Below are 112,149 nucleotides of genomic sequence, written 5' to 3'. Positions count from 1 at the left end.
ATTCTCCTGCCTCAGCCTCCCGCTCCTAGAATATTGTTAACATCTTCTTAATTAGTTTGTCTGACATCAGATTCAACTCCTTCTACTGAGTTATCTGTAAGGAAAATAAATTTATCTTTCTTTTTCTGTTTTTGCTTCTTTTTTTTTTTGGAGATGGCATCTTGCTACATTGTCATGGGTGGTCTCAAATTCATGGCCTCAAGTTAGCCTCACGCCCCAGCCTCCCAAGTAGCTGGGAATATGCGAGTGCCCCAGTGGGCCAGCTCCAGATTTATCTTTCTAAAATATCAAGTTAGTCACATCACTCTTGTACTTGTATAACTCGATGATTCTCCATTCCTTTAAAATAAAATCTAAATGGTTAGGATGGGCTGGGCATGGTGACGCATGCCTGTACTCCCAGCACTTTGAGAGGCCAAGGCAGTTGGACCACTTGAGGTCAGGAGTTTGAGACCATCCTGGCCAACATGGTGAAACCCCGTTTCTATAAAAAAATACAAAAATTAGCCAGGCGTGGTGGTGCACACCTGTAATCCCAGCTACTCAGGAGGCCAAGGCATGAGAATCACTGGAACCCTAGAGTGAGTCGAGACTGCATTCCAGCCTGGGCTACAGAACAAGACTCCACCTAAAAAAAAAAAAAAAAAAAAAGTTGGGCATGGTGGTGTGTGCCTGCAGTTCCAACTACTCCAGAGGGTGGGGGTGGCGGGGGGGGTGGTCGCTTGATCTCAGGAGTTTGAGGGTGCAGTGAGCCCTGATCACATCACTGCACGCCAGCCTAGGCAACAGAATGAGACCTCCATCTCTTACAAATAAAACAAAACAACACAATTCAATAATTACCAGTTTTGCTAGAAAGGCTTCTTGTGTCCTCAGACAGACTTGAGTGCTTTCCCCCTTTCTTTTTCTTTTGTTTTTATTTATTTATTTATTTGAGACAAAGTCTCACTCTGTCGTCCAGGCTGGAGTACAATGGCATGATCTCGGCTCACTGCAACCTCCGCCTTCTAGGTTTAAGCGATTCTCCGGCCTCAGTTTTCCTAGTAGCTGGGATTACAGGTTCCCCCCACAACCACGCCCGGCTAATTTTTGTATTTTTAGTAAAAACGGGGTTTCACCATGTTGGCCAGGCTGGTCTTGAACTCCTGACCTCATGATCTGCCCACTTAACCTCCCAAAGTGCTGGGATTACAGGTGTGAGCCACCATGCCTGGCCTTGTTCTTTATTTTATGTATTTATTCAGAGCCTATCACATGCCTGGCACTCAGTGAGCACAGCAGAGCTGTTGGTTCCTTACCCATATTCCCTCAGCCCTCTCATCAGATCTTCTGCAGAAAATTCTTGTGCATAGCAATGGCTTTCTGGGTCTTTCTGCTTGAGGGATGCCTCAGGAACAACCTTCTACCAATGAAAAACAAGTTGGTGGACAGATATCCCAGGACAATTCTGAAGTGTGTTCTACACAGCCATTCAGAGGGTCTCTGTGAGGTTGAGTTCCACTTGCTCATAGAGGTAACTCACTAATTCAGTATATTGTGTTGGCCTTTCTCCCTTTCCTGTTTGACTTTTTCTGTCCTTTACTGTGCTATCTAGGACCACCTCTCAAAGAAGTGACTTGATCCAATTCATTTTCTCAGGAACTGGGGCAATCCCAAGCCCAGACAACTAGACTCTGGGGATAAAATTGTTACCGGTGGAGGGTGCCCAGGTTCTTGGCATCTTGAACAAAGAATTGGACAACACTCACAAGAAAAGTAAGGAAAGAATGAAGCAACAAAAGCAGAGATTTATTGAAAATGAAAGTATGCTCCACAGGGTAGGAGCGGGCCAGAGCATAGGGGCTCAAGAGCCCTATTACAGAATTTTTTTGGTTTAAATACCCTCTAGAGGTTTCCACTGGTTACTTGGTGTACGCCCTATGTAAACGAAGAGGACGATGTAAAATTACAAAGTCATTTACTTGGTGTATGCCCTATGTAAGTGGAGGGGATGTTACCTGTCATAGCTGAAGTGTTTCCATTTGAATTACTTTCTAGGAAGCCCTTAGGTTCCCTGCCTCCAGGGCCTATTCTCCTGCCTCAAAATGGTGAGCATTCATACTTTACCATATTGCATGGAAATATCAATAGTAATGTAAGCTGCATAAGGACAGAGATATTTGTGTTTTATTCATTGATGTGTTGCCAACATCTAGAACAGTGTTTGAAATATAGTGTTGAATGAATAGTAGCAATAGCTAATATTTATTGAGGGCTTACGATGTGTTTGATGTCATTTTTCAGAGATAATTTAATCCTCAAAAACCTTATGAAAATAGATATTAGTATTATTAGTGGTAATTATTCCCCTTTGGATATAGGAAAATTAAGGTTAAACCATAGGTCTAAATCACCCAGCTTGTAAGTGATCGCTGGAGCTCAGAAATTAATACCCCAAAATATAGGGCTTTGACTTGCTGAATTGAAGAAGCCTCAAGATCTCTCTGACCTCCCACCTCCACCGTCTCTCCCAAAGCACAGGATGAAGTTGAAGTTCCTTTATCTGCCTAAGATCCAGACCTACCAAGAGCAATTGTTTTTAATTCTCCTCCTTTTAAGACCAAAAATGTAACCACAGCTGAATAGACCCTTTCACGAAGCAACGTTTCTGCCTCTCTCATTCAAATTCCAAAGAGAATGATTTACAAGTTAATCTCTGTTCCCATTCGCTGATCTATTCATTTTTCCTCTTCTCCCCTCCAAAAATCTATTTTTCCACCATAATCTGTTTTGCTAAGATGATATATAACTTTCTGAACCCTACTGGGAGAGTAGGTAATCACTGTGTGATTACACGTTAATAAAATGTGTATGCTTTTTCTCCAATTAATTCGTCTTTTGTGAATTGATATTTCAGGGAACCTTAGGAGAGCAAAGAAGTATTTCCCTTGGCTCCTAGAGTAACATTTAAAAATAATCTCTAGGCCGGGTGCGGTGGCTCAAGCCTGCAGTCCCAGCACTTTGGGAGGCCGACACGGGTGGATCACGAGGTAAGGAGATCGAGACCATCCTGGCTAACACAGTGAAACCCCGTCTCTACTAAAAAATACAAAAAACTAGCCGGGCGAGGTGGCGGGCGCCTGTAGTCCCAGCTACTCAGGGAGGCTGAGGCAGGAGAATGGTGTAAACCCAGGAGGCGGAGCTTGCAGTGAGCTGAGATCTCGCCACTGCACTCCATCTCAAAAAATAAAATAAAATAAAATAAAATAAAATAACAAAAATAATAAAATAAAAATAATCTCTAAATATTTTCATAATTAAGCGGGGTGCAGTGGCTCACGCCTGTAATCCCAACACTTTGGGAGGTCAAGGTGGGTGGATCACCTGAGGTCAGGAATTCGAGACCAGCCTGACAAATATGGTGAAACCCCATCTCTACCAAAAATACAAAAATTAGGCCTGGCTCGGTGACTTACGCCTGTAATCCCTGCACTTTGGAATGCGGAGGCAGGTGGATCATTTGAGGTCAGGAATTCGAGACCAGTCTGGCCAACATGGTGCAACCCCATCTCTAAAACAGATATAAAAAATTAGCCAGGCATGATGGCAGGAGCCTGTAATCCCAGCTACTTGGGAGGCTGAGACAGGAGAATTGCTTAAACCCAGGAGGTGGAGGTTGCAGTGAGCCGAGATCACGCCACTGCACTCCAGACAGGGCGACAGAGCAAGGCTTTGTCTCAAATATAAGTAAATAAATAAAATAAAAATACAAAAATTGGCCAGGTGTGGTGGCAGGTGCCTGTATTCCCTGCTACTTGGGAGGCTGAGACAGGAGAATTGCTTGAACCTGGGAAGCAGAGGTTGCAGTAAGCCGAGATCACGCCACTGCACTTCAGCCTGGGTAACACAGGGAGACTCAATCTCAAAAAAAATTTTTTTTTTAAATTATTATATCTCTATTTATCTACCTATATCTTATAATTTCCCTGGCACATAGTAATTACTCAATACATGCTAACTATCATCTTCTGCTCTTAACAGAAGCCCAAACTTAGAAGTCTCTCCTAAGTGGGATCCCCTTTCCTTACCCAGCTTTGAGGAGCTAGGCTTGGACAGAATAAACTCAGTATTCAGTTTCAGCCCCTTCATCCAGCTGGAGCAGGAAGAAAGCTGTACTTCCTCTGGCAGTTAACTTTGCACAGAGGAAAGACACGCCCAAACACATCTGATCTCCAGGCATGCCTACAAATCCCAAGGCAGCTTCTAGAAGGAATTCTGCTATTGATTGTGGTTGGGAAGATGGGAGTGAAGAATGTGAATGACACAGTCCTGTCCATCCCCATTACCAGATGTACAAATCGGAGCAAAGTTTTGAGCAAGACATCATCATTATATCGTTATGTTTGGGGGAAGAGAATAAGAGATTGTTAAACTGCTTTCTAGTGTTTCAAGGTGAAGAGACCAAGGGTGGGAGTTCCACATCTCCCTGAGAGCCTGCCTCTATCATATACTGTTATTCTAGGAATGATTTGTAAACTCTGTTGCTCATGGAGAATAGTGGGCCATCCCAGGTAAGAATGTTGATTTCTTTCCTTCTAGTTTTCTTTTTGTAACAGCTTGGGAGCTTTTTTCTTTTCTTTTTATCTGAGAGGGCAGGGTTGTAAAATAAGTGCTGCTGCCTTTTCAAACCCTGTTAAGATGTTACAGGTTAATTGAAGGGGTGGCCTGCCCCTCCACACCTGTTTCTCGTTAGGTGGAACGAGAGACTTGAGAAAAGAAATGAGACACAGAGACAAAGTATAGGGAAAGAAAAAGTGGGCCCAGGGGACCGGCGCTCAGCATACAGAGGACCCACGCCGGCACTGGTCTCTGAGTTCCCTCAGTATTTATTGATCATTATCTTTACCATCTTAGAAAAAGGGAAGTGGCAGGATCATAGGATCATCATAGGGAGGTCAGCAGTAAGATATATGAATAAAGATCTCTGTGACATGAATAAGTTTAAGGAAAAGTGCTGTGCCTTGATATGCATATGCAAACATCTCCATAAACCTTTTTAGTGCATAAAGAGCAGCATTGCCGCTAGCATGTCCCACCTTCAGCCCTAAGGCGGTTTTCTCCTTTCTCAGTAAACAGGACATACAATCAGGTTTTACACTGAGATGTTCCATTGCCCAGGGACGGGCAGGAGACAGATGCTTTTCTCTATCTCAACTGCCAAGTGGCCTTCTTTCCTCTTATACTAGTCTTTCTGAGCACAGACCCTTCACGGGTGTCAGACTGGGGGACGATCAGGTCTTTCCCTTCCCATGAGGCCATATTTCAGACTATCACATGGGGAGAAACCTTGGACAATACCTAGCTTTCCTAGGCAGAGGTCCCTGCGACCTTTGGCAGTGTATGTGTCCCTGGGTACTTGAGATGAAAAGAATGGTGATGACTTTTCAAAAGTATACTGCCTTCAGGCACTTGTTTAACAAAGCACACCCTGCACAGCCCAAAATCCTTTAAACCTTGAGTCACCACAGCACATGTGTCTTGCAAGGACAAGGTTGGGGGTAGGGTCACAGATGAACAGCATCTCAAATACAGAATAAAATGGAGTCTCTTGTGTCTACTTCTTTCTATATAGACACAATAGCAGTCTGATCTTTCTTTTCCCCACATTAATAACCACGTGGGCTGGTAAAATTAGGGCTAAGATGATTATTTCACTTGTAAGAATGTATTAGGTCGGCCGGGCACAGTGGCTCATGCCTGTAATCCCAGCACTTTGGGAGGCCAAGGCAGGTGGATCATGAGGTCAGGAATTCAAGACCAACCTGGCCAAGATGGTGAAACCCCGTCTCTACTACAAAATACAAAACTTAGCTGGGTGCGGTGGCAGGCACCTGTAATCCCAGTTACTCGGGAGGCTGAGGCAGGAGAATTGCTTGAACCCAGGAGGTGGAGTTTGCAGTGAGCCGAGATCACGCCACTGCACTCTAGCCTGGGCGACACAGCAAGACTCTGCCTCAAAAAAAAAAAAAAAAAAAAAAGAATGTATTAGGTCACAAATAATACCATGTTAGTCCCTTATACACCATGTATTCTTCTTTCAACACAATCTTTTGGCTTTTTGAGTATTTATTGAGTGCCTACAGAGAAAGGAACAGCACATGCTGGGACAGATATCTTACTACTCCTTCGCATTATTTTCCATTATTTTCTTTTCTGAATCTCTGCACGTATAAGCCATTAGCCTTTCTGTTGTCTTTCCAGAGAAGTTTCGCAGAAGGCAAAGAGAAACATAACTCTATCCACTCATTCATGCAGCAGTCTATCTTTTAACAGTGTTTGCTTAATATTCTCCATGTGCTGCATTTTCACTAAGCTGTGTGGAAACCATGGTAAAAAAGATAAAGCCGAGGCCGGGCGCGGTGGCTCATGCCTGTAATCCCAGCACTTTGGGAGGCCGAGGCGGGGGGATCACAAGGTCAGGAGATCGAGACCACGGTGAAACCCCGTCTCTACTAAAAATACAAAAAATTAGCCGGGCGTGGTAGCAGGTGCCTGTAGTCCCAGCTACTTGGGAGGCTGAGGCAGGAGAGGGGCAGGAACCCGGGAGGCAGAGCTTGCAGTGAGCCGAGATCACGCCACTGCATTCCAGCCAGGGGGACAGAGCGAGACTCCGTCTGAAAAAAAAAAAAGATAAAGCCACTATGTTAAAGGAGCATACAGTCTTCATCAAATGCAACAGAAATAAACATGAAATTATGATACATGACAATGATGGAGAGATGTGGTAGCTGGAACAATGGGGGTTTGAATTTAGAGGTGAGGTCAGTGTCGTGCCTGTGAACTGTTGTTTGGGTGATATTCTTAATCATAGCGTTACAAAAATCTGGTGAGTCATATTAAGTTTTTTTTTTTTTTTTTTTTGAGACGGAGTCTCGCTCTGTTGCCCAGGCTGGAGTGCAGTGGCTCCGTCTCGGCTCACTGCAAGCTCCACCTCCGGGGTTCACGCCATTCTCCTGCCTCAGCCTTCCTGAGTAGCTGGGACTACAGGCGCTCGCCATCACGCCCGACTAATTTTTTTTTTTGTATTTTTAGTAGAGACAGGGTTTCACCTGTGTTAGCCAGGATGGTCTCGATCTCCTGACCTCGTGATCCGCCCACCTCGGCCTCCCAAAGTGCTGGGATTACAAGCATGAGCCACCGCGCCCAGCCCATATTAAATTTCAAAGATATGGCCGGGCGCGGTGGCTCAAGCCTGTAATCCCAGCACTTTGGGAGGCCGAGACGGGCGGATCACAAGGTCAGGAGATCGAGACCATCCTGGCTAACACAGTGAAACCCCGTCTCTACCAAAAAATACAAAACACTAGCCGGGCGAGGTGGCTGGCGCCTGTAGTCCCAGCTACTCAGGGAGGCTGAGGCAGGAGAATGGCGTGAACCCAGGAGGCGGAGTTTGCAGTGAGCTGAGATCCGGCCACTGCACTCCAGCCTGGGCAAGAGAGCCAGACTCCGCCTAAAAAAAAAAAAAAAAGTTTCGAAGATATACTTTGAAGTATATTAGATTATGTGCAATGTATTACCAGTAGTGGAGGAGATAATTTGATGTGGTACTATAAATGATTCAAAGTGGTACGTGGTCTGAGGCCCAGCATGGTGGCTCATACCTCTAATCCCAGCACTTTGGGAGTCCGAGGCTGGTGGAGTAGCTTGCAGTTAGGAGTTCCAGGCCAGCCTGGGCAACATGGCAAGACCCCCGTCTCTCCAAAAAATACAAAAAAAAAAAAAAAAAAAAAAAAATTCCTCGGTGTGGTGGTGCATGCCTGTAGTCCCAGGTACTCGGGAGGCTGAGGTGGGAGGACTGCTTGCGCCTGGGGGGCAGACACTGCAGTGAGCCAAAATCAACCCACTGCACTCCAGCCTGAGTGACAGAGCAAGACTGTATAAAAAAAAAAATTAAACTGAATATTAGAAAGTACTCCCTGTCTTATTTTGAGCCATGTGATTTCAGTTAAGCAGAGAGTCTCATTTAGATGCTGTATGTCTTAAACAGCTTTTAACACTTGGTAAACAAACTCTCCAACCTTCATCCCACCCTGCTTGACTCTGTTATTTTTTTTTGTTTTTTGTTTTTGTTGTTTTTTTTAAGACAAAGATTAAGCTCAGAAAATCAACAGGTGGTAGATTCCAGCTGGTATTTGGTATCTTATTTGGTTTTTCTTGTATTTATTTCAGTGTATCCTTTTACCTATGGTTAGTAAGTTATTATTATATACAATTTCTTTTTCAAATAAATTTATTTACTTATTTATATATTTATTTATTTATTTATTTTTGAGACAGAGTCTCACTTTGTTCCAGGCTAGAGTGCAGTGGTGAGATCTTGGCTCACTGCAAACTCCATCTCTTGGGTTCAAGGGATTCTCTTGCCTCAGCCTCCTGAGTAGCTGGGATTACAGGCATGCACCACCACACCCAGCTAATTTTTGTATTTTTAGGAGAGACGGGGTTTCACTATGCTGGCCAGGCTGGTTTTAAACTCCGGACGTCCGTCCACCTTGGCCTCTCAAAGTGCCGGGGTCAGCCACTGCACTCAGCCTCAAATCAATTATTTAAACATACTGAGTCAATAAAAAAAACAAAAAACAAAAAACAGAAAAAAAACATGATAAGCAAATAACAGCCAAGGTGGTACAAGGTTATGGCAAAACTGTAAAAATAGGTGGAAATGACTGAAGTTTAGAAGAACAAGAGCACTGTGCTCAGAATGAGGAAATCTGATTTGAGGCCCGGCTGCCTCACTAGCTAGCTCTGTTACCTTAGGCAGATTGCCTAAGCTCTCAAATCCTTCATTTTCTCATCTGTAAAAACAGGAATAAGAATCTCTGTGCCACCTCTTTGCAGCTTGTAAGAATCTGATGAAGGAATATTTAAAAGTGTCATCAAATGTAAACTTTGTACTATCGTCCCAGGCAGGCAATGCTGCATGATGTTGAATGTGCTCTGAGGGATAGAGACTTGCCAACATGAATGGATTATTACAAAGTGTATATGTTTGAGTATAGAAACCTCAGACTTTAAAGTGTGAGAGGGGAGACAAAAACATAAATAGTTGTGTAATAATTCAAAGACTGTGGTAAGTATTACAAATGGGTTAAAAACCCTAGACAAAGGAAATACGAAGAAGTTAATTACCTGAGTGTATGTATATGATAAGAATGGCTATCACTTACTATCTTTCAAGCACCAGGGAACTGACTAGGTGCTTTGTTGCATTATCTCGTTCATTTCTCACAATTCAGTAACTGGGTTTAGAAAGGCTAAATAATTGACCCATGATTAATACTGGTGGTGATGACATTTACGACTGAATACTTAATGTATGCCCAGCCCTGTGCTGAGTCCTTTATATACATGATCTCATTTAAGTTTCATCACAAGACTTTGAGGTATTATTTTCCTTTTACAGATAAACTAAGGCTCATAGAGATCATGAAATTTGCAGCTAGTGAATGGTGCTGTTGCAATTTGATCTCAGGTGTGTTGGACTCCAAAGTCTGTTTCTTCATCTTCTGCTTCACTTCCAAGTCAGCAGCAGCTGAGCTGAGGGACCTTGAGATGACCTTGCACTGGGATGGTCCGTTGAGGGCTCTTTTGTGAAATGCAAGGTTCCAATCTTGACTTGGTTTCTTTAATGTGTGTCACAACTCTTTGTTTCATAATTTATATTCCTAAAAGCATAAAGTCCTAGAATCATGTGAGTGGCTAGCACTGTTCCATGACACTATAAGGTGATGTTGGTAAAGACATTTCAAAAGTAGACAAAAGATCTAGGTGGTAGGGTAAGGTAGGGCTATAGTATATATAGCTAGTCTGTGTGCGCTAAGTCATATTTCCTGTGGAAAGTTACATTCAATTATTGATAGATAGGAAGGGATCTTCAGGATGTACTAAATCCAACCTCCTCATTTTACAAAGTAAAGAGGTTAAGGGTCAAAGGTCATACATTGGCAGAGGAATCAGGACACCACACATCTTGTGTCTCAATGCTTTGTTCACTATGGCAGTGGTTTTCAAGGTGTGGTCTCCAGATCAGGAACCTCAGCATCACCTGGGAACTTGATGGAAATGCCCACCTTCAGTCCACTGAATCAGATTCTGTGTCAGGCCTCTAGCCCAAGCTAAGCCATCATATCCCCTGTGACCTGCACGTATACACCCAGATGGCCTGAAGCAACTGAAGATCCACAAAAGAAGTGAAAATAGCCTTAACTGATGACATTCCACCATTGTGATTTGTTTCTGCCTCACCCTAACTAATCAATGTACTTTGTAATTCTCCCCACCCTTGAGAATGTACTTTGTGAGATCCACCCCCTGCCCGCAAAACATTGCTCCTAACTCCACCGCGTATCCCAAAACCTGTAAGAACTAATGATAATCCACCGTCCTTTGCTGACTCTCTTTTCAGACTCAGCCTGCCTGCACCCAGGTGAAATAGCCTTGTTGCTCACACAAAGCCCGTTTGGTGGTCTCTTCACACGGACGCGCGTGGCACTGTGCAGGTGGAGCTCAGCAACATGTTTCAACATGCTTTCCAGGTGATTCTGATGCATGCTCACTTCTGAGAGCCACTCCAAAGAAGTATCTGCTACATATTATACATCATATGCCCCTACCCCCAAACCCCCAAGTTCTTCTCCCACTTTGTTCCCAGATGAAAGTTTGAAAGGGCTCAGTATCAGGTCTACAGCATACTGAGATTTATTTATTGATCATTTATATGGGACAGACTCTCGCCCTGTCACCCAAGCTGGAGTGCAGTGGCGCGATCTCAGCTCACTGCAACCTCCACCTCCCAGGTTCAAGCGATTCTCTTGCCTCACTCAGCCTCCGGAGTAGCTGGGATTACAGGCATGCACCACCACACCTGGCTAATCATTGTGTTTTTAGTATATATGGGGTTTCACCATGTTAGGCTGGTCTCATACTCCTGGCCTCAAGTGATTGTCTGCCTCGGCCTCCCAAAGTGCTGGGATTACAGGTGTGAGCCACCGCGCCCCGGCCACACTGAAACATTTTAGCGGGAGATCAGTCTACGGAACAAACGCTGGTCTGGGGTTGGTGGCCTGGGTGTGCTATCTGGCCAATTTTGTGCGTGGAGTAAGCAGTGGGGAGAGGCGCTGGGTGTCAGGAAACTATGCCAGGCCCTGCCCTCCACCAACCCCAAAGAGCAGTCAGAAACTGAGAGGTGGTTCTTCACCACACCATCCTACTACTTGTGTCCCTCACCTTCTCTGAGCCCTGGGTATTGGCGCTGGGCACTCTGCAATGGATTTCCTGAAAGGCAGGTGGCCTGTGGAAGGAAGGCAGAGGAGGGGGCCTGCAGAAGGCAAAGGTGTACGGAAGGTATCTCTGCGCCCCTGCTGAAGATTTTTCACTTTATCCTGAAGGGAAGACAGTATCTGAGGCCGGGAAATAATAAAAATTGATTTTCACTTGAGCAACATTCCTGGCAACTGCACGGAAAATGGAATGGCACAGAAACTGGAGTCTTATGGGCAGTTATCCCACTAGTTGGGGTGGGAAATTAAAGGTTTGTGTAAGGTGGGCACAGATCTAACAGAATGGGAATTGGGATATGCAGGGGAAGGTGGGTGGGGGAAGACAGACTCCATTTGGACTTGGTGAGTTATAGGTGCAGCACCAACATAATGCGCATGGAAGTCCTGGAATCATTTACCAAGAAGGTCCTGAGCACAGGTGAGTGACATCCCCTTCTTCCCTGTTCCCCAAGGCGCCTAGACTTTGGAGTCGGTCAGTCTTGGGTTCCAGCCTCCCGCTAGGACGCAATTTCTTGACCGCAGGATTCCTGTTGTTCACGGCTAGATCCCAAGCGCCTAGAATAGTTTCTGGCACACAGTAGGCACTCAACAAACATTTGCGGAATGAATCAATGAATGGATGGTCACATTCCATTCCTCGGCTGTAAACACAATGAAATCACCTAGCCGCAAACTTGGCGCACAGTAGGCGCTCATCAAGTTGTATTTTTCCCTTCCCTTGCAGTAGACCGCGGTACCCAGGCGACCGCGAAAGAAGAAAAGGGGTTTCTCTACCGCGCGTGGTCTGCACTTCGCTTCGCCCCCGCAGTCCTCGCTGGGTCGCGGGGAGCACGTGGGCCAGGCAGGCTGGGTGGGAGTGGAGGGGAGGGGAGGGGAGGGGGCGGTGGCTAGCGGCTCGCGCGGAGCCGGTCTCCCGGGCTTACGTAAGGCGCGAGTCCCGCGCGGCCGGCCCGGGCTCCGCGACTGGGCGGGCGGAGACGGCGCCGCCCTGCAGGAACCGGGCTGGAAGCCTCTCGGAGTGCTGCCTCCAGCCAAGGTGTGTGTTTATTTGATTGCTTTTGGTGGCAAGGCGCGGGGCTCGGGCTCGTCGCGCGCCCCACGGCCGGGGAGCGCATCCGCCAACCCCGGGCGGAGGTGGGCCCCTCCGAGCGCGCGCGGGCGGTGGGCAGCGGCGGCAGCTGAGACGCCGGGGGATGTGACAGCCGCCGAGGAGGGGGCGAGACGCCGACCACACGTTTCCCACGTGCGAGGACCCGGCAGGGGCTCAGCTCCTAGGCCGCTCGGTGCGTGGGGCGGCGGGGGCTGGCTTTGAGTCACCCCCTTGTGCCAGCTTCCCTGGCTTGGCGGAGACTGGCTGGGGGATGCCCGGCCGCCCGGCCCCCTTCTCGGACGCGGCGTGGGGAGCGAGCTGCAGGAAAGGATGAAAGTGGGACTGGTGGCGCCGACCTCTGACCCCTGGAGGCCGAGTCGGCAGGGCGGGGCACGGCGCGCTCCAGCAGCTCTGCGTGGGGGCGAGGAGGTGGAGGAGGGCGAGGAGGTGGAGGAGGGCGAGGAGGTGGAGGAGGGCGGGGAGGTGTAGCGTGGCGCTCACTCCGCCTGCGAGTTGGTCCCGGCGCTGGGCTGAGGGGAGGGGTTGTCTTAAAAAGTCTCTCCTTCCCCCTGTAGGGGCGGTCGGCGAGTCCCAGTGCGAGCTGAGGGTGCCAGAGGTAGGGGGCCGAGAAACAAAGTTCCCGGGGCTCCCTCCGGGGCCGCGGTCGGGGCTGCGCGTTTGGCCGCCCCCCTCCTCGCGAAGGCAATGGCTTCCAAACTCCTGCGCGCGGTCATCCTCGGGCCGCCCGGCTCGGGCAAGGGCACCGTGTGCCAGAGGATCGCCCAGAACTTTGGCCTCCAGCATCTCTCCAGCGGCCACTTCTTGCGGGAGAACATCAAGGCCAACACCGGTGAGGGGCTGCGGGGACGAGGGCTGGGGGCGAGCCTCGTTGGGCTGGGGTGAGGCCCTGGAGGGACTGGGGCTCCCGGATCGCGGCGCCCTTCCCCCGCCCGCGTGTGGTCGTGCAGGCTCGTACGTGCCGGGGCGCATGCAGCTGGCGGCCGCGCGGCTTAACCGCGCCCGGGAGGAGGCCGAGGCTCCAGGGGCGGCCGGTGGGAGGTGCCCGCGGCTCTTGTCTCCACCGCTCCTCCTGCTGCGAGGAAAAGCCCGAACCACCCGGGCGAGGGAACGAAAACTAGGCAGGGAAAACCGGAGCTTCCCTCTCACGCTGCCCTCCTTAAGGCAGAGCCGCCCCCCTACCCCTTAGCCCTGGCCCCCTCCCGCGAGTCCCTAGAGAGCCGCGCGCCCCCTCCCGCGGCAGCCCAGAGGCGGAGCACCGCCCACCTGTGGCAGTCGGGCGGGGCTGCGCGCCGGGGAACCTGTGGCGCCGGCGGGCTAGCAACCTTGTGCCTCTGCAGCCCCTCCGCGCAGCCTCGGGGCTCGGGGCAGAGCCCTGGGTGGCTTTGAAAGGCCTGTCTGTTCGCTGTCGCCTTCTAAGGTAAACTCTTCCCAGCAACTCTCCCTCCTCCCGAAGCCTCCGGGCCTGGCCGTCAGGAGACTCGGAGGAGACTCGTTCTGATAAATTACATTTTGAATGCAGCTTTCCTGGAAATGGCTTCTTGAGCTGCCTCCCTTGGCTTGAGATGCCTCCTTTGGCCGGCGTGGTGAACTTGGGGATATAGATCGCCTGATTTCTTAGTCTGACGGTGTTGAGTGCGTCCCTTTCCCCCTCTCCTCCCACTCCACGTTCACACCAGTTCCAAAAGAATTGGCGTTAAAGGGCGAGAGGTAGCGGTTGTGCTGCTGCGAGGCTCTTAACCCTTTTGGGATGGAGATACTGGTAATTAGCAACTCCTTTATGAAAAGTTGTTCTTCCCAGCAGGGGTCCTTTACTGTCGCTGCAGTTCTCAAGGGTGTCCAGGGTGGTTATTGCCCATCATGGACTAATTATCCGGGGATCTACATTTCAGAAGCACAGAGTGGTTTGAAAAGGAAGGTGGAGGACAGTACCGGAAAACAAAATGAAAGCTTAAAAGCAAGGAATTAAGTGTCTGCAGAGTTTTATTCCCGACCTCTTAAGCAGGTTGAAAACGCGGACTTTTACAGGAAAACTCTTCCCCCACCCCCATGTCTCAAAAGGAAGAATTATGTGTACCAGATTGCACTTGAGTTTTCTTTTGTGGGTATTGTTACCTCAAGTGCGTCTATTTTGATTTTGATACATTCAAATGCATTTTATTCTTGGAACGCTGCATTTGGAACGCGGTTGAGGGGAGAGCGGCCTGAGAGGGAAGGCTGGCTCTCATCCTGAGGGTTTTGTGTTTAGGTTGGGCTTCTTCGTGATAGCATGGAGTCAGTGAAGGAAGACAGCGAGGAGAGATGAGCCCATTCCATAATTCTCTGCATCTGAGTAGGTGACTTGTTTCCTTCTATGAGCCCATTCTATAGTTCTCTGTACCTTACTTGGTGACTTGTTTCCTTCTGGAATGAAGGGCTTCACACTGTCCATCCTGGGACTGGACTCAAAGCGCTTTCCATTTTTAAAGAGTGTGATGGGAAGTGGCTTATTTCTGCACTTTCTTAGGGGCTTTGAAAATTTTCCATTTGCTCTTTTCCCTTGTTCTCTCTCTCTCTCTCTCTCTTCAACTTTCCTCTGTTCTAAATTTTAGTTTCCATTCTCTTTCAAATGCCTTCATTTCCTCCCCAGTGTTCGTCCCTGGAGTGAGAAGTGACTATGAAATGTTTAGATTTTCTTTTTTCTGTTGGGAATCAAGCAGTTTTTTGCATGAGCCAATTAAGAAAAAAACTTTATCAAAGAAAGAAGAAAAATAAAGGACAGCAATTTGTTTTGAAAGTGGCTTGTTTCTAGTGGACTTTCGGGTTATCGGATTATTTTTCTCTCTCAGAAGGCCTGAGAATCTTATAGGCTTACTGCCTGGTAAATAAAACATTCCATTCCACGGTATTTTTCTGTCTGTTACCTGCTGTTTGCTTTTAGCTAATTTCCTGGTGGGAAGCACAACCACCTTTCTGTATGTACCCTTTATAATGGAAGGTTTGAAGGAGACGATGAAGCACAACAAAAACCCAGGAAATAAAACCGTGTAGGAATTTGAATTGGAAAGTAGCTCCAGCCATCTGCTCCAGCCTGGATTTGGGCACACTCTTGTCTATATGGCTTTCCTCCTCCTGCAGCCTGGTAAAAAGCTGCTCTTTCAGGAAAGGGCCATTCTGATGTCATTGCTTCTTGGAAGACTTCCCTCACCTCCTCTGGCAGAATTCATCTCTTTCCTCTGCACATTTTTTTTTTTTTTTTTTTTTTTGAAACGAATCTTGTTCTCTCACCCAGGCCGGAGTGCAGTGGAGTGCAGTGGCGCTATCTCGGCTCACTGCAACCTCCGTCTCCCGGGTTGAAGTGATTCTTTTGCTTCAGCCTCCCAAGTAGCTGGGTTACAGGCGTCTGCCGCCACGCCCAGCTAATTTTTGTATTTTTCATAGAGATAGGGTTTCACCATCTCTACCAAGGTTTGAGGCCAGGCTGGTCGCAAACTCGGGACCTTAGATGATCCACCCGTCTTGGCCTCCCAAAGTGCTGGGATTACAGATGTGAGCCACCGCACCTGGCCTTCTCTGCACATATCTTATTGATTCTAATGTTGTAGTCACATATCATGCAGTGTAAAAATGCCTGTCTCTCACCCAGTAAGATACCTGCTGAGTGACTCTTGCGTGTCAGTGTTCTGGGTGCTGGGGACAATAGCATTGTTTAAGATAATTTTGTGCCTCTTTTATTTTATTATTATTATTTATAGATATGGGGTTTTGCTTTGGTGCCCTGGCTGGTCTCAAACTCTTGGCTCAGTCTCCCAAAATGTTGGGATTACAGGTATGAGCCACTGCACCTGGCCCATTCTTGGGCCTTTTGTTCTTTCTGTCTCTACCATTGCACACTTCCCACTCTGAAACTTGGAGGACGGGGATCAGGCAAAGTACCTAATGCATAAAAGGAGCTTACCAAGTTTGTGTTAAAGGCCTGAGTCACAAATTCTAGACAGTACATCTTAATCCAGAAGTCAAGCAACCTATAGCATGGAGTCCATTTTGTTTAATTAGCTCTGATTTATGGTAAAAGTTTGTACTTAATATGGATCTGAGATTAGCTTCATGATAGCTGTCACCCATTGGCCCTTCCTGCACTGCCTAAAGTGGTATAGGCTGAGGCTTATCTGATACCTCATTTGAAGAGTCACCCCCATATCTTTGGCTCAGATTTTCTTTAGCACACTGCAAGAGTAAATAGAAGGGAAAGTTCTCTTAGATTGTCAGGAGTTGGGTCTTACACTCTGTCATAAGGAATGTTAGCTTTTCTCTGTGTATGGGTATGCACATGTATGTATGAGTACACACACACACACACGGGCTGGCACTTTATTGAGTGAGTCCCATTATAAATTCTGATCAAATTCTGATATTTAATGATAGATTCTTTTATTGGGTCATATCTAAAGGATATGCAAATCTTGTTTTAAAGGTTGGAGAAATAGTGATATTTTTTTAAACCACGTTATACTGGATCTACTATCTCAAGTGCAGGAAAACTGGCACATCTCCATTTGGAAGCATCTTGGACTTCATTGAGATAAAAGATGTTAAGAAACAAACCTGTTTCTGCATGTGCGCTCTCTCTCTCTCTCTCTCTCTCTCTCTCTCTCTCTCTCTCTATATATATATATATATATATATATTTTTTTTTTTTTTTTTTTTGAGACGGAGTCTCGCTCTGTCACCCAGGCTGGAGTGCAGTGGCACAATCTCGGCTCACTGCAACCTCCGCCTCCCAGGTTCAAGCAATTCTTCTGCCTCAGTCTCTCGAGTAGCTGGAACTACAGGCACGCACCACCATGCATGGCTATTTTTGTATTTTTAGTGGAGATGGGGTTTCACCATATTGGCCAGGCTGGGCTTGAACTCCTGACCTCGTGATCTGCCTGCGCCAGCCTCCCAAAGTTCTGGGATTACAGGCGTGAGCCACCGCATCCGCCCTCTGCTCTCAATATAAACTGCAGCTCTTGCTGGAGTTTTGCTGATGGGACTAGCATTTCAAGTTAGTCTATGGGCTGAGAGCCTCTTTTTGAAAAAGATGCCCTAGTTCAGAGGGCTCAGGGTTTTTTTGGTGCTCATTAAGTATAAATGTGTGTCTTATGTAAGAGGGAAAACTTCTGAGAACTGGAAGATAGAAACATTAGAGAGACTTGAGAGCCAGAGTCTAACAATGTATCTAAAACAGGTTTCAATAGTTATCCTTTTTATAGATCATACAGAGTCTTGGCTTATTACAGGGTTTCTAGAGTATATTCTATTCCATTTCCCCCCATAGCTTGGTGAGACTCAGGAAGTAGCACAGGTCAAGCAAGGATCTGAGTGGTTTTGAGACCTCTCCAGTCCAAAGGTCCACTCATATACACTTATTATTGCTTTTTTAGTTTCTTTGAGGATTTTCACACGTATTTGAAGAACACTATTTGTGACTTGAGTAAGGCATTCTGTGACAGTAAGTCTGCCTTAGCCACATGCACATGTGAATCTTTGCACATCCTTCCAGTGGGATTTTTTTTTCTTTTGTTAGGAGGCATAGTTTCACTCTGTGACCTAGGCTAGAGTGCAGTGGCATGAACATGGCTCACTGCGGCCTTGACTTCCCTTGCTCAAGCGATTGTCTTACCTCAGCCCCTTAAGTACCTGGGGCTACAGGCATGCGCCACCATGCCCAGATAATTTTGTATTTTTCTGTAGAGATAGAGTTTCTACTTGTTGCCCAGGCTGGTCTTGAACCCCTTAGTTCAGGCAGTCTCCCTGCCTCGGCTTCCCAAAATGCTGAGATTCCAGGTTGTAAGCCGCCATGCTTGGCCAGGATCATTTGTTAGAAGTAGTTTTCTTCTGATCAAAGTCATGCCTTGTACAAAATTTAGAAAATGTAAAACGGTAGAAGAAATGGAAGCAGCAAGTAAAAATTACCCTTAATTCCTTAAGGGTAATTGAAGCTAATAAATTAAAGGCACCTATCTTAGGTTGTGTGTTTAGGGAAGGCCTCTCCAGGAGGTGAGTGTCCTTATTCATACTATAGAGAATGAGCTTGTGATGATTAGGAACAGAGTGTTTCAGGAAGAAGGAACAGCAAGTGCAAAGGCCCTAAGGTGGGAATTAGCATAGCGTGTTTGAGGAACGGAAAGAAGTGGCAGTATGTTTGGAGTGTGGCAGGCAGAAGGGATGTGGAAGTAGGTCAGCTCAGGTCAGAGAGACGAGCAGGTGCCAGATCAGGTAGAGCCTGGAGGATCCTGGTAAAGATTGGATTTTATTCCAAGGGCACTGGAAAGACGAGGAAGGGTTTTACATAGGACAATGACATGAAAAGATTTACTTTCTAACAGTTGATCTTTTGCCTGCTGTGTGGAGAGGTGAGGAAAAGGGAGACCAGTATGGATGAGGAGAGTGGCCTGTGTTTGGAACTTGGTGGCAAAGGAGGAGAGAAATAAAGGGGTTTGAGATATGTATGAAGGCAGAGCTGACTGGAATAATGAATTGGTTGTGAGAGGTGATGGAGAGAAAGAAGTCTACAGCGAATCCTAGGATTTTGCCCTGAGCGCTTGCCTGGGTGAATGTGGTATAGGGTTGAATGAACTAGAATGTGGCTAACCAATCTTTTTGGAACAGCACATGCGTGGGCTAGCGCCTTCCCATTACCTCATTGCACTCCTGAGAGCAAGATGGGTCACCAGCAGCTGTACTGGAGCCACCCCTGAAAATTCAGCCAGGGTTCTCACTCTTGTCACGTCTGTTCAAACCGGCACGGTCTGATCCAGAAATATGGCCTCAATACTTGCTGCCAGTGTTTCTGTCAGTACGCGAAGGATATCAGCTTTATTAAGTTGGACTAAATAGTCTTCCTTCAAAGGATTATCCAAGGCATCTACCCAATAAAAAACCATGATAGTTCTTTGTACATAAACATTTAAACAAATAATGCTCTTACAAATGTCATTGTGTACAAATCACTGGACAAATACACTTTCTTTGGGATAGGTTTCTGGGAATAAAACTACTGGCCAAAATAGAACTTAAATCATAGTGATAATTTTTTTTTTTTTTAAAAAAAAAAAAGACGTAGTCTTGCTCTTGTTGCCCAGGCTGGAGTGCAATGGCGCGATTTTTGGCTCACTACAACCTCTGCCTCTCGGGTTCAAGCAATTCTCCTGACTCAGCCTCCCAAATAGCTGGGATTACAGGCGCCCACCACCATGCCTGGCTAATTTTTGTATTTTTAGTAGAGACGGGGTTTCACCATGTTGGCCAGGCTGGTCTCAACTCCTGACCTAGGTGATCCGCCTGCCTTGGCCTCCCGCAGTGCTAGGATTACAGGCGTGAGCCACCACACCTGGCCGACATAGGGAGAGTTTTAAACGTAGCTTACAAATATTCACTCAAGTTCTTGGTAGTTTATAGGTGCTACTTTATTTGTGTACTTTTTGGCTTAGTAAGTGTTTCAGTTAGGCCAGGAGTTCGAGACCAGCCTGGCCAACATGGCGAAACTCTGTCTCTACTAAAATACAAAAATTAGCTGGGCTTGGTGGCGCGCGCCTATAGTCCCAGCTACTTGGGAGGTTGAGGCAGGAGAATCGCTTGTATCCAGGAGCAGAGGTTGCAGTGAGCTGAGATTGCACCACTGTACTCCAGCCTAGGCAGCAGAGCAAGCTCTGTCTCAAAAAGTAGATAAAAAAAATAAAATGAAAAATATTTTATTTAGGTATAGATATACTTCATACATGTATAAACTGATTTTCTGATTATAGAAATAGTATGTATAAGTTAGCAAAAGTTTAGAAAGATGAAAACAATCACTTGTAATTTACCAACTGGTAGGAAAAGTTATTGCTAATACTTTTTTTTTTTTTTTTTTAGATGGAGTCTCGCTCTGTTGCCCAGGCTAGAGTACAGTGGCATGATCTTGGCTCTTGGCTCAGTGCAACCTCCACCTCCTGGGTTCAAGTGATTCTCTTGCCTCAGCCTCCCAAGTAGCTGGGATTACGGGCATGTGCCACCACGCCTGGCTTAATTTTTTGTATTTTTGGTAGAGACAGAGTTTCACCATATTGGCCAGGCTGGTCTCAAACTCTTGACCTCAAGTCATCTGCCCACCTTGGCTTCCCAAAGTGCTGGCATTACAGGCGGTTGAGCCACCATCCATGGTGCTAATACTTTTATATACAGTATATCCTTCTAGACTTTTTCAGGAATACACACATACACATACATTTTGAGTTACATTATTATTGCATTGTATTATAGTATTACTGTTTTGAAAATTGCTTGCTTTAACAATGTATCATCTAATATTTTCCAATTCTGTTAAATACTGTTTTTTAATGTGAATTAGATACTCATATACAAGTCCAATATTCATATATAATTTGTTATTCCATTTTTAATTTTGAAAATGTAATACAGGTACATGCAGATGGTAAAATTTTCAAATAGTATGCTAGGAATAGAATGGAAAGTTTCACACCTGTCCGTGACTCTTGGTTCCCCAGTTTCTCTCCACAGGGGCATCTGCTTTTAACTTTTTTTGGATGTTTATCCAAAGATTTTGTCATATATCTATAGCATTTATGTGTCATATCTATAGCATATTATAGTAGTGCCTCTTTTTTTTAAATGTACACATTCGTTCTTTCTATTACACTTAAGAAAAACTTAGCAGTATAGCTTAGATATTGGTTTCCATCAGCATGTATCAGTTTATTCTTTTAAAAAGATATCTGCATTCTCTTTTATTGTACAGATACATCATAATTTGAAATCGCACATTTGAATATTGAGAACCAAAGAAGCTTTGTTTATGTGGGTTATACATGTAGATGTTAAATGTATTTGAAATTAAAATTGAGAAAATTTGCTGGCTGTGGGGGCTCATGCCTGTAATCCCAGCACTTTGGGAGGCTGAGGCGGGTGGATCATGAAGTCAGGAGTTTGAGACCAGCCTGACCAACATGGTGAAACCCCGTCTCTACTAAAAATACAAAAATTAGCCAGGTGTGGTGGCACACACCTGTAATCTCAGCTGCTCTGGAGGCTGACAGGGAGAATTACCTGAACCCAAGAGGCAGAGGTTGCAGTGAGTCAAGATAGCACCACTGCATTCCAGCCTGGACCACAGGGCGAGACTGTGTCTCAAAAAGAAAGAAAAAAGAAAATTGAGAAAATTTAAAAATATTAATTCATCAAAAACAATAATAAATCCACTGTATGTTAACAGATTTCTGTGAAAATTAACTATTTTCCAAAATGAAATCTAATGAGAAAAGTGCTGTTGTTTTTGCACATTTGCAATTTTTTTTTTTTTTTTTTTTTGAGACAGAGTCTCGCTCTGTCGCCCAGGCTGGAGTGCAGTGGCCAGATCTCAGCTCACTGCAAGCTCTGCCTCCTGGGTTTACGCCATTCTCCTGCCTCAGCCTCCTGAGTAGCTGGAACTATAGGCACCCGTCACCTCGCCCGGACGTGGTTTCACCGTGTTAGCCAGGATGGTCTCAATCTCCTGACCTCGTGATCCGCCCGTCTCTGCCTCCCAAAGTGCTGAGATTACAGGCTTGAGCCACCGCGCCTGGCCTACATTTGCAAATCGTTCTGGCCTAATAGAATAAAACTTTATTCTCATATCTAGTTCTTCATTTGGTCTTTGGTGCTATGCTGTTTTGGTTAAAGTATTTGAAGAATATCCGGTTTTATACACATGTAATTAAAGAGGAACTCATGGACCCCTGAAAAGGTCTCATGGACCCACAGGAGTCCTGGAACCATAATTTCATCAGTCCGCTGTTGATTGGAATTTAGGTTATTTATAGTCATTCGGTATACAGAGTGTGCTGCACTGAATGTCCTGGTAAATGTGTCTTTCAGCAAATGTTTGAGTGCCAGGCAATCTTGGCTTGTGGGATGCAAAGAGGTGAAACAAGGTCTGTTCCCTGAAGGAGCTGCTGTGTTTTGGTGGAGGCAGGCAGTCAGACAGGCAGGCAGTCAGACAGGCAGGCAGTCAGACAGGCAGGCAAACAAGAAGAAAATAACCCAGTTGGGCCGGGTGTGGTGGTTCATGTCTGTAATCCCAGCGCTTTGGGAGGCTGAGGCTGGAGGATTACTAAAGACCGAGCAAGTGTCCAAGACCAGCTTGGATAACATAGCGAGACCTCATCTTTACTAAAAAATAGTGTAAGAAAATTAGCTGGGTGTGGTTGTGCGCATCCGTAGTCTCAGCTACTCAGGACGTTGAGGCAGGAGGATCACTTGAGCCCAACAGGCTGAGGTTGAAGTGATCTGTGATCATGCCACTGCACTCCAGCCTGCGCAACAGAGCAAGACCCTGTCTCGGAGGAAAAAAAAAATAATTGAGGCTGCAAGATGTGCATGCTTACAGAAGAGGCAGCTAACCCAGCATTTAGGAGGAGGTGAGATTTGGGAAGGCTTTTTAGGGGAGGCGATTCCCGAGTTGAGTTTTGACAAATGAGTACAGCTACAAAAAGATGGCATGGTCATTGTCATAGCGTACCTGAAACTCCTCTTCTGGAGGAGTTTATGGTCCACAAGAGGTCCTTGTTTTTATGGCTTGGCCTTACTTTTTCTATTATCATGTTAGTCCGCATCCATCTCTAATGATGTTGTCAAAGGAAAGGGTTATCATGCCTGCCCCATATCACCTTTCCAGCCCTCATTACTTGTGTTTGCCTTTAAGATACACATAAACAGGCCGGGCGCGGTGGCTCACGCCTGTAATCCCAGCACTTTGGGAGGCCGAGGCGGGCGGATCACAAGGTCAGGAGATCGAGACCATGGTGAAACCCCGTCTCTACTAAAAATAGAAAAAAAATTAGCCGGGCGCAGTGGCGGGCGCCTGTAGTCCCAGCTACTCGGGAGGCTGAGGCAGGAGAATGGCGTGGACCCGGGAGGCGGAGCTTGCAGTGAGCCGAGATTGCGCCATTGCACTCCAGCCTGGGCGACAGAGCGAGACTCCGTCTCAAAAAACAAAAAAAAAAAAAAAAAAAGATACACATAAACATACTGGCATCATAGTATATGCATTTAAACTTCGGCTTTTAACTTCTGGAACTGAAGGATGGCAAACAATCCTAAAACTAGTAAATTGGGCTTCAAACTGTTAACTGTAAATTCACCCATTCTGAAGGACATGTTGAATTACCTGTTCCCTTCAAAATCTACCAAGTAAATTGTTAAATCGTATTAGATTATGCTAGTTGGCTCTTTAACAATCTGTATTGGTACATATTGTGAGGTTTAAGGACTTGGAAATTTTGTAAATTTTTTGGATGATGTACTTTCACAATGGACAATGGATCAGACATCTCAACCGTGTATTTTCCTTTAGCAAACTAGATTTTTTCTTTTTTCTTTGAGGTGGAGCCTCACTCTGTTGCCCAGGCTGAAGTACAGTGGTGTGATCTTGGCTCACTGCAATCTCCGCCTCCTGGGTTCAAGTGATTATTGTGCCTCAGCCTTCTGAGTAGTTGGGACTACAGGGTCCCACCACCATGACCTGCTAAGTTTTTTTTTTTTTGCATTTTTAGTAGAGACGGGGTTTCATCATGTTCGCCAGGCTGGTCTTGAACTCCTGACCTCAGGTGATCCGCCTGCCTCGGCCTCCCAAAGTGCTGGGATTACAGGTGTGAGCCACCGTACCCGGCCCAAACCAATTTTTTTTTCAAAAAGCATGAGTAGATAATAGAGGCTTTTGGATTACTCTGTGTATTTTACTCCCTCCATTTGATGTTTAAGCTCTCAGGTTGACCTTTGAGACATAGTACAAAAGGTCTTGTTTGTACAGCTTCATGTAGTTGAATTTAAATGGTTGATGTTATATTTTAACAGTCTCTAAGTTCTGAGAGTTTTTGTACTAGTTAAACAACAGATCCAGCAGCAAGCATCCCTTACTTAGCCAGACGGATAATACTGAAATAATGCAGAGTCATTCTTGTTTATCATCTAGCTTCCAAGAAGCTAGAAATCAACTATTTTCTGATCTTCAGCACCTTTTGTCTGGGCAGCAGTAACCTGTGACCCTGGCATTTTATAATTCTTGTGACTTGGTCATAACCAACATTTGCAGTGGGCGAAGCAACTGCCAGGCCCTGGACTGACTAATGAATACATATTATCTTTAATTCCCACACAGATCTCCAGAGCAGTTGTTGTTATAGCATTTGCTTTACAAATAAGTAAATGGCCTCAGAAAGGTTGAGTAACTAACTTGGTCAGGTGCAGTGGCTCATGCCTGTAATCCCAGCACTTTGGGAGGCCGAGGCGGATGTATCACTTGAGCCCAGGAGTTCGAGACCAGCCTGGGCAACATGGCAAAAGCCTGTCTCTACAAAAAATAACCAAAGTTAGCCAGTGTGTGTGGTGGCGCATGCTGTAGTCCCACCTACTTGGGAGACTGAGGTGGGAGGATTGCCTGAGCCCAGAAGGCCACAGTGAGTCTATAGTGAGGCTACGGTGAACTGTGTTTGAGCCACTGCACCCCAATCTGGGCAACGGAGCGAAACCCTGTCTCAAAAAGGAAAAAAAAAGTTGACCGAGCGTGGTGGCTCACGCCTGTAATCCCAGCACTTTGGGAGGCCAAGACGGGCGGATCACGAGGTCAGGAATTTGAGACCAGCCTAGCCAATAGGGTGAAACCCCATCTCTACTAAAAATACAAAAATTAGCTGGGCATGGTGGTGTGCACCTGTAGTCCCAGCTACTCGAGAGGCTGAGGCACAAGAATCGCTTGAACCTAGGAGGCGGAGGTTGCAGTGAGCCAAGATCATGCCATTGCACTCCAGCCTGGGCAACAGAGCGAGACTGTCTCAAAAAAAAAAAAAAAGAGTTGAGTGACTTACCCTAAGTCAGCTTTCCACACACAAACCTCCAGATAAGTTGTTATATCATTTACTTACAAACAAGTATGTGGCTCAGAAAGGTTGAGTAACTTGTCCTAGGTCAAACAGCTAGTTAAAGAGAAACTAGCATTCAAACCTGGGGCTCCATAGTTAGGATTAAACTTCTTCCCATTATGTTGTGCTGACATCTGAGTACTCTAGAAACTAGTGAAATACTTGTCTTATAAATACCATGTAGAGACAGTGTGTCTTAGTCTGTTTGTGCGGCTATAACAAAATACCTGAGATCGAGTAATTTATAAACAACAGAAATGTGTTTCTCACAGTTCTGGAGGCTGGGATTTCCAAGATGAAGGTGCTGGCAGGCTTGGTGTCTAGTAAGGCCTGTTGACTGCTTCCGAGGTTGCACCTTGAACTTTGTATTCTCACATGGCAGAAAGGATGGAAGGGGAAAAGGACCAAAGGCCACATTAAGCTTCTTTGATTTTATTTTTAATTTTTCTAATTTTAAAAATTTTCAACTAGAGACAGGTTCTCACTTTGGCCAGGCTGCTTTTGAGCTCCTATACTCAAGCAGTTCTCCTGCCTCAGACTCCCAAGGTGATGAAGCCTCTTTATAAGACACAAGGCTTAATTTATTGTTTTTGTGTGGTTTTTTTTGGAGATGAGGTCTTGCTCTGTTGCCCAGGCTAGAGTGGAGTGGTGCAATATTGGCTCACTGCAGCCTGGAACTCCTAGGCTCAAGCAGTACTCTTGTCTCAGCCTCCAGAGTTGCAGGGACTACAGGCGCGTGCCACCATACCTGGCTAATTTTTAAATTTTTGGTAGAGATGAGGTCTCCCTATATTGCCCAGGCTGGTCTTGAATTTCTGGCCTCAAGTGATCTGCCTGCATCGGCTTCTCAGAATGCTGGAATCACTGGCGTAAGCCACTACACTACAGGGGAGGAGCCCTCATGACCACTTAAAGGCCTCACCTCTTAATACTATCACATTGGTTATTAAGTTTTAGCATATGAATCTGGGGGGCACGTTCAAACCATAGCACTATGGATAGCAGGGAACAAGTATGCCGAGGCTCAGAAGGCCCTTTAAGGGTAGGGTAGAAGGATGTACTTTTTGTTATTGTTGTTCTGTCCCTAAAACATTAAAAAAAAAAAACCTGAAAAAGGAAGCACTGACTTCCTGCCATAATAAAAAGGACCAAAGGAGGTCAAAAATAGAAGTCATTTGTGTTGTGAGGAGGTAGAAATTGCTTTTCATCATAATGGTAAGAGTTCAGGAATAATGCCTGAACTTGGTGTTATTTTATTATTCATTTGTCCCATTTGTCACATGTCCCAGCATTAGGTATGGGGAGGCTGGCAAAAAAGTAAAACTTGTTCTCTGTCCTTGAGGTACCGACAGTCTAGGGTTTGAGCTCTAAGTTCTACATTATGTTCCCAGAAGGCATGGCGGTGCGCACGCATGCATGCAGGTAGAGCATGGGCGTCATAGACAAGGCAGCAAGGAGTGCTTTGTTCACATGTACCTTTTGCCTGTAATGCCTTTCACACTTCTTTAATCTCTCCTCTCATTGCTTCCATGAAGCCTTTCCACACCTGTTGTAGCTACAGGTCATTTTCTTCTCTAAAATTCTTATACCCATTGGTACCTTTAATTTGTTATTCATTATCTTTTGTAAGATGTTCTATTTCATAATTTCAGTTATTGTCTGTTGCCATTTGAATAGAAAATTTTTTTCATGGTGGTTCAGTTCAACTAATGTTTTAATAGGCTGTAATGAGTGGAGAGGAGACAGAAAAAATAAGACACCTCATATACCTTATGTCTTGTACCTGATATCTTCTGGAAGTACTCTAAAGAAAATAAGATAAAGAAAATAAAGAAAATAAAGAGTGGGAAGACTACTTGTGATTGTGAAGTTAGAGGCCTCTTTGAGGAGATAGTATTTAAGCTGAGCTCTGAATAAGGGTAGGAGTCAGGCATGTGAAGATTTGGTAGCAGGTGGGGCACAGTGGTTCACACCTGTAATCCCAGCACTTTGAGAGGCTGAGGCAGAAGGATCGCTTGAGGCTAGGAGTTTGAGACCAGCCTGGGTAACAGTGAGACCCCGTCTCTATGGAAAATAAAAATAAAGTTAGCTGGACGTGGTGGTGCAGGCCTGTAGTCCCAGCTACTGGGAGGCTGAGGTGGATCACTTGTGCCCAGGAGGTGGAGGCTGCAGTGAGCTATGGTCACACCACCGCACTCTAGCCTGGGTGATAGAGTGAGAACTGTCTTAAACAAAAAGATTTGAGGTGGCGGAAACAGTATGTGGAAAGAGCCTAATATAGGAGTGAACTCAGTAAGTGGAGAGGAGCGGGGAGGAGGCTGGTGTCTCGAACATTTTAAGTGGGGAGGAGATGGTAGAAGTGGAGACTGTATATAGGGCATTGAGGCATGGCCAGGAGTTTGGGCTTCATTGTAACTGGGTGAGAATCCATGGAAGGTTTTTAGGTTGTTACTTTTATTTATTTTTTATATGTAACAGCTATACTGAATGTAACATTTGCATACAGTAAAATTTATTCTTTAAAAGTGTACAAATCAGGGCCGGGTGTGGTGGCTCACTCCTGTAATCCCAGCACTTTGGGAGGCCGAGGTGGGCGGATCATGAGATCAGGAGATTGAGACCATCCTGGCCAACATGGTGAAACCCCGACTCTACTAAAAAAAAAAGAGTGTACAAATCAGAGGTTTTTCTGTATTTTACAGAGTTGTAAAACCATCACCACTATCTAATTTTGTAACATTTTTATTTCCCCAGAAAGAAACTATACCCATTAGCAGTCACTCCCCATTTCCCTCTTGCCCCAGCCCCAGGCAATTACTACTCTAGTTCTGTTTGTTTGTATGGATTTGCCTATTCTGGATAGTTGTATGTTAATATATGTGACTTTTTGTGTCTGGCTGCTTAGCATGTTTTCAAGGTGTATCTATATTGTAGTATGTATCAGTACTTTATTCACTTTTATTGTCAAATAATTTATTGAATGGGTATGCCACATTTTGTTTATCCATTCATTCGTTAATGGACACTTGGGTTGTTTCCTGCTATGGGACGTTTGTACGTAAGTTTTTGTGTGGATGTAAATGTTCATTTCTCTTGGGTATATACCTAAGAATAGAATACGGGTTCATCTGGTAACTATATGTTTAATAGTTTGTGGAAGTGCCAAACTGTTATCCAAAGCAGCTGCATCATTTTACCTTCTCACCAGCAATGAATGAAGGTTCCAGTTTCTTCTCATCATTGTCAACTTTTACCTTCTGATAAAACAAAAACTTCAGCCAAGTTTAATTGAGCAATGAATGAGTCACGAATCGGGCAGCCCTCAGAATCACAGCAGATTGATAGAGACTCCAGCACAGCCACATGGTGGAAGAAGATTTACAGACAAAAAAAGAGAAATGACTACAGAAATCGGAAGTGAGATACAGAATGGCTGGATTGGTTACAGCTCGGTGTTTGCCTTATTTGAACACAGTTAGAACACTCAGCAGTGTATGAGTGGTTGGAGTATGGTCACTGGGATTGGCCAAGACTCGGCTCTTGTTACAGGCGCATACTCCTAAATTAGGTTTTTAGTCTTATCTACCTAAGCCATGTTGCAGTTTGTCCGCAAGTGTAACCTCCCAATGGGCTCACCTTGCCTGCTGCCCAGACAGAGCTGATTTATCAAGACAGGAATTGCAGTGGAGAAGGAGTAATTCACGCAGACCTGGCTGTATGGGAGACTGGAGTTTTATTATTACTCAAATCAGTCTCCCTGAGCATTCAAGGATCAGAGTTTTTAAAGATAATTTGGTGGGTGGGGCTTGGGAAGTGGGAAGTGCTGATTAGTCAGTTGGAGATGGAATCATCGGGGGTGGAAGTGAGGTTTTCTTGCTGTCTTCTGTTCCTGGGTGGGATGGCAGAACTTGTGGAGCCAGATTATGGGTCTGGGTGGTGTCAGCTGATCCACTGAGTACAGGATCTCCAAAATATCTCAAGCACTGATCTTAGATTTTACAGAATGGTGTTATCCCCAGGAGCAATTTGGGGAGGTTTGGACTCTTGGAGCCAGAGGCTGCATGACCCCTAAACTGTAATTTCTAATCTTGTAGCTAATTTGTTAGTCTTGCAAAGGCACACTGGTCCCCAGGCAAGAAGGGGGTCTTTTCCGGAAAGGGCCGTTATCAATTTTGTTTCAGAGTCAAACCCATGTACTGAATTCCTTCCCAAAGTTAGTTTGGCCTACACCCAGGAATGAACAAGGGCAGCTTAAAGGTTAGAAGCAAGATGGAGTCGGTTAGGTCTGATTTCTTTCCCTGTCATAATTTCCTCAGTTATAATTTTGCAAAGGCGGTTTCACAAGGACTCAAATACAGAAGTGTGGAGTCCTTCTCAGGTCATATTTTGTTTGCTTTAACCACCCCTCACTCCCTTTCTTTCTGTCTCTTTCGATTTTAACTACCCTATTGAGTGTAAAGTGGTATTTCATTGTGGCTTTGATTTGTATTTCTCTGAGGACTAACAATGCTGAACTTCTTTTCATATGCTTACTGACCATTTGCATATCTTCTTTGGAGAAATTCCATTCAAATCCTTTGCCCATTTTAATTGGCTCATTTGTCTCCTTATTGAATTCTTTATATATTCTGGATACAAGTCACTTGTCAGATACATGATTTACAAATATTTTCTCTTATCCTATTTCACTTTCTTGATGGCTCCCTTGAAAGCACAAGTTTTTGATTTTGATGAAGTCCAGTTGATCTGTTTTTTCTTTTGTTGCTTATGCTTTTGGTGTCATAGCTAAGACACCATTGCCTAATCCACAGTGTAGCCATTGTTTTTAAACATGGGACTGACATCTGACTCACATTTTGAATAGATCACTCAGGCTATTTGGAAACTGGGGTTGAAAGTTCTACTGTGAAACTAGGGAGAACAGTTAAGAGGCTGTCAGTATTGGCAGACAAATGGGTAGACTTTAAACTTATTAAGCACTTGTAAAATCAGTCTATTCCAAAAGCATTTTGTTAATCAGAGTAAGAAATGGTCTCTGCCTTCAACAATTTGCAAGATAAAAATACACCTAATTAATTATTTTATAAAGCAAATTATATTGAGTGCTATAAAAATAGGAATGAAAACACTTTTTTAAGAATAGTAGAGGGAAGAGTTACTTGTATGAACTTTTATTAAGTTCATTTAAAACACCTCTAGTGTCTAACATACAGTGCTTAATAGTTGTTTGTTACACCTCTGGATAGAAGAATTAGAGGGCTTTGGGAAAGATGGCGTTAGAACTCAGCCTTGAAGGATGGGCCCGGTAGTAGTAGGTGGAAACATGTGAAAGCAGGGTATTTTTGATGTAGGGATCATGTCTGTGAGTAGACAATTAAAATTAAGGCAACTTTGTGAGGTGAGATGACACACACCACACCTGTAATCCCAGCTACTTGGGAGGCTGAGGCAGCAGGATCACTTGAGCTCAGGAGTTCAAGGCTGTAGTGCATGATGATCCTGCTTGTGAATAGCCACTGCATTCCAGTCTAGGCAACACAGGGAGATCCCATGTCTGGGGGGGGAAAAAAAAGGAACCTTCATTGAAACCTAGAGTTGGAGGAATTATAGACAAGAAGCTGGAAATGCCCCTTGGGGCTTACATGTAATTCCAGATTGAGTTCATAGTAGCTCCTGGGTGATGAATGCCTTCCTCAAACTCCTTTTGGTGGCTGTTTTTTGTAGCAGAGTGTGAAGTGGATTGTAGTGGGGGGAAACTGAAGCACAGCTAAGATGGTGCCACAACAGTTTAGATGGGGTCTAGGGTAACAGTAATGGATAAAAGGGGATGTGAGAGGAGTGGGGGTAGGGATGGCAGTGTCTGATAGGACTGTAGGAGAATGGTGGGTGGGGCAGAGCCAAGTGCTGCCTTTTGAAGGGGTGAACTTGAATGACTGTGCTGGGAAAGTGGTCCCATTTAACACAAGGACAGCAGTCCAGGCGTGAAGAGGATAATGAGCTTAACATACCTGTGAGAAGTTTCAGGTGGAGGTATCTGGTGGCCTTTGGCACAGCAAATGGTAGGCACAGGGAGTTAGCTATATGCTGTAGAGAAAATACAGGTGGACTTTAGAGGCAGGCATAACTCTGGCTCTACCTTTTACTGGGGGGGAAGTTAATTAAACTTGATTCCTGAGGGTCAGATGGGGTCGTCTGTGTGAAATGCCTGGCAAGTAGGGGACTTTTCTCTATTGTTTGTTCCCTTCTTTTCTGGAGTCTTAATGCTTTGATTTCATTTAAATCTTCCTTAGTGAATGTGGAGCTTTGAATGGAAGCACTAGCACAATCCAGTGGGATTTAAGCTGTGTGTGCGTGTGTGTGCGCGTGCATGTGTGTGTGTGTACCACCCAGCAGAGGCTACACTTGCTCACTGTTTATAAACCCCCTATTACTTGTTCTGTCCTTCTGTTTTCCCTTGTACTTCTCTTGTGTTCAGTCTTGTCTAAACAAAAATATTTGCATTAAAGTTATGTGTATTCCTCTTTTGGAAGACTCCTTGAATCCATAATTGCTTTTTAAAATTTTTTTTGAAACAGTCTTGCTTTATCTCCCAGGCTGAAGGAATACAGTGGTGTGATCAAGGCTCACTGCAGCTTCAACCTCCCAGACTCCAGCAATCCTCCCACCTCAGCCTCCCGTGTAGCCGAAACTACAGGTGCTCAACACCACACCACCCATTTTAAAGTTCTTTTGAAGACGGGGTCTCACTCTGTTGCCCAAGCTGGTCTTGAACTCCTGGACTCAAGCAGTTCTCCTCCCTTGGCCTCTCACAGTGTTGGGATTACAGGTGTGAGCCACTGGGGCTGGCCATACTTGCTTTTTACAAATTGTGTCATCTTGGCCAGTGTGGTGGCTCGCTCCTGTAATCCTAGCACTTTGGAAGGCCCAGGTGGGCGGATCACTTGAGGTCAGGAGCTTGAGACCAATCTGGCCAACATGGCGAAACCCTGTCTCTACTAAAAATACAAAAATTAGGTGTGGTGGCTTGCGCCTTTAGTCTCAGCTACTCAGGGGGCTGCGGCAGGAAAATCACTTGAACCTGAAACTGGAAGTTGTAGTGAGCCAAGATCAGACCACTGCACTCCAGCCTGGGTGACAGAGCAAGACTCTGTCTCAAAAAACAAAAACAGAAACAAATTATGTCATCGTTAAGAGGGGCAGTTTTCTAAGTTTTCCTGTAGGTCTAATCGGATGGATTTTTTTTCAGGGCCTTTTAATGTGCTGGGCTGCTGATATATCTGATTCAACTCCTGGTCTGCTTTGTTTTTTGAACTCAGCTGCTTCTGTAATTTTTCTTCTGCATGACTGTGGTAGAACAGCCAATGTAGTTTACAAGAGAGCTATAAAATATTGATTGCATGTAAGAGTACAGTTTCCCAGTTTTAAATGGTAACTATAAATACTGTCTCAGGATATAATTTAGTTTTTCCAAAAGGGAAATAGTTTTTTTTTGTTGTTTGTTTGTTTTTTTTACTTGTGTTACTTTAGTGGCTTAGTTTAGAAAACAAAATCAAGGATCTAGCTCGGAGCACGAAAAAAATGCAACATCTCCTTTCCGTGGAGCTCAGAGTTCTGTTTTGGTTTTCTAGGGTTCTTAGAGACTAAACACTATGCATAACAATGAATGCGTTAATTTTAATGATTTGTTCCATTTCTTAATGTCTTAGAATTGGAAGGGATTTTAAGTCATTCTGTCCAAGTGGCCATTCTGTGCTGGATCCCTTCTATAGCAGCTTACAGCTAACTCGCCTTCTCTGGAAACAGGCCTTTCATTGCTGGACAGGTCTCATTGTTGGAAGATTTTTTCCTCCTTATACTGAGATGAAAGCCAGCTCCTTGAAACTGTCATCCATAAACTGTCATCCATTTGTCCAACTTCAGTCTTTTGTTGTCACATAAATTAAATCCGCTAGCTCTTCAGATAATTGAAAATAGTTGCTAGGCAGCACTTCTCTGACTTAAGTTGTCTTTTTTTCCACCAAGGAAAATAGCCCCAGTTCTCTCTACCATTCTTCCCATATCATTTCTAATTCTTTTTCAGCCTTTCACCATGACCCTTTTAAACTGCAGTGGCCACCACTAACAACTGGTTAAGTGTGGTAGAACCACTGTAGTAGCTTTAGCAGGTTACTCTGCATTTTTTTTTTTTTTTTTTTGAGACAGAGTTTTACTCTTGTTGCCCAGGCTGGAGTGCAATGGTGTGATCTCAGCTTACTGCAGCCTCCGCCTCCCAGGTTCAAGCTATTCTCCTGCCTCAGCCTCCCAAGTAGCTGGGCTTGCAAGCATGTGCCACCATGCCCAGCTAGTTTTGTGTTTTTAGTAGAGATGAGGTTTTACCATGTTGATCAATCTGATCTTGAACTCCGGATTTCAGGTGATTCACCGTCTGGGCCTCCCAAAGTGCTGGGATTACAGGTGTGAGTTACTATGCCTGGCCCTGCATATTCTTTTTGTTTGTTTTTGTAAAGATGAGGGTCTCTGTTGTGTTATCTAGGTGGGTCTTGAACTCCTGGCCTCAGGTGATCCCTCCCCCTTAGGCTCCCAAAGTGCTGAGATTATAGGTACCAGCCACCATACTCACCACACCCAGCCTGCTCTCCATACTCTATTCTCTTTCTAAATAAACACATTATTTGGAAAGTACTTCTGAACATTGTCCTGCAGGCCACACTCTAGCTCAGTTAGCCTCAAAAGCCTACCTACTGTATTTGAGGGTGCATACCAGGGCTGTCTCAGAACCTACCAGCTACTCCAGGACTCAAATCTGTAGTTCTGTCCCTTTGAGTCTGGCCAGAGATTTTCTCCCTTGGCTTATGCTGGAGAATAAGATGGCTATCTAAAATCAATGGCAGGACAAAAATGCTGGGAGCATGGTGGAAATAACACTTAGCCTAGGCCAGGTGTAGTGGCCCACGGCTGTAATCCCAGCTCTTTGGCAGGCTGAGGTGGGAGGATCACTTGAGGCCAGGACTTCTGAGACCAGCCTGGGCAATGTAGCAAGACCCTGTGTCTACAAAAATAAAAACAATTAGCCGGCTGTGGTGGTGTACCCCTGCAGTCCCAGCTACTAGGGTGGATGAGATGGGAGGATTGCTTGAACCCAGGAGTTCAAGGATCCAGTGAGCTATGATTGCACCACTGTACACCAGCCTGGTTGGCAGAGTGAGACCCTGTCTCAAAAAAAAAAAAAAAAAAGAAAAAAGAAAAACTTAGCCTAAATATTGCAAGATATTGTTCAGCAGTGAATAACTCATGACTGAATTTCCCCAAATTATCTTTAATTATAGTTCGTTTGGATTGTTTCCACATATCTGGATTTTCTAAAATCCAGAACTGTATTGATTTATACCAAATGACGTGGTGATGCAAAGCTCAGAGAGGTAGTGTGGTTGTGTTTAAGAGTGTAGGCTCTGGATTTAGATCCTGATTTGACCACGCTAGCTCTGTGACCTTCGGCACAGTAGTCAGTGTTTTGGGTTTACTCATGTGTAAATGAGAGTAATGGTGGTGCTAGCACGCAGGGTTTTCTAGTATTACACAGATTCATGCATACTGACGGCCTGGGCAGGGCGAGGGGAGTGAAGCTGAGGCACTCTCCTCCAGTGAAGAGTTTAAGGGGGCACCAAAAACACTCAGCAATCAAGATAAATAATAGTTTAATGTGATAAAATGAACAACATACCAAAATTTCAAGTAAATTCCAGATCTGGCCTGGTCAGGATGAGGGTGAAGTAAGACTGTCAGACATATGTAGGGTCGGATCCTATTTGCATTTAAACTTTCCGTAGTTTTTTTAATCATGGATTTTTTGGGCGTGTTTAAAAGTATTACATGAAAGTATTTTTTCTTGGTCATTGGTTGGCTGGTTTTGTGTGTGCGTGCGGCCCCTCTTCAATTCTTTGCTCACAGTCCCTCACTCCCTCACCCTAGGGTGGTGTGAGTTATTGGTATTTGTTGTTAGTAGTGATTACCCTAGGGTTAGTTTTGTAGAGGACATGAATTTTAGTGCCTCATGGAAAGTCCTGCCATCCCCCCGCCCCCCAGCCCCAGGACATTTTCTGTTAGGTTGTCTCAGAGTCCCAATCCAAATCTCATAATTAAGATCAGTTTTAAGGTATTAGAGGATGTAATTCTTTCTTGTCTTCTGTTAAATGGTGCTTTGAATGTCATGTTTCAAACACTACTGGAGCTCAGATCCCAGAAAATGAAAAATAGGTGCACTTAGCTTATGCGTAGAGGAGCCTAGCCAAACCAAACAGCACGTTTGAAACATTGCTTTTCCTTTATGGCTGAGATAGTGAAAGACAGCCACAGATGGTGGCTGAGCTCTAGCTGGAACTGCTGTTAGTCGGCGCGAGATGTTCTAAGTGACGGGAGCCAGGAACTCACTGTGGTGTTTCTAGAAGTTAAATTATGATGATAGGATCTTCCTGTAATACTGGTTCTGTTTCTTGCCTTTAGTTATATCTTGGAAATCTGTCACATCGTTAGTGACTGGTGAAAGGCCAAAAAAGTTTGCAGAATCAACTATTTAAAGCTTCGTTCTTGATAGTTCAAGTGTTATGCAAGGCAGAGCAGCCCTCTGTTAAGGGTTTCAGGCCAGGCATCTTCCTTGTTAGGGTGTCATTCCTGTTCTAATTACTGGTCTGTCTTTTCTTCTTCCTTTTTTTTTTTTTTTTTGAGACAAGGTCTTGCTTTACCATCCAGGCTGGAGTGCAGTGGCATGATCATAGCTTACTGCTGCCTCCACCTTTTGCTCAAGAGATCCTCCAACTTCAGCCTTCTCAGTAGCTGGGAATACAGGCACATGCTACCATGCTTGGTTTATTTTTGTTTTTGTTTATGTTTTGTACAGATAGGGTCTCACTGTATTGCCCAGGCTGGTTTGGAAGTCCTGGACTCAAGCAGTCTGCTTGCCTCAACCTCCCAAAGTGCTGGGATTACAGGCGTAAATATAGGCCCTTTTTTTTTTTTTTTTTTTTTGGGATATAGACTTATTCCGTGTTTCAAAAATAGTTGCTTTTTTATTTATTTTTATTTTATTTTTTAATTATTATTTTTTGAGACGGAGTCTCCCTCTGTTGCCTAGGCTGGAGTGCAGTGGCACAATCTCCGCACTGCAGCCTCCACCTCCCTGGTCAAGTGATTCTCCCGCCTCAGCCTCCCTGGTAGCTGGGACTACAGGCGCCTGCCATCACGCCCGGCTAATTTTGTTTTTTCAGTAGAGACAGGGTTTCACTAAAAGGCCAGGCTGGTCTCAAACTCCTGACCTCCTGATCTGCCTGCCTCTGCCTCCCAAAGTGATGGGATTACAGGCTTGAGTCAACACACCCAGCCAATAGTTGCTCTTAAAAGGTCAGGTAAAACGAATGTTGTTGATGCTTTGCCTAAAATATATAGGGCTGAATAGACTGATAATCACCATAGCAGCTATCATTGGATTTTATTAGGTTTAAATTTATCTGAAGATTGTCATGTCTTTAAGTCGCAAAGAAGTGGAATCTAATTATATACTTAGGACCGGGCATGGTGGCTCGTGCCTGTAATCCCAGCACTTTGGGAGGCTGAAGTGGGTGGATCACTTGAGGTCAGGAGTTTGAGACCAGCCTGGCCAACGTGGTGAAACCCTGTCTCTACTAAAAATAAAAAATTAGCACATGCCTATAATCCCAGCTACTCAGGAGACTGAGACATAAGAATTGCTTGAACCCAGGTGCAGAGGTTAAAGTGAGCCAAGATCGTGCCACTGCACTCCAGCCTGAGCAACAGAGAGAGACTGCATGTCAACACTCTCTCTCTCTCTATAAAAAATATATTATTATATATTATGTAATATTATATTTTATATATAGTTGTATAATATGTAATATATATATTTTAAACTCATTCCACTTCCCAAATATATATATATTATATATAATGTTATATAATGTGTGTGTGTATATATATATATATTTGGGAAGTGGAATGTGTTTAAAACGTAAACTTTACACTTTTTAAAACGTAAACTTTACGCTTTTTAAAACGTAACTTTTGTTTTTTGACTGATTCCTTGGTGAAGTAGCTCTACTGCACCAATTGATCATCTTTAAAGACTGCAGGTATCTTCTGGTTTAGTGTTAAATGAAAAGAAAAAAGGGAGGGGATATTCTTGTCTCAAATATGTCACCTTCTTTGTACCAGTTTTTAGAGAGCAGCTGTGGCAGCTGCTGAATTGTATATGCCTGCTTTGTTTTCCTCCTTTTATTTGGTGGTGGAGAAAGTGTGACAATTTTAAAGTGACTCTAAAATTAGTATATCTGGTGGAGCATTCAATTTCATGCATGTGTTATTTGGAATAGCAATATGGAATCAAATAAGATGCAGAGACTTGGGTATAGAATAAACTTACTGATGGAAATCAAGGGCCTGATGCACTGCAGGCAGTTTGATTTATGATGGAAACACCCTCAGATATCCAGGAACTCATATTGGAATAGAGACAACTGTGGGAATAGATTGTCCTACCCAGAAAGCAAAATCTGGCAGAGTTTGAGGTTTCCTATTGGGTAATTTTATCAGCTCGTTTTTAGATTAATTAGTAGAGTAAGACTTCCAGAGTTGCAAGACGAAACCCAACGCGTTATTCTCTTCCTCGTTACTATTTCTACTTCTGGGCCATCTTGGCCAGCAAGAGCTTATTTATTTATTTATTTATTTATTTATTTATTTACTTATTTATATGAACTCTCACTCTGTTGCCCAGACTGGGGTGCAATGGCATGATCTGTGCTCACTGCAACCTCCGCCTTCTGAGTTCAAGCGATTCTCCTGTCTCAGCCTCTCGGGTAGTTGGGATTGCAGGCATGTACCACCATGCCTGGCTAATTTTTTGCATTTTGAGTAGAGACGGGGTTTCACCATGTTGGCCAGGCTGGTCTCGAACGCTTGACCTCAAGTGAGCCACCTGTCTTGGCCTCCCAAAGTGCTGGGATTACAGGCGTGAGCCACCACGCCCGGCCTAGCAAGAGATTTTTGAACCACAAATCTTGGTTGTCAGTACTGAATCATTATGGCGTGTGGCGTGGTAGTGGCTACACCATATGGGAATAGATGTGTTCTCATGGTGGAGGATATTACTGACCCTGGGTGACAGTCTGTGGCACCTGGCTTGCACCACAGAGTTAACATACAACTTTCTCACTTAACAGGAGATCAGCTGTCCCTGTCTCCTGTTTTATCTGCCAAATTAGAAAGACTCGGCCCTCATCCTTTACTCAGTGGCTTCACAGCACTCCACACCACATCTCTAGTACTGGGTATTCTCCTTGGTCACCTCTTCCTCAGATTGCATGCTTCTGTAATTTTTCACTTCTGCCTTTCAGTCTTTCCTTGGAAAGGCTGCCCTTTCTGTATGACTTCATCCCATGTTGGACCCGACCCTCCTTCTTTCCTTCTCCCAAAGCACTACTCATACCTGTAATCCCAGTACTGTGGGAGGCCAAGGTGGGCAGATAGCTTGTGCTCAGGAGTTCGAGATCAGCCTGGGCAGCATGGTGGAACCTCATCTCTACACAATACAAAAAAATTAGCCAGGCGTGGTGAGATACGCCTACAGTCCCAGCTACTTAGGAGACTGAGGGTGGCAGGATCCCCTGAACCCGGGAAGTCGAGGATGCAGTGAGGCATAATCGCGCCACTACCCTCCAGTCTGGGTAACAAAGTGAGACCCTGTCTCAAAATAAAAAAAAAAAAAGACTACTTAGGTAAGGTGGTTGTATTAAGGTTTGGGGTGATGGGGATTAAAGTCTGGTGCATGGAACTTGACATGGCCGGTTAGACACCAGTGTCCTGAAAACCTATCAGTCATTCCCCACACACCCCTTCAGCCACTGCCTGCCCCTCCCCTGGCTTAGGTTCAGCTCATTGATTTCTTGCTCTTTCCCATTCTGGAGATTCTGTTCTTTTTCTGTCTCTCAGCTTTCAATCCTCCAATACCGGAAGGATTTGGTTTTCTAATCCAGAATGTTTCCCTCTTCACCCTCAACCCCCAAATAAACCCTAGCCTTACCTTTATTGATCCAAAAACTCATTAAATTGTTTTTCCTGAATGAAGGGCCCAGAACAAAGCATAGGCAGATGTTTTGACACTCTAGTTGGTTGTTTTCCAATCTGATTAAATTTTTAGGTGAAGTTTATTTTCCCCCAAGTCTCTCTAAGAATGCAAGGAACTTGTTTTCTTAATTCAGAGACTGAGTTTTCTTAATTTTCTTTCTTAAATTCAGAGACTGAATTTCCCTTTGGCAAAGACAGACCCTCGAGTGTCAGGGATGATTATTATTTTTTTTCTTGGCTACAATTTGCCTTCTTTTTTCTTTTTCCATTCTTAATTTACTTACTTAATTTAAAATTTTGTACTTATGGGATCCTTTGCTCCCTGATCCTTTGTTTAAGTCACTCAGCACAACAAGACCTGTCCTTGAGATGTTCTCGTTCACAAGGGGACAGGGACAGATGGTTGAACAAAGAATTACGGTGTGAGAGAAATTGCTTGAGGAAGTGAGGGAAGGCTTTGGACCCAGGGTCTAGGGAGCCACTTGCTGTAGGACACGTGTTAGGAGTTCAGGCTTTGGAACCACATTGCCTGGGAAACCAGCCAGGCAAGTTACTCACTTTCTATTTCTTCAACCACAAACCAAGAATAATAATGGTACTACTTCATACGGTTGTTGAAAGAATTAATTGAGATAATACGTACAAGGGATTATAAAAAGACTTGGCCCAATATTTGCTTATTTATTTTTTCTTTTTAAATTTTTTATGGATATTTATTTTTAATGTGCTTCACGGTAGGAATGAGCTTAACCCTGCAGTTATGTGAAACACATTTTAATAATTTATAATATTTTCTCTTTTTGTGTGCCAAACACTTTTTATTTTAAACAACCAAAATAGTGGTCATGACCTTAATTTGACAACCCACGGTCCAGTACTTCCTAAGTGTTTCATTACTGTTGCCACTGGTATCGTTGTTCTTGCTAGCTGTTGAAGGATGATTGCGTGTTGGCCCGCTCAGTGGACTGCTTGACCTTGCTGAGAGCTAAGGAGATCCTGTCAGAAGAGTGTCCGCATCAGCTCCCTCCCTGTTCTCGTTTCCCTTCAGGAGGTTGCTGAGCAGCACACATTTTTGGAGCCCTTGCTGTAGTTCTCTAACAGGGCATTGCCAGAGTTACTACAGAGAGAGAGAGGGAAGACTCTCATGGGCAGCAGTAGCAATCCATCCTGTGTGAGCAGATGGCACTGGAGAATAGCAGCCTTGCTTCTGCTGAGCTGCAGCCAAGATCCTGCTCAGGGAGGCAGCCAACAAGGTGCACGGCACAGCCGGATAGATTCACACTCTGGGCCTTGTGCAATGGCAAGGAATTACTATTTGTGTTGCTTTTAAAGTGAGTTTCGTCCTTATCCTCTGAATGCAGCTAGTACTTGGGCTACGCTCAGGTTACAGGGAGGCTGTTCTGTGGTTTTTACAGAGTAAGAAAATCCAGAGGTCCCCTGAGATTTCCAGTGTAATCCTACTCTATAGGGCTGAAAGTGCCTGCTAGAGTGGATACCAAGGCAGATTTGCAGAACATGAGCTTGAGGAGACGGTTAAACATTCTGGGTTTAAAACTCTTCTGTGATTTTGGCAAATCTTTCAGATTACTTGCCGTTTTCCTATTTGCTCCCTTGCCCAACTTCTGTTGCATTCATCCCAATCTGCTTTTCTCCTCTGCTGCTTATATAAAGCCGCATGTGGTATTACACCAGATGTTCATGGTGTGTTTATGAATGCATGTGTTCCTATCCTGGGCCAAGAAAATACTCTCGACATAGGACGTCCAAAATTTTTTGGCTTATGAAGCTCCAGTATCTTTTACTTTCATGACTTATTTAGTTTTAAAGGAAGATTACTGTGCTGTTTTATTCTTTGAATAAATATGAAGGATCAAATAATAATTGATTTGCTGGCGGAATGAGAAAACCTAAGGAGAAAGAATTGGCTGGATATCCTTTGTGCTTAGAGATTGGATCACCTTCTTTTTCAGTAATGCCAGCCCCTCCCCTACCCAAAGTCATGGCTGTTGTCCATGCATCTTTTTATCTTGGCTATTATAGAAACATACCCACTGCCAACACATTTCTGGACCCTGGATACAAAATTAGACTAAGTGAATATAAATATCCAGTCTGGCTAGAGAGAAAAGAGTGAAGAGGCCTCACAAAGCATTGGCCCTTATTCTCAGGAAGTGTTCTAGGGAAGGAATGGTAAAAAGAACACTAACCGATGATTCAGGCCTGAGATCCCGTCCTGACTGCAACCCTCACGTTTAGAATGGTCATGATGATCAGTTGCTTTCACTGCCTGTAAATGCCGGGAGACTCTTAGTCTGTAAAGTCCCCTCCTCACCGCAGAGATGGAACCTCTGGTTTAAGGGAAGCTAGTGTGGGGAGGCTAGTCCTCTACCCTTCACACAAGGCCCCAGATGCAGGGAATTGAAGTGCCACCACAGAGACAGCAGAGGTCGAACGGTCTACCTCTTTCTTGCAGGTGAGGAAACTTGAGGCCATGGTAAGTGAAATACATTGCTGTGTTCAGAGTCCTGTGGGCAGTGAGTTGAAAGCAGAACAAAGAGCTGGGACTCCTGATTTCCAGCCTGGCAGTAGTAGTTCCTGGTATCATATATGCCATTGCCTTGGTGTGAAGCCGTTCCAGTGTGTCAGTGTTTTTAAAAAGGGATTGTCCCTTGATAAAATGCAGATGTCAGGAAGTAAATCACATTACAAATTCTTTTGTTTTTAATCTCACAATTAGTGATTAAGAGATGCGCATTTGTACTTTTGAGCTCAAATCTAGGTTAAATAATTTTTCGTTTTACTGTTAATCTGCTTTTGACTTAGGTGATAATCGATTGTGCAGATCACAGATTTGAGTAATGTTGGCTACAACTTCCTTTGGTTGACCAACAATAATTGCCCCTATCGTGAGCTAAATATTGCAGACTAAATGGCAAAGGAAAGGTATTGAAGACAGATGTATTCCATGTGAGGTCTCTTTTCCCTCAGAGACCAGTGATCGGTGACTTGATGCCACGAGCATACTAGTCTAATGTCCAAAGGAACAAAAATGAGTAGGATTATAGTCTTTATAGTTTCAATATTTTAAAAATTATATTAAATAAGTTATAAACCTGTCTTTGTTACTTTCTTTAGAAATAGCTTACAAATCCCTACTGGCTTGGGGTTATTAGGACACTTTTAGGGTAAAGTTTATCTGTGTCACACAGACACCCAGAAAAGATCGCTCAAGGAGAAGCAGTTGGGTTTTGTTGGTAAAGCCTTGTACAACCTCCCTTGAGGTGACTTCCGTGTACCTATATGTTAAAAACGGTAAATCATTTCCTTAATGCTAACCTTTCTGCTGCTTCTGTCAGAGAATACTTTGGAATCCTAATCTCAGAAATCGTTCAGAGTTGACTCATGCGTTTTGTGGGTGTTTAAGAATGTCAGATAGCTTCAGGAGGAGTAAGCATCCACTTGTGGGAACAGAGCCTTCCTTGTTAAGAGATTAGGCTTGGGATCCAAACACAACCTGTGGTAATGATCTTTCTGCACCAACTTGTGTAGACTGAAGCAATAGTTGTGAGCATCAAGGGCAATACGCACCAAATGTCCACTTATGTAGTCTAATCAGGTAAAAGAATGCTTAATTCAGTAATTTTCCTCAGTTATTCAAGGCTTGCCAAATAATCAGACTATAAGATAGCATTTAAAGAAAACATTGCTGCACAAGATGTTTCATTTGTTGAGAAGGCTTTTCTGAGTCTTAATTGCCTGAAAGTCATGACCGTGACTGTCAGGGGTGAACGATACAATACGTAAGACACGGTAAAGGGTGTAGTGAGAAGTTCATCTAATAATTTGTAGGGTCCTATGGATGGGAAGGTGGAAAAGTTTAAAGGTATGATAATTCTTCATCTCAAGTAGAGTGGCTTTCGCTTGACTGTTAAGATAGCCTCTGGCCTCAAGGGGATTATAATCTGCTCTGGAGGATTTGTAAACAATGTCTGCTCCACTGGAGGAGTGAAATGTCAGGTAAAGGTACAAGGCCACTGCATATGATTTTACAAATCGTGACCTGTTGGGGGGAACCGGCTAAGGTGTGTGCGGGGCCTGCAGTCCAACCCTGGTTCCACCCACCAAGTGTTCCCAGGCACACAGCTGAGTCTGCCTGGAGAAATGAGCATCTTGAAATGTGTGCAGAGTCACAGTGTGTTTACTCAACTGGGGGCCCACAGGGCTGCCTCTACCCACAGGGAACACCTCTGTAGTACAGACATTGAATGGACTAGCTTTAGCCCATGTGCTGGTGGATTACAGAAGTGGGGATTAACTCTCAAGGTAAGATAGGAGAAAAATGATCAGGGAAAGCTTCTTGGAGGAACACACAAACTGAAGGGTGTTTCTTCCAGCCAACTTTTCCTAGCCCTTCAGAAGCCCAACTCCAGTGTGGTAAGCTTCTTTCGGACCTGAGGTCAGATGGGAGTGTCCACCTCTGTGTTCTGTCCTGTCTTTCTTCCACATGTCTGTAGATTGTGGGAGGGTAGGAACCACAGTTGCACTTGACTCTGTGCCTGGCACAGACAAGGGGTCAAAAGGATGAACGATAAGGAAATGAGGATGGTAGGTAAGGTTGAGAAGTAGTGTCTGGCTAGATCAGAGAGACTTTGAATGCTATCCTAAGGAATATTCATCCATGCCATCCTACAAACCAAGGAACACACTGTGGTGTCAGCAAGATAGTGACTTGTGCCACCCTGTGTTTTCAGAAGGTCTCTCTTGGAGTTGTGTCTAGGATGGATTGGGGGAGGAGAAGGTCTGGGAGAGAGGAAAGGAAGCTGACTGGTGAGACGGTATGGAATTAAAGGATGCTTATAGTTTGGTAGGAAGCAGCCACATAGAAACTAAGTTTTTAGTTAGTTAGAGATACAGTACCTAAAGGAAGTGGTGGTTATACAGAGCAGAACCAGGTATTTCCTTACAGTCATCAGCTCAGTTCTTTAGTAAGAACCTATCCCTTTTATACAGGTGCTAGCGTCATGTTTCAGCAGGGTGTATGCTAACATGCAAAATATTTCTGTTCAAGGAAATGCTCACAAACATTAAGAAGCAATGTGTAGTGATTAAGAAAATGAACTGGGGCCAACTTGCTTGAAGTTGAGTCTAGGCTGTATAACATATTAACTCAGTTACTTTGGGTAAGTTACTTAATCTCTCTGTTTCAGTTTCCTCATCTAAGAAATAGGGAATATTATACCCTAGACTTCATAGATATTTGTGAGCATTTGATGAGTTCATGTATACAAACTTTCTAGAATTGGCCAGGTGCAGTGGCTCATGCCTGTAATCCCAGCACTTTGGGAGGCCCAGGCAGGAAGATCCCTTGAACTCAAGAGTTTGAGACCAACCTGGGCAACATGATGAGACCCCATCTCTACAAAAAAAAAAAATTAGCCAGGCATGGTGGCATGTGCCTGTAGTCTCAGCTACTCTGGAGGCTGAGGCGGGAGAATTGCTTGAGTCTGGGAGGTGAAGGCTGCAGTGAGCTATGATCACACCACTGCACTTCAGCCTCAGTGACAGAGTGAGACCCTGTCTCCAAAACAAAAACAAAAAAGAAATGGTCTAGAACAACCCTTGGCACATAGAAACAAATACTTAGATCTCCATGTTCTTGAATGAAATTTGCAAAGCAGCATCATTCCAAGTCCTTTATACATATTATGTTAATCACATACAACTTTCAAAACAAGCCTGAGTGATATTATTCCCGTTTTATTGATGAAGAAACTGAGGCACAAACTTGACTGAGGCAAAAATATACATGACAGAAGTCTTACAGCCTTTAAGTACTGGTGCCAGGATTTGAACTCAGGCAGTCTGGCTCTGAAGAGTATGTACTTGACCAATTATACTGGATTCAGAATTTTCTTTGGGCCTGGCACTGGGGCTCATGTCTGTAATCCCACCACTTTGGGAGGCTGAGGCAGGAGGATCACTTGAAGTCAGGAGTTCGAGACCAGCCTGGGCAACATGGTGAAACCCCATGTCTACTGAAAATACAAAAATTAGCTGGGCGTGATGGCACGCACCTGTGGTCCCAGCTACTCAGGAGGCTGAGGTGTTTTCTTCATAGTTACCCATAGCAAGTGTCAGGGAGTGATTTAAAACTGTATTTTTGGTGTGAAGGAAAAGAAGGTCAAGCTTTGAACAAAAACCAATTGAAGGGTGGATACTGGATGTCTGAAATGAGTCACTTAAGTGCCAAAATGCCTTAAATTTAAGAGTTTCTGCTGTAATTTCTGCCTCTAAAGGACTTTGACGTCTATTTTTTTAACCAAGGTTTTTTATTTTTTAAAGCTTATTTTCTTATTGGAAGAGATTCATCAAAGTGATATTGGGGATAATTTATAGAATGAAGTTTTTCTTCACTGTATTTTTTTTCCCCCAAATAACTACTTTAGTGCCAAAATACTCTTACAAGTGGGGAGATAAAGAACTTGCAGTTTGAAGAATCACAAAGCTATACAGTTCATCTTTGACCAGGCCCCTTGATGCATGTATGTGTGTGTGCATGTGCGCGCACACATATGCTCTGCTGTTATTAGTGGTATTTTGGTGAAGGGATGATACCAGGGTGAGCAAGCCTTCTCCTAGTTCTGTCCCATACACGCAGTCTGATACTTCAGGGTAGAGCAGTCTTACAAGGGACTTGAGCTCGTTTACAGGGGTCTTTCACTCTCAGCATTTTCTGTAGAACAATGAAAAGAACATTGAGTAATTATCTCTTTCTGGTGACTTAGCCAGGCATCTTGGGAATTTGCTGTTTTGTGAACATTCCTTCAGCTCTGTCTTGTGTATCTAGTTTGCCTTCACTTTACAGACGGTCAGAACAAAAAGGTAATACAGATGTGTGGGTATATGTGTGCTACAAAGGATAACAATTTTGTATCTCCCACCCAGCCCAAGAAACAGAATGGTATCAGTACCCTTGAAGCCCCCAAAGCTCCTTTCTCCATCTCTCTCCTCCAGCACTATCCTGCATCTTGTCATTATTCTCTTGCTTTACCATATAGTTTTGTATATGCATGTAGCCCTCAACATTATATTGTATAATTCTGTGTTAGACTTTTACATAAACTGGCAGGCTCATAAGGCAAAAAGCTATAGAATTAAGCCTTTTTTTTGAGACACAGTTTTGCTGTGTCGCCCAGACTGCAGTGCAATGGCACGATCTCAGCTCACTGCTACCTCCGCCTCCCGAGTTCAAATGATTCTCCTGCCTCAGCCTCCCAAGTAGCTGGGACTACAAGCGTGTGCCACCATGCCCAGCTAAGTTCTGTATTTTTAGCAGAGATGGGGATTCGCCATTGTTGGCCAGGCTGGTGTCAAACTCCTGACCTCAAGTGATCCGCCTGCCTTGTCCTCCCAAAGCGCTGGGATTACAGGTGTGAGCCACCGTGACCGGCCAGAATTAAGCCTTTATTGTTTTTATTTTTGGGTTGTGCCAGTAAATGATAGGAAGCCATTCTTATAACTTGACCTTATTTTGATAGGCCAAGTTGTCATCTGTTTGATGTCACCTGGCCAAGCAATATGAAGACAATCACAGATAACTTCTGATGCCCCCTCCCTTTGTGGTTTCTCTGACACTTAGGAAAATGTGCCACAGCCTGGCACAGAGCAGTTGCTCAGTAAATTTTTTATTTTTTAGAGGCAGGAGTGCCTCTCTCTGTTGCCCAGGCTGGAGTGTGGTGGCGCAGCCATAGCTTGCTGCACCCTGGAACTCCTGGACTCAAGTGATCCTCCCCCATGAGTCTCCGGAGTCGCTGGGACTACAGGTGTGTGCCACCATGCCTGGCTAATTTTACATTTTTTATTGAAATGGGGTCTTGCTATTAATATGTTGCCCCGGTTGATCTCAAATTCCTGGCCTCAATGGATCTTCCCGTCTTGGCCTCTCAAAGTGTTGGGATTACTAGTCTGAGCTACCACACTCAGTTCAAAGGTACGATGTTTGTATCTTGAGTTCCTTGTGTGGTACCTGGTGCATAGATTTGCAGAAAATTTTTGTTGGAGAAGTGGTGTGTTCAGAGAATTTCCAGCTGTGGTTCTGAGTAATTGGAGTGGCTTTGGAATCGAGGTGATGATCTGGAGTGAAACAGGAGTAGCTGTCTCATAGGTCATTGCATGGCTGACTTCTGGCATGTACTTTTGCTTTCCTGAGTCACAAAACACACTTGTCATTGTCCTTTTGCTGGCCTTGCCTGCATTACTTATTGAAAAAAGTATATGACAAAGAGAGAAATAAGACATTCAGATGAAAAAAAAAAGAAAAAAAAAGACCTCATTTGCCTTTGCTTAAAGTATTAGTAGTTGAGATTTGATCCTGAGATGCTTTCATTCCAGTTGATGGATTTTACCTATCTAAAGTCAATTATTTTGAGGTGTTAATCACCACTTTTATTAAAATAAATCTTTTTGTCTCCAGTGTCAAGAAACTAAGGTAACCTGGTTGACTTTCTGTAACCCTGGACTAGTATTTTAGAGATAATCTCTTCAGTAGTGAAAGGTGAATTGGCTGGCAGATTCAATGTTTGACTAAACGCTTTCATTTAGCTTCTGACCTACAGCCTATTCCTATTTCATAATGTATTTATGTAGAACTGTATTGGCAGTGTAAGAGCCTCTGTACCTTAATTGTGATAACTACTGGCTGTTTAATTTTTCTGCCTGACACAGAGTAAAATTCCATAAACTTTTGCTATTGAAAGCTTTTGGTGGATTAGCACCCAATCCCAGTGATTGGGATTCTAAGCTCTGGAACAGGCCTCATGCTAGATTGATATAGGGCCTGGCACATAGATGCTTAATAAATATCAGCTGAATGAGTATTTAGTGGATTTAAAGAGTATTCAAACCACAAAACTAACCATACCCTATATTATCAGAGGGAACAGTGTACCTTTTTTTTTTTCCTTCCTATTTCAGGACCAAAATCAACCTTTTCTATTTTGGATCTTTATTTATTTTTTCTTTCCTTTGTTTTGTTTTGTTTTGAGTCAGAGTCTTGCTTTGTTGCCCAAGCTAGAGTGAAGTGGCATTATCTCGGCTCATTGCAACCTTCATGTCCTGGCTTCCAGCAATTCTCATGCCTCAGCCTCCAGAGTAGCTGGGACTGCAGGTGCACACCATCATGTCCAGCTAATTTTTTGTATTTTTGGAGGTTTTGCCATGTTGACCAGTCTGGTCATGAACTCCTGAGCTCAGGCAACCCACCCAACCTTGGCCTCCCAAGGTGCTGGGATTACAGGCGTGAGCCACCGTGCCCCGCCAATATTTCTTTCTTTTTGAGTCATTCAGTCCATGCAGTGTTTGTGCTGACTGTCCTGAGTATTTAGGGTTGCTATAGAGTGGATTTTGTGCTATATAAATATCCGTGTGTGTGTGTGTGTGTGATTTTGTGCTATATAAATATCCGTGTGTGTGTGTGTGTGTGTGTGTGTGTGTTCTCATGGTTTTTCTAAAGAAATGTCATCTGCTTATTGGCTCTTCAACTTAGAGGTGTTTTCTTTTTAACCAGCCTTAAGATGATGCAGAATGTAAGTCCAACATCCTACTCCTTCAGCAGTTGACAGTGTTTTGGCATATGTGCTGCCCTGAATACAGTGATTTATTTCAGTCTGTTGATGTAAATGTGGACAGTTTTAATGTGTAGGAATTGAGGCTAACAAAATGTCTTTCCATATCCTGGAAGCATGAATTTTGGAGAGATGACCAACTTAATAGATAGTCTTAAGTTTTGTGTTATCGTATAATTTTAAATGCAGTATTATCTTAAAATGCACAGTTTAATAGATAGTCTTAAATTCTGAAAATTTGTATATTATCTGATCTAGTTAGAAATTGAAAATGTATATTTCCCAAGGTTACCAAGATTGTATCTATTTGAATTTAGTAGTGATTGAATGGAATAGGTTGTTAAGATGAATTGCCAGAAAATTCATATTGTTGTAAGATAGGTGGAACATTGATTTTCTTCTACTATACTTCACATTGTGGATGATACCATCCATCTATCTTTCTCTCTATATGAACACATAATTTTGTTATATGTAATGTTTATAATCTGACACTTCATCTTTCCCTTTCTGAAAAAATTCTTTTATTTGTCACCTTAATCAGTGGTGTTTTGTTTAATCTCATAAACACATGATGGATTTATTTGTTGGTTTTGTTGTGAAATTTAAGAAAAAGGCAAAGATAGTGGCCTATTTGGGACACCTTGTATTTATTACACTTATTTGAAACCTTTCTAGTGCTTTCTGAATTATTTGTGTGTGTGATGTGTGTGTTTGTGAACACACTCAGGATTCAGAAGCTGTGTGGGACCATGTATGTGTGTCCACAGCCCTTCTTTGGAATACTGCTTCAGAAATTAGAGCAGGTATGTCCATGCATGCTATAATGATGCTGCTTTCTCTTCCAAGCAGACTGACAAGGGCAGATGAAGGTCCAGTTTTCCGAAATGGGCCTCAGTCTTCTGACAGGATGTTTTACTGCAGTTTGCTGTTGTCAGGAGGTCTTCATTCAGATGCAGATATGTTAAGGTCATTTTGCTTTGTCTGGGGATCATTCTGGGTTTTCATGGTGGAGATTGAGATATGTGGGACAAGTTTGATCTTCTCTCAGGTTAGAGGACATGTTGCTTGCCCTGCTTCAGAGAAGAGCCAAAGCTGGCAGGAATGGCTGCAAAAGTATGCTGCACTTAGATCTTTCAATTAGTAAACTGGAGTAAGATGCCTTTGGAAGTCTTCCACAGAGTTATTTTAAACTTGGGGTCATACTGCTTGTGTTGGATTAACTCAAGGTTCTCTCTCAAGGGGCACATAAAGATTTTCTTCCACTGCTTCTACTTTATTTAGTTCAGGCCTTCATCTTGTGCTTGGATTATTATCGCAGCCCCTTTTCTTCTACCATGCCACCTACATCCAAATGTCACTTGCCATGGGCCTGCGACCTGTGTAGACACGTAAGGCCCTGTGCTTAGTTTAGTGCTCTGCTATTGTCAGCTTGAAATTCTTCATTTTCCAACAAGAGGAACATTTTCAATTTGTACTAGGCCCTACAATTTCAGTAGCTGGTCTTGGCTCTACGAATAGCATTTCTAAAACTACCTACTTAAAATTCCTCAAAGTTCACACTCCGTATCCTGCCCATCCAGCACCATCTCTTAGTGGTGCGCTTTTCTTTGACTGTTAGTGCTTGAAGACGTTCTTCCAGGTGTACTAAATGGCCCCACACCTGTGTAACATTTGCTGTTGCTGTTTCCTTCTTCTCATTTCCCCTACCCAAACTAGTTCACTTCTATTCCTATTCATGTTTTGAAATGCTGAAGAAATGAGACTGGGCTGTGAAACCTAATATGACCATCTTTTTTTTTTGAGATGGAGTCTTGCTCTGTCACCCAGGCTGGCGTGATCTTGGCTCACTGTAACCTCTACCTCTTGGACTCAAGCTTTTCTGCCTCAGCCTTCTGAGTAGCTGGGATTACAGACAGGCGTACGCCACTGTGGCTGGTGAATTTTTATATTTTTAGTAGAGACAGGGTTTCTCCATGTTGATCAGGCTGGCCTCAAACTCCTGACCTCAGGTAATCCGCCCACCTCGGCCTCCCAAAGTGCTGAGATTACAGGTATGAGCTACTGTACCTGGCCTAATATGACCATCTTAACTAGTCATGATCACACTTTGCTTGTATTATACCTCTTTTCTAAAGGTTGCTATCTGATGAGGTTGGGCCATATTTGATTTTGGGATAATGATTCTATAATAACTCTCCAAGATGATCAGATTGATTTTGGCAAGGTAAAAGAAAATTCTCTTATCTTCAGGTGTTCATTCATGCAACTTATTTTTTAAATTTTTAAAATTTTAATTTAATTGTTTGAGACAGAGTCTTACTCTGTCGCCCAGGCTGTAGTACAGTGGCGCAGTCTCAGCTCACTGCAACCTCTGCCTCTTGGGTTCAAACTGTTCTTGTGCCTTAGCCTCCCAGGTAGCTGAGATTACAGGCATGCATCACCATACCCAGCTACTTTTTTGTATTTTTAGTTGGGCAACTGCGTTGCCCAGGCCGCAAGTGATCCGCGCCCCCTTGGCCTCCCAAGGTGCTGGGTTTACAGGCATGAGCCATCAGCCTGGCCCATGCAACACATTTTTATGGGGCACCTAATATATGCCAGACTATATTTTAAGCATTGAGGATGTGGCATTGAACAAACTATTTTAACTTTTCCTTCATTAAGCTGGTAATTTCTAGTAGAGGGTGCAGAAAGTGAATGAACAAATACCTCAATATGTAATTAGATCTGGAGTTCTAGAAAACAATGCAAAATATACATTTGGGTCTTTCACCTTGGAAGATGTGTATTTATGGTTTATCTACCTTAAAGTTTGGTGGATGAGACTAAGAATGGGGCTCTGGGCCTGGCGTGACTATTGCAGAGTGGGACAGCACCCAAGTTGCCAGTTACTCCATGCATCTTTTCTAATAGTGATTGTTTAGACATAGAACATAGATACCACCCAGGTATTACCCAAGAGAACTGAAAACATACACTCACACGATGTATATGAACATTCACTGCAGTGTTATTCATAATAGCCAAAAAGTAGAAACAACCCAAATATCCATTATATGTATGAATAAAATGTGGTATAACCATACAATGAAATGTTATTTAGCCATAAAAAGGAGTGAAATATGGATATGTGGTACATGGAAAACATTATGCTAAGTGAAAGAAAGCAGTCACAGAAAACTATGATTCCATTTATAAGAAGTGTCCAGGGTAGGCAGATCTACAGAGACCAGAAAGATTAGTAGTTGCCGGGGGCCGGAGGGAGATGAGAAAAAGGAGTGACTGCTAATGGGGCAGGGTTTCTTTCTGAAGTAATGAAAGTGTTCGGAAATTAGGGAGTGGTGATGGTTGCCCAGCACTGAGAATATACTGAAAGCTGCTGAGTCCTAGATATAAAAATGGCAGATATTATAGTGTGTGAATTATCACAATAAAGCTGTTATAAAAAATACTGGGATTACCTTCTATTTGAAGGTGAGAATCTTATGAAGATTAAATGAAATGAAATAACATAAAGCACTTAAAGCCCAGTGCCTGGGACAAAGTGTGCACTCAACTAATGGTGGTTGTTATCGCTCCTAAAGTAATACTGTTTAAATATCTCTAAGCTGGAACTTTTATTTATTCACTGCTACATCTCCAGAATATGACCTGTTATGGGGTGTGCAGTCAATAAATATAATACTTGTCGAATGAGCCGGGCACAGTGGCTCAAACCTGTAATCCTAGCACTTTGGGAGGCCGAGACAGGCGGATCACGAGGTCAGGAGACCGAGACTATCCTGGCTAACACGGTGAAACCCTGTCTCTACTAAAAAATGCAAAAAACTAGCCAGGCGAGGTGGTGGGCGCCTGTAGTCCCAGCTACTGAGAGAGGCTGAGGCAGGAGAATGGCGTAAACCCGGGAGGCGGAGCTTGCAGTGAGTTGAGATCCGGCCACTGCACTCCAGCCTGGGTGACAGAGCGAGACTCCGTCTCCAAACAAACAAACAAAAATACTTGTCGAATGAATGTGGCTTGCTCACATTCATGTTTAGTCACATTCACCAATGGGACTGTCTTTCTTGTGCCGCCTCTTGCAGCATGTTAGGGAGTCTGCATCAACTGGGCCTGTGTTTTGAGCTTCTTGTCTGGTGGTAGTACTCAAGAGGTATGGAGCTCTTCATAGCCCATCTTTCAGTGCTTAAGTTGGGTTTGTGGGGGTATAGACGCAGTCTGGGGAGGCAAGGGCTCTACCTAAATTAAAGGTGAAAGTAGGGAGGCCGGGCATGGTGACTCACGTCTGTAATCCCAGCACTCTGGGAGGCAGAGGTGGGCGGGTCACTTGAGGTCAGGAATTGGTGACCAGCCTGGCCAACATGGTGAAACCCTTTCTCTACTAAAAATACAGAAATTAGTGGGGCGTGGTGGTGCACACCTGTAATCCCAGCTACTTGGGAGGCTGGGGCAGGAGAATCGCTTGAACCCGGGAGGCAGAGGTTGCGGTGAGCAGAGATTGTGCCACTGCACTCCAGCCTGGGTGAGACTACGTAGTAAAAAAAAAAAAAAAAAAATCGGGGTCAAATGATTCTTGAACCTTTTTCTAGTAATATAATTCTACTTTGTGTTTTTATTTTTACCTATATTTATTTTATTTTATTTTTTTGAGATGGAGTCTTGCTCTGTTGCCCAGGTTGGAGTGCAGTGGTGCAATCTCAACTCACTGCAAGCTCTGCCTCCTGAGTTCACACCATTCTCCTGCCTCAGCCTCCCGAGTAGCTGGGACTACAGGTGCCTGCCACCACGCATGGCTAATTTTTTGTGTTTTTAGTAGAGACGGGGTTTCACTGTGTTAGCCAGGATGGTCTCGATCTCCTGACCTCATGATCTACCCGCCTTGGCCTCCCAAAGTGCTGGGATTACAGGTGTGAGCCACCATGCCTGGCCTACTTATTTATTTTTTTTTGAGATGGAGTCTCGCTGTCACCCGGGCTGAAGTGCAGTGGCACGACCTCGGCTCACTGCAGCCTCTGTCTCCCAGGTTCAAGTGATTCTCCTGCCTCAGCCTCCCTAGTAGCTGGGATTACAGGTGCCCACCACCATACCCAACTAATTTTTTTTTTTTTTTTTGAGATGGAGTCTTGCTCTGTCACCCAGTGCAGTGGCACAATCTTGGCTCATTGCAACCTCTGCCTACTGGATCAAGCGATTCTCCTGTGTCAGCCTCCCAAGTAGCTGGGATTACAGGCACCCACTACCACACTCGGCTAATTTTTGTATTTTTAATAGAGATGGGGTTTCACCATGTTGGCCAGGCTGGTCTTGAACTCCTGACCTCAGGTGATCCGCCTGCCTTGACCTCCCAAAATGCTGGGATTACAGGCATGAGCCACCACACCTGGCTCTTTGTGTTTTTTAAAAAAACTGAATTGGTCTGTTGAGAATGTGATTCTCTCTCTCTGTCTCTCTTTTTTTTTTTTTTTGAGATAGAGTTGTTGCCCAGGCTGGAGTGTAATGGCGCGATCTCGGCTTACCGCAACCTCCACCTCCCGGGTTCAAGTGATTCTCCTGCCTCAGCCTCCCGAGTAGCTGGTATTACAGGCATGTACCACCATACCCGGCTAATTTTGTATTTTTAGTAGAGACAGGGATTCTCCATGTTGGTCAGGCTCGTCTCAAACTCCCGACCTCAGGTGATCTGCCTGCCTTGGCCTCCCAAAGTGTTGGGATTACAGGCGTGAGCCATTGTGCCCAGCCGAGAATGTGACTCTTAAGCATTCATTATCAGTTCCCCAGAGAGCAGAGGATTTCATTTGTGGTTAAAAAAATCAAACAACAAAAAACAATAAAACATAAATTTAGTTCTTAGAAATGTACAGATTTAAACTGATAGTTTGTTCTGCTGAACCTAACCACAATTTCTACATGTAGGAAATTAATATTTTACATGAAGATAGAAGCAGTTTTCCCCTGAAAGTATTTATGTCATTTTCTTAAAACTTCACATCCTTTTATGAACTTGGCATTCCATTAATAACACTGAGTTGCTTTTACAACTGTTTTGGCAAGGTGCCATCTGCTTATATTGAGGTTGATGAAAAGAAGTAAAGCTGCTGTTGTTTGTATTGTGTGGCATTCTTGCTAGACCACTGGAACTTTTTTCCTTTGGTCTCTGTAAGGAATGGCTGTGCTTCTCATCTTCCTTTAGTCTTCTGTACATTGTGTGGTTGATCACGTTCCTTGTTATGATAAACTGTTGAGAGGCTCAGTGCCCAATTTGTGGCCTGCCTCTACGAAGTATCCAGGGCTTCTCTTTAAATCAGCCTTTTTATGTACCATCCTGCTTCTTGACTTTATTTTCTACTCTTATTTTTTTTTTTTTGCCCAATTTGTGTTTCTTTCTTTCTTTCTTTTTTTCTTTCTTTCTTTCTTTCTTTCTTTCTTTCTTTCTTTCTTTTCTTTCTTTTCTTTCTTTTCTTTCTTTTCTTTCTTTTCTTTCTTTTCTTTCTTTTCTTTCTTTTCTTTCTTTTCTTTCTTTTCTTTCTTTTCTTTCTTTTCTTTCTTTCCTTTTTTGTTTTGTTTTTTTCCTGTTGCCCAGGCTGGCATGCAGTAGTGCAGTCAGTGAGCTTGAGCTCACTACAAGTGCAAACTCCTGGGCTCGAGTGATCCTCCCACCTCGTCCTCCCAGAGTATCGGAATTACAGGCATGAGCCACCACACCTGGTCACTCTTTCTTCCTTTTTTACCAGGGGGGTGGGCTATGGTATCTCAAAGAGCTGCTTTTATACTTTTTTGGGAGATAAATGTGTTAAATAAGCAACAGTCCCACCTTATTGACGTAAATGTTTTAAAAACTTAAAACATACCTACAACTACCTAGAAATTTCCTCCCATATCAGGAAGGATGGAGAGAAGGCGAAACTGTCAGAAAAGAGTTTGGTAAGCTTTGTGTTTGGGAAGTTTTTTTGAAAACCTCTTTTTTTCTTGTCTTTTTAATAGAAGTTGGTGAGATGGCAAAGCAGTATATAGAGAGAAGTCTTTTGGTTCCAGACCATGTGATCACACGCCTAATGATGTCCGAGTTGGAGAATAGGCGTGGCCAGCACTGGCTCCTTGATGGTGAGTTGAAACTGTGGATAAACCGAATTTCTGGGAATAGTTAAGGTCTTGCACACTCTCAACTTCTTACTGAATGGAAAATGCCTTATTTTCTAAACTTTCTGTCCGTTATTTAATATAGCAGTTTGGCAACATGATAGGAACCCATTGTGGTGAAGCCTTTTATTTCTTCTGTCTCCAGATCACCATCATGAGAACCACTGACTTGAAGCAAACTTTCACTAAATTTCTGTTATTGCTTCAGCCCTTTTGTTTCCATAAGTCATCCTGAGTATAACCCCTCTTCAAACTGAGGTTCTTTCATTCCCCATAAGACACACAAAATACAATTATGAGTTATTATTTTTCACCTGTCAGATTAACAGAGATAGAACATTGGAAAATCCTTTATTGAGTGTGTAGGAAACAGATGTTGTTGAAAGTATAAAATGAGCAACCTTTGTAGAGCGGTTAGCATTATATATACTTTCTGATCCAGCAGTTCCATTCTGGATTTCTGCCTAAAGATGCAAGGAGGTTTATTTTAGCATTATTGGTAAACAGGAAGACACTGTTACTGACACTATAAAAGAATCATTATATATGTGGTATTCTGAGGACACAAAGAAGAAAATTATTCTGTTGGTGGGAGGAGGGATTGGAACAACTGTATGGAAAGTGATGAATAGATAGGTGGTCCTCAGGTAGATGAGTGGGGATAGGGAAGGTAGTGTTTTTTTGTTTTTTTTTGTTTTTCCAGCAGAGGGACAATGTGAACAGGGTGAAAGGGGAATGAGTTGTCTTAGTATTTTTTCTGAGCCAGCAAGCAGAGGTTGGCAGAGGAAATCCTGGGGTAGATAGCCTTTGATTTTGCATAAAGGTGGTGGAACTGGATTTTGTTGGCTTTAGGGAGCACTGAAGAGTTGTTAAGTAGGGGTGTAATATGATCATATTTGTCTCAGAAAGACTATTCTGTTAGCTGCACAGGAGAGATTAGGTGCTGGGGCATGGAGGAGAGTTGTGACTACAAACTAAAGATCATTGGAATAACTGGACTAAGGGATGTCAAAGGCCTGAATTTAAGCAGTAATAGCAGTGGGATGGAAGGGAGGCATCATTCATAAGAGAGTGGGTTGAGGAGAAAGAATTGATAGGAGCTGTGGCTGATGTTAGGTACTACAGCCCCAGGGTTTTCTTTTATTGCCTTCCAGGCTTTTTGAGTTTCTTAGCTTTCATCTAAGAAAGACACTCTCTACACTTACCTAGGCATGTTAATTTCTCTAGACTCTACTTTTAACTCACAAAAGTTAGCCCTTTTCTTAGTCTGTTTTCTGCTGCTACAACAAAGTACTTTGGGCTGGGCAATTTATAAAGAAAAGAAATTTATTTCTCATGGTTCTAGAGGCTGGAAAGTCCAAGAGCATGGTGTCAGCATCTGATGAGGGCCTTCTTGCTGCATCATCCCATGTCAGAAGGCATCAAATGGGGAAGAAGTGCATGCCTCTGAGAGGGAATGGGAGCTGAACTTATCCTTGTATTAGGAGCCCATTGTTTTATCTAGAACCCACTTCTGTGATAAGAGCATTAACTCATTCATGGGGGCAGAGCCATTATGACCTAATTACCTCTTAAAGGCTCCATTTCCCATAACATTACATTGCCAATTAAATTTTTTTTTTTTTTTTTTTTTGAGACAGAGTCTTGCTCTGTCCCCCAGGCTGGAGTGCAGTGGTGCAATCTTGGCTCACTGCAAGCTCCATCTCCTGGGTTCACGCCATTTTCCTGCCTCAGCCTCCTGAGTAGCTGGGACTACAGGTACCGCCACTGCGCCTGGCTAATTTTTTTTGTATTTTTAGTAGAGACGGGGTTTCACCGTGGTGTCGATCTCCTCACCTTGTGATCCACCCGCCTCGGCCTCCCAAAGTGCTGGGATTATAGGCATGAGCCACCGTGCCCGGCCTATTACATTGCCAATTAAATTTCAACGTGAATTTTGGAGGGGACATTCAAACCTTAGCATTCTGCCTCTACCCACCTCCCCACCAAAAACAACTCATGTCCTCCTCACATACAAAATACATTCATTCTATCCCATTAGCCCCCAAAGTCTTAACTTGGTCTAACATCAACTCAAAAGTCCAAGCTGAATCAGACATAGGTGAGACTTATAAAGTACAATTAATCCTGAGACAAATTCCCTTCAGCTGTGAGCCTGTGCAATCAGAGCAAGTCATTTACTTGCTATGGTAGGAAGGTGTATGATGGACATTCCCATTCCAAAGGAAGAAATAGGCAAGAAGGGGCAGGTGGTCCCCAATAAGTCCAAAATCCAACAGGGGAGACATTAAGTCTTAAAGATGGGGAATAATTTCTGTTGACTCCATATTCTGCCTCCTGGGCACACTGGGATGGGAGTTGGGCTCCGAGGGCCTCAGAAACCCCACCCGCTATGGCTTTGCTGGGCTCAGTCCACTCAGCAGCTCTCATGGGTTGGAGTTGTATACTGGTGGATTTACAGTTCTGGGGGGTGTTGACAGTGGCCCACTCCCATGGCTCCACTAGACATTGCCCTAGTGAGGACTCTGTGGAAGCCTTGCCCTCACAGTTCCACTGGGCTTTGTCCTAATGGGGGTTGTCTGCAGTGGCTCTGCATTCAAAGAGTGCCTGGCATTCTTTGAAATCTAGGTGGAGGAAGCCATGCCCTGTAGGTCTTGCATTTTGTGAGATGCCACCAAGGCTTATCCCTTTCCGAGCAGGTCGAGCCATGCCTGAAGCTGTTTGAATTATGGCTGAGGAGGCCAAGGAATGCTATCCATCTCCTGAAACATTCTACCCTCCTAGAGCTCTGGGTCTGTAATGGGAGGGGCAGTCTGGAAGATCTCTGAAATGCCTTTTAGGTCTTTCTTCCATTGTCCTGATTGATAGCACCTGGCTTTCTTCTAGCCATGCCAATCTCCTTAGCAATAGGTTGTTTGACCACACACTTAATATTCCCTCTTGAACATGCTTTTCCACTCTGAACATGGCCATGCCGAGAATTTTCCAAATTCTTCTGTTTTGCTTCTCTTTTAACTATATGGTTATCCCTCCGTATCTGCTGAGGGTAAGGGGTGTGGGAAGGGATTGGTTCCAGGACCACTCCCTCATACCAAAATCCACGCATACTTAAGCTCCACGGTCGGCCCTGTGGAACCCATGGGTACGAAAAGTCAGTCCTCCATGTGCAAGGGTTTTGCGTACTGCAAATACTGTATTTGGCCAGATGTTGTGGCTCACACCTGTAATTCCAACACTTTGGGAATTCCAACACTTTGGGAAGCTGAGGCAGGCAGATCACTTGAGCCCAGGAGATCAGCCTGGGCAACATTGCAAAACCTCATCTCTACAAAAATTAGCCGTGTGTGGTGGCATGTGCCTATAATCCCAGCTACTTGGGAGCTGAGGTAGGAGGATCACTTTAGCCTGAGAGGTTGAGGCAGCAGTGAGGCATGGTCACACCACTGCACTCCAGCCTGGATGACAGAGTGAGACCTTGTTTCAAAAGAAAAGAAAAAATGTTCGTATAAAGTGTGCCCTCAGAGTTCAAACCTGTATGGTTCAGTGGTCAACTGTATTTGATCGTCTCTTTGCTCTCACATCTCATTTTATGCAATTAAAGTAACTACACAGCAGCTTGAAAGCTTTACTGCTTAGATATTTCTTCCACCACATATCCTAGTTCATTGTTCTTAAGTTTTGCACTGCATAAATCCCTAGGGCACGGACAAAATTTGCCAAGGTCTTTGCAACTGTATAACAAGAATAACTTTTACTCCAGTTTTTAATACCTTCTTTTCTGTTTCTGTCTAAGACCTCATCAGAATGGCCTTTACTGTCTAATTGCTGCCAATATTCTGGTCATGACCACTTGAGTAATTTTTTTTTTTTTTGAGAGATGAAGTCTGTCGCCCAGGCTGGTGTGCCATGGCATGATCTCAGCTCACTGCAACCTCCACCTTCCAGGTTCAAGCAATTCTCTTGCCTCAGCCTCCCAAGTAGCTGGGACTATAGGCATGCACCACCACACCCAACTAATTTTTGTATTTTTAATAGAGACAGGGTTTTGCCACGTTGGCCAGGCTGGTCTTGAACTCCTGACCTCAGGTGATCTCCCTGCCTCGGCCTCCCAAAGTGCTGGGATTACAGGTGTGAGCCACTGTGCCTGGCCCATTGAGTAATTTCTGAGAAGATTCAGACCTTCCCTACAGCTCCCCTCTTCTTTTGAGCCCTTGCCAGAATTGCCCTTGATGCATCATTCATGGCAATCTAGGGTGTTACTAGCCGCTTCCTCCAAATTCTTCCAGCCTCTACCCATTACCTAGTTCCAAAGCTATGGCCACATTTTTAGATATTTGTTATGGAAGCAACCCCACTCCTTGGTATCTATTTTTTGTCTTAGTCTGTTTTGTGCTGCTATAACAGAATACCTCAGGTTGGTAATATAAAGAAAAGAAATTTATTTCTCACAGTTCTGGAGGCAGGGAAGACTAAGACCATGGTGCTCACAACTGTTGAGAGTCTTCTTGCTGTGTTGTTGGAAGGCAACACATGATAAGAAGGCTCACATAAGAGAGGGAATAAGGGGTTAAACTTATGCTTTTATCAGGAGCCCACTCCTGCGATAACCAACCCATTAATTCATTCATGAGGGCAGAGCTCTCATGACCTGATAATCTCTTAAAGGCCCCACTTCCCAATACCTTTAAATTGGCAATTAAATTTCAACATGAGTTTTGGAGTGAACATTCAAACTGTAGCACCCCCCAATGCTTTTTGTGTAGATATTTATCATGACTGATAAACTTTGACTTTGCCACCACCTAACAGTAATTTCTCTAGTTTAAATTTTTAAATTGTAAGTCTTCTCACCTTGCAAAATGAATTTGTGTAGTTTTAGGGAACTTAAAAATCTGTGTTTAAAAAGGATCGTCTGTGTTAAACTCCCCTGGAAAGAGGGTTAGTGTAATAATTGAGAGCATGGACCCCGGTGCTGTCAGACTGCCTGACTTGAATCCCCGCTCTGCCACTTTCTGGCAGCCTGTGTGACCTTGGGCCTCTGGTTGCTCATGGAACACAAATTAGCAAAGAGGGGCAAAGTGAGCAAATATATGTAAAGTGCTTAGAAGAGTGCTTGCCCTATATAAGTGCTATATGAGTGTTTGTCATTATTTGTTGTGACTAGTGTACAGGTCCTGAAGTTTTTTGGGTGGGGGTGACTATTTGAAGTATCCACTTCAAAAATAGCTCTAAAAGTATTTAGCCAGGCAGAATAAAAGTCAGTTTCAGTTATGGAATGTTTTCTGTATCTTTTCAGTGCTTGTTTTTGCCATGACTTCCTCTCAGGGTTGAATAACTGAAGTTCTTTGACATCATAGGCCTGTTTTAGTAAAGTACGTCAGCCTCCCAAGTGATTTGGTTAGTATTTCTCTCCTTGAAAACCCATCTGGTCACTTTTTCAGTTGCGACTTTTCTTTAAAGCTCTGGAATAAATCCATTTGGCAAGGTGTGGAGTGCGAGGGATGCCTGGTTCCTATGTTCAGCTTTAGACTCCTTATGTTACACAGGCACATGCTCTGCGGAGGATGTGCCTGTTGAGCGTGCTAAAGGTGATTGAATGTGGAAAGGTCGAGAAAGGCATTCTGATGACAGATGACTCATCATCTTGGTCCATATGGCTGTAGAGAGGCATCCTGCAAATAGTGGGTGGAAATGAGTAGAGTGGATCCAAGCCAAGGGAACCCCAAGTGGGGATGTGGGGAGGGGAGGGAGGGTGAGTGCTCTGTGGTTTGGTCAGCGTTGCTCTTGCTAAAAAAAAAACGTTCAGCACTACCTTCCCTTCACTGTGCTTTCCAGTTGGGTAGGAAATATTCTTGTTTTGTTTTGTTTTTTTGAGATGGAGTCTCTTTCTGTCATCCAGGCTGGAGTGCAGTGGCGTATCTTGGTTCACTGCAATCTCTGCCTCCTGGGTTCAAGCGATTCTCCTTCCTCAGCCTCCTCAGTAGCTGGGATTACAGGTGCACACCACCATGCCTGACTAATTTTTTGTATTTTTAGTAGAGATGGGGTTGCACCATGTTGGCCAGGCTTGTCTTGAACTACTGGCCTCAAGTGATCTGCCCGCCTTGGCTTCCCAAAGTGCTGGGATTACAGGTGTGAGCCACCGCACACGGCTAATTTTTCACTTTTTAAAAAAAGGGTCGTCTATTAGTCTGTTTTCACATTGCTGATAAAGACATACCCCAGACTGGGTAATTTATACAAGAAAAAGGGTTTAATGGACTTACAGTTCCATGTGGCTTGGGAGGCCTCACAATCATGGCAGAAGGCAAGGAGGAGCAAATCACATCATACATGGATGGCAGCAGGCAAAGACAGTGAGCTTGGCAGGGAAACTCCTGTTTTTAAAAGAGATCTCATGAAACTTACTCTATCATGAAACAGCATGGAAAAGACCTGCCCCCATAATTAAGTTACCTTCTACCGGGTTGATCCCACGACACGTGGGAATTGTGGGAGCTACAGCTCAAGATGAGACTTGGGTGAAGACACAGCCAAACCACATCAGGCCAGCAGTGAGGTATAGCCGTAGAGAGAGATGTATTAGTAACTGTTTTTTTTTTTTTTTTTTTTTTTTTTTTCCATTTCTAAACTTGCCTGCTTACCTGTGCCTTAAAATAGCAATCCAGAAGTTTCCCCAAATCAGTTCTAATTTATCTTTATGTACCAAGATGTAGTAGAATTATCTGCCATATTTTAGGGGTAGCTATCAAAATATTTTAAATCGGTATTTCAAAGTTTGGTTTTGTAGAAAAACAGCCTTAAATTTTGGAATTGTAAATGAAATGTAATTTAATCCTTTTCACTGGTAATAATGATAACCTTTAGCGCAAGAGTCATCATTTGGTCCATGGTTGTATTTGAACCCTGGTTTGTTTGTTTCATTCTGAGCAATGCTGAACACTAACAAGTGTTTTCTGAAGGTAATTCTGTTTTTAACATAAGTCAGAGTAGTTTGAATGTGTGCAGTGTTTTTGTGTGTGTCTGTTTTCCCTTAGAGCTAAATGATTTCAGACTTGAGATGTTCCTGGCTACGCAGTCACTCAGAGCCCTTGGTGTAGGTGTATGTTCAGAAACTAGACTGTAGATGCTAGAGCCAGAGTATTTTGCCCTGATTTTGCGAATGTGTTTTACCATACGAGGCTAGTACATAACAGCTTTGACCTTATCCTCTCCGCATTTTTCCTTCTGATTCAGACCTCTGAGGAGTGTCACATCCCACTGGGCAACATATGTCTGTAGAAAAAAGCCAACAGTATCTTCTGAATCACATCTTTTAGGAAATGCCAAGGGTAGTTTTTTCTCTGTTGTCCTTGTGAATCTAGGGTATGTTTCAAGAATAAAATGTGTAATAGATTTGTTTAGAAGGTCACTGAAGAATTCTGCTTTAATAATTAAAAAAATCAACTTTTTCTTCCTGCGTGTGTGTGTTCACATGTAGGAGGGCAGTAGTTTATCTTAGTCATTTATCTTTAAGTATTTAGCCCTGAAAAATCATTGCCACATAACTCCTCTATCTCAGGTTGTTACTAAGGCAGTGATGTGTATTCTGGTATCTTGAATGGAAAGCTTAAAGCAATTCTGGTGGTTTCTAAAGAATGAAGAACAGTTGTAAAATTTGTGGAACTCTACTAGGGTGCCGTGACCATCTATGCCTGTCAAACGTGGATTGCACAATTAAAATATTTGGTTCCTCACCAGGATTGTCCTTGACATACCCATGACTTAACCCTCTCATTGTAGCTCTGTTCATTCAGTAAGCATTATTATATCTAATAGGTCCTGGATATTTCTAAAGTGAATAAAGTACAAGTATAACTAACTTTGCACTGGGCTGGTGACAGTAAAGAAGAATGTGTGGAAAAGAGGGAATAGAGGTAGACTAAGCTTGTCAAGGAGCTCCTGACGTAGGAGGGTTCAGAGACATATATTCAGTCACACATGGTACAGGTGAGGTGTTCCAAGAGGTAAGTGGAATGATTTTTGCAAGTAAGGAGTGGCATTTTTGGTCAAAATGATTGCATGAAAAAAGATGGGTGTTTAGATTAGTCTTAGTGCTACATTTCTGGAAACTCTATCCATGACCCAAGACAATGTAAATATGCCTGACAGTTTTTTTTTTTTCCATCATCCAAAATTCTGATTTGAGGAGACAGTTTGGTGTGGTGGCTCATGCTTGTAATCCCAGCAGTTTGGGAGACAGAGGCAGGAGGATCACTTGAGCCCAGGAGTTTGAGACCAGCCTGGGCAACACGATGAAAGCCCCTCTCTACAAAAATATAGAAAAATTACCTGGGCATGGTGGTGCACGCCTGTCTATACTCACAGCTAATCAGAGGCTGAGGTGGGAGGATCACCTGAGCCTGGGGAGGTCAAGGCTGCAGTGAGCTGAGATCACGCCACTGCACTCCAGCCTGGGCCACAGAGCGAGATTCCACCTCAAAAAGAATAAAAATGAAAAGAATTTGGACAGTGACCCTTAGATGAATGTTATTTTCTTTGTTGGCATTTTTCCCCCTGGACTTTGAACGTAGAGTTTGATCAAGGCATTTCTTCATTGTGTGTTTGGTTTGCATGAAGGATCAGCAGTTATTTGGAGTTTGGTTTGCATAAACAATTATTTTTGGGCTGGGTGCAGTGACTCACGCCTGTAATCCCAGCACTTTGGGAGGCTGAGGTGGGCGAATCACGAGGTCAGGAGCTTGAGACCAGCCTGGCCAACATGGTGAAACCCCATCTTTACTAAAAATACAAAAAATTAGCTGTGCGTGGTGGTGGGCGCCTGTAATCCTAGCTACTTAGGAGGCTAAGGCAGAAGAATCGCTTGAACCAGGGAGGCAGAAGTTGCAGTGAGTCGAGATCATGCTACTGCACTTTAGCCCAGGCAACAGTGCAGTAGCCTAGGCAACTCCATCTCAGAAAAAAAAAATAGTAACCAGATAACTGTAACAGTGTTCCCTAGAATGCTATGTCATTAAGTTTGTGTTGTAAAGCAGGTTTGACAATTTTTATCATGTTAGAAGAAGGAATTGTAAAACCCAAGACCTGTGTTTGATTATAAAGCTTGACTATCTCTTATCCAAAATGCTTGGAACCAGAAGTATTTTGGATTTCAGATTTTTTGGATTTTAGAATATCTGCCTTATACTGACTGGTTGGGTATCTCTAGTCCAAAAAAAAAAAAAAAAAAAAATGCAAAATCTGAGATTCTTCAATAGGCATTTTCCTTGAGGATCATGTTGGCACTCAAAATTTTGGATTTTGGAGCATTTCAGAGTTCAGATTTTCCTATTAGGGATACTCGTACTTTCTAACATAAGTATTTGGATATTCTCAAATAAAATAATTTGTAGACATTTAATTAATTTCAAGTTAAATAGTGCACTAAGACCAAATGACTTTGCTGGAAGAAGATAGGCAATAAGAAGAAAGAGCGTATCTGCTTCACTTAAGACTAGGTAACAGGTTTTTGGTTTTTGTTTTTTTTTTGTTGGAATTTTGCTCTTGCTGCCCAGGCTGGAGTGCAATGGTGCAATCTTGGCTCACTGTAACCTCCACCTCCTGGGCTCAAGCGATTCTCCTGCCTCAGCCTCCTGAGTAGCTGGGATTACAGGTGCCTGCCACTATGCCTGGCTAATTTTTTATATTTTTAGTAGAGATGGCGTTTCACTGTGTTGGCCAGGCTGGTCTCAAACTCCTGACCTCAGGTGATCTGCCCACCTCGGCCTCCCAAAGTGCTGTGTTTACAGGTGTGAGCCACCGTGCCTGGTCTAGGTAACAGTTATCTAAACAGAGTAATACTGGTTGAGTTACACAGGAAATACCACTGTTCAGTGGGGTGATGAAGAGACATTTGGGTGACATGTGACCTGAAATTTTAGCACACTGCCATCTTCTTACACACTTTATCCAAAGTACACAGCGTGATCAGACTTTGTATCTAGCCGCTGATTCCACTGAAGCTATTGCTACTCCTTTGTTAATGCTCCTAGGTGATTGCGTGAATTTCTTCTGGTGCTAAGCATTCATAATTTTCGATAAGTACTTATTGATCAGCAGCTGTGTGCCAGACACCACAGTAGAGCAACAAAGAGACTACGTGAGGCCTGGCTCTCCTGATACTCCAGTAGTGTTTTCGGCTGTTTTTTTTTTTTTTTTTTTTTTTTTTTTGAGACAGAGTCTTGCTCCGTTGCCAGGCTCAGTGCAGTGGTGCGATCTCGGCTCACTGCAACCTCCGCCTCCCAGGTTCAAGCGATTCTTCTGCCTCAGCCTCCCAAGTAGCTGGGACTACGGGCAGTGCCACCACACCCAGCCAATTTTTGTATGTTTAGTAGAGATGGGGTTTCGCCATGTTGGCCAGGATAGTCTCCATGTCTTGACCTGGTGATCTGCCCGCCTGGGCCTCCCAAAGTGCCGGGATTACAGGTGTGAGCCGCCACGCCCAGCCAGTTTTTAGTTTTTCTGCTACCCTAGGCAGTGAGGGTTATCTTTAATTTCTTTAATTTAAATCAAAACCCTGGTAACTCACTTTTTCTCTTAGTGACTTTTCCTGCGTTCTGCACCCTTGATGTCAATATGAGCTCAGAGTAGCTGACTGAAAAACATGATAAAGCCTTGGATCTTTTCTCTTTCTCATTTGATATAGATTCTGTCCTGCGTTCCTGTCCTCCATGTCCATTTCCAGTGTTTTTCTTCTGATTGATCTGACTGCTGCCTTGGGGTGAGGAACAATTGTACCATAGTATAGTAGACAATGGTGGTTTATTTTATGTGTGTCTCAGAGATTGACTAGATTTTAACATTAAAGAACATTAAGGGGACAATGTGAAAAACATATGTATACACATATTTGACTAGACCTTAGAAAAGCTTGGTTCATAGATCAATAAACAAATTGAATATACATTTTTTGTGTCTTGATAAGCTAGGCACCCGTCATTCCCAAGAGGGAGTAGCATGCTTCCTGACCTCATAGTCCAGGAGTGCTGCACAAATGGTTGCAGAATAGGTAGGGTCTTAGGAACACCAGTGAAGAGGGAGTGAAAGGTGACGGTTGGTGCAGAGAGGGAAGACCCTCTTTTGAAGGTGAGGGAGGCAGGTATTAGGAAGGCTTCCTGGAGAAGCGGACACCCAGAATCATATTTGCAAGGTGGGAATGAAGCACATTTTAGAGGGAGGGAAGATCACGTGGAAAAGCTCTAGAAGTATGAAACAACGTGGTGTGTTCTGGAAACCACAGTAGTTGGGTAACCCTGGAACTGAAAATATGAGCAGATGAGGCTGGACAAGTGGACAGGGGCAAAGGTAAACCTTTCATGAAATTTAGAATCAGGGAGTTGAATAAGCGTCAAAGTTAATATTAAAAATGAGTTAGGGGGAGTTAAAAGTAAAATTTAAAACTTTGAGTTTAAAAGTGTGAACAACATATTTTTTAACTTTATTTCCAACATTTAAAAGTTAACTGGATTGACCGGGCACGGTGGCTCACGCCTGTAATCCCAGCCCTTTGGGAGGCTGAGGTGGGCGGATCACGAGCTCAGGAGATCGAGACCGTCCTGGCTAACACGGTGAAACCCCGTCTCTACTAAAAATACAAAAAATTAGCTGGGTGCGGTTGCAGGCGCCTGTAGTCCCAGCTACTCGGGAGGCCGAGGCAGGAGAATGGCGTAAACCCGGGAGACGGAGCTTGCAGTGAGCCAAGGTCGTGCCACTGCACTCCAGCCTGGGCGACAAGCGAAATTCTGTCTCAAAGAAAAAAAAATCACCCCTCTTCCGTTAAACCTTGTGTAGTAATGTAAAACAAAACAATATAAAACTCTTGATTGTCCTGTCATCAATAAGAGAACCCAGATTTTGGAGAGATGGACAGGTTGTTTAGGGATAAAGGGAGAATGAGATGTGGAAAACTACAGAGAATTTAATTTTATCTTTTTCTGTAATACATGATCACTATAAAACATCCAGGCCGTATGGAGAAATGCAACAGAAAGCAACAAATCACCTGAAATTCCACCAGCCACAAACAACCAGTGTGAACAGTTGAAAAGCATCATTCTAGATACCTCCCTGTGCACATATGTAGATAGAAATGTGTAAGAAGGCATCAGACTTTCTGTGCTTTAAAAAATTATTTAATTTTACTGAATTTTTTTTTTTTTTTTTAAGATGGAGTATCGCCCTGTCACTGAGGCTGGAGTGCAGTGGCACAATCTCAGCAAACTGCAATCTCCGCCTCCTGGGTTCAAGCGATTCTCCTACCTCAGCCTCCCAAGTAGTTGGGATTACAGGCACGCACCACCATGACTGGCTAATTTTTTATATTTTTGATAGAGACAGGGTTTCACCATGTTGGGCAGGCTGTTCTCAAACTTCTGACCTCAAGTAACCCACCCGCCTTGGCCTCCCAAAGTGCTGGAATTACAGGTATGAGCCACCGTGCTCGTCCTTAATGTTACTCAAATTTAACAATAACAAAACTAAAGTGAACCTGAAGGAATTATTACTGAGCTTCAGAAAAATCTTTTTTCATCACCAAGGATATTAATTCCTATGAGAGCTCTTCAACATTATAAAAGCCGCTAGACTGACATTTGTTTTGTTTTGTTTTAAATTCACATTTCAAATTTAGACAGGAGGCATTGTCTCTCTACAGTGAACCATGAGGGAATTTATACTTCCTTTAACCTCCTCTCACCCTTCGTCTCTCCCAATTTTTTTGGCTTTTGTCATTAAAAATTTATTATAATTTTCTTCTGCGAATGTAATTCCTCAGTTTTTTTCTTACATTAAAAAAATTTAAATGAATTCTGTGCACTGGTTCTTTTACCCACCTCTACTCATTTTATTTTGATTAATTTCTTGGTTATATCTGTGAATATACTAGAAATCATTGAAATGTACACTTTAAATGAATTGTATGGTATGTGAATTATATCTGAGTAAAAGTGCACTGCTGTTTAACACAGCTTTTTCATTCAACACTGGGTTGACTGGATTTTGTTGGATATTTTTTTTCGTCCCTCCCTCTTCTCCCCTCCCTGCAGAAAAGCTCATAATATGTTTGGTAATATCTGATTTTTCTACAATTAGATAACTGTGATATTTTTGAGTTGTTCTTTTGTCTTTCAAAACATTGCAACCATTGTTTCATTGTCTTCTGGCCTTGTTCCCCATTTTATTTTATTTTTATTTGTTAAATAGAGACAGGGTCTTACTCTGGCACCCAGGCAAGAGTACAATGGTGCAATCGTATTAATAGCTCACTGCACTGTCAAACTCCTGGATCCTCCCGCCTCAGCCTCCCAAGTAGCTAGGACTACAGGCATATGCTGCCATGCCCAGCTAGTTTTTTATTTTTTGTTTAGACAGGGTCTTGCTATGTTGCCCAGGCTGGTCTCGAACTCTTAGGCTCAAGCAATCTTCCTGCTTGAGCTCTCCAAAGTACTTGGATTTACAGGTGTGAGCCACTGTGCACAGCCCTTTTCCACCTGTTTCAAAGTGATTTTTTTCACCCCGGTTATTTCTTCATACTTGAAGTCAATAGAATAACTTGATGTTGTTTTTATTTATTTATGTATGTCCTATATAGAGTGTGTCCTCCTGATCTGCAATTTAGTTCTTTCCTTTCAGGGCAGTTTTCCTGTATTACATCCTTTTTGTCATTTGTTCAGATTTTCTATTTCAATAAAACTAGTTATATTGGATATTCTATTGACTATTTTTTGTCTTTATACTTTAAATTTTTCTTGCTTCTGTGTTTCCTTCTACTTTCAGGCACTCTCGTATCTTTTATTTTGAGGCAGAAGAGAATGAAACTTTGTTTATATTCCGTAACTGTTTGATTTTTCAACCTGTACATGCCGTGCACGTGTGCTGTGGGCCCTTGCACTCACTGTTCCCTCTACCAGCAGTGCCCTTTCTCCAGATATCTGGGTGGATTGCTGGATACGGATCCCTACACAGATAACCCTTCCTCAGAAGGTCTGTCTTGTACCATTCTGTCAACCCACGTCACTCTTCTTACATTATTATAATGTGACATTATGTATTTATCAGCATATTTGATTTTCCATTCCTCCCCTATCCCTCCACCCCCAGTGCAGGCCCCAGAAAGCACAGGTTATGTCCATTTTGTTCATGGCTCTATTACCAGTACCTATAACAGTGCTTGGCATATGGTAAAGACTTATACGTCCAGTTGTAGACAGGTCATGCCTGGAATCTGTAGCTGAGCCTTTAGAAGGTATACTTGGATTCTGTTACTTTTCTGGGGATAGAAATACGGGCCTATGGTGAAATCATTTACAAATTTCTTTAGTCTTAATTGCGATACAGTGGGACCAGTTTTCCCCTAATTTGTATATGGGGACTTACATTCAAAGAACAAGCAAGCAGGCCAGACGCGGTGGCTCATGTCTATAATCCTAGCACTTTGGGAGGCCAAAGAGGAGAATCGCTTGAGTCCAACCTGGTTAACAGAGCCAGACCCCATCTGTGTGCACGTGCGCGCACGCGCACGCACACTCACACACACACACATCCAGGTGTGGTGATGTTTGCTTGTAGTCCAGCTACTTGGGTGGGGGGTGGCTGAGGCAAGAGGAACCCTTGAGCCCAGGAGTTAGAGGTTGCAGTGAGCTATGATCACATCACTGCCCTCCATCCTGGGTGACAGCGAGACCCTGTCTCAAACAAAACAAAACACAACAAACAAACCGAGCAGAATTCTTAAACGGAAGAGCCTTTAAGCAAGGGGTTTGCAGATGACAGCTCCTTAATGGAATATGCATTTGCCCTTATGGGGAAAGGGCTCAGTGATTTTAGTATAACTTATTTAAGAATGAGGGTCATAAGGTAACAGTTTTATCTGTGTCTTTATTCAGGAAAAATCATTGCGATGATCCCAGAGGATCTCAGTGAAGCCGTTTGGAAATTTCCCCAAGAATTCCTACCTGAAAGGAATTCATCTTTTATTTCCCTAAGCCTTTTTGAAGATGCACACTTGTGGTTTAAAACCAAATTTTCTGGAGTACTTATCTTCTGCTTCTCAGTGGATCACCAAGTAGTGATTGTACCATATCTAGGTTTTTAAAGTCTTTTTTTCTTTCTTTTCCTTCCTTCTCCCTTCCTCCTTACCTCCTTTCCTGCCTCTATCTTGCCCTGTCACCCAGGTTGGAGTGCAGTGGCACGATCATGGCTCACTGCATCCTCAGTCCCTTGGGCTCAAGGAATCCTCCCACCTCAGCTTTGGGGGTCTTTTTCTATTAACCTATAAGCTTCCTGAGGTCAGGACCCACTTATTTCAAATTTCTTAAACCCTGGGATCTATATAACTAGTGTCCCAGGAAGCTTCCATGAGCAGGAAGTGGGTTCTAGAGCGCTCGGCACGGTGGGGAGTATGCGGCTCACAGAGTGACAGGAGGGAGCATAAACTTCAGTTGCCAACATCTGGAGCACAGCTGCTTTTGTTTTCTTTTTTCTTTTTCTTTTTTTTTTTTACTACTTCTTTCATTTTAGGTTTAGGGGATACTTGTGCAGGTTTGTTACATGGGCTACAGGCCCCCGCCACCACGCCCGGCTAATTTTTTTATGTTGGTGGTAGAGATGGGGTTTCACCATGTTAGCCAGGCTGGTCTCGATCTCCTGACCTCGTGATCTGCCCGCCTCAGCCTCCCAAAGTGCTGGGATTATAGGCGTGAGCCACCGTGCCCGGCTACATGGGTAAATTTCGTGTACGGATGATCCTGTCACCAAGGTAGCATAGTACCTGACAGGTAGCTTTCCAACCTCTGCAGCCTGGTCCTGGTTCAGGCAGTCCCTGTTGTCTGTTGTGTCCATCTTTGTGTCCATGTGTATTCAATTAGCTACCCCTTGTAAGTGAGAACACATGGTATTTGGTTTTCTGGTCCTGTGCTAGTTCTCTTAGGCTAATGGCCTCCAGCTGCATCCATGTTGCTACAAAGGACATGATCTCGTTCTTATGGCTGTGTAGTATTTCATGGTATATATATACCACATTTTCTTTATCCAGTCCACCATTGATGGGCGTCTCTGTTGATTCCATGTTTTTGCTGTGGTGAATAGTAACTATTATGAACATACAAGTACATGTGTCTTTTTGGTAGAACAATTTATTTTTCTTTGGATATATACCCAATAGTGGTTTTGCTGGTAGTTGTAAGTTCTTTGGGAAATTTCCACAGTGACTGAACTAATTTACATTCCCACTAGCAGTGTATAAGTGTTCCTGTTTCTCTGCAACCTTGCTGGCATTTGTTGTTTTTTGACTTTTTAATAGTAGGACAGCTGCTGCTGCTTTTCACCATCTTTTAATAATAACTGGATGACATGGAATCTGGAGGTCTTTGATACAAATGTACAAGTAAACATTGTGTAAATAGATAAGGAAAGTATAAGATAGGAGAGAGAAAAGGCCTTTATGAAGCAGGTTTTTGTGGTGATTAATTTGCTACTAAGGCTTCCAGTTGGTGGTGTGAATGATTTGAAATCCTGGGCTAGGGAAGGCTGTGGAAGAATAACCAACCACCTGCTTTCAACTTTAAGCTGATCATTCAGTGATTGAGTGTCATGAACAATGGCTTGCATTTGTAACTTGGTTCTTACTTACTCAACAACTGGGAAGAGATCGGTGGTCCGAAGCAACTATGTTAGCTCCAGATCTTAATGGAGGTAGGAAGGGGGCTGATGTCGCACAGCCTTTTCACAAGCTGCCAACCCCAGGCGGATGTTGGAAGTTGCCCTTCCGAACTGCCCTTTCATTTCCATCAGGCGGAGGGCTTGCTTTGCTGCCTGGGAATGTGGTGGTGGACTCGGGCTCTGCACCCTTCCTGCAGAGTGAATGCACTCCAAATTAGAAAAACAGAAGTGTCCTACTTTCGATTCCCCACCACTGCCTCAGCTTGTTGCTGCAGCACCTCCTGCTTCAGCTGCCTTTCCTTGGGCTCTTGGCATGGCTGGGAGGAGCAGGTGCCAAGGCCCAGTGGCCAGCACTGCTGGGAACGCAATACCAGTCAGGAATTTAATGATATCTCACTGCACTTAGTACATATCTTGGGGGGTCTTAAAAAAAACAACCTGTAGATGTCACAATTAGTGATATAACAAGACAGATTCTGGAAGTAATTTAAAAATATAAAATTTCAGCTTTCAGTCTGGATTGGCTGTTTGAATGAAAAGAGTGAGCAGCTTTTCTAGGCTTGGTTAGGGGATGAGGAATAGGGATAGTCTGGTGTGGAAACATGCGGTGGAACAGTCCCCTCTGAGGAGCTAACGGGAGGAAAGCAAGCAGTCCATGCTTAAACATGATCTTTATTTTATGTTAGCTGTTGGCATTTCTACTACTTCAACAATTAATGGAATATATTCACGTTTGGAATGGGCTAATTAAGGAACCTAGAATAACGCTAGTCAGTCATTTAGAAAGCCTTTCTTGGAGTGTTCCTTTTAGTAAATGTAAAAGCATACTTCAACTTGTAATTCTCTCTAAATGGAAAAATTATAAATGCTGCCACCTGTTGACAGAATTTGAGTGTGCATTCTACTCCACTTCGTTAGTGATCCCTGACCACAGGGGATCTTGCTGGCTGGATAATGACCCTCACTAAAAATGCTTTAAAATGTGCTGATCTGACTGTACCTCATCTGACGTTCTGTTCTTGGCAGCTGATTGGTGTGAGAATTACGCCTGAATTGCTTTGATTTGTTCAGCCCAACTTGTGACACGGATGTAGATCAATTTAAAGAATGCTAAAGCTCCCAGGCTACTTTATAGACTCCACCATTTTCAGGCACCATTTCATATTGTATGCCCTGAAGCCTTAAAGTTAGGATCTGTGGCTGAAAAGTATGTTTTTCTTTTTCTTCTCTTTTTTTTTTTTTTTGAGATAGAGTCTTGCTCAGTCACCCAGGCTGGAGTGCAGTGGCATGAACATGGCTCACTGCAGCCTCACCCTCCTGGACTCAAGTGATCCTCCTGCCTCAACCTCCTGAGTAGCTGGGACTAAAGGCACGCACCACCATGCCTGGTTAATTTTAAATTATTTTGTAGAGACAGGATCTCACTTCGTTACCCAGGGTGGTCCCAAAATCCTGGGCTCAAGTGAAATCCTCCCAAAATGCTGGGACTGTAGGTGTTAGCCATTCTTCTCGGCTGAGTATCCATATTTTAAAAGTCTTGTAGACGAATAAATGCTGCTACTCACTTTGTAGAGCCCTTGCCCTTATGTCTAACCAGAGTGAGAGAAAGCCCTTCTTCAGGACCTGTGACACCACACCTATGACATAGCACCCCAAACTTTGGAGGCAGCCTTAGCCTATCCCCAGGGCCTTTGTGACCACTGCTGGGTCTATCTAGTTCACCACACTTGCCCTGAAAATGGCACTCTTCGAGGCCAGTCACTTCCAACTCTGCCTTTCATTTCTGAGAGGAAGGTAAGCCATCCTCTTATTCTCCTTTCTTTTATATCTGCTTTGGTTTCTCTATTATTGATTCCCCTCCTCACCTTACCCTCTGGAATCCTTTTTCCTGACAGTTTCCCCCACCCTCCTCGCCACATACCCATGCTATTTGCAGAAGTCTCCACTTTCTGTAATAAAGAGAACCTAGATTTCCCCTTAGGATGCTACTTTCTTTCTTGTCTTTTCTGTTACCAAGGACTTTCTCCTATGTGAAAATCTCATGTTGGGTGATGGTGGTGGTGGTATTATTATTCTGTCTCCTAGTGTGTCTTTCATCCTTTTCTGAAAGCTCAAATCTATCTTTATCCTTCATGTCTTTCTTGTTCCCAAACCTGCTGTTTGTCTTTTTACCTCCAGTCCCACATTGCCTTCATTTTTTCCAAGTACTGCCCACCCCCTGCCATGCAGTTTATCCTGAGCTAGCCACTATTCTGGAATTTACATATAGTAATTTACTTCTCATAATGACTTTATGAATTAGGTATTATTATTTTCATAGGCATAGAGAAGTAAAGTAACCAGGGTCACAAGTAAGGGGCTTAGCTGGACCTCAAACACAGGCAGCTTGCCCCTGGATCTATATTCCTAACTGTGAATCAACTTTTCCTTAGTCACGTGTTTCAGGTCATGTGCAAAGACGCTCATTGCAGTTTGACTGGAAACAACTTGGATGTCCATCATTAGGGGATTGGTTAAATTATGCTTTATCCAAACCATGCTGTAGTCTGCAGTTATTAAAGAGCATGATTCCCAGCACTTTGGGAAGCTGAGGCAACAGGATTGCTTGAGGCCAGGAGTTCAAGAGCAGCCTAGCAAACAAACCAAGACCCTGTCTCTGCAGAAGAGAATGAGACAGTAATATGTATTATGCAGAAAAAAATCTCCAAAGAGAAAAAGCAAGGTGCAGAACATTTGTTGTGTGTATGTGGGAAGAAAATCATCTGTACGTGCAGTGCTGGATCAGGCGGTTCCTGAAGCCATACAAGATTTGGATTCCTCAAGTCGTTTCGTAAGTGGCCCGTCACAGACGTCAGGATCAGGCATTTCTCCCTGTCTGAGAATTTGCTTCTCACAGTCTGCCATTTTCTGTTCAGGAGGAAGACAGCATGGTGTAGTACATGGCATGTGATTGTAGAGACAAATAGCACTTCATTTAAATCTAGGTTCATCACTTATCATGTGATCTTGAGCAAGTCATTTCACTTTTCCAGCCTTGGTTTTTACAGTTTTCAACTGGGGATAAGGCCTACCTGACAGAATTATTGTGACTTTTGAGATAATATTTGCTCATTCAACAAATATTTTTATTCGGCACCTACTGTGTGCAAAGCACTCTTACAGCACTAAGGATATAGCAGTAAACAATAACTTAAAATGTTCTACTCTAATTTAGCTTACTTCTGGTGGGAATAGAAGCACTTATAAAGTAAATCGTATATGGCAAATGGTGATATATACTCTGAAGGAAAACAAAAGGAAAATAAAGGGTGAATAGGATTGTAGGCATGTGGTAGAGTGCAGTTAGAGAAGTCTTAACAAGGCACCACTGGAGCCAAGATTTGGAGGAGCTGAGGATATACATGGGAGTCTGGAGCAAAAGTGGAGGGAACATGAACTGTGAATGTCCAAGGTGGGCACATGCTTGCCTGTTTGAGAGCTGCAAGGACGCCAGTATGGCTGGCATGGAAACATGGACAGAGAAATGAGGTGAGAGAGGTGGTAGGGCAGGGGTCCAGGTGGGTAGGCCTTTGCAAGCCTGTACAGTTTTGGCTTTTCCTCTGCATATAATATATCTGGCACATCAGGGATGCTCTACCAGTGGTAACTGTGATGATAAGGATGCCACCATGATGCTCTGCTCTAGGTAGGTAGAAGAAAGATAGATGGGGTAACATTGTAGGCACGATCTCAGTGCACTGCACCCTCTGCCTCCTGGGCTCAAGTGATGTTCCCACCTTAGCCTCCCAAAGTGCTGGGATGAGCCACTGTGCTTAGCCTAGGATCCTCCCCCCAACTTTTTTTTTGAGACAGGATCTTGGCCTCTCACCTAGGCTGTAGTACAGTGGCACAATCACAGCTCACTGCAGCCTCGACTTGCTGGGCTTAAGCGTTCCTCCTATCTCAGCCTCCCAAGTAGCTGGGACTACAGACGGGCACCACCATGCCCACCTAATTTTTGTACTTTTTGTAGAGATGAGGTCTCACTATGTTGCCCAGGCTGGAGGATTCTTTTTAACAATTACTTTTTATATGCCTGATACAGCAGCATCGTTGGATAGAAAGAGAAATCTAAGGACCTGATGTCATATGCATTGTGCTGTTGGCTTTCACTGAATCCAAACTTAATTAAACTGAGGGTAATAACTTCTCTGTCCACCTCATAGGGTTAATGAGAAGAATAAGAGATAAGTAAATTTACAGAAATGCTTTGTGAACAGTTTCATATATGTGAAGCGTAAAGGCTATCTTTGCTGAGCTGCAGACTTGGAAGCCATGTAGTCCAGCTCCTTCGAAGGCATAGTTGTCTTGTCTTTGTGAATGCTTCTAGAAGAGGGCACTCACTACAGAAAATACCACAAATTTGCCACTTTTCTTGATTTGGATCCTTAGTTACAGTTAACAGCCTGCACGTGCACTGGTTCCTTAGAAGTTGTGCCATGTTGCTGCCTCAAGGTACACTTGTACTGTCAACAGCTTAAGAGTGAGTCTTTGTGTTGACTCCATCTGTAACCCAAATGAAACCCCACTGTGATAAGGTGTTGAACTGGATCAGGAAAGTAGATTAAGGAGCTTTACTATTAAAGAGTCAGGTAGGTGGTGAAAGGGGCAAACTGAGAAACCAGGGGAAGGAGGCTTATGGAAGTAGTGGCTGTGTTGTGCCCAAGTTCTGTGCTGTGCTGGGGTTGAGCTCCCTGTGACTAATGACTACCCGTGCCGAGCTGTAACTGCCACAGAGAGCACCAGGGACTCCCCAAACTCTTAGAAAAAACCCAGAAAAGGAATTAAATGTGGGAAATTAAATGTGGGTGGATGAGGGCCTTTCTTTGCTGCTGCTGCTTTTGTATTGAATTGGGAAATGAGCTGAGCTTCTAGGTGAGCTCTACCAAAAGCAGCGGCGACTGTTCATTAACCAGCACACTCTCCACGTGCCCAGCACTTTGCATCTTATACATTTTACAGGGATTGTCACCTTTTTTTTTTGAGATGGAGTCTCGCTCTGTCACCCAGACTGGAGCGCAGTGGCTCGATCTCCACTCACTGCAAGCTCCGCCTCCCGGGTTCACGCCATTCTCCTGCCTCAGCCTCCCGTATAGCTGGGACTACAGCCACCACTATGCCTGGCTAATTTTTGTATTTTTAGTGGAGACAGGGTTCCACCGTGTTAGCCAGGATGGTCTCGATCTCCTGACCTCGTGATCCGCCCGTCTCGGCCTCCCAAAGTGCTGGGATTACAGGCGTGAGCCACCGCGCCCGGCAGGGATTGTCACTTTTAATCCTCAAACTGCCCTGTGCAGTAGGCATTACCCTTTGTCATGGGCTGAGTTGCGGATATGTCCTCTGACCCGGAATTCGTGTGTTGAAGCCCTAACCATGCCCCCTCCCCCCGCCCCCGCAATACCTCAGATTGTGACTATATTTAGAGATAAGGTCTGTAAAGAGGTGATTAAGTTAAAATGAGGTCATTAGAGTGGGCCCCAATCCAATCTGACTGGTGTCCTTATAAGAAAAGGACATTTGGACATGGATACATAGAGTAAAGACCATGTGAAGGCAGCAGGAGAGATAGCCATCTATGAATCAGTTAGAGGCCTCTGAAGGGACAAACCCTGCTGATACCTTGGTCTTGGACTTACAGCCTCCAGGATTGTTTAAGCCACCCAGTCTGTGGCAGCCCTAGCAAACTAATGTGCCCTTGCTTTTTTTTTTTTTTTTTTTAAATTTTTTGGTGGTGGTGGTGGTTGGTTGTTTTGAGATGGAGTCCCTCTCTGTCGCCCAGGCTGGAGTGCAGTGGCACGATCTCAGCTCACTACAACCTCTACCTCCCGGGTTCAAGCGATTCTCTTGCCTCAGCCTCCTGAGTAGCTGGGATTACAGGCGTGGGCCACCATGCCTGGCTTATTTTTGTATTTTTAGTAGAGATGGGGTTTCGCCATATTGGCCAGGCTGGTCTTGAACTCCTGACCTCAAGAGACCCATCCTTCTTGACCTCCCAGAATGCTAGGATTACAGGCATGAACCACTGTGCCTGGCCCCTTTTTTCGTATCTGAGGAAACTAAGGATCCGAGAGTATATGAAACTTGCCAAAGTTCTCATAGTTACGGCTAGGTAAAGGCCAGGGATTAAATCCAGGTGTGTCTGTTTTCAAAGCATGTGCTTATACCTAATGTGTTATATTGAGTCTTGAGAGTGTCTACCTTAAGGCTGTTTCTCCTCACTTTTGAAATAGTGAGTGGCACCCAGATCTTTGACTTATGTCTGGTACATTGTTCTTACTAATATACCATCCTTGCTCCCCTGCCACTACTTTCCTTAGAGGTAAGATACTGGACAAGTACATGAGCGCCTCTGGAAAAGAACTGCTCAAACAGGTGACTAAGTTAGGGACTTCATAAATCTGGAAAGATTTGCATGTGTTTGGGACTTTCCTTCCCAGCTGTCTTCTGATGAAATGAGATAGAGGCAACTTGTTCTTCAAAGTGGTTTGTTACCTGCTTAGAAGTAGAGTTAAGCCTGACAGAAAAATGGGGCGGATGAGTGTTTAGTATTATACTTGCACTGTTGCTGTCACTGAGAAGTTTGGTGGTTTGTCATGAATCAGGGGCAAATATTAGAAATACCCAAGTCCTGCTCTCACTCCTAGATATTCTACTCTAGGAAGTCTGGGACAGGATCTGAGCATCCATCATCACTGATGTTTTTCTTTTCTTTTCTTTTTGAGGCAGAGTCTTGCTCTGTCACCAGGCTGGAGTGCAGTGGCGCGATCTCGGCTCACTGCAACCTCCGCCTCCTGGGTTTCAGTGATTCTCCTGCCTTAGCCCCCTGATTAGCTGGGATTACAGGTGCCTGCCCATGCCCGGCTAATTTTTGTATTTTTAGTAAGAGACGGGGTTTCACCAAGTTGGCCAGGATGGTCTTGATCTCTTGACCTCAGGTCATCCACCTGCCTCGGCCTCCCAAAGTGCTGGGATTACAGGCCTGAGCCACCACACTCGGCCCTGATTTTTTCTTTTGAGTCTTCCTTGATGATTTTGATGTGTCTCATCAAATGGAGAATGCTTGAAGTTGTAGAATGGTTTATTTCTGTAGTTGTTCCTTCTAAACCAGCTTCAGGTACCTGTTGCTTGTAGTCTAAACCACTGGAAATTCGTTATCATCTGTGGTCATTAGCAGGTCTGAATGTGAGAGTCCAGTAGGTAGCAGGTGCTATCCAACATGTTTTTGAAATTTGTCTTTCTGAGTTCAACCTATGTTGTACACTTTGCATTTTACTCCTCCAGAGGGCTCCAGAGCTCAGCTGAGCAGACTGGCTTGTACCCTCATTAGACAAGGAAACTAGCCAATAAGATTTGAGCTTTTATTTGTTGGAGGAAATTATCTTTTAGAGCTTCCTATTCTTTTCTAGTGGTTACCCCCCGCCGTCCCCCACCCCACCCCCTACCCCACCCCAAACTGTCAACCTCTATCTGAAGGATATAAAGACTGTTTTCTTGTCAAGGTCATAGAAGCTAGAACACAAGGCAGGGACTGTCGCTAAGATTTCAGGTCTTCAGAAGAGGGATCTCTAAAATTCTTTGTTTACATTTATCAGTGAAAATGTTGAATTTACATCTTCAATATATGGATAATTATGTATAAATTATTTATTTACCCATGCAATTTCACTAATGTGATACCTTTTTTTTTTTCCCCCGACAGTCTTACTCTGTCACCCAGGCTGGAGTGCAGTGCTATGAACTCAGCTCACTGCAACTTCTGCCTCCCAGGTTCAAGCAATTCTCGTGCCCCAGCCTCCCTAGTGGCTGGGATTACAGGCATGTGCCACCACGCCCGGCTAATTTTTGTATTTTTAGTAGACATGCAGTTTTGCCATGTTGACCAGGCTGGTCTCAAACTCCTGACCTCAAGTGATCCACCGGCCTGGGCTTCCCAAAGTGCTGGGATTACAGGCATGAGCCATCATGCCTGTCCACTAATACGACATTCTTTTAAAAGAACGGACCTCCCCCTTCCCCAAGGTTCAAATATTTTCTTTCTATACTCCAATGAAGATAACTTTGGAAGCTACTGCTTTAGAAAATGCTTTTCATTGGTGCAGCAGAGGTTTGGGGGGAAAGAGTTTATAGATGATTTTGAGGTTGTTTGGGCTGTAGGTACCTTTTTTTCCTTTTCTCTTTCTCTTTCTCTCTGTTTCTCTGTCTTCTTTTCTTTCTTTTATTCTTTTTTTTTTTTTTTTTTTTTTTTTTTTTTTTTGAGACAGGAGCTTACTATCTCACTCTGTCACCCAGGCTGGAGTGCAATAGTGTGATTGTAGCTCACTGCAGCCTTGAACTCCGTGGGCTCAAGTGATCCTCCCACCTCAGCTTCCCAAGTACCTGGGACTACAGGTGTGCATCACCAGTAACAGCTACTTTTTTAATTTTTATTTTTGGTAGAGATGTGTTCTCTCTACATTGCCCAGGCCGGCCTTGAATTCCTGACCTCGAGTGATCCCACTGTCTCGGCCTCCTAAAGTGTTGAGATTACTGAGCAACTGTGCCTGGCCTTACAGGCAACTTTTTTTTTTTTATATATATACTTTAAGTTCTAAGGTACATGTGCATAACGTGCAGGTTTGTTACATATGTATACTTGTGCCATGTTGGTGTGCTGCACCCATTGACTCGTCAGCACCCATCAACTCGTCATTTACATCAGGTATAACTCCCAATGCAATCCCTCCCCGCTCCCCCCTCCCCTTGCAGGCAACTTTTTATTCCAGTTGTCATCTTGACATTTTAGTGAAGAATGGGTTGTCCAGGGAAAGGCAGAACCTGACGGGCATTGAGAGGGGATTTTATGTGGATGGCTCACAGGCAGTAAGGAAGGCTTTGGAGGGAATATTGGAGAGTTTACAAGCAATAGGTATCTGAAGCAGTAGTGTGGGTGGATTTTGTCACATTCAACTCAGTGAGCACTCAGAAATCAGATTGGCATTCACACAGACTTAGGGATTTCAATGCAGTGCTGCACATCCATGTTTGAGCCACCAACTTTCTACAGTAAGGAAAGGAGTTCTTTGAATTGTAAGTGCTGCAGGGCCATGAATACTCATTTTTAAGTTGTCATCTTGATACTTCCAATTTGGAAGGGTAGAGATGGGCTAGTATTCTTATCTGAATGGATTTAAAGTTTCTCTTCTGGATATTCCATCTTTTATTATACTTTCAGCTCTTTATCCACCTGGTTCTTTTACCTAACTAGGATATAAAGACATTTTTAAAAAAGTGATATTAGATCCAGCAAGATTTTTGTCAGAGCAGATAAACTGAAGTGATTTATTTAGGAAAAAGTTACCACTATGCAGCCCCACCCAAGCCAAGCCTGGAGTTACATTTAAAGAGGTCAGTCTCTGAAGAAAAGTGTAATTTGGGGTCATACGACCTAACTCCTGAGGTCACCCAGAGCTTATACTTAAATCAGAAAAGGAAGAGATGCCCATGAGCCCACATTTTAATTTTGTTATTTCCACACATTTAGAAAAGTAGGAAGAATAAGTTTTGCAGTATCCCAATAGATTTTAAAACTCTAGTTCCCTTTAAAATCTTTTAAATAGACTTAAACAATTTAAAATTTTTTTCCAGCTTTATCACAGTATACTTGACAAGTAAGTGTATATATTTAAGGTGTACAACGTGTTGCTTTGATACATGCAGTGTGACATGATTACCACAGTCAGGTTTAATAATTAACATATCCATCACCTCATATAGGTATGATTTCTTATGTGTGTGGCGAGAATCGTTAAAATCAGCTCTCAGCACATTTCAAGTATACAATACAGTATTTATGATAGTCACCATGTTATTAATCAGATTGCCTACTTTGGTTAAAGTGCAGAGTCAGGTGAAGGTCTGGGTGGAGGATCATACTTTAATTGATTTAGACTCTAAAATAAATGTATATAGTTAGTTTTGCTAACCTAAGAACCTACTCATAAACGACTAGTGTTCAAAGGATATAAGATATGATATTTTCCCTTCACTTCTTTAACAGAAGTGGAAATGAAGGTGATGTAACTTGCCTGAGGTCACACAGGTACTTAAGAGCAGAGAAAGGACTAGAGCCAGGACTGGTTTAGTGATTTTTAGTTTAGCGCATTTTACATTTTTATCATGTGATTCCTTAATCTTTGAGTCTTCCAAATGCAGAAGCTAGGTTATAGAATAGCATATTTTATTTTAATATTACATTTATGGAGGTAGACATTCTTGGTTAAAGCTCTTTTTTAAAAAATAATTTCAGCTTTTAGATTCAGAAGATACATGTGCAGGTTTGTGGCATGGGTTTATTATGTGGTGCTAAGGTTTGGGATGCAAATTATCCCATCACCCAGATAGTGTAAAGCTCCTTTTAGAATGGTATATGCAGATTTAATTCTGTCACTGAAAATGTTTCAAGAACTAATTGGAATTGGGCAATATCTTGCGCATTTGACTTGTATTGTTTTTGGCATTTAGGTTTTCCTAGGACATTAGGACAAGCCGAAGCCCTGGACAAAATCTGTGAAGTGGATCTAGTGATCAGTTTGAACATTCCATTTGAAACACTTAAAGATCGTCTCAGCCGCCGTTGGATTCACCCTCCTAGCGGAAGGGTATATAACCTGGACTTCAATCCACCTCATGTACATGTAAGAATATACAAAGTGCTTTCACAACCCGACAAGAAAAAGACAAACAATTTCCATTGAAAAGTGGAGAAAAGGATATAAGTAGACCATTCAAAAAAGAATAAATCTACATGACTAAAAAACATTTTTTAAATGTTCAAATGTAGTAGTCAGGGAAGGGACATTTAAGTATTTAAATAGGGTATCACTTTGGATCCATTAGACTAGCAAAATCAAAATATAAAAATTTTAATTTTATATTTATTACTGATAAATATAGGTATATAATGTATATAATTATATATTTATTTTATTTGAAAAATAAAACAAAGTCTTGCTGGTGGGATCTGGGGAAAGTAGTACTCTCATTTTTGTTAGCTAAAGTATTTCTAGCCTCTTTTTAAAGCAACATAGCAATGTACATTACGAATTTTAAGTAAATATTTAATTCAGGCTACTTTTAGGAGAATAGCTGTGGAAATGGAAGCATTAGTAGATTAGGTCATGTATACATTGATGTTTGTTTCAATGTTGCTGTAGTGGCCAAAAAACAAAACCAAAAAAATCTCAAAAAAGCAAATGAATGTTCATATATAAGGGAATGGTTAAATGAATTGGAGAATATTTACACCATCTTGGAATATAATATAGTCAGTAAAAAGAATGAATTAGCACTACTTAAAACTTAATACACCTTATTTTTAGATAAGCTTTAGGTTTACGTAAAAATGAAATGGAAAATCCCCTCTCTCACCCACGCTTCTCCATTATTAGCATTTTGCATTAGTGTGGTACATTTGTTACAGTTAATAAACTGATAATAGAAAAGTTATTAACTAAAATTCATAGTTTGCATTGGCGTTCTCATTTTCTCTTTTATAGTCTGGATTTTGACAAATGCACAATGACATGACATTTGTCCATCATTACTGCCTTATACAGAATCGCTTCATGGTCTTGTAATATTTCCTGTGCCCTACCTATTAATTCCTCCCTGACTTTCCCCAAACTTCTGAAAACTACAGATCTTTTTGCTGTCCTTATAATTTTGCCTTCTATAGAATGTCATATCATTGGAATCATATAGTATGTCTGCTTGTCAGACTTGCTCCTTTCACTTAGTGATATGCACTTACACAGTCTGTGTTTTTTGGAGGCTTGGTAGCTGATTTATTTTTGTAAGTGAATAATGTTCCATTGTATGGATGTACCACAGTTTATTCATTTTGAAGAACATCTTGGTTCCATGTCTTGGCATTTATGAATAAAGTTGCTCCAAATATTCATGTGCAGAGTTTTGTGCAAATGTAAGATTTCACCTATTTTGAGTAAAGACCAAGGAGTGTAATTGCTGGGTTGTAAGTATATATTTAGCTTTGTGAGAAACTGGAAAAAATTGTCTTCCAAACTGGTTATTTGATTTTGCATTTCCACCAGCAGTAAATGTTTCTATTTCTCCACATTGTCACCAGTATTTAGTGTAGTCAGTGTTGTAGATTTCAGCCATTCTACTAGGTAAGCATTATAGTTTTTTGACATGGAGAAATCTTCTAAAAGTGTTTTTCTTTTCTTTTTTGAGATGGAGTCTTGCTCCATCACCTAGGCTGGAATGCAGTGGTGTGATCTCGGCTCACTGCAGCCTCTGCCTTCTGGGTTCAAGTGATTCTTCTGCCTCAGCCTTCTGAGTAGCTGGGATTACAGGCATATACCACCATGCCTGGCTACTTTTTGTATTTTTAGTAGAGACGGGGTTTCACCATGCTGACTGGACTGGTCTTGAACCCCTGACCTCAAGTGATCTACCTGCCTTGGCCTCCCAAAGTGCTGGGATGACAGGTATGAGCCATCGTGCACGGCCCTGAAAGTATTTTTCAATGAGAAGTACAAACAGCAGAATGATCCTATTTTTGTAAAACAGTGACTACACCTCTTTATATCTGTTGGTCTCTAGCTTTATAAGATCAGGGAGAAAGTCACGAGGGCTGTATCTTGGGCTGGAACTGGATGAGGGAAAGGAATCATAGTTGATGTGCAGAGTGGGCAGGTGGTTAAGTGACTAGGGAAGTCTAAAGGAATAAAAAGATTACCCTTAAAAGGTTCAAAGTATAACATGGATACAGTTAGCTCAAATCATGTGTAAAGGTATACAGATATTTTAACAAATTTACTTAATTATTGTTCTTTTTGATAAAGACTTTTTGGTTTATCTTTATGATAAAGACTATTTATCTGATAAAGACAGATTGAGTTGTCTTTATAATAGTGAACTCCAGTTTTGGGTGGTTGGTAGTGTTACTCGTTATCATTCAAATGTGGAATACATGGCATTGTGTCTTATTAGGTTAATCTTTATGGAAACATTATTACACTTGAATATAGATGGAGTCAGTAATTACTATAGAAAATTACTTCAAGGGGCTAAGAATGGCTTCCCAACTCCTGGGTGCCATTGTGTCAGTAAAGTCCCAATGAGACTTTTTCACTTGAGTTAAGCACTCCTTTTGAAGTCTTTTAAAAATGTAAAAGTGGGCCAGGCCTATTGGCCTGGGGGGTCAAGGCTGTAGTGAGCTGTGATTGTGCCACTGCACTTCAGCCTGGGCGACAGAGTAATACCTGGCCTCCCTCCCACCTCCAAAAAAGGTAAAAGTTCTGCAATTATTTTATTAGATCCCTTCCTGATATCTCAAGAAGCTATGATGGGGGAAAAATGGGTGGGAGTAAAAAAGAAGTTCTGACAATACAGATGGGAACACTGAAGTCCAACACAGATGCTTTACATTTTGGCTTTGTCCAGACCTGCTGATGCAGAGATTCTCATAAAATTTGAAAAGCCTTACCACTGAGTTGCTTTTCAAAGCCTGGGTTTCTCTCAAAGAACATCTGCAATTACCATGCTGCTTTTGAAGACCTTAGTGAAAGTGCTAACCTAGATCAACTCTACCAGCTGTGGTGAAGTGGCTATGTTGTCTGGGGTATATACCCTGGGGTTCATCATCTGGCGCCAGGAAAAGTTAGGACACGGACACAAGGAGTTTAGGAGCGGAGGTTTACAATAGGCAGAAGAGAAGAGAAAGAGAAACGGCTGTCTCTCTGGAGAAGAGTGCGTTCCAAGTGGAAAAGACCAGCTGGTGGTGGATGCCCTGGATTTTATAGTCCAGGTTGAGGAGATGGTGTCTGATTTACATAGGGCTCACAGATTGGTTGGATCAGGCACGACGTTTACATAGTGCTCAGGCAAGGCTGGTGGCCCCACCCTAATCTTATTATGCAAATGAACTCTCCCTGGCCTGCGGACTTTTGTCTGCTTCTTACTGTACACGGGCTGACAAAGAGAAGGGAAAATGGAGCCGCCATCTTGAACACGTCTGGTCGGTTGTTGCTGCCAGCATTCTCCCGTGCAAGCTCCCAGCTTGCTTGTCTATGTCTGCAGCTCGACTTTACAGGCTGCTCTTTGTTAGAAAATGATTTGGGTTGCTTTTCATTAAAGAGAAAAGCCTTACTGAGGACTTCCATCCCCTTACTAGCTGCCTAAGTGATTTCTTCTTAACTCCTATGTCAGTGGTGGCCGGGTTCCCTGGGAAGGAGGGGCGCCCTTGCTCTAGCATCATTCTGCTTTCTGGAAACAGGGTTGTATTTGCTGATGCTCTGAAATTCTGGAAATGACTTTCTGAGTCTTGTGACTGTAAGTAAAATAAAGAACGTGGCAGTAGAGGTAATATACAGCCTTCTCCCATCCCCATCTCTCCTGTCATGTTGGGTTAACAACCATGGAATACACATGTGATAATTACATGGCTCACTCATAAATCATAAGAATAAGTCATATACCTGAGGCCCTGAGCTGTAATGGAATTTTAGTGCATTTCAAATTTATAGCCAGTTCCCGATTATCCAGTTGAGTTGCCTGTGCCTCTCGGTTCTGTTCTGGCCTACCTTCTGACAGATTTATTTCTTGTGACTATCTCCCCTGGTGAGTAATAGTCATGGACATGGGAGGTAAAATTCAAAATGTGTCCATTCTGCAATTTGTAAGGAGCTATGATTCCTGGGGAGATTAAAACAAATTGAAAATCAAGGTTTTTTTTTTTTTTTAATTATTATAAATTTTCCATTCTCAGAATGTTTGTCCCTGATTGTCATGGGTAATTTAATAATTCCTATTTTAATACACCTTTAAATATGTCATTTTAAAACATATTCTAATCCATGCCTTCTATTTCTCTTTTCCTTAATTTTTGTGGTTAAGAGTTTCACTAAAATAAATGTCATTTTTTATTATTAAAAAAAATTTTTTTTGAGACAGAGTCTCGCTCTGTCACCCAGGCTGGAGTGCAGTGACATGATTTCACTGCAGCCTCCGCCTCCTGGTTTCAAACGATTGTCCTGCCTCAGACTCTTGAGTAGCTGGGATTACGGGCACCCACCACCACGCCTGGCTAATTGTATTTTTAGTAGAGATGGGGTTTTGCCTTGTTGGCCAGACTGGTCTTCAACTCCTGACCTTAAGTGATCCACCTACCTTGGCCTCCCAAAGTGCTGAGATTATAGGCATGAGCCACTGTGCCCCACCCAACTGATAAATGTTGTTACATATGATGAGAGTGGGGAGTTCTTGCCTTTTTCCCCAAATTTATAGTGTGTTCAATATTTAACCCTATGTATGATGTCAGCTATAACTTTATTATAATGTGCTTCATGAGATTTTTTTGGGGAGAATAGAAAGCTAGCAAAATAATTAGACAAACACACTGCAGAAAATCATATACATTTTCAAATCAAATACATAAGGCCAGCCAGGTGCAGTGGTTCATGCCTGTAATCCCAGCACTTTGGGAGGCCGAGGCAGGTGGATCACCTCAGGTCAGGAGTTCAAGACCAGCCTGACCAACGTGGTGAAACCCCGTCTCTACTAAAAATACAAAGATTAACTGGGCATGGTGGCAGGCGCCTGTAATCCCACCTACTCTGGAGGCTGAGGCAGGAGAATCACTTGAACCCAGGAGGCAGAGGTTGCAGTGAGCCGAGATAGAGCCATTGCACTCCAGCCTGGACAACAGAGTGAGACTCCATCTCAAAAAAAATGATAAAATAAATAAATAAATAAATAAAATAAAACCTGTATTAATCAGAACTAGCAGTTAAGGTATATTTTTTGTTTATTTTACATTGAGAAAGCAGCAACACATAAGAAAAGCTAAAGGGTTTAACAAATCAACACCAGCTTCCCTTTTGAGTAATATAATTTAGGTGAGGACACAGTCACTTCAGTTTTTTTTTTTTTCCTTCTGTACGTTCCTACAGTGTATGTCATTATTTGATCTAGTAAAATAACCTGAATAAGGGAAATTTCATAGAAGCTCCAGGATAGAATTGGAAAGCTGGCAGAGATAGTACTGAACTGTATTCTCCTAGATTAGTATTTTTCCTAAGTAAACCAAGTTGGTTTTTTGAGATTTTGTTTTCTGCATTAAGAACTCAGGCTTTATTTTAGAAGACTAGGTAGTTTTAGGGATATTTAGAGAACCAAGATGACATTGTCTAAAGGTTTGTTGTTGGGGGAGGTTGCATGGAATTTTAGGCTGAATTGAAAGTAGCATTTATCAACAGCACTGGAACATGTTTGAAAAGATCTGAACTGTTAATAAAGATTTAATGTCAGCTCCCAGGAAATAAGGTTAACATACTGTTAAGTGTGCTATTTCTTTTTCTACTACTCTTAAAATTAACACTGTCACCAAGGCCTAATTCTTCATGTGGTAGGAGTCAAAGGTGAATACAAGGTTTTGCACAGAAAAGTTTTTACCTATGAAATGGCTTAACTGTTGTCTATATTAATTGTTTTCTTTGGTATTTGTAGGGTATTGATGACATCACTGGTGAGCCATTAGTCCAGCAAGAGGATGATAAACCTGAAGCAGTTGCTGCCAGGCTAAGACAGTACAAAGACGTGGCAAAGCCAGTCATTGAATTATACAAGTGAGTGTGCTTCGATATTTTCATGACAAAGGACAGACTGGAAAGGTGTGGAGCCTACGGGGAAGAACACTGGGCTGAGGCAGAGTAGTGTTTCTTTAAGACAGATAAACACTAACGACCCAAAACCTTCCCAGAAGTCAGATGAAATGCTGGAGCTGTACATGAAAGATAAGTTTCCATACTTTTATCCTGAAACTGTTAGAACATAAGGACCCCAAACCTGATCATCTCTATCTGTTCTGGATGTAAAACAACATTGAGATTTATTTTCATTTTCTTAAAATTTTAAGTGACTGAGATAGTGGTCCCACATATGTTGATACTCCCACATACAAATATCTGGTTTGGATAGAAGATTAGAAGAGACTTTTGGTGTGTCCCTTCTTGAAGTGTCTGTAGGGAGTTTAACAAAGAAAGGCTAAAACCATAAAGCAGAGATTAAAAATTCAAATGGCTGCAGGGGCTAGGGCAGGTATTGGAAATGAGTCTCAAACATGGTGAGGGATGTGTCAAGCTAGGCAGCTGAATGACAGTTGAACTGGACAGGGTGGCTGCACCAGCCAGTTAGCATTCTAGGGCACACAGGCCAATGATTCCCGTTTTTCAGGAAGAGCAGAAGTCTGGCTTTCTGTGTGTGTGTTTTGGGGGAAATCTCAGTTTTCATATTGGCAACATATTTACATTTTTTAAATAACATGCAAGTCAAACAAATCTCTATGCTGAGTGCATTCAAAACAGCAGTTTATACTCTCTGTTACAATCACTTTTTGGCCTTGTAGTCCCCAGGAAATTTAGCAAACCTTTAGATGAGAGTTTTATGATCATATTATTATGATACAGCAATCATGTGTTCCATGATTCATTAAGTAATAAGGGTTTTAATATACCAAAGCTTTTCAGTGGTTTGCTTTTGAAAATTATATATTGAGCATGTTTGGAATGGTGCCTATAATGCTATTCTTTGATATGTTTTAAAGGGGAGAAAAGAGGTGGCATCATGACAAGCATACCGGAATTGCAAAAGCTATGACCTTATTTAGGTACACCCAGTGGAAGTGTTGATACCTTTGAAAGGGGCTGGTTTAGCACTTAGTGTGGTATATGATATAGACCATAAGATCATGCTTGTTTTATATCTAGGACCTTCTGCACTAATATATGGAGAAGAAACCAAAAAAGCCATTGTATGTTGGACTTTGTTTTTCAGGAGCCGAGGAGTGCTCCACCAATTTTCCGGGACGGAGACGAACAAAATCTGGCCCTACGTTTACACACTTTTCTCGAACAAGATCACACCTATTCAGTCCAAAGAAGCATATTGACCCTGCCCAATGGAAGAACCAGGAAGATGTGGTCATTCATTCAATTGTGTGTGTAGTATTGGTGCTGTGTCCAAATTAGAAGCTAGCTGAGGTAGCTTGCAGCATCTTTTCTAGTTGAAATGGTGAACTGATAGGAAAACAAATGAGTAGAAAGAGTTCACAAGAGGCTCTCCTCTGCCTTTGAAAAGGAAGGTCACCTACACATGTTTAAGGTGTCTCTGCACGTGTCTCAAGCCCTTCACAAGAAAGCAAGTACAGTGTGGATTTCAAGTGGTGTGTAACTTCAGCTCCAGCTGGTTTTTGACAGCTGTTACTGTGGTATTCTTTTTAACACATGATGGTGATAGTTTCTGGTTCTCCCCATCCCCACAAAGGCTGTTGAACTACAGCACCAGGAAGCCTGAGAATGAATCCTAAGGGCTCTAGCCCAGACTTCGTCCCAGGCTTTCTGGTGTGTGCCCCCCTGGTAACAGTGAAATTGAAGCTGCTTCCTCACAGTGGTTGTTTCTCTGGTCTTGAGTGACTGTGTCCGCAGTTCATTTTTTTCCGGTAGGAATAACTCCTTTTCTCTATCCGCACTCCATGGAGTCTCTCCTTTTCAGACATCCTGGGATGAAAGAATTTGGCCTTTTTTTTTTTTTTTTTTTTTTTTAAACATCTGTTTTCACTCTTAGGCCGTTAAACAAAACTGATAGTTATTGCTCTTATCCCTCTCAAATTCTTCTAAGAACTGAGAGTGATGGGGTTGTATTGAATTTCTGTATGCACCGGGAACTGAGCTATGAAGAGGATCTTATTAAACTGCTGGTCTGACTCTCATGGATTGACACTGTTCCTTTCTTTTATTGTGGAAAAAAAAAAACCCTAAAAGTCTTGGGAACCCCCTAAAGTCTTTTGGGAATCCTCAAAAAGCATGGGAAGTTTAAGTATTTAGCTACATAAATGTTGTAAGATCATATCTTATGTATAGAAGTAATAAGACTGTTTGGAATTACTAGACTAATTGAATAGTTACGGTTTCTATTCAGTACAATAAAATGTATTTTGAAAGTGCTGCTAACTATTGATGCTGACAGTGTTTCACTCCTATGAGTGACCCAAACATATTATAAATAGGTGGTAAAGGGAGTGGAGTCTGTGGGGTTGAGCAGAATGTTGTACTAGCTGTGCTTGGACTGAGTATAACAGCTTTATGATTATGGGAAAACAAAATCTTTATTTTTTTTTCTGTTCCAAAGATTCATCCTGTGGGGTGGCCATAAAGTCTAGAATTAGATACTAATATTTTGTCATTCGTTATAACATAGTATCAATAAACCATTTGTTAAAAGATTTGCCTGGTTGCCAGACTTGGTGGCCACCTTGAATAATTCTTCCTGTCCTCTGGGAAGGATGATGAAATTTATTCCTGCTGCCTTAAAAATATGTATCCCTTCTTCCTGCATCATGACTGTCCCCAGCGAGTATCCTTTACTATTCCTGGGAGTGACTCCTGTCTAACTTTTCATACTGGTGAGAAGAAAAGAAGCCTGTTGTAACACTTTAGTGGTGTTGAAACACATTACTTACTTTGTGAAGATGTCCCGGTGAATGCTCTGTCAATTCACTGCCATGTCATCTGTCTGATAACGAATGCATCTTCCTTCTAAGTACTGCCCAAACTCTTGCCAGCTCCTCTCCCATTGTCCCTTCATGTGATTATTTTTTGGCTACCTTAGTGGAAATATAGACCAGTCTTCTCCCCATCCATCCTCTCAAACATAATGAGATTGTTTATTTTTTAGATTTATGCAGTGAAAATGCCCAGTCAGGTCTATGAATCGTCAGTGCATTATATTGACTCTGAGCACTTTAGAATGTAGAGTTGCAATTGAATGCCAGCTGTGGAGATGGGGTGCATATCAGATATGTAGATAAAGCTCAGGTTTGCTGGGGAACCAGGTATAGAGAAAAATAAGTCTGATACGAGGAAAATTGCACAACTTAGAGTAGTTCTGCTATAGATAAAATTTCCACAAAATAGGAAAGGTAGAGAGTTATTCTATAGAATACTAAAAAGACTAAAGACTGTGCTTTTTTGGAAACAGGAAAATCTTCAAACTTCTTTCTTCACTTCCCTTTGTGTTTAGCTGACCCTCCAATGTGATCATTGCTTTTAGAGTTTGGGAGAGGTATGGGAAGTGGCCTGATCCCTGCTTCCATACTTCACTCCTCCATCCATCCATCCTTCCCCTCCAGCTAAATGGACAATTCTGGCCAACACTGAGTCACTCTGAAGTCTCAACAGTGGTTGTGTTTGCTGAGATTGTCCAGCAGTTGAGCAGTTTGGTGTCCCCTCCCTCGCTAGCTGAGACCAAAAAGAGACAAATACCTTTTTCATGGTCTTAGAAACATAATGCTTATTTCGTGGTCAGTGGCTTTTAAAAAATCTATTTCTGGTTTTCTTCAACAAACTCACTAGTTTTCCCTTAAATGATTTTGTAAAAATTAAAGTTATCTTGAAAATGTTTTGGCAAAAGTAAAATTAAAGGGACATTTTTTTTTTCTGTTGCCACACATGGCTGTTCCTTCACCTTTAAGCAAAGAGAGTGGTTCAGATGGTTTCTAAGATGCCAACCTGACCTTGCATTCTGTCATTCTACCCAGCTCTTAGTTCAGTTTGCTTCCATTATCCTAACAGGCTTCTTACTGACTTAGAACTTGGAAAGGCTGCTATATTTAATACTCTCCAACACTAACGCAGACTTAAGATAGATACTGTATATTGAAAACCTACTGAGCGAAATGTGTGGTTTTAGGACCTTTATAAACATGTCATTTAATCTTTCTAGCATCCTATGAAACAGCCATGATTTCACATTGATAAACAAAGAAGACAGGGGTCCCAGGGATGTGAAGCATCTTGCCCAGGCTTCTGCTGCTGGTGACCAGTGTAGCTGGAACTCCAGCTCAGGTTTTCCTGACTCAGAAGACTGAACTTGTTCCTGGATGTTATTAATAGCTACTTGTGTCCAAGCAACCAAGGGCCTTGAGTCTACTTGGTTCTGCTTATGGCCTCACATCAAGAATAATAGAGCTAGTCTAGGTATGGTGGAGCTAGTCCATGCCTGTAGTCCCAGTGCTTTGGGAATCCTTGATGGGAAGATTGTCAGAGGCCAAAAGTTCAAGACCAGGCTGGGCAATATCACAAGACTCCATCTCTACAGAAAAATAAAAAATTAGCCAGGCATGGTGGTGTACACTTGTGGTCCTAGTTACTCAGGAGACTGAGGCAGGAGGATTGCTTGATCCTAGGAATTCGAGGCTGCAGTGAGCTATGATTGCACCTCTGCACCCAAGTCTGGGCAACACAGCGAGACCCTGTTTCTTAAAAAAATAAAAAATTGCAGAGCTCACCAAAGTGATGTTCACCTTTTTATGACGTTCCTTTTTTTTTTTTTTTCTTTTTCCTTTGCTTAAGCAAAGAAAGCTGCTAGAAGAGAGTCTTAGTTTTCCTGCATAAGACCTCCTTTATGAATAGAATAAACGACTGTCAGAGTAGGCTGGGCTTGGGCCCAGGCTAAACTATGAAGGAAGCAAGCTCATATCCCTTAACTACCCTTTCAGTGTCCATTGGGTTGTGCCCTGGAAGTGACTTTTGCCCTTGAGCCATCCCCAGCCATGGTGCTCACACATAGGCTTTTGAGCTCCTTGGAGCTATCCAGACCCTGCTCACTTTTCCTTCCTGAGATTAGAACAAATCACCCCCTTACTCCCACTCCAAACAAGGTCTTGATGATAAAGTAATCCTTAAAATGCTGGTAGATAAACAAGCGATGATGAAGCATCGAACACAGGTTAGCTCCTGACTTTTGTACCAACGTCTCTGTGTTCCATTACACATTAACATGACTCTGAGTGCCACATCCAAACCTTTGCCCACCATCTGCTTGTTGTGCAACAGTTGAGGCAGTAACCAGGGGAGATTCACTTCCTGTCTTGTCCTTCCCCAGGGATCACTCCCCTGCTGCCCTCCAGCAGCCAAGCTCAGATGAGCTCCATTGTTACCCTAGGTGTGCCCATCTCTTTGGTGGGGAAGGAGAAAGGTAAGAATAGCCATGAATGAGGAAGGATTCTTGGAGGGAGGGGCCGCTGTGGTTTTTCCTGCTATTTAAGACGTTGAGACCGGATAACTTTAGAAAAATGCCTGCACAAACCCATAAATAGTGCTTTTATAAAGTTTAGTTTACTGGAACCTGAGTTCAGTATTTGACATTAGCTTTTTGTCCAAAGAATTGAAGCCTGCTGGAGGTCTTTGCTCAAATAATAAATACTGCATATTTCCAAATGTGTTCAGGTATAGGCACTAGGTACTGTCTGTTTACTCCATGTTAGGTACATTACATGCATTGGCTAATCAAATCCTCATCAATTACCTATGTAATAATCTCAACTTGCCTCCTTGTATTATAAATGGAAATAATCCTGTTTATTTTAAATGGGTTTTCATGTACCTATAGGGATTAGTCAGGAAATTCAAAGGGCCTTTTTTATCCCTTTTCCTAGTTTGAGCTCCCTGTTCTCTTTAACAGATAAAACAACATATTTGCTTCAGCCTGGATTCTTTGTTTTTGGTGCTTTGGTGCAGAGACAGGAAATGGGCACTCAGAGTCACACTGGTAGTTGCACACTGTATCTACAGAGGGCGTGTCTCATCTGTACTCTGCTGGGTTACAGGATTTCAGGAGGTATTTGTGTCCACCTGAAAATTCCGTTTATTGCCTTTCATTTAACAGTGTCTTTCCTTTCTGCAGTTGGTTTTGCTAGAGAGGCAATTCATAAGGTGAAGTCCTGTTCATAGTAGACTTGCTTTCTCACTATCCCCTTCAATTTTTAGTAACTCCTTGGTCTATTTGGTGTCTTTAAAAAAAAAATAACCTGGCAATGGAGACTTCTTTTAATATGGAAATGTGGTCTGGTAGTAAGTTATTCCTTTCCACATGTAACTGACCCAGTCTGGTTTCCAAATGAGAAGTGTGCAAGCCCCAGATGTTGAGACGCCGTATTTCAACTGTGAAAAAAATCTGCTTCCTGCATCTGTTGAAATATAATTGTTCATACTTGCCATCCTTATCTTTCTTGTAACAATATGCACAGTTTTTGCCAGAATAAATGCCATTATCTGTATGCTTCAGGGAATTTCCCAATTTGATCTGTGTGTGTGTGCGCGCGTGCATGTGTGTGTGAGAGAGAGAGAGCTGCAGTAAAACACTTCTAAAGGGTGAAAGCTCTTGTATGGCATAGATACCTTCCTCTGGTAATAATTAGGTTATTCCCGGAAGCACAGTGTCATTCTTTAAATAAAAGCTTTCCTGTTTAAAGCTTTTCAAAGGAGCAGACTATCTTGAAGATTCCCCTAGGGTTGATATGTATCTAATTCATTTTATAAAATCCTTCTTGTCTTCGTTTTAAAGCTTTGGCTATATAGTCAGAAATGTCCTAAATAACAAACTATTTTGTATTTAATTTAGAGAAGAGTAAAGGGAAGAAAAATGAAAACTCAGTCTTTATGTAAGCTCCAAGGATATTAGGGCTTAGAGGGCTTTTCTAGTTTTATGAGAATTTGTACTACTGATTTTTATATATTCTTGTTTTTGAGATGAACAGATCTCTGGGGAAATTGTTGAGCTACAATGGCATTTCACTGTGATCCCTCTCAAGCTCACATCAGTTCTGTAACCCAATGACGACCTGTCTCTTCGGTTTACTGTCCTGTGAAATGTCAGCTCAAGTTTCCCAGAAGTTGTGTGTTTATGATGAGTCAGAGTGCTTTTCCTCGGTGGGACAGTTGCTGGCCCTCTTAATTTTGGTGTATGTGTTTCAAAGTATCTAAACCTCCAGTCTGATCTGTATATGCTATCCTGTTAATTGTATTATTGATTATTTTGATTATCTTGCTTGAAGGTTCATACTTTTGAATTTGATAGAAATAAAGTTTTTTTCTGCTTATAACTAGTGAATTCATTGAATGTTTGTATAGCTTTTTATACTTGATAATGTAAAATTTCACAAATACTTTCATTGATGCCACTCTGCAACTACTACATTACCAACAATGTTGTCTCCAATTTGCAGAAAAGCAAGATCCTGAACCAAGAATTATTATCCCCAGTCCTGTTTTCTTTTCTGCTACACCATATTGCCTTACTCGTATACCCTTAAATTCCTATTTGTCCAGCACTTTATTGTTTACAATTTTAATGTACATCCTTTGTTGTTTTTTTTCCCCTAACCTCTAGACAACCAGGGATCTTTTTTTTTTTTTTTCTTGAAACAATTAGATAATGTGAGCAGATTCTCTCCCTGTTTTACACATTAGGAAATTCGATCGGATTATACGATTCTAAGATTGTAGCATCTGGGATTACTCAGCAGAAGCAGAAACTATAGCAGGTCTATCACATGGGAGCTAGAACCATGAAGAAAATAGAACTGCTGTAGGCAAAACTCCCTGAGATAGTGAGGGATGGGGAAAAATACTCTGGCATTTCCCAGCCTCACACTCTTCTGTCTGTGGGGCAGCTTCCCTTAGCTGAACCCAGCCAGAAGCCAGCTGACATAGGAGGCTGAGAAACATGTTCTAAAGGCTTGTCCATGCTGCTGAAAAGGCAGAGGAAAGGGGAACTGAAAAGGATGGCAATGTGGTAGATTGTGTTAAATTTAATGACATCCAGTCCCCTCTTTTTTTTTTGAGACAGAGTCTTGCTTTGTCACCCAGGCTGGAGTGCAGTGATGCAATCATGGCTCGCTGTGCAGCTTCAACATCCTGGGTTCATGTGATCCTCCTGCCTCAGCCTCATTAGTAGCTGAGACTACAGGTGCATGCCACAATGGGCTAATTTTTTTTCTGATTTTTTTGTAGAAACAGGGTCTCACTATGTTGCCTAGGCTGGTCTGAAACTCCTGGGCTCAAGCAGTCCTTCCACCTTGGCCTCCCAAAGTACTGGGATTACAGGAGTGAGCCACTGTGCCTGGCCACTTTCCCTTCTTTTGGGGGGATTTTACACCTTGACCCCATTGGCTTCAGGCTTGGACATATGGTTTGCTTTGACCAGTGAAATGTGGGCAGAAATGACGTGTGCCACTTCTGAGCAGAAGTTTTAGGAGCTAGGGCATGGTCACCATTCTCTTTTCCTTTGCAGTGAGACTGGCGAACTCACAGAGCTCTTTCAACCTGAATCCTAAAGGGAAGACACAGACCAGAGATGTAGCCAATCCATCGTAGATGAGCAGTGTACGTTAAAAATAAACCTTTGCTTTACAAGCCACTGAGATTTGGATAGAGTTTATTTTCACAGCATAATTTAGCCCAAGCTGACTGATAAAACCGGGCCTAAGACTAACATATCTTGTCATCCAGTTATAACTTTGATTCTTTTATTATGCATTTTTATGCTCTCGGGTTACAAAGATGAATCAGACCGAGTTTTTCCCTGGGACTTCTTCACAATGCACTGGAGGAGATGGACATATTAGATTACTCTATACATGACTGTTGGAGTTGATCACTGCGCCATAAAGGAAAAAACAGAGGTAGTAACTCTCTCAGCTGGCCAAGTAGAGCCCATGGAAGAACTAATATTTGAGCTGAGTGATGCATCCAAAAGAGAAGCCAAGCAGAGGAAATGCTAGGCACAAGAAAGTCTGAGCATGCATGGCAGGTGGAGGCCACAGCAGTGTGAGGCAGGACTAGGGAGATAATGGTAAGATTGAATTCTATTGGGAAGCGCCTGGCCTTCATTTGGTTCGTGGTAGGCAGTATAGACTATATTGCCAGAAAATGACACCTTCAGATTTGCATGATAACGTTGTAACTGTACCATGGTCTGAACTAAGATGTGGTAGCAGAGTTCAACAAAAAAGGATGGTTGGATAATAACAGAAGAGAAAAACTTAAATGACACTAGGGAACAAAAATGAGTGAAATAGTGGTGAACGTGAGGCAGTAAGGAGTAGGGCTGTGAGGACTGGAGGACGCTGCCCTATCAGAGGGAAGCCATTGCTCAGTTCTGGACAGTTGTTACCGTCTTAAGGGCGGTGGCTCAATGCTGCCACAATTATTCAATTTGTCAAAAGAAGCCAAAAATGTGTGTTTCATGTGAAATTTTATTTTTAAGTATTTGCAGTTTTAAAAAATTAGGGGAGGGCTTTCCAGTCTTAACAACAAAAAAAATGCAGAGTTATCAAGAATTCTGTTTTTATTTTTATTTTATTTATTTATTTATTTTTGAGACAGAGTCTTGCTCTGTTGCCCAGGCCAGAGTGCAGTGGTGAGATCTCTGCTCACTGCAAGCTCCGCCTCCCGGGTTCACGTCATTCTCCTGCCTCAGCCTCCCAAGTAGCTAGGACTACAGGTGCCCACCACCATGCCCGGGTAATTTTTGGTATTTTTAGTATAGAGACAGGGTTTCATCGTGTTAGCCAGGATGGTCTTGATCTCCTGACCTTGTTATCCACCTGCCTCGACCTCCCAAAGTGCTGGGATTACAGGCATGAGCCACTGCGCCCAGCCGAGAATTCTGTTTTTATAAGAGAGCACTACTCATTTAAATCACTTGAGTTTCTCTCCTGCTCCATAATTCAACTGATGTGATGTTTTCCCATATTAATTTCAGCCAGTGAATATGTGCATATCCAGTGATGATTCTCTCTCTCTCTCTCTCTCTCTCTCTCTCTGCCAGAGGGACTACAATCAAGGCACCTTTTGTCTTGCTCAGGACCACAAGGAGTTGGGGACAGGGAGCCCTACTATTTGAAAGTGACTAGGAGCTGAGCAGTGCTCAGTCTCTCCTGTGGCCAGTTTTTCTCCTGCCAGGATCCTGGCATCGGTCCCTTTAACAAACCTAGAAGGCCTCCCATGAACAAATTATATCTCAGGTCCCATTAGTAGTTAACACTTTGCATCCCTGCCAGTCTAGTGCCATATAACCTGAGAGAGGAATGCTATTTCCTGACAAGGAGGAATCAGAAATACAAAAATGAATGGTCCATAACTAGACCAGTCAGGACAGACCAGCCATTCTCTTCAAAGTAGTGACTCAGATACACTGACCCCTCCAGATCCACTGACTATGTCAACCATCCTGGGGGCACTGACCATCTCAGACAGGCCACTCTGGACATATTGGACACCATGACATCCTGACTATTCTGGATACATTGATCATATACACCCACCACAATATGAAAGCCTTCTATTAGTCCAACAGGGTCAAGGAGAAGAGAGTAGACTAAAATTGCTTAGACACCTGGATGAACCATCTTTTATATTTTATCTTCGTTAAAAAAAAAAACAACAAACTTTGGTATGTTTCTTAAGTATAAAGATAATTTAAAAGAAGTGACTTATTTAGGATATACATGAAAGTCTTACCTAAAAATTTATAGATACTGCATTTATAAGTTGAGGCTAGATAGTAAGGACTCTTTGACGATAATGACAGATGCCTAGATCTGAATCTTTCTACACATTTCAAAAACCATACAAGCTTGGCATGGTGGCTCACGCCTGTAATCCCAGCACTTTGGGAGGTTGAGACAGGAGGATTGCTTGTGCCCAGTAGTTCGAGGCTGCAGTGAGCCAAGATCATGCCACTGCACTCCAGCCTGGGCAGCAGAGCAAGACCCTGTCAATACATAAATAAATACATACATATATATACACACACATACATACATACATACATACAGCTCAACAAGGACAGCAAATAAAATTATAACTCGTATCTACTACATACTAAGAAATTTAATATGAACTCTCATTCTATTTAAAGGGGAAATCATAGTCCCAGCTATTAAGCTCAGGGAGAAGGAAGAGAAAAACAGGAATTATTTGAGAAAAGGAGAGTGCACTTGGGTCCCAGAGACACTAAGTGGAGAAATACTAAGAATACCCACACTGCATCACAGCACTTGCTACTGGGGAATTGAAGGGGCTTGAGAGTGCATGGGGCCAAACATTTAAGTCTTCAGAGGGTACTGCTTCTGGGAGAGAACAAAGGAACTAAGAAAGGAAAGGTATCTCTTGGAAATTTGGTGATGAAGATGTAAGAAAACGTTGGAAATTAAGAATCCTACAGAAAGAAGAGTTTCATAAAAATGATGACATATTAAACTCTCCCTATCACGCCTCACTCCATGCAGAGAAAATAAAAAAAAAAAAGAGAAAGAGAAAAGAAAAAAGATGCTGTTCATTAAGGAAATTGCATTTTACTGTACCAACTGAAGAGGGCACTCTGAGCTAAGAAACCTAGTAAACTACTCAACTCCTTCAACCCCATTTGTAGAAATACCTGGCCCAAGAAAATCCAACAGTCTTGAAAATGAACAGAAAATCCAGCAGTCTTGAAAATGAACATCCAAAATTATTTTTTAAAGAAAAGAAAATGAGAATCAAAATTCTTCAGCTGAGGAAAATATTCAACACCCAACTTCAAGGCAGAGAAAACTGCAGCACAACACTTCAACATAAATAGTACCAATAACAAGCAATGACATGTAAAAAACACACAAAACAGAAACTCACAAATGCAAAATAGAAGTGGGTACAAAACAAAAATTTGTGAAATGAGTTGACTGAACACAGCAAAGAAAATGAAGGAATACACTAATCCTAAAAATTAGGGCTAAATTATAAGGTATGCAAGAGTGTACAAATTCAAAAAAGTATACAAAGGACACATGAAAAAGTGGAATGAAAATTTCCAAGAGAATTGAAACAAAATGAAAAAAATGAAAAGCTGCAAAAGAAAAGAATAGCTATAGAAGACAAAGAAGATCTAACACACCTATAATTGAATTTTCTAAAGAAGAAAAAACAGTGAATCGAGACTAATATTCAAGGCTATAATACAATAAAACGTACCAAAAGATTAAGTTGAAAAATCCTGAATCTATTTACTGAAAGGATGCTTTGTGTGAAAATTAACCCCGAGTTGTCAAGTGTAAGATATTTTCTTGTGTGCCCAGGAAAATACCTATAAACCTCCAGGCAAAAAGACCACATGATTCAATACACAAATCAAACAACAATGGAGCAGTGCTTTTGAGGACAGAAAGTGTGAACCATGGATTTTTATATCCAGTTAAGCTGATCTTCAGTTATCAAGGTTGATAAATAGTTTTAAAATGCAAATTCAAGTTATATTTTCTTCTCTCTTTCCTTTCTTTCCTTCCTTTCCTTCCTTCCTTTCTTTTCTTTGTCTCATATTGTCCTCCAGACTGGAGTGCAGTGGCATGATCATAGCTCACTACAGCCTCAAATTCCTGGGCCCAAGTGCCTCAGCCTCCAGAGTAGCTGGGACTGTAGGTGTGTGGCACCACACCTGGCTAATTTTTAATTTTAATTTTAATTTTTAATTTTTTGGAGAGATGGGATCTCACTATGTTGCCCAGGCTGGTCTTGAACTCCTGGCCTCAAGCAATCCTTCCACCCTGACATCTCAAAGTCTTGAGATTACAGGAGTGAGCCACCATGCCTGTATATTTTAATATTCCTTATTAGGAATCTTTTTTTTTTCTTTTTTTTTTGAGATGGAGTCTCGCTCTGTTGCCCAGGCTGGAGTGCAATGGCATGATCTCAGTTCACTGCAACCTCCACCTCCTGGGTTCAAGAGATTCTCCTCCCTCAGCCTCCTGAGTAGCTGGGACTACAGGCACACGGCACAACACCCAGCTAATTTTGTACTTTTTTTTTAGTAGAGACGGGGTTTCACCACATTAGCCAGACTGGTCTTGAACTCCTGACCTCGAGTGATCCACCCACCTCGGCTTTCCAAAGTGCTGGGACTACAGGCGTAAGCCACCACCCCCGGCCCTTATTAGGAATCTGTTAACACTTGATAACAAGCCTCATTAAACCAGAGATAACTGGAGAAAATACAGCAGGTAACTGTGGTGAACATGTCCTTTATTTAATTGAAGAGACTAAATTGAAGGCAGAGACAAAAGGTGTGAGGATAATGTGTAAATGTTATATGTCCAAAAGTAGAAATAACAGGACTAATGAAATAAAAATACAGAAGAACAGAGGGAGACAGAGGAGAGCAGAATAAGTTACTTGATTGCTATATATGTAATAGGTAGAAACTGGAGGGTATTTGTAGTAGTCCATTGTCATGCTGTTAATAAAGACATACCTGGGACTGCGTAATTTACAAAGGGAAGAGGTTTAATTGACTCGCAGTTCAGCATGGTTGGGGAGGCCTTAGGACACTTACAATAATGGCGGAAGGGGACACAAACATGTCCTTCTTCACATGGTGGTAGTGAGAAGTGCCCAGCAAAAATGGGGAAAAGCCCCTTATAAAACCATCAGATCACATGAGAAGTCACCATCACGAGAACAGCACGAGGGTAACCACCCCCATGATTAAATTACCTTCCACAGGGTCCCTCCCATGACACATGGGGATTATGGGAACTATAATATGAGATTTGGGTGGGAACACAGCCAAACCATATCAGTATCATTTAAAGTTGACAAACCAACTAGTAGAAGACTACGTAAAGAAAAAGTTGTGGCAGCATTATATAGCATATTAATAGAAAATAAAAACTTTTCTAAATACCAAATAAATTGAAAAAGGACAAAGAGAAAAGAATACATAAATGTGGTAAATTTAATACTTATAATAAATATAAAATAATATGATGAGCTAAGACCGAACACGTCAGCCCTATCCATAAATGTAAATGAGTTTAGTTAATCTACTTTAAAAAAAAGTTTTTCAGAGAAGCTCACAAAACAAAATCCAAGTCTATGGTATACAATGGTCATATCTAAAATAAAATTATTCTGAAAGAGCACGTACAAGGAAAATGCAAACAGTAAGAAAACAGGAGTTGTGATTGTGATATAAGAGAAACTAGAATTCAGACCCAAAAATGCTAAATGAGATCAAGAAGCACACTTCACACAGTTCACACAATCCACACTGAGGATATAATAGATATGAAATTCACCAAATAATACAAAAATCTGTCTAGAAAAATCTGGGCAAACCCAGAAGTACGTAAGGTTTTTTGTTTTGTTTTTTGTTTTTGTTTTTTACAAATTAATGCACTATATTTATCTAGATACAGAAATTATAAATAAGTTTCTAGGAGCGTAGGAAAGATTCAAAATAAACAATCAATACTTATTAAACATTTTCCCCAACTTCTTATTTAGAATTTTCCCATCTACAGCAAAGTTAAAGGAATTCTGAACCTGGGGCTCTTTAACCAGCATCAGCAACTAAAATTTTTTACATTGACTTTCTCTCTCCACTGCCCTCCCACTTTCTTTTTTTTTCTTTTTTGCCAAAACTTTCTAAAGAAAGTTATAGACAACATGACACTTCATCTAGGGTGACCCATCATCTTGGTGTTGCCCAAGACTGCCCAGTTTTAGCAATGAAAGCCCTGAGTTTAAGGAAGTCCCCTAGTCCCAGGCAAACCAAGACTGTTGGCCAACTTACCTCTAAATGTATTAGTATGCATTTCTTAAAAAATTTCCTACACAATCACAATGCCATTTTCATAAGAAAATGAACATTAAAATGATTAAATATTCTCATCTAATCTAGTCTTTTATATTTGCCTAATTATCCCAAAATATGTTCTCTGGTTACCCTTATACATGCCCATGACTGACCTAAAAGCAGGTTTCCCTTGGTAATTAGTAAGTGATCTGTGGGGTCATCTAAGAAGTTATACCTATCCTATTCCTCTAATAACCTTCATTTAATGGTTTTCATATCCACTGATAATACTTTCCTGAATGAATTGTTACCCTGAGAGTTACAAAATGGTTATTTTCTATTTTTCTTTTCTTTTCTTTTTTTTGAGACGGAGCTTCACTTTTTATGCCCAGACTTGAGTGCAATGGCACGATCTTGGCTCACTGGAACCTCTGCCTCCTGGGTTCAAGTGATTCTCCTACCTCAGCCTCCAGAGTAGCTGGGATTATACGTGTGTGCCACCACGCCCAGCTAATTTTGTATTTTTAGTAGAGACGGGGTTTCACCATGTTGGTCAGGCTGATCTTGACCTCCTGACCTCAGGTGATCCGCCCGCCTTGGTGTCCCAAAGTGCTGAGATTACAGGTGAGAGCCACTGTGCCCGGCCTAAAATGGTCATTTTCTAATTATATCATTTCTTCTATATTCATTAGATTATATTCTTCTATTAAAAAAAGGAGCTTTCCCCTTTTGCCTTTGTCTGTCTCTCTTTCTCTGTGTGTTTTTGATAGGGTGGAGGATTGGTATCACTATCCAATTTGATATCACTATCCAGTTCTTTTTTCAACTTTTATTTTAGAATCAGGGGGTACATATGCAAGTTTGTTACCTGGGTATATTGTGTGATGCTGAGGATTGATTGTGTTACCTGGGTATATTGTGTGATGCTGAGGATTGATTGGGGTGTGCATGATTTTGTCACCCAGGCACACAGCGAAGTACTCAACAGTTTTTCAACCGTTGTCCTTCATTCTTCCTTGCCGTCTAGTAGTCTCCAGTTTCTGTTGTTGCCATCTTATGTCCCTGAGTACTCAATGTTTAGTTGCCACTTATAGTGAGAACATGCAGTATTTGTTTTCTGTTCCCGAGTTATTTGCTTAGGATAATGGCCCCCAACTGCATCCATTTTGCTGCAGAGGACATGACTTTGTTCCCTTTTACAGCTGCATGGTATTCCATGGTGTATATGTGCCACATTTTCTTTATCCAATCCACTATTGATGGGGACCTAGATTGATTCCATGTCTTTGCTATGTGAATAGTGCTGCAATGAACATGTGAATGCATGGGTCTTTTTTGGTAGAACAATATAGACCCAGTAATGGGATTGTTGGGTCAAATGGTAGTTCTGTTTTAAGTTCTTTGAGAAATCTTCACACTGCTTTCCATGGTGCCTGAACTAATTTAGATTCACTATTCTGTGGGTTGTCTTTTTACTTTTAGATAGTGCCCTTTGACACACAAAAGTTTAAATTTGTCATCTAATTTATCTATTTTTCTCTTTTAAGTACCAATTACATAATACATGGTCACAAAGATTTATCCCTATGTTTTCTTCTAAGGTTTTATAGTTCTTATATTTAGGTTGTTGATCCTTTTTTTTTTTTTTTTTTTTGAGACAGAGTCTCTCTTTGTAGCCCAGACTGGGGTGCAGTGGTGAAATCTCAGCTAACTGCAACCCCTGCCTCCTGGGTTCAAGTGATTCTTGTGTCTCAGCAACCCCAGTAGCTGGGATTACAGGTGTGTGCCACCACGCCCAGGTAATTTTTGTATTTTTAGTAGAGATGCGGTTTCACCATGTTGGCCAGGCTGGTCTCGAATGCCTGACCTCAAGTGATCCACCTGCCTCGGCCTCCCAAAGTGCTAGGATTACAGGCATGAGCCACTGCACCCGGCCCACTTTGCATTAATTTTTGCTTATGGTATGAGGTAGAGATTCAACAATTCTTTTACATGTGAATGTGCAGTTGTCCCAGCACCATTTGCTAGAATGGTCTTTCTTTCATTATTGAATTGTCTTGGCACCCTTATTGAAAAAATTGACTGTAAGTGTATGATTTTATTTCTGGACTCTCAATTCTACTCCATTGATCTATGTCTATCTTTATGCTAGTACCACACAGTCTTTATGGCTGTAGCTTTGTAGTTAGTTTTAAGATAGAAAGTGTGAGCTCTAAACTTCGTTCTTTTCTTTTAAGAATGTTTTGACTCTTCCGGATCCCTTGCATTTCTATACGAATTTTAGGATCAGATTGTTGATTTCAGAAAAATAGCTAGGATTTTGATAGGGATTTTGTTAAATCTGTAGATCCATCTGGGGAGTACTGCCATTTTAACAATATCAAGTCTTCCAATATACGAATTTGTGATGTCTTTCCATTTATTTAGCTCTTTGATTTATTTCAATGATGTTTTATAATTTTCAGTGTACAGGTCTTAAAATTTATTTTGAAAAAGCTTATTCCTAAGTACTTTATTTCTTTGATGCAGTTGTAAGTGGAATTTTCATAAACTCATTTTGAGATTATTTATTGCTAGTATGTAGAAATACAATTGATTTTTGTATATTGATCTTATATCAAACTCCTTTATTAGCTCTAATGATTATTCTTTCTCATTCTCAGATTGTCCCGAATTTGGTCTGACCCTCTTCAAGTTGTTCTTGTTTCTTTTTAATGTAGTATCATCAGTGTTTGAGTGCTTCTGTGAGTTTTGGCATAAGATCTCACAGTCATCCAATACGATCCCTTTCAAGACCTGGAATTAACTATTTTTCAGAAGAGCCTTGGTTTCTTTTAGTGGGGAAGGGTATTTTCCACTTCTTAATTTTAATTGTTTTATCTTGTCCAATTACACTAGTTAATATTTCCAATACACTGTTAAATAGTGATGGAGATAAAGTCATCTTTGACTTGTTCCTGACCTTAGAAGAAACATCTCTTCATGTTTCTCCATTAAATAAGAATTCTTAAATTTCCTGTTTTAAAAGTTTGTCACATCCCTTTTATTGAATTTTTTCTGAAACTTAATTATGGGTATATGTTACAATCCATTCAATTTATGCTTTTATCTTTTAAAATCCCCTTCCTGGTGCTTTCTTTTAGTTCAGTTTGTTGTTTTTCTAGCCCTTGAGAATTTAATTCATTTATATTTGTTATGTTTCATATGTATTTAGGGTTGTGGATTTTTTTCTGATATTTGTCATGATAGCTCACAAATTCAGAAATGTAACATTTTTCATTATAACATTTTTCCAGAAATTTTCCAATGTTGTTTTGTATATTCTCTTTCACACAATAGTTGCTCAATAGTTTTTCTTTTAGATTTCTAGATAGAAGGACTTTTTAGTTTTGATATTAATTTCTAGCTTTATTGCATTGTGACCAAATAATTTTCTTTGTATTATGCCTACTTTACGGAACTTTTGAAGATATTTTTTGGTCAAATTTTGTGACTCTCCATGAGTGCTTAAAAAGAAGGTATGTTCCTCTGTCACTGCATATCTGCATTTAAGTCATGGACTGTGAAAGAATTCAATTATTAGATTCATTAAGTGTTGCACTGGGACCCAACCAATCAGCACTCTCGACTCAAAGGCCCCCCCACCCACCAAATTATTCTTAAGAACTCTGATCGCTGAATGCTCTGAGAGACTTATTTGAGTAATAATAAAACTCTGGTCTTGTGCACAGCTGGCTCTGCATGAATTACTTTCTCTATTTCAATTCCCCTCTCTTGATACATTGGTTCTGTCTAGGCAGTGAGTGAGCAAGGTGAACCCATTGGGCAGTTACAAATTTGGGGGCTTGTCTGGGATTGCCCTTGTGGGCAACGGTTCTGTAGTTCCCCTCTGGTGACAGATCCTGAGGCCAGCCCAAGTGGTCATCTAGTTCTCTTAAACTGGGGGCTGACTCCGGCACCATCTCTAGCAATGAAGCACTGCCAACCCAGTGAGCTGACATTTGTGAACCCACTGATACCACTCAACAGATTCCAAACTAGAGATTCAGCAGCAAAAGAAAAGGTGACGTGTACAAGAGATACCCCTGTTTCTCCTTCTTGCTTGCTGATTCTTTACAAACAGACTGGTTATGTTTCATTTCCTCCTTACCGGGGATATACTCATGAGTCATGGATTCCTCAAATGAGTTTCTGATTTTATTTAACTTCCAACTGGGCTCTTCAGTAGAACCCCAAATCCTATTTTATCTCTATTGTTTCAGACTCCTCTTATGTTGAGTTTTGATTTTGTCACTAAAGGTGTTAGGGAGTAGGAAAAGTAGACTATACATTCCCTCCTTCACCACACTTGACTACCTTTATCTCATGTCTCATCTAGGAGACCTAAAACGGGGGAGGAGGAAAATCAGAGGGACAGGATCCAGTAGTCCTAGAGCAGGACTCCTGCAAAGATCAGTGGGAGGGGAAGTAGATCCATGTATTTAAAGTAAGGTCACACCTGTTTTATCATGTACAAGCCTTTCTTCTTAGCCTTGGATGGTTCAGTGACTTAGATGCAAGTAAAATCATGCTGATGAGATTTACAGCTGGGAGGGATCACTATCTGGATAAAAAAATAAAGATTTCAAAAGACCTTGAGTCTAGGTCAAAACAACAAAATGCAATTAAATGCTAAGTTCTACATTTATGTTTCAAAATTCAGTTACGAAAGTATATAGGATAGGAGAGACATGGCTTGATAACAATTTATATGAAAAAATTCTAAGATTTTAGATGACTCTAAATTAGCTCAACCTAATGTTAGAAAATCTTTCACACCCTCAAAAACATCTGATAAAATCTTGGTTCCTGTAATAGAAATGTAGTATTGTATTCAGGTTAATGAAAGTGATCATATCATTGAACTCGGCAGTGGAAATATTTCCAGATATATTTATTGTAAATAAAAAATATGAACAATGTGTAGATTATGACACCATTTGTGTAAATAATATCATGTATATGTGTATATGTGCTAGTCTGTGTGGAACAGATATGAACAACATTCTACATTTAGGTTTCAACATTCAGTTGCAGAAGTATAACCTTCCTAAAATTTTAAAAAATGCTTTCAATCCTTTCTCATGCTCATGCATCTTGGTAGACATTGAACATAGAAGTTGGGCAATATATGAAGAACTTAGGAGGGCTCCAGGTTCTATTTTTTAGAAAGATATTGTGAAAGGAGAAAATATTCAAAGGAGAACGGAAGGATATAAAAGGAGCAGAAGGAGGGTGTGACAGGGGAGGGGACACGTGTTCATATTCTTCAGCTGTAATGAGCAGCCCAAGGCAGAACAAAGACCAGCAACAAAACGCCATAAGAAGACAGTTCTATGTTCAATTCAAGGAAGGTCTACAAAGCTCAGATTATCCTGTTACGGATAAGACTGAGTTTCCTTTCCTTTGTGTCCCCTGACAACTGGGATGATGATGATGTTATAAACGATAATGCATACCATTTATTGAGCGTTTACTAAGTGTTTTTCACTACCTTGTTTAATCCTCTCTACAATGCTATGAAGGGCAGAGAGATTAAATAACTTGCCCAAGGATTGAGTGTCCACCCACAACCCCACAAAAGAGGGTATGTTGGTCTGTTTGGGCTACTGTAACAAAATACTATAAATTGAGTTGGGTAGTTATAAACAACAGAAATCTCTTTCTTTCTTTTTATTCTCTTTCTTTACACCTTTGACTTCTTAGGCTCAAGTGAGCCTCCCACCTCAGACTCCCAAAGTGTTCGATTATAGGCATGAGCCACCATATTGAGCCCAGAAATTTCTTTCTCATAGTTGTAGAGGCTGGGAAGTTAAAGATCAAGATGTTCAGTGTACAGTAGTTGAAGGACAAAGAATAATCTATAGCCAGGTGTGGTGGCTCACGCCCGTAATCCCAGCACTTTGGAAGGCCAAGGTGGGTGGATTGCTTGAGGTCAGAAGTTCGAGACCAGCCTGGCCAACATGGTGAAACCCTGTCTCTGCTAAAAATACAAAAATTAGCCAGATATGGTGGTGGGTGTTTGTAATCCCAGCTACTTGGAAGGCTGAGGCAAGAGAATCTCTTGAACCTGGGAGGTGGAGGTTGCAGTGAGCCAAGATTTCACCACGACACTCCAGCCTGGGCAACAGAGTGAGACACCATCTCCTGCTCCAAAAAAAAAAAAAAAAAAAGAATAATCTCTAAAAAGGAGTAAGCCATAGTGAAATAAGAAGGGCTCTGGAGTAAGATGCTCTGCTTGTGGCTATAGATCTTGAAATGAGCTCAAGGTATGTGAAACATGTTTCTTGAGCAGCCCTTGTCCAATAGAACATTCTGGAATGATAGAAATGTGCCATGACTGTGATATACAATAGATAGCCACTAGCCACATGTAGGTATCACTCTTTAATCTTGTGAACTTTTTAGCAAAATGAGAGTGCAGCCTATTTGACAATCCACTGTAAGGTTTGATATATGTGGATGTGTTGTTCAGTGTACATTAGTTGAAGGAGAAAGAATAATCTCTGAATAGGAGTAAACCATAGTGAAATAAGAAGGACTTTGGAATAAAATGCTTTGCCTGTGGATATAGATTTTGAAACAAGCCCAAAGTACATGAAGCATGTTCCTAGAGCAGTGATTGTCTGATAGAATATTCTGGAATGATAGAAATGTTTCATGACTGTGACATACAATAGATAGCCAGTAGCCACATGTAGGTATCACTCTTTAATCTTGTAAACTTTAGATTAAAAATAAATTTAAAGTGGAGACTACCCTTAATTGTTTTCTGCACTAATGACAGTCCTATTGTCATTGCCATTGGGGAAACAGAAACATGAAACAACACTATTGGCTCCAGTGGCTCCAGAGGCATTTGGGTTAGGTTATATAGTTTAGCTTGTATTCTGGAACTTTCAGTAAAAGAGGATGGGCAACAGGGTTCTTCAAGCATAATAAAAGAAAGACATTTAAATAATGAAGTTTCAAGGATGTGATCTTCTCCAAAAACCAAGACCTTCTCATTTCTCTCTCTTTAGCCACACACATGCATATACTACACATTTATTGATTCATTGTGGAAAAAAAAATTGCCATTCTGTCAGGTACGGTGGCTCACCAAAGTGTAGTCCCAGCACTTTGGGAGGCTGAGGTGGGAGGATCGCTTGAGCCCAGGAATTCAAACCAGCTTGGGCAATAGAGTAAGACCCCATCTCTACAGAAAATAAAACAATTAGCTGGGTGTGATGGCATGTGCCTATAGTCCCAGCTACTCTGGAGGCTGAGGTGGGAGGAATGTTTGAGCCTGGGAGGTTGAGGCTACAGTGAGCTGAGATCATGTCACTGTACTCCAGTCTGGGTGACAGAGTGAAACCCTGTTTCAAAAAAAAAAAAAAAAGTCATCCTTTTTGTCTGTCACTGTCTCTCTCAATGGACAAAGTACTAGAGTAAGTTACCATTTACTGAGCCTATTTGATCGTTTACATGCAACAGCAACACTCATCACATCTGTGAAGTAGGTGCTAGGTATTATTTCCATTTTACAGATTGGGAAACAGAAACTTAGAGAAGTTAGGCAAGTTGGCCAAGGCTGTAAAGTTAGTCATTGGCAGAGCCAGGATTCATACAGTTGTGCTTAGCTGGAAAGTTTAGGCCCTTTCTACTAGCTCTCCTCCACTCACACCACACCCACATGTGCATATACA

The 112,149-nt window shown here is 42.5% G+C and overlaps 1 protein-coding gene and 1 pseudogene across 6 annotated transcripts; both read left to right on the top strand.

The window, feature by feature from the left end:
* Nucleotides 1–12,236: 12,236 nt before the first annotated feature.
* On the top strand, nucleotides 12,237–96,911 carry AK4 (adenylate kinase 4). 6 transcript variants are annotated; one of them, XM_073007233.1, is made up of 7 exons: nucleotides 12,237–12,354; nucleotides 12,984–13,258; nucleotides 54,572–54,682; nucleotides 56,081–56,200; nucleotides 83,471–83,643; nucleotides 89,480–89,598; nucleotides 90,806–96,911. In XM_073007233.1, exons 2-7 carry the CDS (start codon nucleotides 13,114–13,116, stop codon nucleotides 90,918–90,920), a joined length of 783 nt encoding a protein of 260 aa, XP_072863334.1. In that variant the 5' UTR covers nucleotides 12,237–12,354; nucleotides 12,984–13,113; the 3' UTR covers nucleotides 90,921–96,911. The 6 variants fall into 6 exon arrangements, with proteins under 6 accessions (XP_072863334.1, XP_007976639.2, XP_037856919.2 ...); XM_073007235.1 differs by lacking the exon at nucleotides 12,237–12,354 and adding an exon at nucleotides 12,434–12,452; XM_073007234.1 differs by lacking the exon at nucleotides 12,237–12,354 and adding an exon at nucleotides 12,502–12,601.
* On the top strand, nucleotides 17,902–19,438 carry LOC119625202 (small ribosomal subunit protein uS14-like; annotated as a pseudogene).
* Nucleotides 96,912–112,149: the final 15,238 nt, after the last annotated feature.

Source organism: Chlorocebus sabaeus, chromosome 20 (assembly GCF_047675955.1).
Source record: "Chlorocebus sabaeus isolate Y175 chromosome 20, mChlSab1.0.hap1, whole genome shotgun sequence".
In the NCBI taxonomy this organism is placed as follows: Eukaryota; Metazoa; Chordata; class Mammalia; order Primates; family Cercopithecidae; genus Chlorocebus; species Chlorocebus sabaeus.
The sequence above is the reverse complement of the archived record's forward strand: the minus strand, read 5'-3'. Positions and strand labels throughout refer to the sequence as shown.

Coding starts and splice junctions, on each gene's coding strand:
- AK4 (XM_073007233.1), top strand. CDS start 13,114: ATGGCTTCCAAACTCCTGCGCGCGGTCATCCTCGGGCCGCCCGGCTCG. Junction 54,683..56,080: donor CCGAGTAGCTGGTATTACAG/GCATGTACCACC, acceptor TCTTTTTAATAG/AAGTTGGTGAGATGGCAAAG. Junction 56,201..83,470: donor CCAGCACTGGCTCCTTGATG/GTGAGTTGAAAC, acceptor TTTGGCATTTAG/GTTTTCCTAGGACATTAGGA.